Source organism: Prionailurus bengalensis, chromosome C1 (genome assembly GCF_016509475.1).
Source record: "Prionailurus bengalensis isolate Pbe53 chromosome C1, Fcat_Pben_1.1_paternal_pri, whole genome shotgun sequence".
In the NCBI taxonomy this organism is placed as follows: domain Eukaryota; kingdom Metazoa; phylum Chordata; class Mammalia; order Carnivora; family Felidae; genus Prionailurus; species Prionailurus bengalensis.
In genome coordinates, this window is record NC_057345.1 from 156221287 (window position 1) to 156365465 (window position 144179).

At 35.1% G+C, this 144179-nt stretch overlaps 1 protein-coding gene and 1 pseudogene across 2 annotated transcripts; both read right to left on the reverse strand.

The window, feature by feature from the left end:
- Window positions 1-21019: 21019 nt before the first annotated feature.
- On the reverse strand, window positions 21020-101041 carry SCN7A (sodium voltage-gated channel alpha subunit 7). 2 transcript variants are annotated; one of them, XM_043576948.1, is made up of 25 exons: window positions 100529-101041; window positions 81224-81462; window positions 78476-78588; window positions 78032-78121; window positions 77084-77212; window positions 75591-75682; window positions 71122-71328; window positions 68301-68370; window positions 66432-66573; window positions 62664-62870; window positions 55904-56006; window positions 54990-55228; window positions 53516-53689; window positions 51455-51811; window positions 45688-46125; window positions 42300-42402; window positions 40564-40718; window positions 37299-37472; window positions 35194-35301; window positions 31034-31312; window positions 30157-30210; window positions 29234-29371; window positions 27574-27678; window positions 26761-27031; window positions 21020-24154 (listed from the first exon to the last, which is right to left on the reverse strand). In XM_043576948.1, exons 1-25 carry the CDS (start codon window positions 100536-100538, stop codon window positions 23088-23090), a joined length of 5064 nt encoding a protein of 1687 aa, XP_043432883.1. In that variant the 5' UTR covers window positions 100539-101041; the 3' UTR covers window positions 21020-23087. The 2 variants fall into 2 exon arrangements, with proteins under 2 accessions (XP_043432883.1, XP_043432884.1); XM_043576949.1 differs by lacking the exon at window positions 100529-101041 and adding an exon at window positions 96778-96958.
- A 31953-nt stretch (window positions 101042-132994) lies between these two features.
- LOC122479488 lies at window positions 132995-135564 on the reverse strand (annotated as a pseudogene).
- Window positions 135565-144179: the final 8615 nt, after the last annotated feature.

The following is a 144179-nucleotide window of genomic DNA, read 5'->3' on the forward strand; positions in this document are numbered from 1 at the left end:
ATATATGCCATATCCAGTTTCCCCCATTATTAACATCTTAATTTAATATAATACATTTGTTATAATTAAAATGAACTAATATTTATATATAATTACTAACTAAATCCATGGTTTATTCAGATTTCCTTAGCTTTTACCTCATGTTCTGTTTCTGTGCCAAAAGTCCACATAGGATAGTATGCAACATTTACCTGTCCTGTTTCCTTAGGCTCCTCTTGACTGTGACAGCTTCTCAGGCTTTCCTTGTTTTGGATGACCTTGACAATTTTGAAGAGTGCTAATCAGCATTCTACAGAATGCTCCTCTTTTGGAATTTATCTGATAGCCACCCCTGCTCCCGCCCCACCCTGTGATTAGATTGATACAGAATTTTTGGAGGAAGATCACAGAGATAAAATACTTTTTTTGTTACATCATATCAAGGCTATGTACTATCAATATGATTAATGACTGTAGATCTTGACCATATTCTGACTGATAGAACTGGTCATGTTTCTCCACTATGAGGTCATCCTTTCTCTCCCTTTCCACACTAGGCAAAACTATATTCTAATAGGCATTTGTATTTAATTTACTTATGTATTTGAATTTATTCCTGGCATCTTATTTTTTCTGTTTATTCTCTTGATTTTCTTCTTTTTATACTATTCTTGCTTTCTATTTATGGATATCTTCTATTTCCTTTACTTTCCTGTGATAATTATTCTTAAATGTTTATGGCATATACCCATGTATACATTTTTAAGAAAATATTTTATTCATTATATCTAACTTCTTGCCAAAAAAATTACGATAATTAATGCCTTAAAGTGTCTTTTTTCCAGAATTTTCTATACATACATATGTCTATATAATTTAGCATAACAAATTATACCTTTTTCAAATCAAATTTTGTATGTATAATTTATATCCAATTCCGTATCTTATATGTACAGTTTAATGAGTTTTGCAAAATGTAGAGTTAGTTGTATAACCACAACTGCCAAGATACTGAATTGAACATTTTCATCACCCAAAAGATTCCGTTTGGTCCCTTCACCCCACACCCAGACCCAGGCAACCACTGATGTGCCTTCTATCACTGTAGTTTTGCCTTTTCAAGAATTTGCTTTAAATGGCATCATAGAATATGTACTATTTTGTATCTTCTTTCTTTCACTTAGCACAATAATTTTGACATTCATTTATATTGTGATTATCAGCAGTTCATTCCTCTTTTTTTTTCTTTTTCTGGGTAGTATTCCACTGTGTGGATAAGTCACAGTTTTTTTTATCCATTCACCAGTCAATGGGCATTTAAATTGCTCACGTTTGGGATTATTATGAAGATACCTGCTATGAGCACCCAATAAAGACTTTATATGGACATTTGTATCCCTTTCTCTTTGATACCTACGGAGTGGTGGCTTTTCTGGCTACCAAAACTGTGCTTTAAGAAGTAGTCAAGCTATTTCCCAAAATGGTTGTATCACTTTACATTCTCATCTGTAATATATGACAGGTCTCGCTGCTGTGCATACATACCAGCACGTGTTATTGCCATTCTTTACGATTTTATCCATTCTAGTAGGCACAAACTGGTATCTCATTGTGGTTTTTATTTGCACTTTCCTATGTCTAATTAACTAGTTGGGGCTTATTTGTTACTTGGATCTCTTGTATATATCACTTACATCTTCCTTTTGTGAAGATGTGTATCCAAATTTTTTGCTACGTTTTAATCTGTTTATCTTCTCAATATTGATACGTAAGAGTTCCTTATATATTATGAATAAAAGCTCCTTTTCAGATACATATATTAAAATATTTCCCTAAATTATAATGGAGTTTTATTTTCTTTGCAGCACTTTTAATGAGAAAATGTTTTTCAATTTTATATAGCCCTAGTAATAAATTTTGTTTTACAATGGTTTTGCTTTTTATGCTTGCTTAAGAAATCCTTCATTTACCACATATTAGAGTGATTATCTTCCATGTTTTCCTTTAGGATTTTAACAGTTTTAGCACTTATGTGTAGATCTAAGATCTATTTCACGATAATTTTTTGTTTATTTTATTTATTTATTTATTTATTTATTTTTTAAATATTGGAATTGTTGTTTATTTGGATCTTGGCAATATTCCATATTTTTATGAGAAATACACGTTTTTTTAGAAAAATAACATGAAGCAAAACAACATTAAAAAGCGTTCTAACTATGTGGCTATTATCCCAAAACACATGAGATAAAATAATCAATTTTAGTGATTTTTTCTTTTCCCTAATTGTTCAGTATTTTCTAAAATATTTATATTAATTTTATATGTTGAATATCAACATTTATGTCTCTCTAGAAATATATTTTAAGTTATAAAATTAGAATTTATGAATTTTAAGTTAATTTTCATTTTACTTAATTTTGTAATACCTTTCCGTAAAGGTAATTATTCCTAAAAATGAAATTGATATTCCTATTTTTCCCCAAATACAAGTGCCATAATTGCCCTCTAGATATTTTAACTAATTTTCACACCCAACTGCAGTTTGTAAGGTGTCTCTTTCTTTACCCTTGCTAACAGTGTGCTTTATCATCAACATAATAACTTCAGTTTTGAAAAAAAATACGATGTATACACCCCACTTCATAATCCTTTCTGAATCATCACACAAAGTATAAATTATAGCATAATGGTGATTACATTTTAGGGAAAAAACATTTTAATGCATGTTTTTAAAGTATACTGCCTCCATTAATAACAAATATTGTAATTAATTTTAATACTAAGGGTATTATAAACAAAACATGTAAGTATATGTGTGCATATGCATTTGCACATTTGTATAGAATATACAAACTATAATGTTTATTGCTGCTTGCATTTGAGGTGAACTCTTCTTGAATTTCATTAAAGTTATATACAGATTTTTGTATGGATTTCTTTTTACTGGGATTTAACTTTGGTAAACTATTGGAAAACTCAAATAACTTGTTCAAGCGGAAATCTTGCTTTTTGTTGTGAAAATGGCCTTTATCAAATATTATTTTATCAACAAGACAATGCTGTTACATCAAATAGGAGTTCCTCCTCTTCATGTGGTATTGCTGAAGATCAAAAAGATAGGGGTCTCATCTTAGTTCACACCTAACATGCACTAGAACTTTCACTGGACTATAAAACCCAAAATTTCATTTGCCCTGTTCCACCACAGTGAGAGTAGAGCCATTGTTTTCTTCACCATTGTATTCTAGGTCACTAGAAAAGTAAACTCTGAAGCTTTTATATATGTAGATATACAGATATATAATACATCTATCTATATCTATAGTATATGATCTATAGAGAGTATATACTATATACCTAAGTAGATCTGTACCCATCACTTTTTTCATTTATTAACTAGAACATTTCTATAAAACTTCATCTAATTTGCTATATACCTTAGATCTTTATACATACACACATACACATTTCTTTTCACTTTTGCCTTTTTAAATATTGTTCTTGCCTTTTTTCACTTTTATTGTCTAAATCCCCTTTTTTTTTTATGAAATTTATTGACAAATTGGTTTCCATACAACACCCAGTGCTCATCCCAAAAGGTGCCCTCCTCAATACCCATCACCCACCCTCTCCTCCCTCCCACCCCCCATCAACCCTCAGTTTGTTCTCAGTTTTTAACAGTCTCTTATGCTTTGGCTCTCTCCCATTCTAACCTCTTTTTTTTTTTTCCTTCCCCTCCCCCATGGGTTCCTGTTAAGTTTCTCAGGATCCACATAAGAGTGAAACCATATGGTATCTGTCTTTCTCTGTATGGCTTATTTCACTTAGCATCACACTCTCCAGTTCCATCCACGTTGCTACAAAAGGCCATATTTCATTTTTTCTCATTGCCACATAATATTCCATTGTGTATATAAACCACAATTTCTTTATCCATTCATCAGTTGATGGACATTTAGGCTCTTTCCATAATTTGGCTATTGTTGAGAGTGCTGCTAGGAACATTGGGGTACAAGTGGCCCTATGCATCAGTGCTCCTGTATCCCTTGGATAAATTCCTAGCAGTGCTATTGCTGGGTCATAGGGTAGGTCTATTTTTAATTTTCTGAGGAACCTCCACACTGCTTTCCAGAGCGGCTGCACCAATTTGCATTCCCACCAACAGTGCAAGAGGGTTCCCGTTTCTCCACATCCTCTCCCGCATCTATAGTCTCCTGATTTGTTCATTTTGGCCACTCTGACTGGCGTGAGGTGATACCTGAGTGTGGTTTTGATTTGTTTTTCCCTGATAAGGAGCGACGCTGAACATCTTTTCATGTGCCTGTTGGCCATCTGGATGTCTTCTTTAGAGAAGTGTCTATTCATGTTTTCTGCCCATTTCTTCACTGGGTTATTTGTTTTTTGGGTGTGGAGTTTGGTGAGCTCTTTATAGATTTTGGATACTAGCCCTTTGTCCGATATGTCATTTGCGAATATCTTTTCCCATTCCGTTGGTTGCCTTTTAGTTTTGTTGGTTGTTTCCTTTGCTGTGCAGAAGCTTTTTATCTTCATAAGGTCCCAGTAATTCACTTTTGCTTTTAATTCCCTTGCCTTTGGGGATGTGTCGAGTAAGAGATTGCTACGGCTGAGGTCAGAGAGGTCTTTTCCTGCTTTCTCCTCTAAGGTTTTGATGGTTTCCTGTCTCACATTTAGGTCCTTTATCCATTTTGAGTTTATTTTTGTGAATGGTGTGAGAAAGTGGTCTAGTTTCAACCTTCTGCATGTTGCTGTCCAGTTCTCCCAGCACCATTTGTTAAAGAGGCTGTCTTTTTTCCATTGGATGTTCTTTCCTGCTTTGTCAAAGATGAGTTGGCCATACGTTTGTGGGTCTAGTTCTGGGGTTTCTATTCTATTCCATTGGTCTATGTGTCTGTTTTGGTGCCAATACCATGCTGTCTTGATGATGACAGCTTTGTAGTAGAGGCTAAAGTCTGGGATTGTGATGCCTCCTGCTTTGGTCTTCTTCTTCAAAATTCCTTTGGCTATTCGGGGCCTTTTGTGGTTCCATATGAATTTTAGGATTGCTTGTTCTAGTTTCGAGGAGAATGCTGGTGCAATTTTGATTGGGATTGCATTGAATGTGTAGATAGCTTTGGGTAGTATTGACATTTTGACAATATTTCTTCTTCCAATCCATGAGCAGGGAATGTCTTTCCATTTCTTTAAATCTTCTTCAATTTCCTTCATAAGCTTTCTATAGTTTTCAGCATACAGATCCTTTACATCTTTGGTTAGATTTATTCCTAGGTATTTTATGCTTCTTGGTGCAATTGTGAATGGGATCAGTTTCTTTATTTGTCTTTCTGTTGCTTCACTGTTAGTGTATAAGAATGCAACTGATTTCTGTACATTGATTTTGTATCCTGCAACTTTGCTGAATTCCTGTATCAGTTCTAGCAGACTTTTGGTGGAGCCTATCGGATTTTCCATGTATAATATCATGTCATCTGCAAAAAGCGAAAGCTTGACTTCATCTTTGCCAATTTTGATGCCTTTGATTTCCTTTTGTTGTCTGATTGCTGATGCTAGAACTTCCAGCACTATGTTAAACAGCAACGGTGAGAGTGGGCATCCTTGTCGTGTTCCTGATCTCAGGGAAAAAGCTCTCAGTTTTTCCCCATTGAGGATGATGTTAGCTGTGGGCTTTTCATAAATGGCTTTTATGATCTTTAAGTATGTTCCTTCTATCCCGACTTTCTCAAGGGTTTTTAGTAAGAAAGGGTGCTGGATTTTGTCAAAGGCCTTTTCTGCATCGATTGACAGGATCATATGGTTCTTCTCTTTTTTTTTGTTAATGTGATGTATCACGTTGATTGATTTGCGAATGTTGAACCAGCCCTGCATCCCAGGAATGAATCCCACTTGATCATGGTGAATAATTCTTTTTATATGCTGTTGAATTCGATTTGCTAGTACCTTATTGAGAATTTTTGCATCCATATTCATCAGGGATATTGGCCTGTAGTTCTCTTTTTTTACTGGGTCTCTGTCTGGTTTAGGAATCAAAGTAATACTGGCTTCATAGAATGAGTCTGGAAGTTTTCCTTCCCTTTCTATTTCTTGGAATAGCTTGAGAAGGATAGGTATTATCTCTGCTTTAAACGTCTGGTAGAACTCCCCTGGGAAGCCATCTGGTCCTGGACTCTTATTTGTTGGGAGATTTTTGATAACCGATTCAATTTCTTCACTGGTTATGGGTCTGTTCAAGCTTTCTATTTCCTCCTGATTGAGTTTTGGAAGCGTGTAGGTGTTCAGGAATTTGTCCATTTCTTCCAGGTTGTCCAATTTGTTGGCATATAAGTTTTCATAGTATTCCCTGATAATTGTTTGTATCTCTGAGGATTGGTTGTAATAATTCCATTTTCATTCATGATTTTATCTATTTGGGTCATCTCCCTTTTCTTTTTGAGAAGCCTGGCTAGAGGTTTGTCAATTTTGTTTATTTTTTCAAAAAACCAACTCTTGGTTTCGTTGATCTGCTCTACAGTTTTTTTAGTTTCTATATTGTTTATTTCTGCTCTGATCTTTATTATTTCTCTTCTTCTGCTGGGCTTAGGCTGCCTTTGCTGTTCTGCTTCTAGTTCCTTTAGGTGTGCTGTTAGATTTTGTATTTGGGATTTTTCTTGTTTCTTGAGATAGGCCTGGATTGCAATGTATTTTCCTCTCAGGACTGCCTTTGCTGCGTCCCAAAGCGTTTGGATTGTTGTATTTTCATTTTCGTTTGTTTCCATATATTTTTTAATTTCTTCTCTAATTGTCTGGTTGACCCACTCATTCGTTAGTAGGGTGTTCTTTAACCTCCATGCTTTTGGAGGTTTTCCAGACTTTTTTCTGTGGTTGATTTCAAGCTTCATAGCATTGTGGTCTGAAAGTAAGCATGGTATAATTTCAATTCTTGTAAACTTATGAAGGGCTGTTTTGTGACCCAGTATATGATCTATCTTGGAGAATGTTCCATGTGCACTCGAGAAGAAAGTATATTCTGTTGCTTTGGGATGCAGAGTTCTAAATATATCTGTCAAGTCCATCTGATCCAATGTCTCATTCAGGGCCCTTGTTTCTTTATTGACCGTGTGTCTAGATGATCTATCCATTTCTGTAAGTGGGGTGTTAAAGTCCCCTGCAATTACCACATTCTTATCAATAAGGTTGCTTATGTTTATGAGTAATTGTTTTATATATTTGGGGGCTCCGGTATTCGGCGCATAGACATTTATAATTGTTAGCTCTTCCTGATGGATAGACCCTGTAACTATTATATAATGTCCTTCTTCATCTCTGGTTGCAGCCTTTAATTTAAAGTCTAGTTTGTCTGATATAAGTATGGCTACTCCAGCTTTCTTTTGGCTTCCAGTCGCATGATAAATAGTTCTCCATCCCCTCACTCTCAATCTAAAGGTGTCCTCAGGTTTAAAATGAGTCTCTTATAGACAGCAAATAGATGGGTCTTGTTTTTTTATCCATTCTGATACCCTATGTCTTTTGGTTGGCGCATTTAATCCATTTACATTCAGTGTTATTATAGAAAGATACGGGTTTAGAGTCATTGTGATGTCTGTATGTTTTATGCTTATAGTGATGTCTCTGGGACTTTGTCTCACAGGGTCCCCCTTAGGATCTCTTGTAGGGCTGGTTTAGTGGTGACAAATTCCTTCAGTTTTTGTTTGTTTGGGAAGACCTTTATGTCTCCTTCTATTCTAAATGACAGACTTGCTGGATAAAGGATTCTTGGCTGCATATTTTTTCTGTCTAGCACCCTGAAAATCTCGTGCCAATTCTTTCTGGCCTGCCAAGTTTCAAAAGAGAGATCAGTCACGAGTCTTATAGGTCTCCCTTTATATGTGAGGGCACGTTTACCCCTTGCTGCTTTCAGAATTTTCTCTTTATCCTTGTATTTTGCCAGTTTCACTATGATATGTCGTGCAGAAGGTCGATTCAAGTTACGTCTGAAGGGAGTTCTCTGTGCCTCTTGGATTTCAATGCCTTTTTCCTTCCCCAGTTCAGGGAAGTTCTCAGCTATGATTTCTTCAAGGACCCCTTCAGCACCTTTCCCTCTCTCTTCCTCCTCTGGGATACCAATTATGCGTATATTATTTCTTTTTAGTGTATCACTTAGTTCTCTAATTTTCCCCTCATACTCCTGGATTTTTTTATCTCTCTTTTTCTCAGCTTCCTCTTTTTCCATAACTTTATCTTCTAGTTCACCTATTCTCTCCTCTGCCTCTTCAAGCCGAGCTGTGGTGGTTTCCATTTTGTTATGCATTTCGTTTAAAGCGTTTTTCAGCTCCTCGTGACTGTTCCTTAGTCCCTTGATCTCTGTAGCAAGAGATTCTCTGCTGTCCTGTATACTGTTTTCAAGCCCAGCGATTAATTTTATGACTATTATTCTAAATTCACTTTCTGTTATATTATTTAAGTCCTTTTTGAACAGCTCATTAGCTGTTGTTATTTCCTGGAGATTCTTCTGAGGGGAATTCTTCTGCTTGGTCATTTTGGATAGTCCCTGGCGTGGTGAGGACCTGCAGGGCACTTCCCCTGTGCTGTGGTGTATAACTGGAGTTGGTGGGCGGGGCCGCAGTCAGACCTGATGTCTGCCCCCAGCCCACTGCTGGGGCCACAGTCAGACTGGTGTGTGCCTTCTCTTCCCCTCTCCTAGGGGTGGGATTCACTGTGGGGTGGTGTGGCTCCTCTGGGCTACTTGCACCCTGCCAGGCTTGTGATGCTGGGGATCTGGCGTATTAGCTGGGGTGGGTAGGCAAGGTGCTCGGGGGCAGGAGGGGCAGGCTTAGATCGCTTCTCCTTAGGTGATCCACTTCAGGAGGGGCCCTGTGGCAGCGGGAGGGAGTCAGATCCGCTGCCGGAGGTTTGGCTCCGCAGAAGGGCAGAGTTGGGTGTTTGCGCGGAGCGAGCAAGTTCCCTGGCAGGAACCGGTTCCCTTTGGGATTTCGGCTGGGGGATGGACGGGGGAAATGGCGCTGGCGAGCGCCTTTGTTCCCCACCAAACTGAGCTCTGTTGTCAGGGGGCTCAGCAGCTCTCCCTCCCTTTGTCCTCCAGCCTTCCCGCTTTCCGAGCAGAGCTGTTAACTTATGACCTCCCAGACGCTAAGACGCGCTTGTTGTGGGAACACAGTCCGTCAGGCCCCTCCGCTTTTGCAAGCCAGACTCGGGGGCTCTGCTTGGCCGGCCAGCCGCTCCTCCGCCCCTGCTCCCTCCCGCCAGTCCGTGGAGCGCGCACCGCCTCGCCGCCCTTCCTACCCTCTTCTGTGGGCCTCTCGTCTGCGTTTGGCTCCGGCGACTCCGTTCTGGTAATCCTCTGGCGGTTTTCTGGGTTATTTAGGCAGGTGTAGATGGAATCTAAGTGATCAGCAGGACGTGCGGTGAGCCCAGCGTCCTCCTAAGCCGCCATCTAGAAGATTCTGACTTTAAATAACCTAAGTAAATCCCTCTCCCCAATGCTTGCACCTCACACTAATGACAGCTTGAAATTTTATTTTTTTCTCTTCCACATTTACATACTTAATTTTCATGCACTAAAGAAACAAAGACAAGGAATAACTAAGATATGGAGAACATAGCCATAACAGAGTAATGATATAAATAAAGCTTTCTACAGACAATCAGCAACACAGAATCTCCAGAGGACCTAAATAAGTAACTCTACTTTATAATCCAGAAAGAAAAAGTTACTCAGATACAGTTAATATTTTTAGGACCTATTTATAACATAATGGCCACTGAGGTAAAACAATATAAAATGAAACAAAAATCAGAAATCAATGTAATGCCGTCTTACAAATGCCCATAAATGCTTACTGTCATAATAATTAATCCTACAGATAGGATAGTGTAGCACATTTCAATCTTCTTGTTAAAGAAGATTGGTGTAAGTCAAGAGGCTTATATCTGTCATATATAACTTGGCCATGGGGTCGATCCACCTACCCCTTCCCCCAAAGAGCAAAAATTAACTTTAGCTGATTGTGTTGATAATTCTGGCTAACTGATGTGGAATGCCCCCAAAACTCCTATATTGTAGGTTTAACACAGAGTCTGTGATGGGGTGGGGGGTGCGGGAAATGCCACTATTTCTGTTTTTTTAATCTAAAAGAATAAAAAAGTGATGCGATCGTACTGGAGATTAATGGTGGCTGTTCCAGGAAGGTGTTTGGAGCCTCCTGACATTTCTTGTCACTGGTATTAAGAAAATGGACTAGAGTGGATTCATACTTTATAATCTGTTCCTTTGGTAGCACATCAGCACTTGACACTGCCTCACAAGCACTTAACCGAATCATAAGGTGGCCTCGTGATAAGCTGCTTCTGTTTCTTACCTTCTCTGCAGTAGAAGAATGGCTCTGGAGTTTCATACTTGTGGCTTTAAAATATTTTATATTTCTGTGGAGCATTACAATTCTGGTCACTGCTATGATGTATGTCGGTTTTCAGGAGAAAATTAATGCAAGTCAGTGCAAGCTAATGCACATGCAATCGATGCCTTGCAAAGCTTTTAATCACACTTTCTTCCTGTACTGATCAATTGCTAATGAAGGTATCCAATTACTTTCCTCAGAGTGTGTTTGGGAATAGCATTAAGTGAAGAGATCTTGATATGGCCACCTGTTTATAACTGTGCATTATTCATGAGACCTTTCCTGTGCGCCTCAAATGCTGCAGCAGCAGAGATCCCCCTTAAAGTGTGGCTGGGTTGGCATGGGTCACACTGAAGTAGAGAATCTGTGTGTGCAATGGAAGAATGCAGTGTCTTCTGCAAAAGGCAATGTGAGGACATAGAAATATATTTAATAATTTAAGATCCAGGACAAAAGCAGACATTTAGAGATAATTCTTAGTAACTTTCGGTGTATATTAAAGAAAAGAAATCAACACATCTACTTTCATCAAGCTATTGCAAGAGTCTAGCTTGACATAAATGTGTCAGTGCTTCACCTTGATCTAACGAAGTTTCAGTCAGTTGAGAAAACAAATACTTTTGTTCACCAGAACTACTTACCATGATTGATGGAGCTATTAAAAAGAAATATGTATTTAGCAAACAAAGATAGCTCTTCCAAATACCGAAAGATCATGATACACCCATTGATCAAAACAGCACTCTTACTTCACAGTGCACTATTTTATGAGTTTATAGTAGTTTCCTTCCAAATCAATTGTTGTTTAGGATTCTGGAGATATTTGTACTGAGCAAAAGTGCAAGTTAATGCAGAGTTGGAAACTACTGCCCATAATATCCCTATGGCTAACAAAGAGTCAATGATGCCATTATAATGGGATATTATATTAGACTGCTCTTCCCTTGATTGCACTGCTGTATAACAATACTTCTAGGTCTAAATGCTAGAGAATGTGATCTTGCTATAATGACATGGATATTTTATTTTTTATTTTTTTAAGATATGGACCACTGCATAGGAATGTAGGGAAGAAGTTTGGGACATCACTTCAGTGTAACACAAAGGTTCTTATTTTTCTTAGTTAAAGGAGACAAAATATGATCTGACTAATCCTTACTACTTTATGACTATCTGAACCAGCCTCTTCTATCTTGTTGTTTATCATTCATTGATTATTGGCCTTACTTGTTTTGTTACAGATGGCCCATCTCCTTCTTCACCCGTGTTCCAATTGATGGAAAGAAGTTAAAAAGAATAGAATTTAGTTACATGACCAGCCTTCACTGGAAAAAGAGGTTGTAGATGTAATATTTATTTGAGAAGTCCATGTGTTTAGCTAAGAACAGGAAGGCTATTACCATAGAAGAAGGAGAGAAGAAGGGGAGATAAATGTTGGGGAGCTAACAGTCACTTTTTACATACTTAGAGTCCTCTTAACAATGAGAAAAGAAAGCTTTATCTCATCTAAAGCTTACACTTTGCAGTAATTTTATGCATAGTTATCATTGCCATGCCTTGAGCTGTCTCCAGTTTTGGTCCGCAGAATGACAGTGCAGGGACGATTCAGAAAGGAGGCTCTTCCTCGGGCTGGGCTGTGCCAGCAAAAAACTAATTTTCTGAACAGAGGATTCAAACAATTAGGAATTGAAGCAAGAGGGAGGAACTGGGCTGAAACTAGTGAAAATGTTGTTTATCCTACTCACATGCATACTGTTAGTGTGAGGTCAAAGGCTAAGTCCTATGATTGTATCACATTATCACCTGTAGTAACATTACATCTAATAATCTGAGTTACAGTATACACTAACTCTAATTATTTTATGTCTTTTTCATGATCTGTTGAGCTAGATGATAACTTTTAGAGGTCAAACAGTCTGTATTTTACTTTGTATCTAAGTATTTTTTTGTACCGAATTACATAACCTGGCAACCTGGCTTTTGGCATGTATAAGACAAGCTATGCTGTAAGAAATTTAACACAAAGAGAAGATTAGATTCTATTTTGCATATTTTAAGGTATTATTTGCTATTAATTCAAGTATTTTTTGCCCTGAATTGTGCCCTTTTCCTCATCTTACCTCTGACTTTCCATTCAGGTAGAAAACTGATTTCTTCTTTCATTTTGTGAAAAAGTATGATTTATTGGTTAAGTGTTATTTTTTGTTACTTATTTATTTATTTACTTACTTTTATTTAAGTATAGTAAACATACAATGTTATATTGGTTTCAGGTGTAAAATATAATGATTCAACAATTCTAGACTTCTCTCTGATTTCTTTCTAAATTCAAGAAAATTATGTGTCAACACCAAAAAGAGAAATGGTTTCTAAATAATCTAGATTTTTTTTTCAAAATCTTAAATCCTTTGGAAAACTTATAGGTTTTAGGTAAAGTTTCAAGATATAAACACAATTATCTTGAAAAAGCAGGAGAGGGTGGTGACTTTTCTTCCTTCAGATTAGAAAAAAATAATCTTTGTACGTCAAAGGGAAAGTTTGTTTTGTGGCAGGGCGAAGAGAGATGGAAAAACTTGAAAAGTTCATTTCAAAATCTCCACCATATATGCCACTTCTCTCTAAAATTTTCTTAACTGCCCTTCTATATCCAAGCTTTTCTCCCTATTTCCCGTGTCCTCAGAGCTGTATGTTCTCTGTTGTTCTAAGCCATCAGTCCAACTGTGGTTCCAAGCTTGTGTAACACACTCAGCAAAACACAAGTATCATAGCATGTATTCTATAATAAGCAATTTCTTTTTCCTTTCCTATCTTTTCTTTTCTTTTCTTTTCTTTTCTTTTCTTTGCTTTGCTTTGCTTTGCTTTTCTTTGCTTTTCTTTTCTTTTCTTTGCTTTGCTTTCTTTTCTTTTCTTTCTTTCCTTTCCTTTCCTTCTCTTCTCTTTTCTTTTCTTTTTTTTTCTTTTCTTTTCTTTTCTTTTCTTTTCTTTTCTTTTCTTTTCTTTCTTCTCTCTCTCTCTCTCTCTCTCTTTCTCGGTTTGAAGAGAAATGAGATGTAAGCTTTCTCTGAAAGAAATTATTACAGACGATAGGATTTGAATTCTTTCAGTTTCAAAAACTATACAAGGCCAAAAGTTTAGTTGGCATGTGGATCAGGGATAAGCTCTTATTATGGAAAAATGTCATAGTACAAAGGGATAATTTGTAGAGAGTTTAGCAAATAGGCTTATAACAGGTGTGGGCAAGGTTTAAGGAGAAATCTAGGAATTCTGCTTCTAGGTCTGAAGCGGGTGGTGGAGGCAGCATACTTACTGGAAATTTCTAGAAATTTTCTATAAGGAAAGGTCCTTTACGGAAGTTGTGGTTATAGGTAAAGAATGAAAAGTAAACCCAGTAATCTTTCAGGGAGAAAGCATTTATTCCAGTGCTTCTTACTGGCCAAGCCTAAGCAGAAGCCAGAGGACAAGAGAATGCACTGAAACAGCTGTTGTGAGTGAGCCTCTAGGAGCAGAGCAAGGACAAGGATGGAGAGTGGTTTTGGCAGGGCACAGGGAAGATATCCAGGACAGCTCACAAATGATGGTTATAAATACATTAATTTCTGATAAATTTCATGTAGAGTCACTTGGAGGGCTTATTAGAACACAGATGTCTGAGCCCCACCCCATAACTTCTGACTCCGTGGTTAGGTCATTGAATTTATATTTCTGAGAAGTTTCCATGTGATCCTGATACTTCTATTCTGAGGAATACATCTTGAGATCAGGATTTATCCATGTAAACCATTGATTATAATTTTTGATGGCCTAATTAAATTTTTATTACGATTTCTTATTCTTTGTGTTAATTTGTGATGCTTTACTAATAATGATAATTTTAAGCAGCCTGATTAGTTGCAACATAATTTTATGCTACTTATAATATTTAGTATGTAGTGCTAATTTCATAGTATTTTAGTATTCTTAGTATTTTTTTGAATACAATATTTACATAATTGTCCAATCAAAGTGATGCCTCCTTTATGTGATACTGGAAAATGAGATCTTTTACATTAACTAAAGTTTCCTTTAGCAATTTTAACAGAGTTTAAAAAATATATTATGAGACTTTTGGTTGAAACCTGATGTAATAGACGATAATTTCCCTGTTCTTTTCTGCTAAATAAAACTGGAAATGGCACAAAACACAACCAAACAAGGATCCTGAGGATGGTAAGAAGAAGGTAAGCTGGTTTGAGACCCAGAACTGGACACACAGCACAGTGAAAGGCATCTTGCATTTCCAACACGCAGCAGCAGAAAGCCACCCAATCTTTTTATTAAGTTTTTTAAAAGTTTATTTATTTATTTTGAGATAGAGAGTGAGCAAGCAGGGTAGGGGCAGAGAGAGAGAGAGAGAGAGAGAGAGAGAGAGAGAGACTTCCAAGCAGGCTCCACACTGACCTAGCACAAAGCTAGATGCGGGACTTGAACTCACGAACCATGAGGTCATGACCTGAGCCAAAATCAAGAGCTGGACACTTAACCAACTAAGCCACCCAGGCACCCTAAACCCACTCTTGATCTAAAAACAGATGATAGTCAGGGCACCTGAGTGGCTCAGTTGGTTAAGTGTCTGACTTTGGCTCAGGTCATGATCTTGCAGTTTGTGAGCTTGAGTCCCGTGTCAGGCTCTGCACTGACAGCTCAGAGCCTGGAGCCTGCTTTGGATTCTGTGTCTCCCTCTGTCTCTGTCCCTCCCTCCTCATGCTCTCTCTCTTTCAAAAACAGTCATTAAAAACAGAAGATAGTCCAGATTGGCTTATTCATCCCCTGAATCTAAAGGGAGCCCTTCTGCCAACATTAGACAAGCTTGCATTACTGACAAGAGTTTATTGAGGGCCCTACCAAAAATAAGGTGACTGGGGAAGAACCCTCCTTTTCTGCTGGACCTGAAATGTCCCTTTTCTGGTGAAGCAGGTGAATGGAACTGGCTGAGAGAGACCAAGCTGAAGCAGGTGTCCTGATCCAGAAATACTTTTTGATCCAGAAAGTCTCTCTTGGATCCACAGGCCTGCCTGAGACTTTCCTTCCCCCTCCAGAAACACTGGAGGGGTGGGTGGAGCCATTAAAGAGGAAGTAGCCACAGGTAGCCAAGTTCATAGAGCATCTTTGTTCTCAGAAGCTATAATACCCTCCTCAAAAAAAATACCCCCCCAAAAAAAACAGACAAATAAACAGATTGCCTGACCTGTGGATATCACCCAGTCCTTCATGAAATACCAACAGAAACCAGTGGGAGTCCAAGCCACAGCAGATAAAGCAAGAAGGTCAAAATAACACTACAACGCCTCTGAAAAACTGAGCTACCGGGGAACCAGAGCTCACGAAACTAGAACAAGACCTCTGTGCTAAACCTAAACAGTGTGACTACCTGCCAAAATAAAAGATTTAAATGGGATCCAGTATTTCCTACCATAGTAGACAAAATTCCCTGAGTATAATGAAAAATAATCACTTAGCATACTAAGAACTAAGAAAATCACACCTTGAAAGAGAAAAGACAATTAATTGACACAATACTGAGATGAATCAGATGGTGAATTATCGGAGAAATACTTTAAAGCATCCACTACAACAATGCTTCAGCAATCAATTAAAAATTATCCTGAAGCAAATTAAAAAAATAGAAAATCTCTGATGAAATAGGTTTTAGAAGAAAAAATTAAATGGATCACAGAACTGGAAAATACAAGAACAGAAATAAAAAACTCAGTCGATGGGCTCAATAGAGTAGAGTGAAGATAACAGGAGAAAATTCATGAACTGGAGTATAGAACAATAGAATTCACCCAATCTGAACAACAGAGAGGGAGGGGAAGTTGACGGGAAAAATATGAACAGCGCCTCAGAGGCTTATGAGACAACAACAAAAGAACCACCATTCACATCAGCACAGTCCCAGAAGGAAAGTAAAAAAAAGAGAGGGGCTGAAAAGTTGTTGGAAGAAGTATTGGCTGAAAATGTCCTAAATTTGATAAAATGCACAAGGCTATAATTTCAAGTAGCTGAGCAAATTCCAAACAGGATAAACACAAAGAAATCCATGTCAAAGATACACCAGTTAAAATTTTGAAAAATAAACACAAAGAAAAAAATCTAGAGGGAAATGAGTGTTACCTGCAGGGGAATACCAATTCAACTGATCATGGATTTCTAATCTGAAGTCATAGAAACCAGAAGAGAGTGGTACCATATTTCTCAAGTGCTGAAATGAAAGAACTGTCAGCCACAAATTCTGTATTCTATGAATCCAAACTTGATGAATGAAAGAGAAACAAAAAGATGCTCAGAAAAAGAAAAGCTAAAAGAATGTACTACTAGTAGGCATATATTTTTTTTTAATTTAATAATAACAGTACCTGGTTGGCTCAGTTGGTTAAGCCTCCAATTCTTAGTTTAGGTTTAGGTCATGGCCTCACAGTTGGTGGGTTCAACACCCATGTTGGGCTCTGTGCTGACAGAGCGGAGCTTGCTTGGGATTCTCTCTCTCCCTCACTCTCTATCTGCCCCTCCCCACTCACTCTTGCACTCTCTCTCTCTCAAAATAAATAAGCATTTCTAATGAAATAAAAAAGTGTTATTTCAACATATGAAAACTATAGAAATATCAAAGTGAAATAAAATATCTTATTCTTAAATATTGGCTTAACAAAATTCTTCAAACGGAGGAATGGATAAAAGAAAGAATGCTGGAGTATTAGGAAGGAAGAAGGAATAATGCAAAGAGCAGAAATATGGGTACATTCAAAGAATCATTCATTTCCTGAGTTTTAAAACCATATTTGATGGAACATCAATCCAGTTTTTGTTTGGAACAAAAATGATCTGATTCCCATGACAATGATACTTAAAAATGAAGAGACAAAGAGATATAAATGAGAGTGAGGTTTCTACACTTCCCTCAAAGTGGTAAAATGTTGATGCTAGCGAATGCTATAATTCATATATACATAGATATAGTAATATTCAGAATGACTACTACCAAAAACATACAAGAGATACACTCAAAAACACTCTACGTAAATCAAGATGGAATCCTAAAACGTGTTGAAGTTTTGTGCAGGAAGGCCAGAGAGAAGAAACAGAGAAATGACACCAGCCGAAACAAATGGAAAACAAATGATAAATGGAATATAAGTGCTAACATATCAATAATTACCTTGAATGTAAATGTTGTAAATACATCAATAAAAAGCAGATTAAAAAATGTGACCCAGCTATATACTGCTTATAAGAAAGTTGCTTCATGGGGCGTCTGGGTGGCGCAGTCGGTTAAGCGTCCGACTTCAGCCGGGTCACGATCTCGCGGACCGTGAGTTCGAGCCCTGCGTCAGGCTCTGGGCTGATGGCTCGGAGCCTGGAGCCTGTTTCCTGTTTCCGATTCTGTGTCTCCTTCTCTCTCTGCCCCTCCCCCGTTCATGCTCTGTCTCTCTCTGTCCCAAAAATAAATAAAAAACGTTGAAAAAAAAATTAAAAAAAAAAAAGAAAGTTGCTTCAAATCCAATGACATCGGTTTGTTAAAAGTAAAAGGATGAAAAAAAGGACTAACCTCACCCATGTGGTTAAGCACCATCTAATTCATTAGGGGACTGAACGGAACAAAAAGATGGAACAAGGGTGAATTCTCTCTCTCTGTCCTTGAGCTAGGACATTTATCTTTTCCTGCCCTGAGACATTGAAGTTTCTGGTTCTTGGGTCTTAAGATTGATTCCAGATCTTAAACACCAGTGCTCTCTCCACATTCTTTGGCCTTGGCCTTGGACCAAGAGCTACACCATGCTCCCTTGGTTCTCAAGCCTTAGGATTTGGACTGAATTATACCACTGACTTTCCTGATTCTTCTGTTTGCACATGGTATAGTGTCACATCCTCAGATTCTTGTAATCATGTGAACCATTTCTCATAATAATAAATCTCCTCCTATAAATCTATATACAGGTATCCCTCACTTTTAGAAAGTTTGATGTGCATCACTTTGCTTTTACAAAAGACCTACGTTAGTACATGTGTTTGCCAACCAAAAGAAATCCAAATGGGATTTTCACTTTTATTAAAAAAGAAAAGAAAAAAATTAACATAAAAGTGAAAATAGCATTTGTCATCCAGGCAGTGAGAGCGGCCCCACTGAGCTCCTTCCCCAGAACTACATTCAGCATCTCAGCATCAAACCATCAAACCACCATACCTTTCAACAGTGTTTGTGAGTATCCATACTTTCTTTGTCTTGATATATTTTATGTATCCATTAGCCAGTTGTGTCCTAAGGTGTCATAAAAGCCTAAGAGGTTATTTTTTAGTTTTGGGAATCATAATTTTTTTTCATAAAAATTAGTGGTAGTTGTTTCTTTAGTTCATGTAAGCTTATAAAAGGTTTCATAGGAACACTCTACTTTTGGATAGTGGGTGATACCTGTGCATGCTGTTAGTTTTGTTTTTCTGGAAAGCTCTGATTATTATTCTTTTAAGGATAAAGAGAATCTTGTTTATCTCTAAATTGTTATGTCCAATACCTAGGGAATTCAGAATGTTCTGAAAGGAAAATGGGAGGGAGAAAAGATGGAAAGAATGATGAACTTTTGCATGATTGGGGAGTCTGAACTCCTGGATCATTTGAAGAAGTTAATCTCATGTGATCTAGACTAGAATCCAGGACTAGGGGTATTGTGCCACCTGGGTGGTTAATAAACTAGCTGGAATTGAAAGAAAATCCTTTGAGCTCATATGTGATTTTGGAGTCTATGAAGATAAGAGGTTCACTTACAGACGAGGAGATGAGTAAGTGTCCCACCCTGACAGTATTAGATTCTCTAACATGAAAGATGAAAATCCCCACCTCGAGAGTAAAGACTCAGTCATTCACTGGAGCTCTTCATTGACTGCTAGAATTGAGAATGTGGACCTGGAGCCTATGGAAAGAACAGTTGAGGAGAGAGTTCAAGAACCAAAGGACAAGGGGCACTTGGATGGCTCATAGGTTAAGTGTCCGACTTCAGCTCAGGTCACGATCTCATGGTTTGTGGGTTTGGGCCCAGCGTCTGGCTCTGTGCTGACAGCTCAGAGCCTGGAGCTTGTGTCTCCCTCTCTCTCGACCCCTCCCCAGCTCATGCTCTGTCTCTCTCTGTCTCTCTTCCTCTCTCAAAAGTAAATAAACATTAACACAAAAATTAAAGCAAACAAACAAACAAAAAGAACCAAAGGACAAAATAAAGCCTGTCTGGCAAGGGATCAGGATGCCCAGATAATTCTCTTCCAATGTTCTATCCAGATTCAGATTTTGAATCAGCACAGAGCCTGACGTGGGGTTTGACTTCACAGACCGCGAGATCATGACCTGAGCTGAAGTCTGACACTCAACTGACTGAGCCACCCAGGCTCCCCAATGGACTCCTTTTCTTAAAGATGTCTGTGCTGATTACAGTTACCTTCTTCTCTAATTGATAAAATCTTTCTTTTTCATTAGGGCCCCACTTTACTAACTCATCTTTACTAAGTAAGAACCCACCATTATTTCCTGAATATATATTGCAATTTACAATAGTATAAAAATTACCATATATATATATATATATATAATATATAGTATATATATATAATATATGATATATATATATAATATAATATATATAATTACCATATATATAATTATGCTTTCCCCTTCTAGTAAGTTCTCTAGTCTCATATTTGTCTTTGTATGTATGTACGTACATATGAATATCTATCTAGACTCTGGGCTTACCTCTAATATCTAGCATATAATAAATGTAGAATGAAAACACTTCTATAGTAGTTTTATCTCTTGTGTCTTTCATTTTTCCAGAGGTTGTCCCTTTACCACAGAAGAGAGAGAAGGTGAGAGAAAGAGAGAGAGAGATGCCAAGAGAGAGAGAGAGAGACCTTATCTCTCTACAACAACTTAATTGATCTTAAACTTCTGTCTATAGCTAGGTCATTTATTATAAGACAGTTACTAACCATAGTGGTTACATATTAATGCTCAGAAACTAGACCTGGTTTGGGGTTCTGGCCTTGTCATTTACAAGTTCTGTGCCATACAGAAGCTCTTACAACCCTTCTAAGTCTATTTTGTTTATCTATAAAAAGAAAATTATTACTTAATGAGTTATTGTGAATGCTCAGTTCACGCATGATAAATACTTAGCACAAGCTGGGCATAAAATAGTCTGCTCAATAAATGGTAGTAGCTATTTCCAGTATCTTTAAAATCATGTTAAAGTGCATTATATTTATTAAGGAAGCAGAAAGAAAAGTTTAAAGAAGCACACATTGATAAATCATAGCACACTAAGGAATTTAATTTCAGCATTATCCTCCATAAAGAAAATTCTAGTTAATACTGAGATATATCTGACTTATTTTATGACTTTGACAGGAGGAATGTCAATGTGTAAAGGTCTCTGCTAAGCTTACTAAAATTTATTTTACAAATTTTTGTGAATCCAAAAGAAGCACAAGTTCTGCCAGTTTTAAATTTTGAACCTAAATGAATAAGCTTTAATGTTAGGCTCATTTTAAAAGTTGGTGTTATACACACTAGACAACCTGATTTACCAGAGAAAAAAAACAAAGTTTAGTGTGGTTAACATGTTGTATTTATTATTTTGTATATTATCTAAAAAGTAGAATATATTGTAAGACTTATTTAAAAAATAATTCTTTACACAATTTTTGGAAGGTTAGTAGCAAACATGGTTTACAAGTAAAAGATCTAATTTTCAAACCAAAATCAATTAATGGTCTTGCATTTACAGAAGCAAATTAAGATTCAGCTTAAATATCTGAAGCAGTTTTTACATAAAGCATTTCCAAGAAATAGAAAACTAAGAAATTTAGATAAAGCACCAGCTGTCACCATGTCACCAAGTTAATGCTAATTCCTCACTAGTCACCATCCGATGATGAAGAGCAGAGGACAAAGGGAAGGAACACTTCTAGAAAGAAAGAGAACCCTGCAATTACATTTACTTAGGGGTTCCTCCAAAGGCATCTTGGTCAAGTTAATACATTTCTGAGGAGCAGAAATAGATTATAAAGTTAAGGCTCAAGATCATGCATTCATAATAAAATACAATTACTGATATTTAAGTGATATTGAATGTCATACAACATATTTAAAGTTTGTCACTTACATCAACAGTATGCATATTTTCTTTCTGAATCCTTTGGGATTTTGTGGGTACACTGTAATCAATCTTAATACAAATGGAACAAATATCAGAATCTTGAACTACATGGATATGAGTGGCTGCATTTTTATGATTATGTCAAAGACCAACTATTTGTGTCTATCTTTTAAAGATAATTTCAACTGTGAAAATTAATACTTAGGATTTTCAAGCTTTTCAAATATAAAAACATTTTACAGAATGTGTGATAAGATTAAAAACAGCAAAAAAAAAACTTGGAAAGATAAATGACAAAGTAAAAACTAATCTGCATACGCTAATGTTATACAACACCACCAACAACAAACTTACACTTTAATCTATTCAGAGTCCTCACAGTTTCAGTGATTGCTGTCTTTCTCTAAGCTATAGAGAACCATAAAGTCAGTGAAAAGTATTTCAAAGTGGCCACAGTTTCCCAATTAAAGATCAAGACACTGCAAAAATCCTTACACATAATGGTAACCCCGACTCTTCGAATTCATATTATGACTTTCATTTGCCAGCTCTTACTACTCAATGTTGCATTATGGCTAAATGGTAAAAATACATCAGTGTTATGATAGATATGAATCTACTAAGTTTCTATATCGTATCGTTTTAGTAAATGTATATTTTTAAAAAAGCATAAATGAGAAAAAAATGAGAAAAATGTAGGCCATAACTATAGTTCCCTTTGCACTTCTTATTCTATGAATCCATTCTGTTGAAGAACTAGAGCTTAGGTAGAAGTAGCCAAAAAGATGAAAAACCAGGAATCCAAAAACAATTAAGCAATATTAATTCCTAGTACCGAAAGAAAGAAAGAAAGAAAGAAAGAAAGAAAGGAAGGAAACAAAAACAAAAACAAAAACAAAAACAAAAACAAAAACAAAAACAAAAACCAAGGCTCCAGTTAACCAAAGTGGCTTGAATCAGCCCAAGACTATCTGTGGTTGATCTCAAAGGCACTTTCTAAGACCTGTCCTTTCTCTTCCCCAGTTGACATCTGTCTGGCAAGTTTATGATTTAACAGCTTGCAGCACTGTGTTTTTATTAACACTACCCGACATTAAGAAAGTAATTGTTTATTTGTAACTAAGTCCTCTTAATGATGATTTGAATCCCATCAAGTTAAAGTAGACATAAAGTATACAAGAAAGCTACTCATCTCTACCATCACTTCCTCAGTCCTCTAGATGAAACACACACCATAAAAGCCAGATAGAGAAAACAAGCATTGGATTATCAAATGGCAAATTTAACCCATTTAACTCACTAAAGTGATTCTAAGGTCTTATCTTGGTTAGACTCAGTATACAAAGGTGAAAGTCAACTTGACATGGAGTCTTGTGAGCACAAGCTTAACTTCCATGGGTTGTAAACAATTGATTATTAAGTAAAATCTTTACTTCTCTGATCTTCATTTTTATTTCTGATTCAAACTTCTAACATTTTTAGAATATGTGAAAAAGGTGAAAAAAGGTGGCAAGTGGGATTAGATTTGGCTTTGAATAGTTAACTTTTCTTCAGCTTTGTCAAAATAAGCATTTTCTGTGGTAGCTTGAACTTCCTTGTCATCATCTATCATATGAATGTCTGATGTATTTTTGTCATTTCGCCTCAAGCGGTAATTTTTATAAGCACGCTGAATTATGGTTGCTGAGACTGCCTCTTGTTTTCGTTTCAGAGTAGTTGTAATTGGTTCATACATGATCTTAAAAGGGTTGGCTAATGCAAACCCTGATTCCATCTCTGAAATAACTTTCTCCATCCTCACATCTGTACCCATAACTCGTTTAGTTAAAGCAAGTAAGATGTCAAGGCAATGAATTCTGTCCCCAGCAGCCATGGGAAGATCCATGGCAACGAGCTGGCCCTTGTTTGGTTTTGCCATAAAAAGAGGAGGGTCAAGAGCAGCTGCAAGATCTGAAAGCTTGCTAGAGTCTATGTACTGGGTCCTATCAGGGTCAAACCTCTTCCATACCTGAAAGAATTTCTTAAAATCATCTTCACTTAATGTCTTGGCTTTTTTCTTAGAAGCAATATTTAAAAATTCCATGACAGCAATAATGTACATGTTTACAATGATCATCCATGATATGAAGATGTAACTGACAAAATAAATAATCCCAACAAAGGGATTACCACAATCTCCTCTAACCTGAGTGCCGGGGTTAATTTTATCAGGATCACAGTCTGACCATTTACTGTTGAAAATTGCATTGAGCATCCCATCCCAGCCAGCAAATATTGTAACTTGGAAAAGACAGAGCATACTGCTGCCAAAGGTTTCAAAGTTGGCCACATCATTAATTCCAAATTCCTTTTTAACATAGGCAAAATTGTACATTCCAAAGATGGCGTAGACGAACATGACCAGAAAGATGAGAAGACTGATGTTCAACAATGCTGGGAAAGATAGCATCAAAGGAAGCAGCAGGTCACGGAACACCTTTGGTCCTTTCCCAGGACGTAGGATGTGGATGATCCGTGAGAGTAGTATCAGTTGCACAACAGAAGGAGGCACAAGGTAGTATCCTACCATCAGAGGCAGAAATAGTCCTTGGTGTGGGAGAAGATAAAACAGGTAATAAAACTATTTAAATATGATTGTATTTAGAGGAATATAAATTATTTTACATTCCATTTTTTCTATATGTTAAGATCATTTTATTAATCCTTCCCATATAACAGAATATATTGAAAGTGGGGATTAGCCAAATACTCATTGTGGCAATTTTCAGGGTATCTAGCAAAATTTGGAAGATAATTATTTGAATCATCATCTTATTATGCCATTATAGATCAACTAATTCTGGAATCACAGATGGCATGATTCCATAATACAAAATAGTAGTCATATTCTTTTTTTTCTGATTGCAGTTGGATAAATAAATTTAGCTCAATCCAGCCTTTATTGGACATCTAGTATAAAGGTGTCAATGCAAAATGCAAAGATGAATGACCTGACTTCTGTCCTCAAAGGCCTTATATTCTAGAGAGTAGAGGTAGACATTTAAAGTAATTATAATGCAAGGCAGAAAGACCTAGTTGATAAATATAATTACAAAAATGTCTGGCATTCAGTGATTCACAGATTATAATTTATTTATTTCATAAATAGTCTTTGGGTTCTTAGCATCTTTAAATTGAATTAAATAAATGAGTCTTGGCCTAGAACTATTTTTGTAGCAGTTGTGGGTAGATGAGGGAGTAAGAGCTAGAACTATAAAATTACAATTACCATAAAAGTATAGGGGATGTCCTCTGCAAGTACTGGAGAGACTGTGGTTCATTTTGAGTTGAGAAGATGAGGAGGGGAGAATTCCATGAAGTTTCTAAATGATATGGTGTATTTGTTGAATCTGGAATGATCATGTCTCATATTTCCGTTCAACTTGATCACTGTCCATAACCTTCTCTCTGACATTCTACCTTATCTATACCTTCATTTCCACAGTGTATTAGTGAATCTTCTGCTCTGACTCAGATTTTCATTTTTCCTTACAATGTTCCAAATTCCTCCATTTTGCCAGAGGTATCCCCATTTAATTGTAGATAATTTTTTCTACATCCTCATCTTAGATTTTGTTCACCTCCTTTCTTATCTAAAATCTGACTCTATCTTGAAAACAGTATCTCCCTTGGAATGTTCTCAAGTGTAAAGAGCTCTTTCTTCCCCACTCCATATTTCTCAGAGTAGAAAAATGGAATGACCAAGCATCTTTCATTTTTTTCCAATGCTTTCATTTTTTTCCAGATGCTTCAAGTCAATTTTATAAAGAAAAAAAAGAAATTTCTGTCCTGACACATTGTGGATCATGCCAATGAACTATGATACTATTGCCGACCATTTCTTGGTTCTATGATATTCCTCCCCCCTTATTCATATTCATTGGAGACTTTAGTACTTGGCTCACTGTCACCCTTTCCACTCCAACACTTACCATCCACGATTCATTGAAAGGCCAGTCTCTTGGTCTTTGACTTTCTTAACTGTAATCTCCATCACTTTACTTTAGTCACATGCAGCTATAGCTACATTCTGGACCCAGGATATTTCGCCTTCTCAGATTTCATATTCAAACAGCTTTCTCTCTGACTGTGATTTCCTCTCCTTTGAGATAGCTGATTCAGTAGCTCTGACTTTAATCCCAAAGGTCCCTTCTTTCCTTTCTTTCAAGCTTCTTGTACCTGTCTATCAATAGTTGAACTGCTTCTATTACCAAATGAATAAGCTGAATTTTCTGGAATCACAATTGAGCAAATAGTTTGTCTACCTTTTCACTAGTCACTGTATAGAATAGTGCTTGACACAATAAATATCTAAATATTGTCTCTCATGGAGCTTATATTCCAGTACGTATCTTATGGGGAGGCAGACAAGAAACAAACTTTTCCCTGCCTAAAACATTTTTATCCTAGAATCTTTACTTGTCTACCCCTATTCATTATGTCTCTATTTAGATTTTGCTTCATCCAGGAAGTTTGACCTCTGACCTCTACTTATTGATAGGTACTCCCCTTTCTTGTGCTGCTGTAACACCACGTGCTTCTTTCCTTATCATAACCTTAATAGCACAACATTAAATATGTACTGTTTAATCATCTGAATCCCTTACTACATTGTAAACTGTGTGCCTACAGGGATTATGCCTTCCTTATTTACTACTGAATTCTTTGGGTATAGCATAATATGTATTCAAATATAATTGTTAAATAAAAGACTGAGATCCCCAAAGTAAGAGAAAACTGGTGACAAATTCATTAAAGCCTAACACTCTAGTATTGTGAAAGTTGTAAACAGTTTTGGAGATTAAAAAAAAAAAAACAGGGAACTTGAAAGGTTATATCATGTTAAGACATAAAGCTCCTTCTAGACACATCCTAGAAAAATAATGTATGTGATATACTGAAGGGGTAATTAAGCATTTACCTGGTAACCTCTTAAGTGAAGTCTATGTATTAATTCAACAAATATTTTTTAGTATCTTATAGCTGTCATGTGTACATGTATGAATGTAAAAATACAAGCCAATGCTATTGGAATAAAAAGGGTCTCTATCTGTTTTGCCTACTAAAAGACTATATCTTGGGACATATTTAGTATAAGAACTTGCCTGAATTAGTATTACTATAAAAGAAAATCTAACTAAACAAACTCTTACCTGTAATAGAGAAAATAACCACCATAAAATCAAAAATGTTCCATCCCATGGTGAAATAGTTACAACGAAAAGAGATGAGCTTCAGTACACATTCTCCCGTGTATACCATAACAAGAAATAAGGTAATCCAGTAGAGAGCAGTGTCCATTTCTGAACTCTGTTCATCACTTTGTATCATAATGGTCATTGCTTGGAAACAGATAAGAACCATAATGAAGACATTAAAAACTTGGCTTGTTACCAAGTCAAACATGAATCTTTGGAACTTGTTCTGTGTGTAAAAAAAAAAAAAAGGTGGGTGTAATAGCCTTATTAGTAGGATATATACATACACATATAGTCTTTACGTTTATAATTTACCTCCCAGCATAAACAGGAAAATAAGTGAGTGCCTAAGTTTTTGTCAAACTAGAATTCTAATGTATAGTCAAAACAAACAAAAAGATCATCAAAACCTTGTTAAAGATCATATTTTTAAATTTTGTCAAAAGCATTTGTGGAGAATTTAACATTTTTTTAAATGTTTATTTATTTTTGAAAGAGAGAGAGAGAGAGAGAGAGAGAGCGTGCGCGTCAGCGGGGGAGGGGCAGGGAGAGAAACAGAAACGGAAGCAGGCACAGAGCCCCACCTGGGGCTTGAACCCATGAACCACAAGATCATGACCTGAACCAAAGTCAGACACTTAACCAACTGAGCCACCCAGGCACCCTGCATTTGTGAAGAATTTTAAAAACACATATTCATTTTAAAAAGAGAATGTATGAAATAAACTTTTTACGAAGCTTCGAAAACAAATCTAGATGTTTTCTTACTCTTGGGCGACGTATTATTTTTTGAGAGTCCTCATGCAACAGCCCCCTCAGTGCATGGTATTGTCTCTTCTGTTTCACTGTTATAAAGATATTTGAGCCTCCCTGGTAAAGAAATGAAAGAAAAAGATATTAAAATCACATGAATCTAAATTTCACCTTTTGTCAATATACATTTTGGAAAGCTTGGTAATTACTGATTTAACCTTTTATAAAGGTCTTAAAGGCAATGAACTAAATCACATTTAACCATGTCTGATTTCTGCACACAAATCCATACCGAGCACATGTAGAATATATGGTAATGACCGATATCAATGATGTTTTGGTGCACTTTCCTGTGGGCAGTCTACTCTTTTTTAACTTTTCAGTCTACTGAGGCCTACCTCATGTTAAGCAGAGACAAAGGAGAAACAGTGGGGGATAAATGGAAAGGTTTATCAAGAAAAACTGAACTCAAAAGCTAAGGAAAAATTGGTTTGTATCTTCTAATAACAGGAAAAAATATAATTGGGCATTTATGTGTTTTTATAAGTTCATATATTAATTTACTAAATAATACTTTCAAAAGATATTTTTTATACTATTAATCCAACAGCACTTTGTGCTTACTTCTTCATAGTACCTTTTAGAGCTTTTCATCTTTGTGTTCCTAGTACTAAGTATCTTATACAAAACATATAAAGTGAATAAGAGGTAAATGGTTAGTGTGTTAGTCTGGAAATTAGGAATTGTTACTGCCCTAAGTCAGGACTTAGTTACTTAAATTTGATAGGGGTCACCGGTTTGAAGCCCAGGAGCAAATCCTGGAATGTTATCCCACTGGATTGATCCCAAGAAGCTGAAGCTTCCAGTCAAATGGATATTTGATCACTGATCTTCTAATCCCATTTGATTAGTGGAGGCTGAGAGCAGTTTATGGATGCTGCACATGACTAAACTTTGATGACATGGCTGAAAACAGAATTTCAAAACTAGACTATTCTTTTGATTTTTTTAGAAGGCTTTCCTATACCTCTAGAAAGTAGGTCTCTGTGGTTAAAATAAGCAGATTTAAATGACTTTTGAGGCCTTTGCATTTGCAGAAGCTTTGAAGGCCTTTGTGTGGAGGTGGGATCAAATGGGTTTTTCAATTCTGTCTCTGAATTGTCCCTTACTGATTTCAAGCACTGCTATTTAGGACATGGGGTTAGGATTTAGGATACCCCCTACTTCTAGCAGAAAAAGCTACTGCACTGACAAAGATGTCTATGCTAGATATGACTCTGAAGGCTTTGAACATATCAGAGAGTAAAAAAGTGTAGCTTATTTTTCTTGAACTTCTTCATCTATTTGTGCAGATATACCACAATATTACTTGTTGGTCAGCATGTCATTATTTACAAACATATATATATATATATATATATATATATATATATATATATAAACACCTGCAATTTTTAACCTTTTAACTTGTTTGTTTATATTTCAATATATAAAACAATGTAAAGATGAACATTTTAGCAATATTTATCAATATGCAGGAACATCAAATTTTTTTAATAGATAAGCACCAAATAAAAATTACATTAAGCTGAATCCAAAACCAATTATTTGAAGCAGGACATTCTTATAAATGTGTTTTCTCAGGTATTAATGAACAAAGAATATTTATACTTACCTTTATTTTATGCTTGTTGAAATTAGCAATAATAACACCGATCAGCATACTCAAAGGAAGAAATAATCCAATAACAATAAAGCTGATAAAGTAACAAGACATGTAGATGTTGTCTTCAAAATTAGGTTGCTTATTTACCTAAAAGTTAAGTTAAAAAATAATCAAAATAAGACAGGGCATAGTGGATTTTTAGGGCAGTGAAAATATTCTGTATGATATTGTAATCATACTTACATGTCAGTCATTACACAATTGTTCAAACCCATATAATGTACAACACCAAGTGAACCCTCAAATAAACTCTGGACTTTGGGAGAGTATGATCTGTCAATGTAGGTTCATCCTGGGTAAAAATGTACCATTCTGGTAAGTGATATCAATAATAGGCTATGCATGTGTGGGGTCAAGTGGGTATAGGGGAAATCTCTACGCTTTCCTCTCAATTTTGTTGTAAACCCAAAACTGCTCTAAAAAGTAAAGTCTTTAAAAATAAAAATAAATTAAAAAGTGAAAAATAAGCAAAATATTGATACTAACGCTTTAAAACATAAGATTTATAAGACAACTTACAACAGGAAAATCCAACAATTCTACAGAAGTAATATTTTCTCTTTGCTCGTTAGTGAAAGGATATCATTGCTTTGTTTATTTGGATTTTAAAATTTATTGCATTGGTTTAACCATTGTTATGAAGTCTGATAAACCTTCAAATGGGCTTATTAGGGTTCAACCACTGTACATAATCCTGGAAGGATTTCGTTTTCTGTGAAATGTTCAATTTGAAATGTATTTAATTTCTGTCTACTATAAGCATTCACTTTGATCATGTTATCTATTCTATTATTCTTGGTACCCTCTTCTTGAATTGTAAAAATAACTTTTCTTGAATTTTAACAATGGCTGTAAGATTATATTATACTTACACCAGTAGAATCAACTGCTGAATTCATAATGGTGATCCATCCATTAAATGTTGCCTGTAAAAATAGCATGTATTTAATTCTTATGGAAATCTTAAGCTTTGTTTCAAATAAAAAGTGAAACTCAATTTGTTATTAATACAGTAAAACATTTGATTACTAAGGCTGACCACATTTCAATATACCCTGTAATTGAGACCTTTATCATTTTCATTGTTGCATTTCTATTATCTGTTAACAACTATTTAACAACTATTTATTTTTACTTAGCTTAATTGTAGTAGTTTTACTGTAGTTGATAACAAAATGTTGTAAGATAGTATAAATAGAAAGAGAGAGAGAGAGAGAGAGAGAGGTAGATAGATAAATGATAAATAAATACACATTGCCCAAGTGTCATTGTTAGTGGTAACTGCTATTTATGTGCTTTTCTACTGGGGTGGTAAGACAAGAATGAATGATTTCTCTCCTCACTTCTGTTAGATGGTGGGTGACTGAGTAGCCATTCCTCATAGCACTGAGTAGAAACAAAACAGTAGTAACTTTAGTTGTACCAAAAATTGTGACCCTATTACCTTATCAGTGATGGTGGAAATAGGTTTGGCCAGTACCTGCCATCTCCCCCGTCAGTCCTACCTTCATCTTCACTTCCTTCTCCCAGGAAAGCAGGGTCTGAATTTCACTTTCATCTTTCCAAATGAGCCTAGTGTAGTATGTTGCATAACATGTATTTTAAATAATTGCTAAAATATGTTATAACCAACTCTAGTAATCATTCACATTTTGTCCATTCACATTTGTCCACATTATGTCCACCTATAATATGCACGGACATCTAAAAACACTGATAAAAAGTAAAAAACATCAAAAGTGAACTTACTACTTGAAGCAGTGAAAGGAAACCATTTCCAACATTATCAAAGTTCAGTTTTGCATTCTCCCATTGCATGGATTCATTAAACACAAGGCTTTCACACTGACTCTTATTCATGACTTCAGATATAGGAAACCTTTCTCCACTTGTTGGGTCAATGCATTCATAGAACGTGCCAGCAAATAAGTACACTCCTATGATGCTAAAAGCCAGCCAGATCATTAAGCAGACCAGAAACACATTCAAAGCAGGTAAAGTTGTTTTTATCAAAGCTCTCACAACCACCTGGCATATAAAAAACAAACAGGTAAACTTTAGGTAAGAAATGTGAAATCACTTTAGTTGAACTGGAAATACTAAATGTAATGTCATATTGAAATAACAAAAACAGGTCATCTCTAAAGATTCAATAGGCCAGCATGCCAGTATTTGAATTACCTAAATTATAAATTTCAATTAAAAATATACATTAAAAATCCAGATAGTCTCAAAATAGTTGTACTAAAAAAATCATGAAAAAGCAACTGTGTTGATTAGTAAAATAATTATTTCACTGATTTAACACATCTATCAGCTTCCTGTATTGGGCCAGAAATGGGCAAAACAACTGAACCTGTGCATATGTATGTGTACATATTATCTAGAAAGCACATAAAATGAGAAAGAAAGGCCTAGATCTAAGTCTGGGTGATTCTAACTTTAGGGAGGATTAACCTACAAAGCAGACACTGAAGTGGCAGGGGAAATACGAGGAGGACCAAGAGACTGTAGATCAATGAAATAAAGGCAAGAGACTATTTCAAGAAACACTGAATGGGCCTCTGCACCCTGCAGAGTCACAAACCTCTTCACTGCACCACTCTATGTCACTGGTGAGCCACTCCAGAGCAGGAAGTTTAGGAAATAAATCAACCACTTGAATTTGATTAATAGTAATAGTCTGGAATCACCATCTCCATTTCCTCAACTCCCTTCTCTCTTGAATATTATAATCAGATTTTATTCTTATCACTCCACTATAGCTGTTATGGCAAATGTAAAGCATTTCCTATAACCAACAGAAATATTCATTCTTGGTAATACCTTTCCTTTAGCATTTACACTTTTGATTCGTTTCTACCAACCTCATTTCTCTCTCTCTCTCTCTCTCTCTCTCTCTCTTTGTGAAGACCACTGATTCTCTTTTCTACCATTCTAACCTTCCCTTCCCTTAGCCATTACTGGATACATACCCTTTTTGCTATACTTTTTTGCTGATATCCCTCAGTTTTCTGGACTTGAATAAATATTTTAACTTTTAATTGTGCTTTCAGTAACACTTTATTCCTAAAACTAAGTCACAGATCCTTTGTTGGAACTTTGGATATTTTGAGAAGTCCACTGATGACTCTAATGAAAAAAATGCTATCCCTATCAGAAAATACACTTATGTAAGAATAAAAGTAGTAGATACTGTTGATACAAATATTTTAGTAGTAAGAGTACCCAGCACCTGGAGTTTATTAAATACATAAAACAGTAATTTTGTAATCATGTGGCTTCCTTATATATTCAATGGTATGTTTTCAGAACTCATTCAACTACAGAACTTCCAGAAGTTGAGATGAAGCTTAAAGATCTGGATCTGCAATAGAGCAGAATAGAGTCCAGAAATAAACCCATGATGACACGGTCAATTAATCTACAACAAAGGAAGAAAGAATATACGGTGGGAAAAGACAGTCTTCAATAAATGGTGCTGGGAAAACTGAGCAGCCACATGTAGAAGAATGAATTTGGACCACGTTTTTATACCATGCACAAAAATAAACTCACAATGGATTAAAGACCTGATTATGAGTCCTGAAGCCATAAAAATCCTAGAAAAAACTGTAGGTAGTAATATCTTTGTTGTTAGCCTTAACAACATTTTCTCTTCATTTTCTGTCTCTTCAGACAAAGAAAACAAAGGCAAAAATAAACTATTACTGGATTACACACACAAAAAAACTTTTGCACAGTGAAGGAAACCATCAACAAAATGAACAGGCAGCCTCCTGAATATGAGAGAATATTTGCAAATGATATATCTGATAAAGGGTTAGTTAATATACAAAATATATAAAGAACTTATATATCTTAACATAAAAATACCCATAAGCAATCCAATTAAAAAATTGGACCTCAATAGCCAAAGACATTCAGAAGGCTAACATATGAAAAGAGACTCAACATCACTAATCATTGGGGTAATGCAAACGGAAACCACAATGAGATACCACCTTACACCTGGCAGAATGGCTAGTATCAAAATGATAAGAAATAACAAGTGCTGGTGAAGATGTGGGGTAGGGAAACCCTCATTTACTGTTGGTGGGAATGTAAATTTGTGTAGCAACTATAGAAAATTGTATGGAGGTTCCTCAAAAAATTAAAAATAGAAATAGTACATAATTCAATAATTCTACTTCTGGATATTTACCCAAAGAAAATGAAAACACTAATATGAAAGTATATATGCATTTCTGTGCTTACTGCAGCATTGTTTACAATAGCCAAGATATGGAAGCAACCTAAGTATCTATGAACAGATGAATGGTAAAGAAGATGCTGTATATATAAACAATGGGCTATTACTCAGCCATAAAAATGAATGAGATCTTGCTATTAGCAACCACATGGATGGGCTTTGAGAGTATTGTGCTAAAAGAAATAAGTCAGACAAGAGAAAGACAGATACCATATGGTTTCACTTATATGTGGAATTTAAAAATAAAACAAGTGAACAAACAAAACAAAACAGAACAGACTCATCTATACAGGAAACAAACTAGTGGTTATCAGAGTGGAGAGGGGTTGGCAGTGGGTGGAGGGGATTAAGAGGTACAAACTTCCAGTTATAGTAAGAATATTTCTTCCCCAACACCAGCAATGCATTTAGGGAATAGGTTGATCAGGACTAATTCCTGTTATAATGAGTTGATCACAGATTCATATGAATTATAAAAATATTACTATCAGTCATGTACTTACATATATATTAAAGTATAATTAATGTACTTAATACATGTATTTATGTATGCATATGTGTATATATAAATATCATATAAAGATTATGCTATTAAAATTTCTGAAACATATATTTTGGTTTAAAATACTTTAAATTACTTATATTTCTATTTGTTTATAATAATCATCTATAATTATCTAAATTTTGAGATTAAAACAAGTATCCATGTTTTTGCCAAGTGAAAAGATCTTAAGTGCTATGGTTTATTAATATGTGGCAGTTTTAAAGTAATATATAATATATGAACTATAAGAAAAATACACATCAAACATAAATAATTTTCTTACTGGATCCTACCTACACTGAATATGTGATATTCTGTAATATTATTCAAGTAGGCAGATTAATGATAAATAATCTATATAAATAAAAAATTCAAGAAAACAGATGTATGGTTATGAAATAAAAGAAAAAACTAGACTTTTTTTTCCCATTTATGCACATAGCTGATGACTGTATTTTACATAATTATACTATTTGTGGTGGCCATAAACTGTTTGCTCCATTAGGTCGAGCCATTTGGGGTGGGTTTCCATTGTAGGCACAAAAGATTGAACACTGGTTGTTTTATGTGGCTTTACCTGTTAGCTTCCCTCACATTGTTCAAAAGAGGTTTAACGTGACGGTGAGGGAGAGATGACAAGAATTCATAATTTGTGATGCGTGACTTGAAAACATTAATTTATTTTAAAATTCAAACTTTTATTCAGTATAATTACTTAGCGTGTATCATATTCCTATAATTTTAAGCATCTAGGTGATCAAAGTTTCATTTTGTCAGTTATATTTTTAACATTGAGATAATTGTATTAATACTCATAGACACCCAAGTGGGCTACAATAGTACTAGTTTTTAAAATTTTATATTATTTCTCTCAACTATTAGGGTTTTTTTCTTATCTTTATGATTTTTCATATCTTATGAGCAGGAAAGTCCTAAAATCTTAATAAGCATAACTCATATACCTTTCTTCTATATTTGTAAATTGTGGAATATAAGGTTTTTGCATTAGTATTGTTAAAGATGCAAACGAGAAGACTATAAAGTTTTTAATTTATAGAAATTTATTAATCCTAAATAAAAACCTACATATTAGTTTAGACACTTTTTTCTTACCTTCATTCTTTCAAATTGAGATAGAACTCTGAGTGCCCGGAGGAATTTAACAGAAATTAGTGGTTTGAATTCTTCCCGAGATTTGCCTATTAAGCTAAGACAAAACACCTAAATATATTTAAGAAAAAAAAGAGTGAATAGGGTTTATTTTAACTTAATCAAAACAATCTGCAAAATAAACTTTGCACTTATTTAAAAATGATAAACAGTCAAAGCTTCCCAAGAAATATGCAAAGATGTAAAATATATTTCAATATATCTTAACAATGACTTAAAGAAAAGTATAAGAAAATAACCTTGTGTTAAAGTTACTTTAAAAAAGATAAAGATAAAACAAAAGCATTTTCTGGTAGTAGGAATATATATATTATTGAAATAAAAAATTTGTATATTTGACATTCTTTATGATCAAGGGTTAATATTTACATCCATTTTTTGTTTGAAATTAGATTAATAATCAGTTTCATGATTATTTTCCATACAGTAATAGTATATCATGTATTCATAAAAACAAAATTTGAAATATATTTACATGTGAATTCATATATAAATATGGTTAACACAGTATACAAAATAGTATTTCAGAGAAGAGGCATCAAGAGTATATGAACATTGTTAAGTTTAAGTACAAATTATAAAAATGTATACAAAGATACCAAGGTGATTTCTTAAAGTAAACATATGCATAAAGATCATTCAGGGTTAATAAATGTTAACAGAGATTGAGCAAGGTGATGGAGTTACAACTAACTTTTATAGTACCTTCATATTTTATGTATTTTCAAGCAACATAAATGAAAATTTGTTCTTTTTTATCCTATACTAAGAGATGGCCTTAAAGTGAGCTTTGGAGTAAACATATGATTTATGTAAGTGTCACGGGTTGTGTACACCTAAGAACAATGACTAGGAAACAGGAAGGTGGGTTGCAGATATAGTGTGATTTTTGTTGGAGGAGGTTAATTTGCAATAATTTATTTAGAAGACAGAGATCAGATACTGTAAGTCATTATTTATACAGTGAGAAGCTTCAGTCAATCATTGCTTATAGAATAGGAACCATTTGTTCATTCAACAAAAATTACTGAGTACCTACTATGATACATGAGTTTTTCTAAGCATTAGGAATAAGAAGAGAACCACATTGGGAAAGCATTTCTTCCCCAAAGGAGCTAATCTTTCAAAAGGGAAGACAAACAATCACAATGAATAAACAATGAATATCAATTAATATATAATATTAATAGGTGCTATAGAGATGAAGAGTGCAGAGAAAGGAAAAAGGAGCATTGTAGTAGTTGCAGTTTTAAATACGGTAGCGGGGAAAGACCCAATTTCTGCACTCTTATTTGAGTAGACATAAATGAGGTGAGCCAGCAAAAGTTCCAGGTGGAAGGAAAAATAACTGCAAAGGCACTAAGATGGAAGGAATCTTGGCATATGGGAGATCTTCAGGAAGGTCAGTGCAGGTGGAGCAGTCTATAAATTGGGATAATGGAAACAGAAAGTGATAGGAGACAAGACCGATCATGGAGAAACTTGTAGGCTTTGATGGCAGAGAATGTAGTTTTTTACTCAGAGCGACATGAGATGCTTATTGAAGAGTTTCAAGAAGAAAAGAGACCTGGACTGACTTCTGTTTTACAGCAGTAAAATGTATGTGGCTGCTATGTGGCGCTTAGAAGGAAGGTGTGCAGTGGCAGGGGCAGGGATCTGCACTGGAAATCCAACTGAGAATCTTCAGTAGCTTGGATCACAGTGGTAATGGTGAAGGTTATGGTAAGTCGTCTGTTTTGAATATATGATTTAAACATCAAGCCAACAGAATTTAAATATTTCAGGATGTCTATCCCATTAGTAGTGGGTTCATATGTGGTCATTAGAATAATCTAGGGGTGAAATGTTGAACTTTAAAATTTTTAGGTTGAGAGGAAAAGGACAAATGTTAAGTATTACAAATGAAGAAATAGGGGATTTTGGTGACTAAAAATGTACAAAGAGAGGAAAAAGGTAGATATAAGTAAAGGAAAGAGTTAAGTGAGAGTAAGAGTAAAGAAGAAAAAAATTGAATAATAGTCTTTAAAATTTTTCTTTGAAATACGTACAATGACAACCATGAAGTCTAGCTTATACCAGCTATCAGTGAAATAGGCTTTAAAACCATATGCCATCCACTTTAGAAGCATTTCCAGAATGAAGATGTAAGTGAAGATCATGTCAGCATATTCTAATAAGATTTTAATAGTCTTTCTCTGATCAATATATATATCTTCAAAAGCCTGTGGGTAAAACATTTGAGGATTAGTGTACATGTAATTTTTTAAAAAATCTTTTGGCATAGAGCGGAATGAAATGCTATCTCTAGCAAACAGATCATGAGCAAAGTCATAGGTTGTAGTTTCACGGGCTGGTTCACTTGGTTTGGATTTATTCACATAATCCATAAATAACATTTTCTGATCCTATGTCTATAGCAGACATCAGTAATTGGTCCCAGAATTTCTTATAGAGACTGAATTTGGCACCACAGTGATCCAGAATTCTTCTCATGAATCAGTTAATCAAACTTAATATAAGAGGCAAAACCTTTGCTCACATCTAACTGGTTCTTATCTCTAATTCCATGTAGCCAATTTGCAGATATGTGGCACTTACTAAGAGAGTAGAAATTCTTTTAAATATGTCTTCAGGAAAAATAAGGTAAAAACAGAGATGGAGGCAAAGCATAAGAGACTCTTAAATATGGAGAACTGAGGGTTGCTGGAGGGGAGGTGGGGAGGATGGGCTAAATGGGTGATGGGCATTAAGGAGGGCACTTGCTGGGAGGAGCACTGGTGTTATATGTAAGTGATGAGTCACTGGGTTCTACTCTTGAAACCAATACTACACTGTATGCTAATTAACTTGAATGTAAATAAATATATATTTTTAAAAATTATAAAATTGCTATAGAACATAAAAACACGCCAAATAATGTAAAGATATGCCATTTTGCCTAGATGGAAGACTCAATATTATAAAAATATTATGTCTGTATAAATTAATGTGTAATTTCAGTGTGGCCCCAATAAAACATCTAATAGATAATAAAATATCTAATAAATTGCTCTGCTGCAGAAATAATCAGGCAAACCAGTGGAAACACATGAATATGAAATAAAACTATAATCATTTCTCCAAAGCTTCTCAGATTAATAGGTCAACCTTTACTGTAGAGGACACAAAGTCTGATAATGTCACTGAAAGCAATTTCATAGTGTTTTTATCTCAGCATTGAAAAAGGCAATAAAGTACCAACAAAGTCAGGAAGGCTTGTATTAAAGTGCATTCAAGGTCAAAAAGTAAACAAAGATTGGGGCACCTGGGTCGTTCAGTCAGTTAAGCATCAGACTTCACCTCATGTCATGATCTCACGGTTTGTGAGAAAATGTTACTTTTATTTAACATTAGATTTATAAGAATCACACCATTATTAACATAGGATTACTTTAATCCTTGTTTACTTTTTTTAATGTTTATTTATTTTTCAGAGAGAGAGAGAACAGAATGGGAAAAGGGGAGGGGCAGAAAGAGAGGGAAACACAGAATCTGAAGCAGATTCTAGGCTCCGAGCTGTCAATACAGAGCCTGACACAGGGCTCGAACTCATGAACTGTGAGATCATGGCCTGAGCGGAAGTCAGGCACTTAACTGACTGAGCCACCCAGGGGAAAATTCTTTAGGTTAGACACTTATAATTTCTAGGTTTGTGGTAAATGTGTGGTAAATGTCAATATAAAATTTACTTTAAAAATTGTATGCAGTACAAAGTCTGGTTCCCAGCCATGAATCCATTCATTTGCTCTGTGTATCTCACAATTAACTGTTTCTCGTGCATCCTTCTCTGATTCTCTTTAATCAAACACTGGAAAATAATATAATATAAATTCTATTTTTCTTTATTTCCTAAGTAAAATGTCATATGCCTCATTCAATATCAAATAAATAAAACAATTTTAAAATTTATGAATGACAGGGGAAACATGAATATTAATAGATACCTAATAGATACACTTTATTCTAGATCTTTCTCTTTTTTTGCACATTGCTATAACTTGCAATATTAGCATGCATACAGCTTTTGAATTTTCAAAATAGCTGCATGGTGTCCCATTGGATGTTTATATCAAAGCATATTTAAACAGTTACCTATTGTAGACTATTTTTACTTTTTAATCTTTTTCTATACAAAGAATTCTTCACTGAAGAGCCTTGTAAATGCATTTCATACTTCCTCAGATATTTGTAGGATAATTTCCTAGAATTAAGGTTGTTGTGTCAATGGGTAAATATATTTTTGGTTCAGGGCACCTGGGTGGCTCAGTCAGTTAAGAGTCCGACTTCAGCTCAGGTCATGATCTCACGGTCTGTGAGTTCAAGTTCCGCATCAGGCTCTCTGCTCTCAGTGCAGAGCCTGCTTCAGATCCTCTCCCCCCGCCCCTCTCTTGCCCCTCCCCAGCGCATTTACTCTCTTTCTCTCAAAAGGCTTCATAAATGCAGGATTGGGTGGCTCAGTTGGTTAAGTGTCCGATTTTGGCTCAGGTCATGATCTCATGGTTCGTGCACTCGAGCCTGAGTCGGGCTCTGGGCTGACAGCTCAGAGCCTGCAGCCTGCTTCAGATTCTGTGTCTCCCTCTCTCTTTTCCCCTTCCCCATTCATGCTCTGTTTCTCTCACTCTGAAAAATGAATAAATATTAAAATATATGTATTTTTGGTTCAAAGGTTATTAAAAGTATATAGTACTTCTCTTTCCTGATTGAATAGGCACCAAAGTACTAGCACAGCACAAAAGTATGTATGTGCATATTCTTAAACTTTGTCTCATACATGAAACTTTATTAAAATAAGAATTAGGTATCTCACATTCACGTTTCCCACTGTCATTCTTATATTTCAAAATTGTTTGATTTATTTAATACTGAATGAGGCATATACAGATTTTAAGAAATTGTAGGGGCGCCTGGGTGGCGCAGTTGGTTAAGCGTCCGGCTTCAGCCAGGTCACGATCTCGCGGTCGGCGAGTTCGAGCCCCGCGTCAGGCTCTGGGCTGATGGCTCAGAGCCTGGAGCCTGTTTCCGATTCTGTGTCTCCCTCTCTCTCTGCCCCTCCCCCATTCATGCTCTGTCTCTCTCTGTCCCAAAAATAAATAAACGTTGGAAAAAAAATTAAAAAAAAAAAAAAGAAATTGTAATGTATGTTTCCCAAAAGTAAAATCACAGAATATGAACTTTACTGCTATACTAAGTATCTGGGGAAAACTAATTTGGCACGGTGGCTTCAAGTAACAGACTTCAGATACATTTTTCCCCATAAAAGTCTCACGTACTTACCAGAGCACCTGTGCTGAGCAGAGTGACAAGGCCAATGAAACACTTAAAACAACCATTTTCCACTATCTTGCGGCAGGTTTTCCTTATGTTCTGCCAAATTCTTCCTTTCTTGGATTCACCACTAATTTGGCCAGGTGAAGATCTTCGTCTATAACCTGTCAAGAATGAAACTGCTAAGAAGAAAAATCTTGAAAATTCATGAAAAAGTAGACATCCTGAACTTTCCACCATAGTCCTTGGTGATTACTTATGGAATCTAACACATGTGATCTCTGACTTATGAACATTTGATTTTCACCCCTGATGCTGTGACCATTGCAGTCATTGAGGGGAAACAAAAAAAGTTAATGTGGGAGAACACTAGAGGAAGAAATTGTGAAAGGCAGAGATGACTTAGAACATCCCCTAGCCTGGTGGAACAGAGTCTGAGAATAGAATTATCCCCATCCTTCAAATCGCTCCTCTCCCCCACATACAATATCTTCTAAATATCACAGTTTGGCATAAAGCCTGAAGATTCATATGGTATAATAAGCATTCTCATTTAAGTACATAGGTATTCAGGAACTGATAAGAAGTATAATATTAGTTACGTCAGTTAAATTGATGTCAGGTCTCAGGTGGTAGGAGAATGGTGATTTTGATTTAGACTTATTGAAGGAGCCCCCTGGATTACAGAGTGCTTTGTGGGTAGGGGGCATATGCATGGATTGGACTCTACATTCCTGTCAAGAGAGCTAGCATAAAGAAATCCCAAGATAGAGAAGACTCTGCTTAACAGGGGAGAACATGAAGAAATAGAGGTGGGTGGAATTTAAAGTCAACACATTTCATTTTAGAATTTTACCTACTGTCAATTCATACATCTTTGGTCAAAAAGTATAGGAAATTTTTCCTCCTTTGTCTTGAATGATACAAGTTCTAGAAGTTGAGCAGCTGACAGCAGGTTCTTATTTTGAATACAGGAATTTGAACATTTAGCAGTTACCATGTTGATGGTTTCCAGTGATTTCAAATGCAGAGAACCTATAAATATTTGTCAATCTTTCTAGGAAATTAATTTGAATTACAAGTCATCAACAGATGTATGTTACATAGCTAGTGAGTCAATCAGCTGACTGAAGCCTTATACATTTCTTAAGATTCATGTGGAATATAAAAATAAATCACCATTGCATGATATGTTTTCCTATGAAAGATATAGGATGTTTTCACGTGAGTATTTTGAATATTGACTTTATTCCAAGAGGCATAAAAATATACACACACACGCACACATGCACACATCCATGCATGGACACACATGCATCTACACTAGTTTAATCTTTTTACCAATCCTGTGAGGTAAGTTTCATTATTATCTTCATTTTACATATTAAGAAATGAGCCTGAAAGAGGGTAAGTAAAGGTAGTAAATGGTCACGTGACCTGGGATTTGAACTCAGGCCTGTATGATTCCAGACCCAGTGCTCTTAACTACTGCATTAAACTTCTAGGAAATAGACCCTGCCCCTCTTTTCCAAATGTTGACTTTTCTATTGACTTTCCCTATAAGTTTCTGAGAGGATTCCTTTGGGCACATGTACATGTGCTTGTACACACATATTTGTATGTGTGTGTTCCTTAGTTAAGTTAATAAACTCTCTAAAGTTAAAATACATCTAATGGCATTAGTTATGTTGAGAAATTTAGTCTATTTTCAATATAATGATCAAAGGAACTTATTTTTCTCTTACCATTTTTAAGCTGCTTTGGCTTTTCATGTTCACAGACGGTTTCTTCTTCGGAGATAGCAATATCCACTGTGCTGCATTCAGATGAGCTAGATTGCTTTACCTTCTGAAAAGTAAAGTCCCACCAAAAAAGCTGTGATTCAACTTTCTCACTGTGGTTCAGGCTTGTTTTATTTTCAGAAATAAGAAAAACTGTATACAAAAAGAACTTTACCAGGTTTAAAATACTGTTTAAGCTAATTTCATGATTTTCATTAAAAGGATACATGTCTCCGTGAGTTGAAGTTTTAAAAAATTAATTAAATATTCATTTAAGCTAAAATAACTTTTAGATTAAAATTAACATTTAGTTCATAACACTATTCTCCTAAAAGGTGTATAGGTTATCTCCAGTATCCAAAAGGGTTTGAGTTCCAAAGCCCTCTTGAAGTTGTTCACAAGATTCCATATAAGCCATTTCAGCTAGATGAGCAGCATCAGAAGTAATTACTCCTTGATGCTAAAGATGGGTAGACAAGAGTACATTTAGTTGGTATTGTAAAATTGAGTCCAGACATTCTTGTGTATGCCATCATAGGATGGGAATGATGTGAGGTTATCTTGAAGTGAAATGAAGAAATGGCACAAGGAGTAAGAGTCACGAATAGACCTGGCAAAGTGGTACCAGCCCTATGCAGACAGGCTATTTGCAAGGATTGACATTGCTTCTCACTCTGCTCTTGACTGAAGGTCAAGACTGGATATGATAAGGTAGCCATGGCTTTGTATATGTGGTAATGACGCATGTGTGACATGCATGGCTTTTATTTGAAATGATTTTCTCACAATGCTTTATTTTACTTTATTTCAAAATTAATATGCAACACATCATCCTTTAAAATGACCACTATTCTAAGTTAATAGTATACACAATTGTTTTCTAATTAAAAAAATAAGATAAATGTATTAAAACATTTGGGAAAAAACAGTCTTATTTCTTAAAAAATAAGGAAATGTCTAAGTAAAGTATATCAAAAGGAAAACTGTAAATATTTTGTCCTACCTCTTGGTCTTATGCACAATAAGTGTCAACAAAATATCATTAGGAAGCCTTATTTGCTTTAGATCTTACATAGTCAGTTGTCAGTAAGACATTTGGCGCTCAACTAAAAATATATATCCATCAGGATATTACTCTTAAACAAATCACTTTTATTATTTCAGTTCTCATATTTTCATTATTTCTGATGAAATAAAGGCTATAGCAATATGAGAGTAAATAACAAATAAGTTAATATATAATTCTTAGGCATTCAATAATTGAAAATTATATACCTTATATTTATATGTTATTTTAGAATTTTTACATAAACTATTTGATGTGATTTTTCCAAACCTCTTTTAGTATGTATTATTCTAATTTTATAAATAAATCAATTGGGATTCAAAAGTAGAAATAATTTTATTAGAAGATGACTTAGGGGCGCCTGGGTGGCACAGTCGGTTAAGCGTCCGACTTCAGCCAGGTCACGATCTCGCAGTCCGTGAGTTCGAGCCCCGCGTCAGGCTCTGGGCTGATGGCTCAGAGCCTGGAGCCTGTTTCCGATTCTGTGTCTCCTTCTCTCTCTGCCCTTCCCCCGTTCATGCTCTGTCTCTCTCTGTCCCAAAAATAAATAAACGTTGAAAAAAAAAATTAAAAAAAAAAAAAAGAAGATGACTTAATGGCATGAGAAAGTGACCCTGATACATTGCTACATTATGAAAAAAGTTATAAAACTTGATATAAAGTTTGACATTATTTTTCTAAAATTTATATAGTTATGTTGTAATAAACAATGGCTGAAAGTTTAAATACAAAAGAAAGAAAAGAATGTATCTCAGAATTATCAAATCATGTGATTTTTATATTTTATTCTTTGGCTTTTGGTAGATCAGCATCTTAAAGTACTCATGAGTTGCATAATCTGGAAAGTGTCTAAAATATGTAACAAATGTACAGATAAGTGAATAAATCTATGAGTAGCCAATCAATCAGTAGGACCAAGTAAGTAGGCAGCATACATTACAACTTCTGAAGCCTCAACATTTACAATCATATTTAGTGTCATCTTTCCTATACATTTTCATATCCCAGACTTTCCAATTAGATTGGCAAGAAGTTTCCTGGAGCATTTCAACACAATGTGCTGTGATAAATAGCACTTTTACCCAGAAATAGATGGTAGTCAAAGTTATAAGTGAAGATATACAAGTGTAGCTGGAGAACAGTTTTCCCTGTTTTCTAGAAATGGTATTAATTAAAGGAAAATGAACCTCAAAATATTGGGCATGCTAAGGAGTGAAAATGTTTCTTTAACACAAAGAAAAAGGCCTTCAGTAGGAGACAGAAGGATTTTGAGTAATTACAATTCAACTCCTATTAGGCCAATATGAGAAGTTACTGCAGAGCAGTTGCCAAGCTGGAAGAGGTCCGGGAGACAAGATGATGCCAGAGTCATTTCTGGGGATCTGGAAAGAGACATTCTCTGCCCCTGGGCAGTGCCTGTGAGTGATCTGAGATGATTCCCTACTGAGGTACAACGCAAGAAGCCTGCAGAACAGATGTGATCTCTGTAGATGTAGCTTTCTATTAAATCATACCTCCTACCAAGACATGGTGCTTGCAAATGAAGACAGTAAGAATGTTTCCAGTAGGGTGTACATTTTATAAGCTAAGTTAACAGCAATATATACCCTTCTTTAAATGTGTTGGGTTATTTTGTTGTTTTTGCTGTTGCTTTTTTGTTTTGTTTTCTTTGTCCACGAGTTGATAAAGCTACACACTGTTCACAATTCAAACTGGTGGGTTTTCTTTATTCTTTTAGTCCAACTTAATTATATACGTTATAGTATATGCTGCACAAATAAAGTGATGAGAATCCTAGAATTTTAGCCAATAAGAAAGTATTTTAGCCATCCTGTAGTCCAATTTAACGTTTTAAAGATGATAACACCCAGGAGAGTTTAATGATTTCTCTAATAATACACATCGATTTTGAAAACTTAAGTTTCTTTGGTATGTTTTCATCACCCCACACTGCCTGCTTATAAATTTATAGACTTTTAAAATTATATTTTCTAATGTTTACTAAGTGTTTACTATAGACTGGGCACTGTTCTGTGCACCTTTGAGCTATTTTTCTTAGTCTTATCCTCCCTAAGAAATAGATACAATTTTATCTGCATTTATAGACAAGGAAACTGAAGCTTACAATGGTTAATTAACTTCATCAGAAGCATAAAATCAGGAGCAAGGAGTGTAGAGCTAGGATCAAATGTGTACTCTAACTCTCCGCAACTTCAACACCCACTCACTTTCTTACCAAAATGCCATAAATCAACAGTAAGTAATCAGGATATTAAAACATCTTACCTCTTTGCTGCTCCCATCACCTGACTTGCTCTGAATCTCCTTATTATCCAGATTTTCTATATCAGATTCTCCTGAAGCAATTGGTACAGTTTCTGAGACACTAGGACTGGGTATAAGTGATTGACTCTCATTTTCAGTCATTGTGTTTTTCTCTGTGCCACAGCTTTTTTCCTTATCCTTGAAGAAATCTTGGGTATTGCTTAAATCAGAAAGGGTAGGGTCAGAAATATTCTCTCTAACATACACATTGTTTACATTGTCCATTGTCTCCTTTGAAATGTTTTGTTTTTTGCATGATATTTTAGGAAACACGTAGTTTATTCCTTTCTTAATCCTTGCCATTGCACGCTGGAGATTTTGTTCTTCACCATTCTCTTCAGTTGGTGGAGCCTTGTATGAACTAAAGGAGCGCACCAATGCCAGAAACAGGTAAATTATCTAAATGAGGAAACAAATGAGGTTAAGTTTATGTTACTTTTTGTTTCCTTTTAAACAATAAAAAAAAATCTTGAAAAAAAAAAAAAGCTGACCTGAGATTTGAAAACAATTGGGAACCACAATGCCATTTAGGCTATTCAGTTCTTACTCCTATACAATGGGTCAGATGCTGTGCTAAGGGTTTGTACAGTATAGCGAGAACTCTTCTTAAGGTCACAACATTCTATGAAATATCATTTGATTTTCTTTTAGACACGAAAAAGGCAAGGCTTACAGATGTCAGATATCCAAGATCACAGATTGAACTTAAGTTAGTTTTATTCTAAAGCTTTTTTTCCTTCACTGAGCCAGGCTGTCTCTCCCAAGGTAAGAAAATGAATCGCTACTTCAGGTGGCTGACCTCACTTCAGCACTATCCCGGGAAGAGGTATAATGACATCTTCATGGGTTCTGCAAACCCACAAGGAATCTTGGGGAGAGAGTCCCAGTCCCGGTTCTGAAGCCTGTACCTAGTTTTCTTTGTGATATGCTAGTAGCAGGGTTTGGGTAGGTTAATTGATTCTCTGTGGTAATAAATTTGGTCAAATAAGAAAGAGATGAGTGATGGAGAATAATTCCTAATACTTAAGTTATTTGAACTCAAGGACAGTGTATATTTTGACCTTTACTATCACTGAGAAATATGATCAAGCTACGTTTAGTTTCCAGAGAATCATATTTTTATCTTGTTTGTAATTGTAGGGTATAGATAATATTTTTGGGTTTTAGTGTTAGGGAGTCAATACTGATCATCTCTTAAACTAATAATTTGAGCATTTTGTTTGCTTATTATTGGAAGTCTTCCCCTCTCTTCAGATATTTGAACTTTTAAAGACTTAATTTACTTTATGTTTTACATATTATTTTTAAAGGGCAAAGTTTAAATGACATGAATTATGTTTAAAAATATAAAAGTATATAATATGAAAATAAAAAAATATATAAATATATTTATATATATAAAACTTTATATATATAAATATATTTATATATAAGACAAACTTTATATATATAAATAGACAAACAAGACAAAACTTTATATATATAAATATATTTATATATAAATAAAGCTTACTTACAGATAGTATGAACAGGGGCTTTATGGCCCTTATAAGAACTACACTACTAGCATTTCTATCATTCTTAAAAGACAATGAGTTCAGGATATAAGAAGGCAACACCAAATATAATTTAAGGTAGTTGGTTGTTTCTTTTCCTTCATTTAGTTATTGGCACAGTGTGAAATAAGGAACAGGTGTTAGGTAAAAATTTCATGACTACAAGCTTCATATGAGCAGGAACCAAGTTTCTCTCAAGTAGACAACTAGCACAACACTAGGCATAAAATAAGTGATTAATATTTGTTGAAAAAATTAATTATAGAATGAGTAAAAAATAGATTTTGTGCCAGGATTTGGACAAGGAAAAATTTACTAAGAGCTTACAATCTAAGATTTCTTATATCTTAAACATATCCCCCCATACACCAAATGCAGATATACATATACAGTGAAAATGTTAAAAGGCTTGGGGTACCTGGGTGGCTCAGTTGGTTAAGCTCAAGTCATGATCTCACTATTCCTGAGTTCAAGCCCTGCATTAGGCTCTGTGCTCAGGCCAGGCCTAGAGACTGCTTCAGATTCTGTGTCTCCCTCTCTCTCTGCCCTCCCCTGCTAACACTCTGTCTTTGTCAAAAATAAATAAAGATTGAAAAACATTTGTTTTTTATTGTTAAAAGGCTGAAAATGAAGTTCAAAATTCTCTGGAATTACGGTATAAAGAAAAATTTTATATAAACTTAGTGTGACTTTGTTCTAGTTACAGTATTTTATATAGAGATTCAAAACACATATTTCTTATTTTTGTGTTAAAAGATAAAATGTGAAATAATGTATATAAAACAAAACATTCAAATGTCTCCCCTGAAATTTGCCCTCTCATTTACCTCAATGATGTCTATCTATTGGGTGAGAATTGAAAAACTCATCAAAATAAAGTAATATGGAATAGAAAGGAAATTCAAGATTTACTTATGTAATTATTTTTCAAGTACTTTTCAAGTATTTTCCAAGAATTTTTCAAGTATGAATAATTATTTGATTACTAATTTAAGAAATTCAACATGTATGAAGTTTCTATTTTAATACTATTCAAATTGTATCTTAACATATTTAATTGGGGAATATGTAAACATACATGGAATGACATCGATATTTATCATCAATGTCTTATTTTTAAAAAGCAACTGAATTTTCTATTTTCTATTTCTTTTCTTTTTATGTTTCTATATCCCTCATTGTTTGGTTTACGTCACCTTAGCTAGATCCCACAGTTCACTTAGTGGCAATTACTTAAATTGCAAGTGAAACATGTAGAATGTTTGCCTAACTGAAACTTCTAAATAATGTTTAATTAGCACAATTCTAAAGATGTGGGAGGTACTATTTTCTAGAGCTTAAAGAAAGTAAAACAAACATTTATAAATATTTATGAGTGCCAGCTGTTTTTATTTAACTTACAATAACTCTATATGGCATATATTATTATGTTCATTCTTCTATTAAAATATTACGAGGCTGGGGCGCCTGGGTGGCGCAGTTGGTTAAGCGTCCGACTTCAGCCAGGTCACGATCTCGCGGTTGGCGAGTTCGAGCCCCGCGTTGGGCTCTGGGCTGATGGCTCAGAGCCTGGAGCCTGTTTCCGATTCTGTGTCTCCCTCTCTCTCTGCCCCTCCCCCATTCATGCTCTGTCTCTCTCTGTCCCAAAAATAAATAAACGTTGAAAAAAAAATTAAAAAAAAATATTATGAGGCTAAAAGAGGCAGGGTCATATACACAAAGGCATTTAATTAGTAAATAATAAAACTGGAGTTTGAACCCATGTTTGCTTGGATCTGAACTCTATTTTTTCTATAACTCAGCATTGCATGTAACTATTTAAAAGCCATTTAAATACTTGCTTTTGTTTATGATCATGTTTTACGGTTCCACTGCAGGCTGAATCACCACTGGAATGTTTATTAGGCAAACAAGACAAAATTAAGTTTTTAAAATGGGGAGTACCTTCTTTTTATACAAATGCTGAGTTTTGGTGTGAAATTACAATGCTGTAATGTAATGAGTTGAAAGTATGGGGGGAGATCTACAGCCTTACAGATTCTCTCCTTACATTTTTTCCCCTTGTATTTAGTCTAGAGTTGTTATCATGGCGCTTCACACATGACTGTTGAGAAAAATGAAGCTTAAAAGATTCAGCAAACCAAGCAATATTATGACCAATCAATTGGAAATGGAGGTTCATGTAGTTCCATTTCATTCTGAAATCCCTCTGCCCTTTGACATCAAGTTTCTGATCAGTAGGAATAAGAAAAATAAGAAACAAAGTGGAATTCAAAAACAAAGAAGCAGAAATGCAATTATACAATTGCCTCAGCATTTCTCCTTCTTTGCTTTTGAACTCTGTGTGTGTGTGTGTGTGTGTGTGTTTGTTGTTTATCTCAATAGCCATCAACCATAGCCTCTCCTATTCCCTTTTGGGAATAGAAACTTAATATTTCACGGGAAATCACCCTTATCTTATTATTAGTTGCATGATTTGTGTTTGGAATGATGCCAACTCCAGCTCCAAAAGAGGATTCTGAGTAGCTTATCATAATATATGTTAATATATTCCACACTCTGCACAATAAATAATAAATATATTTCATACTCTGGGCAATAGAGATTGGTTCACAAATGGACATGTGACTCAGAGCTAATGAGATAATAGGAGAGATTTGCTGTGACTTCTAGAAAAGAAACAGGAATTTCTCTTCTATTAGACTTGATGTGATATGAACACATGAAGCTTTAGACTGCAGCAGCAATCCTGATAAAATAGAGGCTACTACCAGCAAGGGCCACACAGAAGACAGATCTGAGTTACACACAAGTCTGTCTCTAATGACCTTTTTTTTGAATGTATGTGTTACACCACAACTGAAGTGAAATCTATCTCTGACATTTTGAGTTATGCATGCTGATATATATGTTGATTTTTGTTTTAGCCAGTTAAAATAGTGTTATGTCACTGAGAGTTGAAAGTGTACTAATTAGCTACAAAGGCCGAGGTCATTGAAATATTTTTACATGTTAGACCCTGTTCTAGGCTTTGATGATATAGAGAAAAGTCATGATCCTTCCTTTGTGGAGCTTACAGTTTAATAAGGAAGGTAGACAAGTACATCAACAATTAAACAGAATGCCAGCAGTGATAAATAGATGACAGAGGTTATGCCCAAGGTGAAACAGAAGCAGTGAGGAAGGTTATTGATAGATAAAATGGTATCTGACCAGTGATTTTTTTTCAGTCTTTTGTAAAATGTATTTGATGTCTATGACTTATGAATAAAGCAAATACTGAGTCCTTTTTTTCCTTGTAAGAACAATTTTCTTTTATAATCCATTCCCTTTGCTTAGAAGAAGTAAAAGCTACTTACTCAATTCATGTAACACTACTTCAATTACTGGGAATTTAAAAGTGATAGCTATCCCTCTTCACTAATGTACCATAGTTTTATAGGTCAGCGATTTTCAAACTTTACTGCATAATTTAATCAAATGAAAAATTGTAAAAGATCCTGATGACTGGGCTATGTCCACATACCAATAAAACCGGTATCTCTGGTAACGTATCCAAGACATTACTATATTTTTATTAGTTCCCCAGGTAATTCCAATGTGCAACCTAGTTTGACAACCAGTGTTAGATTTAAGTGCTTCTTAAAATTTAATGTGCCTACAAATCACCTGGGGATATTGTTAAACTGTAGATTCCCCATAGGTCTGAGATGGGATCCAACTATCTCCCACATGATGCCAATGCTACTTGAGTAGCAAGGTTATAAACCAGTGCTCTCCAACAGAAATATGATGCATGTCATATGCAACTTTCTAGTGGCCACACCAAAAGCACAAACAAAAACAGAAACTAATTTTACTAACATTTTATTTAACTAAATATATCAAAAATATTATCATTTTAAAATACATTCAGTATAAAAATTATTAATAAAATAACTTACGTTATTTTAGCGGGGTGAGACTTCAAAGCCAGTGGGTATTTTACCCTTGTAGCACATCTCTAATTGGGCCAATTGTATTGCAACTGATCAACAGCCACATGTGGCTAGAGGCTACCATATTGGACAACACAGTTATAGACCACTGGATCCCATAAATTCACATCATGGAAATACTAAACTACATTACACAAGTTGTTCAAGGAAAATTTAAAAGCATGGAATACTTACCAATAAGTTTCCAATTAAAATGACCATCATGTAAAAAGGAAGGCAACCGAATTGGCCTGCAACCTTAAGGCAATCCCATAAAGTCTCTATCCACTCTCCACAGAGAATTCGGAGCACATTCAGGAAGGAGTGGAAGAAGTCATGCATGTGCCAGTGTGGGAGTTGACAGTCTTTGTCTATGTTGCAGACACATTCTTTGTAACTCCTACTGAACAGTTTCAGGCCAACCACAGCAGAAAAGAACATGAATGTGAACAACAACAGCACCAAGCCTTTCAGGGCCACCAATGAGTTACTCAGAATCAACATCAGAATCCTAAATGTCGGCCAGTATTTTCCCAGCTTGAAAATTCTCAACTAATACAGTAATGCAAGAAACAACAAAAATAAAAAACAAACAAAAAGAAAACCCTGGTCACTATTTATTATGATGTACATTTTATCAGCATCATACACATACACATATATAGTCTTTAATGTAATATTCAGTTTTGAGCACTATTAATACTAGCCATTGTTACACAATTCTTAATATGTGACACATATTCTGTATTTTTTACACTAAACCAATACATATCTCCTTCTATTGGTCTGCCAATTTCCATTCAATACTATGCTGTTATAATTACTCTAGTTTTATGTTTTAATATCTGGTAGGATAACTGCCCATTCTTTGTTTTGCTTTTCACAGTACACTGGAAATTCTCCCACATTCTGACATATAGATGATATTGAAAAAGTCTGTCAGGTCCCATTGAATTCCATTGAAGTTTCTCTTATGTATTTTATTTTAAAGTAACATATCAAAAACCAAACACAGCATTCTAGGTTTAGTCTGAATAGTTCTCTTCTTTTCACTAGATTTTTTGTTTCTGTTGAAATGGACAAGATTACCTTAACAGTTTTGGCCACCATATTACGGTGAGCTTAGTCATCTAAAACCCAAATATCACTGGGGCACCTGGGTGGCTCGGTAGGTTAAGCCTCCAACTTTGGCTCAGGTCACGATCTCAAGGTTCATGGGTTTGAGCCCTGCACCGGGCTCTGTGCTGACAGCTCAGAGCCTGGAGCCTGCTTCAGATTCTGTGTCTCCCTCTCTCTCTGCCTCTCTCCCATTTGTACTGTCTCTTTCTCTCAAAAATAAATAAACATTAAAAAAATTTAAACCCAAATATCATTTTTATATATGCTATACCTTCCCCAACTTTTTCCAGTACATAGTTCACTTCATGGACTCAAGAGTAGGACTTCACATTTATCTATGTAAGAATGAATCATTTATATCCAGCCCATGTTAGACTTTCAGATACTTTGATACTATCTTTTATCATATTTTTTATTTCCCAGTCTTGTTTTATCCATAAATTTGAGAGCTACATCTTTTATATGTTTCTCTTACTCATTAGAAAAGTCTATGGATGAGGACTTAAGACAGGGTTCTGAAGAATTATTTGGATAAGATCAAGTCTATTTAGTTGTTCTTTATTCCTGCTACATCTCTTCAACTTCTTACTAGAATGTGACAATATATTACTTATCAAGTACTCAACGTTTCCATACATACTCTTCTAATTACATTTTCCTTGCCTAGTTTTCTGATTCTTACTACCACCATACATTACAGGCATACATATACCGATTCTGACTTAATTTTTGTAATAACATTCTGCTGGCTTGACTGGTCTTTTATAAAGTTTTCTACTCTACATTTAGAAATACTCACCTGATTGCAGTTCCTTAGTCATACATTGGCATTCATCTCCTGGGACTCCACATTATCCTGCTCCTCACAACTGACCAGTAACCCTGGCCCTGATTCCTAAAACTATACCTCAAATTTGCTATCAAACAGCTTACTTACTTTGATGCTTCAGTGAAATAACAGCATTGGAAACTTCTTACTCTTCCTGGGGCACTTCCTAAGCTCTTTATATATGAATCAATTCATTTATTACTACAAATGTCCCCATAGGATAGGTATTACTATTCTTCCCATGTTGTGTCTGAGGAGACTGAGAGAAATTTTCATAAAATAAAATTTAGATATTGGATTCTACTTACCACTCTGAATATTTTTAAAAAAGCCATTCCAGAAACATTGGCTAGATAAAGTTCTGCTAAACCATGGAACACAATCAGGCTATCAAAAATGTTCCAACCTACTTGAAAATACCCATATGGATGCATTGCAATTATTTTCAAAATCATTTCTGCTGTGAAAATTCCAATAAAAATCTAAACAAAAACAAAACACATGGATGAGGATATGATTCCAATAACACCATCAGAACCCACATATACAGAAACTGTAAGTTTCCACTGCCACAGTCTTCACAGTTGTTCTATCAAGATCTGATTAGTATTGGAGTCTGTATTTTAAAGACAGACTCTGGGGCACCTGGGTGGCTGTGTCAGTTAAGCATCTGACTCCCGGTTTTGGCTCAGGTCATGATCTCATGGTTCACGGGAGCAAGCTACACATTGGGCTTTGCACTGACAGTGCAGAGCCTGCTTGAGATTCTCTCTCTCTCTTTCTCTGCCCCTCCCCTGCTTGGGCTCTCTCTCTCTTCCAAATAAATAAACTTAAAAAAAAAATGATAGACTCCAACATTTCACTTAACAGTCTAATGTCAAACATTGCCTACAAAATCTTCAATTATTTAATAAAAGCCATCCTGAAAGACAAAAAAGAATATTTAAAGAGGAAAATATTTTTATTTTGAACAGTTTCTTTTGGGATATGGAGTACATATTAAGATATTTAACTTTTTGAACCATAAAAGTGTCTAAGTGAAAAAAAATAGTAAACCTCTGAAAACTGTCTCTTGAAAACTATACTAGCAGAAATAACTAAATTTCTATAGTGTTGGTACCAAGTAAATGTATAATTAAAAGTGGGTAGCAGTTTGGCCATTTATACTAGTACTAAGCAACAAACAACAACCATAAAAGAAAAGAAAATTAAACACTACATATTTCCTTGAATGTGACTTGTTTTTAAACTCACAGAAATCTGTTTTGCTTTATGCATTGTATGAGGGAAAAAAAAGGACGAGTGACTCTCAACATTACCTTACCAAAAGAATAACTTCCCATCTGAGGCAAAGGCAGGTAGCTAAAGCAGACAAGGCAGGTACAGTTGTAGTCAGGATTCAGAATTTAGGTGTCAGTGAGGAATCTGTATTTGTTATTGCACCTTTGTCCTGCTCCGAGCTGTGGAGCTGTGGTACCAAGGGAGGATATATTTGGGATGGGAGAGGAAATAAATAATTTCCATTTAACCTGACTGCCAAGTAACTGACTCGAATCTCAAACTTAAATAGCAGAATTTTAAACCTTAGCTATAAACCTTTCAATGATAATAACACTTACAAATCAGGGCTAGAGGTGGTGGGTTGTGGATGAAGGTCATACTTCATCTAGTATGCATATAATGCATTTGCAACATATTGGAGTTACAAAATAAAATAATGAGGATTATGATGACTAAAGAAAAGTTGAAACTGCAAATGAAAATAATATACAAGAGCATTACCAGGTTTCCAATGCTGAGAACACTGGTGGTTTCTTCACTCATTGGATAACATTCCAAGGCCAAAAAACACACATTTAGAATTATGCATATGGTAAGGACAAGATCAGTAAATGGGTCCATTATAATCATGTGGATAAACTCTTTCAATTTTAACCAACAGGGAGAACAATTCCAGATCAATAAAGTTTTAGCAAATCTATACAAACACAATGGGCGTCTCTTCCTGGATTTTTTAAGTTCTGAAATAAAGAATAAAAAAGTTAAACTTTAGCAAATTGTTGTTTTAGTTCTGGCTAATAAAATATTTTGACTTTCGTATGCAAAGAGATGTTTAAAATTAGACCTTTGATTTGGAATTAGCAAATAGAAATATTTTGTACTAATATAAATCAGAGCAAAGTCAATTGCCACTATTTTGTTAATGCTTGCTGAGTTAGACAAATGAAAACGAGACACACTGTGTATTAGAAGCAAAACCTAGGAGTTTCTCTCAAGAAAAAAAAACATGGAATACAGTTGAGAGTATTATGATTTATAATTTCTAGATTTATAATGCTTTATAAAATAATGCCTTTTAATATTGTCCATGATAATGAGTTACTGCTTATGTATTAAAAAAGCAGAGACAATGCAAAAAAGGATCTTAATATATTATTGTTATATAATCCAACTTCTATTTGTAGTTGTAAGTTAATACTTCCACTTTGTTTTCAATGTTAAAGAAAATTTCTTACTACTCTTTGGTGACCCATTCCGATGTTTAAAATACCATGCTTACGGAATTGCTCACTTTAATATTCTTATGTGATTCCTTAACTTTTTCTTATCCTAAAATTCTGAAGAAATTGCAGGATTTACTTAAAGTGAATCTTATGAATATACCTTTCAGAGTAACTAAGTATTTTTTACTTTACCTTCTTCATGTCTCACAGTAGCAGTAGAATCATCCAACATATTAAAAGAAGTGATCATAGAAGTTGGTGATCTTTTCTTCATTTCTATTTGTGTGGTCTTGGTCTAAAAAGAAATTAGATGAGTCTAATGCTGGCTTCTCCCTGTTGTAGATACAAGGCTATAACTATAAGAAGGTTTATAACCTTCTTTAAAACATTGATTCTTACCTCCAGAAATCTTTTTGGGTTCCATTATTTGCTACTCTTCACACTATAGGCAGTATTAAACTGGCTTAGGATTATTTGGATAACAAATGTATATAACTTGCAACTCAACAAAATCATTTTATACTATAAAGTCAACTATAAAAGGAAGAAATCAGATTATATTACTTGTATTACCCATATTTGACAAACCATTAAGCATGTAATTTATAGGGTTATTGCAAAATATCTGGTTGGCAAACATGCTGAGACAGTATTTCTATAACACCTTACATTTTTATTTAAGGGTATTTTAAAACTTTATAAACTCTCTTGATAAAATCAAAATTATTTGGTTTTGTGATAATGAAATAATCTTGAGTAGTAGCATGTAAAATAGTTGTTTTGGCCAGATCATACATGATGATTCCATAAAGGAATCACTTCTTTCTGTCTCTCATGTCTCTTGAGTAATGGCTTTAAGATACTCTGTTTTGCTGATGTGGTTATGCAGCGTTCAAAAGAAGCCTTGCATTGGAAATACACTCCTGGGCAGGGGCAGGGGAGGGGGTGGGGTGGGGCTGGGAGGTTCAGTCAGTAAAGCATCCAGCTTCGGTTCAGATCATGAACTCACAGCTTGTGAGTTTAAGCCCTGCCCTGGGCTCTGTGCTGACAGCTCAGAGCCTGGAGATAGCTTTGAATTGGCTCCCTCTCTCTCTGCCCCTCCCCCACTTGCACTTGCTAGTGCATGCGCTCTCTCTCTTACTCTCTCTGTCTCTCTCTCAAAAATAAACATTAGAATTTTTTTTTTAAACTGAAAAAAAGGAAATACACTCCTAGGGCTTGATGTAGATGTTACAAGTTCATAGTTATCACAAATAGAACCCCAGATGTTTCTAATGACCGTGTATAAAATTTATATTTAATTTAAACTCTAAGAAACTGACAATAGGTAGGTAATATTACACTACAGAGTTCCCAACGGTTTTTACATTTAGCAACATAAGAATGATAATATTGTATGTTTGTTAACTTGGTGAATAGGTGTGGCTAAATAGGTGAAATACATAGTAAATAAATTTGAACAGGCAAGCCCGCTCTGGCACAGAGGTAACTGGCATGGGGCTGCAGCTGTTACCAACACTGCAGGAAACAGTGTTCAAGTTCTGCTGTGGTCTATATGAATCGGCATCACAGATATCAAGGGAATCATCATATTCATCTCATTCAGTATCAGTCAAGATCCCTCTAATTTCATAAATACTAGAATCAGAGGAGGTGAAAACCAACTCGACTTCATACTGATTCCATCAGGAAAATGACAGATTCTGCCGGTCTACAGATCCGTGTGACCTCACTATTTGTTTTAATTGAAAAAAGTAAGCTAAAAGCCCAGAATGTGATGTTAATTTATTTACTTAAACTATACTTACTCCAGAAAGTATTTTTTGACCCACTTACAGGATTCTATAAAATATAAGTTGTAACAGGCAATTTCAAATTTTCATGAGTCAAAAAACCAGTAGAGGCATAATTGTTCTGTTATTATGGTCTAAGAGGGATCTCCCAGGTATATCTTCATAAAGATGATATTTTGTAATATAGTGAATAATACCTTCCACTGTTATTAATATAGAGGAATTGCTTCTCGTAAAGATGTTTCTGATAATGACAATGTCTGATGGAATCACCCCAAGAAGTAATTCAGTAAAGATAATCATCTGTGTGGGGTGGATAGAGTGAGTACAGTAATAATGTTATTGCGATATAGTCAATGTTAAATTTTCTACTTATTTGGCTTGGACTGTGGATATATTTAAAATTTTTTAAAATTGTTTTAAGTTTATTTCTTTATTTTTGGAGAGACAGAGAGAGCACATGCAGTGGAGGGGCAAAGAAAGAGAGGGAGAGAGAGAATTCCAAGTAGACTCCATGCTGCTGACAGAGCCAGACACGGGGCTCAAACTCACGAAACTGTGAGATCATGACCTGAGCCAAAATGAAGAGTCAGACGCTCAACCAAATGAACAACCCAGGCACTCCTAACTGTGGATATATTTTAGAATATAAAACAAATAAACCACACCAGTCTAGTAATTTAGTTCAATGGAACTTCTTAAAAAATATTGAATGAATGCCAACAACTAAGGATATGGCCATTTTATAATGCAAAGTGAGAAGATCATGACTCAGTAATCTCCTTTTTGGAAGTTTAAGAGCTAATAAAGGCAGATCCAAAGTTAAAATTAGACTGCAAAAAGGGGCTAGAATTCTTCTTGTCACAGCTGGTTTAAATTTCCTCTGGAGAGTAGGTATGAATAAGGAAGAATCCAGTCATATTTCTAGCATTTAGCAATGAATAGCTGCAGTATTCATCTTGGGATCACACTTGCTCTCTCTACTGTAGCCACACTGACCTTTTTAATCTTGATGTAGTCTGTTCCCTCCCCCATGTAGCATGGACTCATTCTTCAGATCTCAGTTCAAATGTTGGTTTCCCATTAGAAACCTTTCCTCGGGGTGCCTGGGTGGCTCAGTCCATTAAGCATCCAACTTCAGCTCAGGTCATGATCTCAAGGTTCGTGGGTTCAAGTCCCACTTTGGGCTCTGTGCTGACAGCTCAGAGCCTGGAGCCTGCTTCGGATTCTGTGTTTCCCCCTCTCTCTGCCCCTCCCCAGCTCGTGCTCTCTCTCTCTCTCTCAAAATAAATAAACATTAAAAAAAAAAAAAGAAACATTTTCTTACCAGGGAAATCCTTTATTATAGGCTCTCAAAGCATCACATTTCTCACTTTTAAAGCACTCTCCACAGTTTAATTTATTTTTATTTTATTTTTTTAGTAGTGAATAATACCAGGTAGTGAATCGCCAGGTACCCAATATCCAGGCTTAACAATTAATATCATTATATTCCTCACTTCTCACATATTACTTACCCTGCTTTATTTAAAATATTTCAGGAAAAATATGTCAGACATCATATAATTCTCATAATAACCTTTTTAAAAAACATAATTGTAATATTAGGATCGCAATCAGAAAATTAGTAATTCCCTTAATATTATCCAATACCCAGACCATGCTCAATTTTCTTTCATTGCTTAGAAACATTCTATTGTACTTGATTTGTTCCAATCAAAATACAAAAAGATTTACATACTGTATTTAGTGCACAGGTTTATTGATTATCTCATGCCTTTATTTTTTCTAATCTGATTTATTTGTTGACAATAATGGATCACTTAAAACTATAGAATTTCCACATTCTTGATTTGGCAGATTGTGTCCTTTCAGTGTAATTTAATGTGTTCTTCTCTCTCCTCTAGTCTCTAGAAGAAGATGGTTAGATCTAGAGGCTTACTAGACTTAGCTCAGGTTATGGCAAGAATATATTTTATGTGGTGTTTTATGTCTCCTGTTTCATAACATCAGGAAACACATAATGTCTAGTGGTGCTAGAGGTACAATTTTGTGTTTAGGATAATTTTACAGTCTATCTCCCCATTAGACCATTAGCTACATGAAGATAGACACTATATTTGTATTTATTAACATTTTAAAATATCCAATGTTTAGTACAATGCTTAGCATATAGTAGATTGTCAATAATGTTTTATTTAATTAGAAGAGTTATAAGGATGCCATTTTAGATGGGCAAATATATTTGAAAATATTTATATTCCTACAGTTGTATATATCTGATTCTTTTATGGAGAAGAGATTGCCGGTGACTGTCAATTCTTAAGAAAGTTTCAGCTGCAAACTGGGTAATTGTTGGAATAATATAGTTTCAGCATTGAGCCCCCAGAAAAATAAAGTGGTGAAGAAAGAAGTCAAGTTTGGAGAAATCAGGTACAAATAAATACAGGTCAAATTTTATAACTGGAACTCCTCAATAAAGATCACATTTGAGGATTCATGAAGATGTTTATCACATGTGTGGAACACAGTTGACACTCCACAACATTATATACTATTATTATTATCACCATCATCATCATTATTATTTTAATTATCCCTAAAAGGGGGTATAGTCAAAGACTTAAGAATTTTATGTTGGTGGAGTATTCTACGGTGGAGTATTCTATTCTGCTGTACCTTCTTGTGTTTGTCTTCTTGTATTTTTTTCCCCCAATTACTTAGTATATTCTAAGCCATGCCAAGTGTTTTACAAAAATTTATTTCATTCGAATCTCACAATAACCTATGAGACAGATACTGAAATTATAAACATCTTACAGATAAAGAAGTTCAGAAAGGTTAAGAGACTTGGCAAATATCATACATCTATTAGGTGGCTAAAATAGACTGAAATCTATATCTATTTGACTGAAAAACTGTGCTCTTAGCTAAGATGATCTACTGCTTTCCCATAATGTGAGAATATGAAGCATTTAGGTAATCTCTCAGTAATCCCAACATTGGAATTAGAGTCTGATTAGTCCTAAATCATATCAGTCACCTAATGGGTCTTCAATATGTTCCATTTTAAATTCTTCTCTTTCTAGTATTTTCTTGTGTATACACAAAAAAAGAAAAAGAAAGTACATCTTGTGAAAATGACCTTTGCTCTTACTTCCCAAAAAAGTTTTTCATAACAAAATGTTCTAGCACTCTTCCAGGAAAAGATATCCTTTACAATTGAAAGATTTTAATTAAAACCAGAAAGGCTTTATTTGATCCAAAACAGCCAAATGAATGGAGATATTAAGAAACTGGGAAATAATTCAAGTTCTTCCAGAGTTAATAGGGCATCTCATCTTGGGATAAGAGAATATTGTGCTCTTGAATACATTTGTGGGTAGCCCTTGACATTTGAAATATCACTTTGAAACAAATTATACATTCAACATATCATTCAGACCATCATCATTCAATCAGAAGGACCCCACACTCATTTCTGAAGACAGAAATCTTTTGTAATTTTTCTCTGGCTTCCTCATGGGTGATATAATGGCTACACTCAATAGCCTCTCTTTATACATGTTTTCTTCATACTGTTTATAATTGCTTCTTGTTTCAATGGTATGCATGTTATGAACCATGCAAATATAGTATTTATCAATAACTTTTAATTTGGTATGATCCTACATTATGTTATTCAGATTCCATATTTTTAGTAGAATGACTTTTCTAGAGCTTCTTCATTGATGATGAGTAAATAAAGAGTTACATATGTAGGGAAGTTAACATTTTACCCTTTTGACCCAGAAGTTACCTTTGGTATTAACGAACCTCTTACCCAGCCTTACTGCACACTCCACTTGGTGCCAGAATGTATCTTGGCTCTTTGCTTTTCCCCACCTCTTTTTATCTTCTTTGTATGATAGAGTCTCAGTATAAGTCCTTTCTATCTTTTGTCTGCTTCCTCAATCTGTCCTTTTACCATTGAGGTTCTTTTTCCAGTGTAGACAATATTTACTAGCAGGTGTTAAAAGTGCAAAATAGTAACAAATCTAAAGGAATGGAAAAGGAGGCAGGGCATGGCTGTCCTCTCCCAAGTGAGGCCTTATAACAAGCCATTCTGGTCAAGGAGCACTCTACTGTGACCAGTTTGGGTCCAGCACCCTCCAAAGACCAAGCTCCCAGGCAAGAGGTTCTGCACAACACAGGGGAAGGGGTCAACACCTGGAAGAGGCATGGATTGTACCCTACCCCAGACCCCTGGATCCTGCCCACCATACACCTCAACAGCTCTGATATGGGTGTTAGGACACTGGGCTAAACCTCACCCTCTCCAACTGAGAAAGAGGTGTGAAATTGCCAGGTCCTACTGAATATAAGAGAGGTACTTCTGGTTGCTTTCCTGGGTCCTGTTCCTTCTGGTACATTTACGGCACGATTTAGATTTTTAGGGATAATTTATATAACTTCGTTAGGGCTACTTCTGTCAATACTTTCAGATTCATAGATCGAATCTTTTGCTATGAGGCTAAAGACCTGAAATATACTTAAACACAACACTAAAATAATTGAAAATTGGAGTAAAACCTTATTAAGTTTTACTAATCATGGATTTAATTATTCCATGGAGAAAATAACTCCATATATCAAGATGCATAGTGCATTTCCTCTTGAAAGAGCTAGAAAGCCAGTCAAGTGCATGTTTTTCTCTTTCTACAACTTCAAGACTGTACTTTTAGTCCATGCTTTTAGTACTTCATGATTTCTAAATTATGGAAGGCATTATCGCTATTGAGTTCAGCACTGAAATTTTCCAGTTAATTCTGATGTGTTGTCTGAGCAAGCTTAAATCAATAACCTGCACCTGCATTAAGAGAAGTCAAGTTTGAAAAATCATATATCCATACTTTTCAGTAGTAGTTATACACATTCTGGAACAAAAAAATTTCGGTCTTAAAGAAATACTTATAGATGTTGGTCACTCTGTCCACAATACACTCAGGAAATAATGTTATGTAGCAAAAGTGAGAGCCCACTTATGAAGATTATTTTTGATCTTTTTATCACATACAATGCACAGACACTGAGCACCTAGTAGAAAGCAATATACTCCAAGATCTCGAGAAGATAACTCAAACTCTGTGATTCTATGAAGCAGTATGAGAAATTTATACCTCGGCTGCTTTGTCTCCTTCTTGAAGTTCTTTTAAAGTCTGCTGAAATTGTGGCTCAGTCTTCTCAGCTTTTTCAGCAGCTTTCTGCTTTTCTTCTTCACAGGACATAGCAAGTATGCCCAAGAATAAACTTGCTATGTAAAAAGCAAACCAAAAGCTTATCACAACAAAAAATATCATGTAGACCTTCCCAGAAGCATACAGGATCTAAGGACAGTTGGAAAACAAGAAAAAAGAGAAAACTGTTATTTGTCTTCCTATAATCTCCTATTTTAAAATGGAAAATGAAATTTTGTTATGAAAATAATTTAGTTGTGAGTGGAATGTAATAACAAGACAGTTTTACTGGCTTTACCTGGAGAAATAAGAGAAAAGCTCTTTATCTTTAGATATATATGTAAGGTACAGAATACATGGTAAAAAACCAAAGAGAGAATTTAGTAATTTAATTAAGTTAGGGTGAGCATCCAGTGTTTAGATCTTCACTAACAGAGAAAAGATATTGAAAGGAAAAAATTGTCATCTCTCAATAAAGAAAGCTGGAAAGCCTGAATTTGAAAGACTATTTCCTTTACAGTAGAATCATTAAATATATGGAGCTGAATATAGTCAGAGAATGAATGTTTAGAGATTAATTTCTTCTGATCATAACTTTATGGAAACATCATAACAAGGTACAAACTTAGGTCTATTCAAATAGGTGGGGAACAGGAATATTTCTCTATCTGTTAGAAAAACTTTGGTGAAGAACATTTACACAAATCACATGGGGAAATCATATAATTCACTTATTTGAAGTCACTTATGGATAGGAAAACCAAGATTTTAGATTTCAAAAGTGAGCATTCACTAGCTTTTATTTCATAATAATTACATAAGATAGATAAGCTATATAAGCAATATATAAGCAATATACCCTATATAAGCAATACAGGCTACTGATTTATCATCATTGAGTAAAAGTATATAAACAAAATCTAAAAAAGGAAAAACCCAGATGAGAATAGTCTTAATTTTTAAGCATCCACTTGAATCAATAGATAAGTATTATTTACAGAAAATATTATGTTGTTATGACAGAGTTAAAAATGTTTATAGATTAATATGTTCCAACATTCAATCAAGGAGAATTCTGTATTAATCTATAGTACATTTATCTTTAAAAGTTTTTTTTAATAAACCTTTTTCCCCAGTGAGTCACCTATTTAGGATTTGGTTAAATATTTTTCTCACTGAACTAGCTATCATTTACATTCAGGCGTCAGTAATAGATATTGTGGGATATACTGCAGGCCATACACATTAATAAATACTTTATTATCTCATTAATTCTATGCAACACACTTACGTGGTATTTACTATTATTTCCAATATGCATAAGAAAGATGAAAATGAGGCAAAATGATTTGTCAAAGATCTCACAGCTATGGAGGAATGCCTGAACCCAAAGTTTTTGCTCTTTCCACAATTTGAAACCGGTGGAGGATAAAAGTATAAATATAAACTCTTATTATGATGGAAAAGTATACGTATTCTAGTTTTACTATATTTTAGTTTGAACTTGGGGCTAATTATAGCCCCTAAAGCATAGATTTGTTATGAAAATCAAATGAAATAGTGCATGTGAAGATGTACATAGTCTATGGAGAGAACGCATTGTTAAACATAGCGTTATGTTTACGTCTATAAGGACTCACATTTGTTTTGTTCATTTCTGTACCCATGGTATATCAAAGAGTGCTTGGATCAAATAAATATCTGATGAATGGAGAATTGTATTCTCCAAAATATGAGATGTTTTCTTTGGGGATAGTAGCTGAATTTCCCTAGCCATGTCAATTCGGTTTGGGGCAATGCTGAGAGCGAATACCCAGTCCAAATCAAAGTGAACCTTATCTATGCTACTCAATAGAGTGCAATATTGATGAAAGTCCTATGTGTACTCCACTAGGGTACTCCCAGACTAATTTTTCATTTCACTGGTAGTGGGAAAGCATTTCCTTTAGAACAATGCTAACCAGAACATTAGAAAACATAATTTGAGGGCTATAACCAAAAAAGACAAAACATTTATTATTATATAAATTGATACAATCCATAAGTATTCACTTTTATTTATTTATTTGTTTATTTATTTAAATTTCATCAAGCATTTCTATGTGATGCTGAGACATAAATATTAAAATAAGACAAAATACTTCTTTTTAGGTAGTATATCTCCTAATGGAAGAAACTGCTGAACAAGTAATTAAAATAACCACAATTAGAGGGAATTATAGGGTGCCATGGAATTCTGGTGTAGGATTTCCTTGGCTCAGAAAGGAGGGCTTGGGGAAAAGCTCAAGATTTCTTTTGGCTTTGAGGTATGAATTTAAGGCATGAGACTGAATATAGAAAGAAACTTGAATTTAAGCTGAGGGTACAACATACACTGAAACAAGAAATTATGGGGAAAAGCTCACTTAGGAAACAGCAAGCCTTTTTTATACTCAAACAAAGCAGAGAGTACATATTGAGATATTGTTAGGATATAAATCTGCAGAAGTATGCAGAAACAAGATCTTGAAGGTCACCACAGACCTTGCATTTGGACTTTGAACTTCATCTCATAGGAATGTGGAAACCTCTGATTAGAAGTAGGATAACATGATAAGATTATTTCAGAAATAAGTTCTTAGTGTTGTGGAGGAGGCATTGATACGTGTCAAAAAGTCTGGAAAGTAACAATATAAATAAATACCTTACAAAATTAGAAAAACATAATTTGCATTTTAAAAAGTCATTTTAATATTTTCATATATGTCTGTTACTAGAAATATAATTGTGCTGTATGTGTGTTTGTTTTTACTTGATTTTCATTTAATAACGTAACACAGTAAGAACCTTTGTGCTAAAAGTCCTATCATTATTAATGACTTGTACACACACACAACATAATTTATCTATCCAGTCATAAAACGAGGGGATGTATGTGCATGTTTAAAAAAAGAGTATTCTCCTTCAACTGTAAGTACTTTGGAAATTTGAAGTAATTTATTTGTTTTACCTAATAGGCTTTGATATTAACTATGCTGCTAAACTAACGTTGCGTATTCTACTATGATGAAACTTCTCTTAAAAGAGACATTGAATCTCCATTCAAATGAGTATTATATCTTTCTGAGAAACTATGGCACACAAATCATCAGTTATGAAGAGAGACCCTCAAGAGTTTGGATTTCAAGTCTTACAACAGCAAGCTTTCTGTTATAATAAGAACATGATTAAATATTAAAAGGGAATGAGAAGAAATAGAAGAATTAGAGTAAAATAGTACATTGTAGGCATTGAGTAAAAACAGTTCTTAATACATGGTAACCTCATTGGTTTAAATTTTTTGACTGAAGAATTAGTACTTAGAAATGTTATTTACTTGGTTAATATCAAATGAATGATATCACAGAGCAGGACTGTGATTTCTGGAAGATACAAATTTTTAAGTTTGGAGAAGTTACCCAACCACTCTGATCTTAGTGTCTTCATATAAAAGGCATATATATATTGGTCTTGCAAGATTGTTTCAAAGATTAAATGTAATATGCATAAGGGCACAGACTTGGGTTCAGCATTAGCATATAGTTTGATATTCAGTAATTCTGATTCTCTTTTCTTTCTTCAAATTCTTTTCCTCATAAAAATTTAATAAACCGTGTTATATTAGACCATTATTTTAGAAGGGAGGGGCATGACATCATTTTTATGTGCAGTGCATATTCTCTCCATTCTTACCTGGTGGTAAAGTGCTTCAGGGTAATCTTGCGTCATTAACCGAAACAGGGCAAGTAATGCCCAGCCAAAACTGTCAAAATTTGTGAAGCCATAATCAGGATTTGTGCCAGCTTTCACACACACATATCCTTCAGGACACTGACTAAAGAAGACAAAGAAAAGAAAAACTGCTTACTCTTAAGTGACTTTCAGATTATGGCCAAATCATAAAATATAGAACATCCACCCATGAATAATAAAGGGTTCTTTCTTCCACAGGGAGTAGTCTTCTAAATAATTCCCAGTGAAAAACTCCAAAGAGGTCGATATTAAGTTAACATAAGTGAACAGTGTTAATTAAGCTAAAAGGAAAAAGGGGCTCACAAATGGTCTTTTGCCCAACGTCTTGTTAAAAATTTCTTTCCTACCCAATATCAAAGTGATGGAAAATAACAGCGCTAAAAGCAAAAATGCAGTGGCTGAGGGTTTAATTTTCAAATGCTCTAACCTGAAGCCCTCAGATACTATTATTTAAGGGTGAGAAAACACTTATCACATAGACAATTTATAAACAGTACTTGCATGTTGGTACAAAGATCAGATTAAAGATTTATCTCATCTCCTCTCCTGGAGTCTTCATACTTTTGTCTTTTGGGGGCTTGGGTATTGGGGACGGCTATTACAGTAGTGGCCCGATAAATCATGCTTCCCTCTATCAACACCCTTGTGTACTTTCCTCCAATGTCATTCTGGCATTGGCCATCATTGTTTTGGACTTTTGTTAATAGTTAACAAATATGATGCAAAGAGAGGTTTAAAACGTACTCGCGCACTGAGGCTTGCTAAACTGCTAACCCACGGAATCTGAACAAATAGATTTTTGCTCTTGTCTTAAGGCACTAACTTTTGGGATAGTTTACGATGCAGCAAGGTATGGTGGCTACAGGTGAAAACACTGCATGACTTTCTCCTCTGATCTTGAAATACATCAATGTGATTCTGATTGTTTATGACAAGCTATTTTCAACAAGCATTTCAGGTCATATCTGAGTTGGGATGTCCATGAAAAGGGTTATCTGGAGTGTGGTGTGGCAGACACTGTGAGATGGGTTCACAAAATGGACTTGAGAATAGAATTGAAGCCTGGCAGTAGCTGGGCAAAGAGTTGAACAAGCAACAAAATGTCTAAATCACCTGAATATAGAAACTACATAACTCATGCCCCTCTACCCCCATATGATTTTTGTTAATTTGGGCCCCAGAGCCAAAGAAAGAGCTGAGCCTACAGAAGGGCATCCGATCATTTCCAGTTGAGGAAAGTAACATAAAGAATTATAGGAGTGCTAGCACTGCTGAGAAGCACTGCATTTCTACTTTCTTTTCTCTTCATTTGAAATTATAGGACAATAAGACTTGAGAGTCTTGTCGTATCACTGAAGAGTTACTTATAAGTACTTTTTTTTTAGAGCAATAAACTTTTTATTAATGTAAGTTATAGTCATAAAAGATATACAAACCATAAAATAAATGAAATAATAGTGCATCTTTCATATTTCTTCTCTTCAAAGGCTTCTAGCCAAAGAAAAGATTATACCGTCTTTCTTGATAATTCCTACTAGCTCTGGGGCATACTGAAAACAGAAGATCAGACCTCAGACCTGCCACTTACTAACTTCTTGACCTTGAATAAATCATTTAACTAGTCTGTTTATTGCTTTTTCCTGTAAAATCAGATTAATAGTATTCCATGTTGTATACTTCTCAGCATGGTTTTAGTGATAAAATGAGATAATCTTATTAGATGAGAAAAATAAGCCAAAGCAATAACCATTCAATAAATACTATGGATCAATGATACTGACTTGATACAAGAACATTAACACCACTTACCCAGCATCTGTTCTGTTGCCACAAAGAAGAGCATATATTTCTCCTTCCAAATAATAAAAATTTTCTGTTTCTGAAAAATAGGAAATAAATTATATTCTGTATCTAATTTTAAACAAACAGCATATCTGATATCCAGCTATATCTGCATAGAAGAGGAACATTCCTTGCTATAGTGAAAAGGAAGGCTTTAAAAAAAAAAATCTGCAAAACCCTACGCATCCCTCTTCATGTGATGAAGAGGCCAAGAGACCTCTGGAAATCCACATACGTCACTGCCCCAAAAGTAACAGCTCAGCATACAAAGAGGAGAATCCCTTTTAAAAATAGAGTTCTGGAAAATGAATATAACCAGTCAGGTATGACAGGACCTGTGAAGGAAAAATTCCCAAGACTGAAGTGTTTGAAAGCTGAGGACCTTTTCTTACAGGGCTTATTCCTAAATGATCTTCCTTCACAAAAGACCATATTTCTGCCTTTGGGTTCAACTGCCATTCTCTTCCCACTCTGAAGCTTATTTTTCTACACTGAGTATCCAGTGCCAGTTACTTGCCTGATGTCACCAGTTCTAATCACAGTTTAAATTAATCTGAATCTTAGCCCATACAAGTTATTCAGGTATCCTTAATGTGCTGTAATTCAAAATGTAAATTGTGTTTTTAGATATGAGCTACCAGGGATGGGAACATGCATGCTTAGGAGCGTTGATTTTAGGTCACAGAGAAGAACACATGAGATCTGTCCTGATTGTATGAGTGTGTATGTAAAATTATATACATATACATATACGTGTATACATATACATGTATACATATACACACACAATTGAATTACTCCAATCTCAAATAATGTCACTTTAACTTGTTGACTAAAATAATTTTTGAAGAATTTTTAAATCATAGTTAGGAACCATTGATCAAACCTTTTAAATGGCAGTCAAAAACCAAATGAAATTTGACGTTAGTAGAAGTGGGCAGTCCCAAATACTCTTCTAAGTGCAAGGACTATGACATGGCAATTAGGTTAAATAACATTTTACACATATAATATTTTTAGCATTACTAACATGTTTTTAGAGGAGATGGAGTGACTATAATTGGACAAATTTTAAAGTGGTAATTTTTAAAAAGTGATTTCTTTATCATATACTATTATGCTAAGATGAGCCTGGATTTGTTTTCCTAGCAATAACCAGTAAAGTAGTAAATACTGTTTATTTTTATATAATTTGCATATTTTTGTTATAACTAAAGAAACCAAAGAGTATTTCAACTGGAATCTAAGATTTAATATCCATTTTCTGTTGTCTTACCACTAGAATCAAGACCACAGAATAGACAAATATAATAAGGAAACATTTCACATATTCATATACCAATAATTTTATATGACTTGAATCATAATGATATTATGGGGTAAGCCAGAGAGTAAAATTTATTCAGATTTGTTTTGTGACTTAATATATCCAAATACAAATAAAAGTCATGCAGAGGGACTACAAAAAATTCAACATTTTATTTTTATTAGTTTAAAAATACACTTTTATTTTTTTCTAAATACTATCAAAAAGGACCCAATAATTTTAATATGAGCAAAAAATCCAATAGGAGAGGATTTGATGGAGAGGGCATGGATTTGAAAGCCAGATTGATCATGGTTAGAATCCTAGTTTTAATCAGTGGATAGTAATAATATGCTGGAACGCTCACTGAATTTCTCGGAACTTCCATTTTTCTGTTTGTAACAGGGGCCATTCACTTCTCTGCAGGATTATGGCAAAGATATGTGATCAGGCATATGAATTACTTACATATAAAAGCCAAGCAATATTTATTTTGGCATTATTACTATTAGCCTAAAATATGTTTAATATTTACCAAAGGATGACCCAAAGCATTTAAAATGATCAGCAGTAATTGAAATCCAAGAATAGAAAGAATTTCTATAATGCAGGCCATTTTTTAATTTATAAGGTCACTTTAAAATTTCTAATGAGTAAACTTAAATTTATACTTTAAAAAACTTTATTAAATAAAGGTAGTATTGTGAGGATTCTACTTTGATGAAATTTAAAGTAAGACTTTGGTTATATTTATTTTTTAAAGGATAAAATTTACAAAACTTAGCAATTCCAAACATAGGTTTCCCTTATTGAACTGTCTGAAGATTGGAACTTTGCAATTCTCATAAATGAAACTGATCCATATCAGTATAGGTTTCCCCCGCTATCCAAAAGCAGAACATTCCTAATAAAACTTTTTGTAAATGGAAATGGCATAAAGAAACAATTACCATTAGTTTATAGGGAAAAGTTTGTGAGCATGGCCAGGCATCCAAAATAACCTCTCTTAGGCTTTTCTGATACTTTAGGACACATCTTGCTAACAGATGCATGAAATAAACTGAAATAAGGCACAGGTGCTCACACACATAATTCAAAGCTATGGCAGCTTGATGTTGAGATGCTGAATGTGGCTCTAGGGGAGGGAGCTTTGGTGGGGCCTCCTCTCCGTGCACTACCTCTAGGATGGCTTGCTGCAAAACAAATGCTGAATGCTATTTTTGCTTTTAGCCATTTTCATAAAAGTGAAAATCCTCTTCAGATTTCCTCTGTTAGCGAAAACAGGTACTCATGTAGGGCTTTGGTAAAAGTTAAGCGGCGAAACGTGAACTTTCAAAAAGCAGGGGATGCATGTACTTGAGCATAGTGACAATGTTTACAAGAAGTTTGTTCTGAAGTTGAGTGTCCAACATTTCTGTGAAGGCTGCTCGGCCTTTAAGAAAAGTTTTAATTTTTTTGATGCGGATGGCAAGTGATTCTTACCTCGAATATAATATGGATTTTCAGTTCTGTTGTGCAGGGTTACAGTTTCATTTTCTTGGGGCCATCGCAAACACTTATGCTTCAGATTGCCCATGAAGAGCCCCATGCCAATCAGAGAAAATACACTCAGAAAAAACAGAGTTAGGATAATGACACCAGTAAGTTTCTTCAAGCAGTGGGTCAGGATCCCTACAAAAGACTTCAGACCTAAAAAGAGAAAGGTTTGTTTTTGATAAAGTAAAATATCTTAGTAAAGCAGCATTAGCAAAATTCCTCCATGGCAAATGCCTATCCCATTAAAATCAGCAGCTTTGTATTTTATAATCTAAAATACATTATCTATATCTAATAAATAAAATGAATAAAAGTCCAAACTTTGAGGTTTCTATCTTATTGCTAATTTGTTACACCTGATAAAAAATTATTCAGACACAAATTTTAAAATTAGTTATTTGTTTTCCTATACTATAAAGAACAAGACTTTTTCTCTTGGTTACTGCTTTCTATACCAACCACCATTGTTTATAAGCATAAGTAAAAGTGTGAAGTTATAAATCAAAATGGATTACAAATGTTGTCAAAACAAACAGTTTGAAATAGCAGTATTCTATACTATTCTTTCATTAACTTTCTAAGAATTCAATTTTTAGAACTAATTAAGTAGGACATGAAGAAATTAAGAATGACAATAATACACAATGGTGATATATGCAGGCTGTATTTACATCAGAACACTTACTAATCGACAATTCAGCCTTAAAGCTGACTTTATTTAAGGAACTCATTTTTCTATTTATTAAAGAAAACCTGCTCCAGAAATGTCACGCACTGTTGGTGGGAATGCAAATTGGAGTTTCCCCCCAAAAATTAAAACTAGAGCTAGAGTAAAATCTAGTGATTACACTGCTGGGTATTTATCCAAAGAAAACACTAATCCAAAAAGATACATGCACCCCTATGTTTATTGCAGCATTATTTACAATAGCCAAGATCGGGAAGCAACCTAAGTGTCCATTGATAGATAAATGGATAAAGAGATGTCATTTACATATGTGATAGAATGTAATTCAGCCATAAAAAAGAATGAGATCTTGCCATTTGCTACAACATGGATAGATCTAGAGGGTATTGTGTTAAGTGAAATAAGTCAGGCAGCAAAAGGCGAACACCATATGATTTCACATATATGTGGAATCTAAAAACTAAACCAAATGAACAAATTAACAAAAAGGATAAACAGACTCATAAATAAAGAGAACTGGCTGGCGGTTGCAAGAGGGGAAGGGGTTGGGAGATGGACAAAATTAGTAAAGAGGAGTGGAAGGTACAGGCCTCCAGTTATGGAATGAATAAGTCATGGGGATGAAAGGTACAGCATGGGGAATATAGCCAATGGTATTGTAATAGGACTGTATATTGACAGATGGTAGCTACAGTTGTGGTGAGGATAGCATAACAGACTGAGAGAATCACTATGTTGTACACTAAAGTTGATGTAACATTGTGCATCAACTACATTTCAATTAAAAAAAATTTTTTAAACAAAGCTCAATTCTGAAAACATAAAGAAACAAAAAACAAAAACACTGTAATTGTATTTCATAGATAATACTATGTATTTTCCTTCCTGCCTGTCTTCCTGCCTTCCTTCTTCTCTTTTTTCCCTTACTCTCTTCTTATTTGTTGTTGGTCTGTTTATATTTAGGATCCTAATAACTGTTCAGCTCAACAATGGAGAAGACTATACTAGTTCTGCGATGTTATCAATATTTCTGTTTCCGTTTTATTAGCTTTAAAATGGGGTTAATAATACCTGTTTCATATATTATTGTGAGAATTGAAAATCTATTTTTTTATTTAGAAATTTTTTAATGTTTATTTGAGAGAGAGAGAGAGAGAGAGAGAGAGAGAGAGAGAGAGAGAGAGAGGCAGAGTGAGAACAGGGGAGGGGCAGATAAAGAGGGAGACACAGAATCCAAAGCAGGCTCCAGGCTCTGAGCTGTCAGCACAGACCTTGACCTGGGGCTAGACCTCACAAACCATGAGCCAAAGTCAGATGCTTAACCAACTGAGCCACCCAGGTGCTCCTGAAAATCTTTTTTAATGACCTTGTTGGATGATTGGGTTTCTTTAATGTCTTAGGATAGGGTTAAAAAAAAGTTATTCCTATGGTTTAAAAGAAATGAGATATCTAGATTAAATAAACAAATTTTAATTTCTATCATCCAGAAATACTTATTTATAGCCCTTTTTGCCACTTGGAATTATACTATTAATTTTTTTTTTTTTTTTTTGCTATGTGCAAGTCTTATTTATTTATTTATTTATTTATATTTTTATTAAAATTTTTTTATGTTGTTTTCAGAGAGAGAGAAAGCTGAGGACAGAGAGAGAGAGAGAGAGGGAGAGAGAGAGAGAGAGGGAGAGAGCTCCAGGTGGAGCCTTATGTGGGGCTCCAACCCATGAACCATGAGATCATGACCCAAGCAGAAGTCAGGAGCCTGATCTTTAACCAACTGAGCCAGCCAGGTGCCCTGATAACACCATATTCTAATGCTTCTATTACCATTAGATATTTATTCACCAAGGGTATTATAGTTTTTATCACTTTTTTTTGAAAGGGTATTATAGTTTTTATTACTTTTTTATTTGTCTATTTCATCATCTCATTTTCATCTTGCACTTGAGTCTAGGTTTTCTCCTTTTTTAATTTTTAATTTTAACTTATTCATTTAAATTCAAGTTAGTTAACATACAGTGTAGTACATAAGAAATCATCTTTCTTGTAGTGCTTCAGAAGAAAACCTAGACTCTTTGGAAAAGTATCTATCTATTCATGTCTTCTGCCCAATTCTTCACTGGATTGTCTGGTTTTGGTGTGTTGAGTTTGATAAGTTTTTTATAGATTTTGGATACTAACCCTTTATCTGATATGTCATTTGCAAATATTTTCTCCCATTTCATCAGTTGCCTTTTAGTTTTGTTGATTGTTTCCTTCACTGTGCCAAAGATAAAAAGCTTCTCAACATCCAAAAAACAAATAATCCAGGGGAGAAATGGGCAGAAGACATAAGTAGAGACTTTTCCAAAGAGTCTAGGTTTTCTTCTGAAGGCCTACAAAAAAAGATGATTTCTTATGCTAGCCCCTATTCCTTAGAGCATATTTTTTAAAGAAAAAAGAGGATTATTTTCATTCTCTTAAATAGTATATTTCTCGTTTTGTATTGCAAAATACTTTCATACACTGTATTGCTTATGCACCTGGATTATTTTCTTCCTTGAAAAAATGAGCAGTTTTTATCAGCCTATGTGTTTCTAACTCCAGTGAGTATGTTCTTCTTGTATTAGCTTGGATTCACCTGATTTGTTCTATAATCTTTAATCCTGAGCCTAAGATGAAGACTCAGGTGATGCAATTTTATGTTCTAGCAATTTGCAGAAAGTCATAAGGGAGCTTGAATTGTGGGAATTCCTACCAGGGCAACTCTCACTGCTGCTTGTTTCCCGGGTTTGATGAATTTGCCATGCTCATAGGCAATTTTTCTTAAATAGCTTTATTGAGCTAGAATTCATAAATCATATAATTCAGCCATTTAATGTGCATAAATCAATGTTTTAATTTATCCACAGGGCTATACACCACCCATCACCACATTCTTCAATCTTCTTGCTGTTTTTCCCTGCCTGGACTCCAAGTACATTGTACACATATATCTGGCCTTATTGATGGTTTTGCAGTGGACAAAAATTATCTGTAGATATAATTTTTGGTATTATGACATTTGCCTCTGTGTTTATTGGTCCACCTGTTTCAGACTTCTGACTCAGTGGCCAACAACACTGAGTGGAGCTGTTCCTAGCTGATTGTTTTTATTCATTCTTAACACAAATTAGAAGGTGTAGGTGGACTTCTCTAGGAGATCTTTAGAAATGGGAGCTGTAAATTAGTCCTCAGCATCTTCCATCAACGTGGTCACAGCTCTACTTATTCAGCAGAACCTCTTTGAACTCTGTGGCATGTGGAATGCATCCTACCCAAGCACTCCGAGCCAAATGGAATTTATCTTATTTTATATTACTTTGTTCATTTCAACTCATTTTTAGATGTAGTGAGGAAAAGAAAGCAGATTAGATATCTGTATAGATTTCTATCTCTCTCAGAAGTATAAAGACAGTTTTATAAGATGCAAGAATATTTAATATGCAAGAATAAATAAGTAGAAAATAATATATTTTGATTAATGTCTATATTTTGTTATCATAAGTACTGAACCCAACTCAAATAAATGTGATTTTTTTTTACCTTTCCTGGAGTGGCTGAAGTAAACTTCTAGATCAGATAATTCATGATTTTAAAGACAAAACACTGGTCAACTTAGTATTTCTCCAAGCAATGACAGGAGAGTACAAATCAATACAGGGGAGTACATAAATCAAAATAAAGACAAGGACTAAATGCCATTTCTTACCTTGGTTTAAAGGAATAATTTTCAAAATTCTCAAATTTCTTGTAATTCGAAATATTGGAATGAAGTTTAAAGGTAAGTACCTTGTTACATGCCTGTGGAATTAAGTTAGAGTTATTTAGAAGTCATGTTGAGTTTATATTGCTTATGTTTGGCTTTTTACTTTTTACTTTTACTATTTAAAAGTTATTTTTAAAAGCACATATGCAAACATTTTCCTTGCTCTCACTGTTTTATTTTGCAAACACTTATATTATTGATTGGAAGAAAAAGATTGCTACAGTGCGAGATAGCCAGGTAAACACTACTCCACAAATTGTGACAGTTTATAAACCATTGAGACTGTGAGTAGTCATAATTCCATACCAAATACTCTATATTATGTTCATAAATATTTTGTTATCTAGTCAGTGAAAGGTGGTTAAAAATAAGAAAAATCTATAGCTTTTTAAGTAATGAGATTTACTTTAAGCACTAGGGTTTTGATGATCATGATGGTGATGACGATGGTGATAATGGTGTTGATGACAGCAGAAGGCAGGGAGGGTATATAGTGATTAAGGGCACAGACTGTTGCCAGAGTCCTTTGTGTAGAAATCCAGGCTCCCAACTTACTAGCTGTGTGACATGGAAAAATTACTGATTCTTTCTTGCCTCAGTTTCCTCAAAAGTAAAGTGGGGAAAATAATACTTCCTAATTTGAAGACTTTTTGTGGGGATTAACTAGGCGAATGATGTGAAATGCATAGCACAGCACCTGGCACATGGGGCTAAGTATTAGCTACCAGCAATGGCAATAGCAGAAATAATAGCAGTAATAGAAGTAGTAGTGATAATAATTTCAGTGATATTAGCTACTATTTTTTTTATTGCTTACAACATGGCAAACATTGATTATATGCTTTTTGTTTCTTTAAAAAAGTCAACCCCAAATGTAAAAATAGAATATTAGTTTAAGTTATTTTTAATAGGAGTTTGATGCCAGTCATCATTTCCTTAGCCATAAAACAGAACACACTAAACAAAAGCATTGAAAAACAAGTATTCATGTCAACCATTAGAACTTAATGTAACACTCTTAGAAGTGTGTGTGTATGTGTGTTTAAAATACTTTATTCTGATATCTAGTATGTTTATTGGTCTCAAGCAATGTAGCTAAATAAAATGTAGGTTGGAGATAAAATCAAATTTGTTAGGATTGTCTCATAAGTCTCCAAGAGATTTTCTGCTCACTGAAAATAATCACTTAAAGTTCTGTTGTTTTTGCTTCAGATAGAAAACACAGATAATATCCCATTCCTTCCATTTTCATTGCATATTCTGAGGGCTAGTTCAGTTGGACCTGCCTGAGAGAATGCATTATGGTTATAATTTATGAAACATTTTTGTTCACAGAAATTTTACAAGCAGAAAACTTTGTCAATCTCAATGTTTCTTCATGAAAAGTACTTGCTTAGAAAATTATTAAGATGTTTGCAATTTAAAGAAATACTCACTCAAACAAAGTTACACTGAAATCGAGCCAGTTCCATGGATCACCAAAGAAATAAAAAGGTTCTACCCAGATGCCTCTTGCAATGAGTTTTATAAGTATTTCAAATGTGTAAATTCCAAGCAAAGTATTCCTGAAGAAAATTTTTCAGATAGACATTGAAAGTGAGAATAATACATTGTCAGCTCCAATACTATGTCAATACTCCAATACTATCAAATAGTGATAACTATTTGTCAACCAATCAACCAACCAACCAACCAATCTACCAACCAACCAGGTAACAAAAAAGCATAAGCCCATTGAACCATAGGGTAGGGCTTTAGTTAGGGCTTTTATGGTGGGCTATGTCTTACAGCATTAACCATGAAATTTGACTATCAATTTTTTCAACAAGCCATAGCTAGGGTTATAGTCTTGATACATATTTTGGAAAATAATGAAAATAAAAAGTATCAAATTCATTCCATATTGGAAATCCCACAATAATTAACTGAATTATAATGGAGTATGAAATAACTAATTTTATTATGTGCATATATAAGAATTTCTGTGGTGAATCAGTTTTATATTTACCTTCCAAAATCAGTTAGTTTTAAGAATACAATTAAAGTTTGAGAGGTAGCACTAAGAAAGGCTTCTTCTCTAGAAATTTTAATGGGTCTTTCCATCACTGTAGTCCAACGAAAGCCACACTATTCACATCCCAAACTATTCTCATCATCAAAACATTAAAATTGTTTAATTGACATATGTGTTTTTACTAATTTGCTAATTGTGCTGTATGTACAAATATTATATTATGTACAATGAATGTTATAATATTATATATGAAATATAAATAGTAAATTATGAAATGTTAAATATATAGTATATAACATACTGTAATGCAATGTTAAATATAAAATATAATTGTATATGAGATAATGTATAATACAATTATATGACTTACTGTAATGCTGGGCCCCATTTTGGCAACTCAGTCATGGGCATAAATATGCAGTCAATCAGGACACTAATTAATATGAACAGTCGGAAAAAGGTAGGTTACAGTCAAGGAATAATGGATAAAAAATAATATTGGAAATATACGTCTCTATAATTTGCTTATATGTATTTACATTAGATAAAATAGCTTCTTAAATGTCAAAAAGTATACTATTCATATTGAAAAACAGGAGGATTAAGATTTGTTAATATTCACTACTCTTGGGTGTGCTAGAAAATATATTTTAAATGTATTTTCAAATATGGAACACTTAGTGCAGTTACAATCCAGATTCCAATATGACCCAAAATGAGATATTAATTCATAAGAGAAAAGTACTGCAGTGATATTTGACTAGAACAGTTGGATCTGATATTAGTACAGTCTAAAGCCAATAGAAAAGGATATGGATGAACCAAAATCTTAATAGTTGTTCTTCTAGTTAAACTGAAAGGAGAAAATGTACACCAAGTGGCACTGAATCTGAAGATTGTTCTTTTTTTATTTAATACTATGAAAGTCTGTAAAACAAAAAAGAACATCAACTAGGAACTATAATCTCATCCATTACACAACATATTGCTAATGATCCTTTCAGTCGTGAATTCTAACAGTTAACACTTTTCTTATATTATGATAGCCTTTTAGAGACTAAATCAAATGGAAAGGCTAATTTTTAAAAACATTTTCATTGATATTTAGGTTTATCTACCACTTTTTCTTTTGCCAGTGTTCTACTTAAGAAAGCCATTTGCCACACTCAAAGCCTCAAGTTTTCCTGTCAAATGGTGTAAAAGGAAGAAATCGATATCCTGATGGCTCATGAGAATGCAATTAAAGAAATCAGAATTTAATGAATATAAAAAAGGTTAATTTTATTTCAGAGAAAATAAGGTATGGGATTACAACAGTAAAGACGACCCAATTCACTGAAATATTTTATTAATCACTAGTAATTATCTATGGTATAAAAACCACTTGTATGTTATCATTGACATAAACATACCTAAAACAGAAAGTTACATTATGTAAGATAAATGTATTGGAATATAGAAACATTAAATCCAAAAATAATGAAAGATTAGAAACATCCTAAAAATGAGTTATATATGTATACATGTGTACATATGTGTATCTATATTATATTATTATATATTATAGAGACACAGTGAAAGTATCTACCTATGTATGTATGTCTTTGCATGTATGTCTATATATACACACATACACATATACACTTTTATTATATATACATATTCATTTGGAAAATTCATTTATTATGGTGTGAGTAAAAATACATCATATATATTGAATATTATATAGATTATACTATAACATAATATATAATGTAGTATACAATGCAATATGAACAATATAATATACTACATGATATATATATAAAATACAGTCTATTATATACTATAGAATTGTATATGACATAATTATATATTAGAGATATCTATGGTGACTGTATATAAATATACTAGTGAATATAAATATGTATATTCATTGATAGTTTATGAATACATGTTCTAAATGGAAACCAAACTGCTACTTCTCCTCAATAAAATACTTCCCTAATATACAATCTGTGGATGTCTGTATTGGAGTTATTTTCCCTCTTTCCATTTGAAATGCAAAGAGAAAAATAAAAGGGCCAAGAAAAATCTGATTATTTAAAATGTGCTTTCTGTTATTTATTAGAACAATTTCAAACTTCATACAAGAGGTAATATATGTGCCATCAACTAGTTTATGTTATTGTGAAGTAATGAGTAAATTCCAGATATAGCAATTATTCTCGATGAAGTTTAAGTGCTGAAATTATTTAATTTTAGAATTATTTATTGGTATTCCCCCCTTAACAAAATAAACAATATAATTCACATTTAATGATTTTGCATCATCATTAATAATACTACTTTTTATACTAAACTACCTTACAAATTTTGGCTTGTTTTATTTTTAAAAACCCTTGGTTTTTTCTTCAATAACAAACTTAGATTTGCCTACCATATCTGTATACACTACAAAGAACTCAGAACTCTGCTATATTAGAGTCACTTCTAAGGTTATTATGTTTTATCAACTGTTAGGTCTTATGCATAGTAAAGGAAAAGCAGAGATAATTGAGATGAGGACTTAAGATTTTCACTAAAATGTTCTGAGGATTTTACAGGTGTTTTATAGCTAATGCTGCATAACACCCATGGAAGATACCAGAGATACTGGAATCTTTGTTAGTCTATACATTTACACTGTAAAATGCCAATATTCTTCTGTGGTGCCAAATACTTCAAAGAGTTATAGTTATGCAAAATCATCACTTTGCCTTTCATCTAGAGCCTTTGGTTCAATTCCATTTTGCCCATTTGGTAATTATCACTGAATGCTTTACAAGAAAATCAAATTACATTTGTCCACAATAGGGCTAATCCTCATATCTCCCAAACTTGGTCTTTGTAGAGTTGTTTCAATTTTGTTAGTAGCACCACCCTTATTCCAGGCTGGAAATCTTGGTATTATTAGTCTGTCTTCAAATCCTGATATTTCTTCTCAGGTTTGTTACCTTTTCCCCTCCTCTGAGATGCTCCTATAATCCAGGCCCTGTGACTGAAGGCCTGGATTACTCTCTTTTCTATATCATCTTTCTGAGCCTATCTCTTCCATGTAAATTTAGAAATATTCATATTAAGCTTACTTAAACATTGCATTCATCCCATTAGCCTTTGGCCACCACATTAAATCCATGTTGACATCTTCATTACCTCATTTTATTCCCCAAACTTGCAACAAGGGTCTAGTTGTATTACCACCCTGCCTCTTCTCATTCCAATTAATAGCAAGATTTTCCCTTTGCATTGTGAAAATTTGAAGTGTTCTCTAAGTTGTAACTCAAATTCTACTTTCTTGAGGAAGACTCTTCCAGCTTTGTCAGCCCACACTGCTTTCTGCCTTTACTAAGCATAATTACTCTTATTTTTATCATTTTTGTGCTTGGCCTTGGATTGTGCAATTATTTAGTAGATTCTTCAAGTCATTCTGGGGATAAGACAGGAATTCTTCATTCTTTTTTTATACTATCTCAATTACATTTTTTGCATATCTGAAAAAAATAATGAAAATGCAGTCATGATAACTTCAATTAATCCTTACATTTTTATTCTTGTAGTAGGGGTCCACATCTTCCAAAGGCTCCGACACCATTCCTTGAGGAAGATTCCCATAAACAAATGGAAGCTCTTTTCCAACTTCCAAGTCAGTGTTTGGCTTTAAATCTTCTCTTTGTTCCTCATTGTGTTTTTTAGCAATATGCTGTTTCATAAGTTCAAGAGACTCCCTGGTGAAGGGGACAAGGCCCTTTGGTTCTGGGGACGCCATTTCCAATTTTGTACCTGCAAGAAATGTATTTTCTTCAGTTCTATATAAAATTTGGGTATATAAAGAAAAATTTTAAATTGTAAAAGCTTAGGATATGAATAAAAGTGAACACCAAACTGAACATATGCCTTCAAGGAAAATTCCCAGGTTTTGTAGATATGAGTTGTTAGATTAGGTTTTGTTATACTTGATACTATATTTATTTGTAAGTTCATGCGTAACCAATTCTACTTCATAACCAATTCTACTTCATTTACACGTCTACTGAATTCTCTTTGTTTTATTAAAATCTGCCTTTCAGTTTCTCCCTCAAATAAAAGAGTTCTAAAGTTCTAGAGACTTTTGAGGAGCCAAATCCAATTATTTCTCTCTTAGCTGTATTTAACCATTAATTAGACTTATCTTCTTTAAACTCATTTTTCACTGCCTTTGGGCCCCATTCTTCTGTGTCTCTGCTAATAGCTCTATTACTTCCTTTAACTCAGTTCTTCGTGACAATTTTTAACTTTCATACCCTTTAAAATTCTGCCTTTTCCGTATATTTGTTATTTGGTGAATACATAGGCAAACACTGAGTTTCAATTACTATACATGGATATTTACATGTACATTTCCCAAAACACTCTCTTCCCTGAATCATCTATGTGGCAATTCCACCAATAACAGCAATTTAACAAGTAAAAACAAGATTCATTGTTTTCCTGAATGACTAGAATTGCTCTTTTACCTTTTAGCCATTGAAAAACAAAAGAAGGGGCACCTGGGTGGCTCAATAGGTTACACATGGGACTCTTAATTTCATCTCAAGTCATGATCTCACAGTTCCTGAGATCAAGCCCCAAACAGGCTCTTCACTATCAGTGTGGAGCCTGCTTGGGATTCTCCCTCTCCCTCTCTCTCTGCCCTTCCTCCACTTACATGTGCATGCTCTCTCTCTCAAAATAAATAAATAAATGTTAAAAAAATTCCTCTGCACTGAGTTTAAAAAAAAAAAGAAAAAGAAAACAAAACAAAAATAAAACCACACACACAAATACACAAACTTAATACCTTGAAAATTACTCATGAAATTTTTGTCATTAATTCCTGTGAACAAAATAATTTTCCTACAATTATTTTCAATTGTGTAGTTAAATATTATCCATTATTTACATATCTATGTCATGGTAGTCATCTTTACAATTCTATATCTGGATTGCTCTAGTAGTCTCTACAGGTATCTCTCAGTTTTTTGTTTCTTTGTTTTTTTATTTTTTTACATTTATTTATTTCTGAGGGAGACAGAGAGAGAGAGAGAGAGAGAGAGAGAGAGAGAGACTGGGGGAAGGGCAGAGAGAGAGAGGGAGACACAGCATCCAAAGCAGGCTCCAGGTTCTGAGCTGTCAGCACAGAGCCCGACGCGGGGCTTGAATTCACCAACCCCGAGATCATGACCTGAGCTAAAGTCGTACGCTCAACCGACTGAGCCACCCAGGCACCCTGGTATCTCTCAGTTAAAAAAAAAATTGGGGGCGCCTGGGTGGTTCAGTCGGTTGAGCATCCGACTTCGGCTCAGGTCATGATCTCAAGGTTCATGAGTTCAAGCCCCGTGTCGGGCTCTGTGCTGATAGCTCAGAGCCTGGAGCCTGTTTCGGATTCTGTGTCTCCCTCTCTCTCTCTGACCCTCCCCCGTTCATGTTCTGTCTCTCTCTGTCTCAAAAATAAATAAACGTTAAAAAAATTTTTAAATAAAAAAAATTAAATGTTTATTTATTTTTGAGAGAGAGAGAGAGAGAGAGAGACAGAGAGAGAGAGAGAGAGAGAGAGAGAGCATAAGCAGGGGAGAGACAAAGAGACAGGGAGGCACAGAATCCCAAGCAGGCTCCAGGCTCTGAGCTGTCAGGAGAGAGCCCCATGTGGGGTTTGAACTCACCACACATGAGATCATGACCTGAACCAAGTCGGAGGCTTGACCAACTGAGCCACCCTGGAGCCCCTAGGTTTCTCTCAGTTCCAGGTCTTTGCCTATTTCAAGTCATCCTACAGGCCACTGAAGTTGGTTTTCATTAAATATAATTTCATGCACAAATTTCCCATTTACAAACTTTGTTCTATTTTCTCATGTAAAAATATGTTCTTTTGCTGATTTTCTCCATCCCAATTCCTGTCAAACACATTTCACATATCACAGTTTCTTGATGGGAGTCAAAATGCTTTGAATTAGTATAATTTATAAATACAATCCACAGATAATGAAGTTTGCCCTTACATATAAAATCTCCCTTTAAAATATCTAATAAGCTTTCAAAATTGTATTCCTTATATAGACTTCCTTGAATACGTATTAAACAGTTTCTTAATGACTCGTGGTTATAGACTAGTATAAACAAAATCATAAACCTTGGAATTAAATATACCTACATTAAAATACTAAATTCTGTTACTAATATTCTTAGCAGTCTCAGTAAAATTACTTGATAATCTTGAATCTGTCAGTCACAAAATTGGGATTCCTTTTCAGGTTAAATAAGGATAAATAGAATTATATGGGTGAAAATGCCAAGTACAGTGGCTGGCACACAATAGGTGGGAAGTAAATATAAATTTTTATTTGTGATAAGATTTTATATCTTAGTAATGGACCAAATTTAATAGAATAATTCACAGGAGGAATACATGTAAGGTTTTGAAATTTGAATGAAAACAAACCATCTGTACAAGTGCAGTAGATGTGTTTTTGCAGCAGAGAAAACTGCCAAGGGGGTTTACTTAATAGTAATTGCAGTATAAATCAATACTGGTTTGTGTCTGCCCAAAAATGCTAATATAACCTTTGCCTGCTTTGAAGGAAGATGGAGGAGACAGTCTTTCTCTATTCTGCTGCATTCCATGACCACATCCAAAAGGCCTGTATGTAAACTGAAGGGTCTTCAGACGGGGTCAGAATGTTGATTAGACTCAAGTCACATCATCTACAGACCGGTTAAAAGAATGGAGAATATGTTAGTTGAAGCAGAAAAGACTCAAGTGTAACGTTATTGTTTCCAAGTATCTGAATGTTTCTCACATAGAAGAGAAAGTAGATTTAACTATTATTTGGAAAAAAAAAAAAAAAAAAAAGAAAAAAGGTGAACTAGGATCACTGAGATGAAGCCAGAATAGATTTGATTCAAAATAACAAGGTACTTTCTAAATAGCTGTAAAAAAATGGAATAGGGTGATTTGGACATTAATCTTCCCCGTAACCAACCATATGAAATCATGGACTTGTTGACAGTTGAGTAGGATCATTTAAATGGGTCCAAATATTGCTTGGTTGCTGCCTTATAATTTTAGAACTATTCAATCTTAAAATCGTTGAATTGAATTTTTACATAACCTAAAAATATCACATGAACTAAAAGTCTGGGCTATTAGCTAAACTGAATCTATGCAGCACTGAATTAACAAAATCAAAATCTTTTTTTTTTTTACATTTTTTTCAGATTATAATAAAAGTACTTTTAATATCTTATATTTTTAGGGATCCATCATAATTCCTAACAAATATTATTAAGCTTGCATATGTAAAGAATATTATTCTTAAAAGTAGACCTAAAGGGAGGTTCAAAATTATTGCAAAGATGCTATTGTTAATGAAAACATTTTTGATGCCTTCCATTGAAACCTCAAAATTCAATTTGCAAGCTAGTCTTCTTATTACATAGCCTAAATATAATTTTCTTTTTTTTTTCTGTTATCACCTCATACATAGCAAAATAATCTTTGATTCCTTATTCCGTCACCTACTAGCTGTGAGACTTTGATAACATAGCTTGGTATACTTTCCTCATATGCAAACTCTGTAATCCTTTAGGTACCTCACAAGGTCATAAATATTAAACCAGACCATATACAGAAAGTCTGGACCGCAGTACTGATTTTGTCAGTGCTAATTCTCTCTTCTAACCCAGTAAGTTATCCCAGAATACATCTTTAGTAATAATTTGATGTTGAATGAAACTACTCTGGATTGTTGACTAGGTGAATGAATGGACAGTAGGCATTATCTTCTATGATATGACAAAGAAATGCAAGCACTTACCAGATGGAAGTGGCTTGCATCCTACTTTTAGATGGCTAAGTGAAGACTGTAAATTATTGATCATTAAATCATAATTCAATGAAAGCATTTCTGTGGGGAATTTATAAAATATGGTCCGGGTACTATGCTTCCCAGTGAGTGATCTTAATATAATGCTAAAGCCTGAAAAATAGAAAGATTAATAATATGTCCATTAGACTACTTTTTTAAAAAAAAACTGAATAGCTAAAGTAAGCTTTTGGTAAGAATGTATCAAAGTAAACTCAGACTTGGACTCTAACAAGTTCCAGTTGTACTAATATTTTATACTTTTGATGAAAGTGCAAGCCAATTCTCTTGGACATCAGTTGAAAGAAGCAGAGCCAGCATCAGTATGGGGGAAAGAGGTATGTTCTTATAGAAAAAAGATTCTCCTTAAAACAAATTTTAAGCATTTGAGATAAGCCAAAATTTATCATAACAATTATGGCAAATATAATTATAGTTACAATTACTGAGTGACTACGATTTGAGAGGCATTCAATGTACATGTCTTTAATTCTATTGCCTCATATTCTCACATATTATCCTTGTGGTCACCATTTTACCAGTCAGGGGAATAGAAATTGATGAGTTTCATGATGTCTCCATCACTGTATAGCTAGTTATGTGGTGGAGGGAGATGTTAACTCAGGTATGTCTAAGTCTAAATTTGAGTATCTTTATTTTTGTTGTTGTTGTTGTTGTTGTTTTTAATTTGAGTATCTTTAAATGATACCACAAAAGTGCTTATAAACTGTAAACTTTTAGATAAGTGTAAACAATTGATACCTCAGAATGGTTACCTTAGAGATATTCAAAAACCAATAGGCTTACTGGGGTAACTTGCTTTACTAAGTAACTGACAGATTGACGTCAGGTAGGACTGTCCGGAAATTTTCTTTATGTAAGTGTTGAAGTCAAATATTTCAGAAAATTTTGTAAAATTGAAGGTGAGCTAGCATAGAAGACATTAATTTGGAAGGGAGGAGGTGCTGTCTAGTAATGTAATCTACATAGATTGGGGAAATTTGTTGTTGTGTGAATCATGGTGGGACTCTTCCTGCAACAGAAGTGGAAAAGACCAGAAAATGTAGATAATGACTTTTCCAGGGTCTTATGGATCTAAGGAGTGACAATGTGATCTTGCCAGACAAAGCAAATGCATCAGCTCAAGATTTCTAATTTAGATTTAATGACACAAAATAAGAAATGCTGTGGAGAATCCCTTTTTTTGCAATAGAGGCAGAAGCTTCATCAGGAACTTCCGTAAGTTTTGGGAGTAACAGTAGCAATGGAGCCAGTAGCAGTGACCAGTGCTTTATTTTTGGTGATTTGAGCAGAGGTATTATGCCCACTGTACTGGTTCTGTCGTATGATTTTGGCTGTGATCTTGGCTATGACTTAACAGTGCTCTGCCTATGACTTCTTCCCGTATTTTCTTCTGTAGATACCCAAATTTAGGATCACTGAGAAATGAGTTTTAATCTATCATACAGTTTTATTTTACCCAGAGTGATTTTGTTATCATCATTAAGCATAATTTTTTAATGTTTACTTATTTTTGAGAGAGAGGGAGAGAACGAGCAGAAGAGGGGCAGAAAGAGGGGGAGACACAGAATCTGAAGCAGGCTCCAGGCTCTGAGCTGTCAGCACAGAGCCTGATGCAGGGCTCAAACCCGTGAGCCATGAGATCATGACCTGAGCCGAAGGTCAGACACTTAACCGGCAGCGCCACCCAGGCGCCCCTCATTAAACATAATTTGAAACATTAGTGTAAGTAGAATCTACATAAAAACTGAATAGTTTCTTTCAAATAAGAATGGGAAAATAGAGGTTATTACATAGCTGATACAAGGAAGTTCACAGAAAATGCTTTTTACCTCCATTATTTTCACAATTAGGGTGAATATTCCCTTTCTGTTAGTCATTTTAAATCAAATTTAGAACCTATATTCCATAAGGCCTTTGGAGCATGAAAAAGCATGCAAATGAATTTGGTTTCCTTTACAGGCATTTTGAAGTTCAGGCATTCTCTGCCTTCTAGTTATGCTGATGGTGTGGGTTTGTATAGTTCTATTTGTTTTTATTTTGTACTGTATTGTGTGGAGCATATATGTTGAGGTTCAGAATTGGGCAGTTTCCATTATCCTTGTCCATATACTTCTTACAGTCAAATAAGATTGAGATGGTTCAATAATTTAAATGCAAAATAAAATTTAAAAAAATCTAAACAATGAAACTTATTTGAAAAAACTTAAGTCAACATATTCATACTAATTTAAAATGGAAGTCCTAATTTCATGATGCAAACTTCTGGCTAGGATTTGAGGAAATAAGCATTCTAATTAACTTTTTTTTGGTAGTGTTAATGGTACAACTTTTCTAGAAGGAAGTCTGGCAGTAGTTATCTAAATTACTCAGATTGCTAGGGTAAGGTGCTCTGAGCATTATTTTAATAGTAAGAATAAAGCAGGTAACATGTATTTCAGGTGCAGCTGCTAAAATAAATAAATAAATAAATAAATAAGCAAGCACACAACACATACACACATATATACACATGTATGTATACATACATATATATCTGGATCATATGACTGATTGCAATACCACAAAAAGAATATGGAATATGGAAGAAGTACCAGTTTAGATTAGGGATGGGAGAGGTAATGTTCTGTATTTTTGGGGTTTGATACGTATCTGAAATACCTAAAAGGAAAAATTTAGAGATTAATTAGAAACTTGAATCTGGAGCTTAATAAAGATAATTAGATTGTATGTTTGTGCATATATTTTGTATACATACATAAATGTATGTGTATATATTAGTACATATATACACATATAACTGTATATGTATATATACATATGTGTGTATATGTATGTGTATATATATATATATATATATACACACATATATACCAAATATGGATATATAGTTATATAGATATATAAATACTTGAAGTCCAAAGAGCACAAAAGATCATGTGTACTTGTAAATGTGTGAAATTTTTTATGGAATGATATTAAGGACAGCTCATTGAAAAGCATCTACCTATCATTTAACATTTGAGATTTAAAAAAAAATTTCAGAAAGTTATTTGACATATCATTACTAATAAGTGTTTTAAGCCACACGGGTAAAATATTAAAAAGAGATATCATAGTCAAAATATTGAAAACACTAAAAGAAAAGTGACATATATTAGGTAACAATAATAAGGATGATTACTGGCTTCTCATCATAAAAATACAGAAACCGGAAAAGTATAGCAATGTCTTTAAAGTGTTGCAAGGAAAGACAAAAAGGTAAAGCTAGAATTCTACAGAAAGCAAAAGTATTTTTCAAGAATAAAGACAAAGATATTTTTATTTATTTTTTAATTATTTATTTACTTATTATTTTGACAGAGAGAGACAGAGACAGAGAAAGAGAATTTACTTATTATTTTGACAGAGAGAACAGAGTTGGGGAGGGGCAGAGACTGAGAGAAGGGGAGAGAGGATCCTATGCAGGCTCCACATTGTCAGCGCAGCACCCTACTGAGAACCGTGGGATCTCATGAACCGTGAGATCATGACCTGAGCCAAAGTCCAGAGTTGGATGCTTAACTGACTGAGCCACCCCGGTGCCCCAAAGATATTTTTAGATGTTTCAGATGGAAATTTAGATCTTCAAGAAGAAATGCAGAGAAAGAAAAATGATAAATATTTGGGAAAATATAAAATATATAAAGCTAATTACCAAAACCAGGAAATAGCCCAATTGTCCATGAAGTGAATAGACAGAAAAATAAAAACTGGCATATCATATAATAGAACACAGTCTGACAATAAATAATAAAAAAATGAACTACTGGTATGCATAAGGAGGACTAACTCCAAAAATATTATGATGAGTGAAAGAAGCCTGTCAGAAAATACTACAAACTACATGATCCACTTTATATGAAGTGCCAGAACAAACAAAACTAATCTCTAGGGGCGGAATAGGAACTGACTGAGAGGGATGATGGAGCTTTCTGGGGTGATAGTAATGTTCAACAGCCTATTAGGACTTCAGAGCACACAGGCATACACATCTGTGACTACTGATCAAATGACACCCTTCAAATTTGTGCATTTTACTTGGTTTTACCTTTAAAAAGCCCATAAACAAATACTGGGTTCTAGTTAAATATATGAATTATGAAGTGTTTATGAGTGAGGCCTGCTGGTATTTGCAACTTATTTTGAAAGACAATATGAAAATGTGAAGAATTGATGGATAGTTTGAGGAATGCATAAATAGATAAATGATAAACTAAATATTATAAAATGGCAATTGAAGACTCTAGGTTCTAGGTGTATGAATGTTCATTATACAGTTCTGTCAATTTTCCTATATGTTGGAGATATTTTATAATAAATGTTTGGGAAAAAGTTTGGTTTTGGGGCTAGATTATCTGGATTCAAACCTGGGCTTTAGCATTTTCTGCGACCTTGAGCAAGGTACTTAACCCCTCCATTCCTCAGTTCCTCAACCATAAATGTAAACAGTAAGTGCTTACTTCATAGGGTAATGTGAGCATTGAAAGAGTTAATAAGTATAAAGTACATAGAACAGTGCCTGCCAGGTACTACACAATAAATACTAGGCATTACTATTTTCGTCCTTTAAAGCATGGTATTTTTATGTTTAACCATCTTTTTTTTTTAACATTTATTTATTTGTTTATTTAGAGAGAGAGAGAGAAACAGAGACAGAGAACAAGTGGGGGAGGGGTAGAGAGAAGAGTGCTACACAGAATCTGAAGCAGGCTCCAGCTTCTGAGTTGTCAGCACAGAGCCCGACCCGGGTCTCGAACCCAAGGCCAGTGAGATCCTGACTTGAGCCAAAGTTGAACACTTAACTGACTGAGCCACCCAGGTGCCCCTATGTTTAACCATCTTTTTAATTGAAATTATGGCCCTATTTCCTGGAATTTATAAAAAGAATATGCAGAATGTCACCTAATTTCTTACTGATAAATCAAAGTGATGATAATATTCAATTATAATAATTGCAGTACTATGTCATCCTTAAATAATTTTTCAAACATAAGGAGTTCCACTTTTTACATTTCTTTTGCTTTATTTATTTAATCTCCTTTATCATCAGACTTCTAGATTTTATTCGTGCTGCTTACAAGTTATTTGCTTCTCTCTGCTTTCTCTTCTAACAATTGCCTCTAGCTTGTGAGGTATAAACACCATACTAATCGACTGTGAGGTGGCAGCCCAAGATCTCCAATGGAGAAAGAAAATCAACCTTACTTTAAGTGTTCTGGCACTTCACAGGGCGCCTGGGTGGCTCAGTCGGTTGAGTGTCCAACTTCGGCTCAGGTCATGATTTCGCAGTTTGCGGGTTCGAGCCCCGCGTCAGGTTCTGTGCTGGCGGCTCAGAGCCTGCAGCCTGCTTCGGATTCTGTGTCTCCCTCTCTCTCTGCCCCTCCCCCACTCACACTCTGTCTCTCTCTCCTTCAAAGGTAAATAAACATTAAATTAAAAAAATAAAATAAAATAAAATAAATGTTCTGGCACTTCATAAACCTTCTCCTTCCTCCCTATCCCTAAGCGTCATTGTTTTCTTATCCTGAGATATAGCTGGAAGGGTTGAAATTGATGAAGGTTGACTCCTGGATAAATAAGGCAGAACACACATCTTTTTAGATTCCCAGATTCCATGCAGCTTTAGAAGAAGCTGATGGTATTTCTCTTTACCATAAGTATAATCTAAAACATGTCACAATTGTTACCCAATGACTTAATGTCCCAAGGGTATAACTATTTCAACGTGGGAGGACTAATTGGAAGGCAGCTTGCTGGACAGACCTACCATGTGATGGAAAATAGCCATTTACTCCTGTAAGCATGCAAGCTCTAGTCTCCAAAATTGGCTCAGGCTTCGCTCCATTTATTGCATAACTAATTTATATTCCTGGATTCTTCTTGTATTTATATCTCTTTACTCCAGTGTGATGATCACTTTCTTTATTCCAACTATTTTTCTTGCCCTGTTATTGTTTTACTCTTTCCTGACTTAAATGACTTCAGATTTATGGCTCTCATATTTTTATTATCTGTGGTTGGGTTCTGCCCAGAGTTCAGCCAGTTTTGGCTAAGGCTCCTCAATATGTGTGTCTGATCCAGGATTGACCTACTCTGGGTCCCCCTTCTGGGCTTTTGGTGGCTTCAGACTTCCTGATTGATCACCTCCATCCTTCCTTAGTTCCCTTGCCCTCATCCCTCTCAGATCCCTGGAGTACATTATTGGAATATGTTCTTTTGCAGAAAGAACTATGTTATTGTTTTTATTTGTAGTTCTACATTTTAATATTTTAATTTCAGATATATGGAAAAAATGAACTTTAATTTTTTTAAAAGGTTGTTCTTCATTTTTATATGTCATATAGGGCAGGGCAGTACATTTAACCATGGTGTTTCTTTTTGACATAATTTATTTAGCAATCATTTGTGGAACATATGCTTATTAAGTGCCAACACTGGAACTACTGATAAAATATAGTCACTGAATTTAAGGACAACGAGAGACAGACTTTTAAACAAATAAGAAGCAAGTCATCTTGGTCATCTCTGAAAACTAAGCTTTAAGAGCAACAAGGACTAAAAATCATCTTCAACATGTCAAAGTTTCCAATAATCTCAGAACAATTAATGTCTCTCTTTTTGAGGGAGGATAAATCTAGGACATTAAGCTTCAGAATGATACAATCAACATACACAATAGAATTAGAAGTTCATAACAGTGTCAGATAATAAACTTTCCCTATTTGCATCTGATTGCAGAGCTATGAAGAACAATGAACAGAAGGAAAACTTAGCGACAGTTGAAATACCAGGAAGGGATGCAGTTGACTAGGAATAGGATGCCACTATGCCAGTGATAAAGTCAATAGAAAGCGAGGTTGCCAAGAACACAAAAATGAAGTTGGTTTTGCCTCAAATATTCCCAACTGAGTCTTGCAGGACAAGAAAGGTTTTGGTTTCCTACCAGTGAGTCTGGGAAACGGGTCTAACCCAACATTCTAAACCACTCTATGTCCCAGATGTCCCCAGATGTTCTCAAAACTTCTACTGCTTTGTGAAATTGGCTTCTAGACTTTCTGAATTATCCCTTGTTACTCCAACAAAATGAGAAAGTTGTAAAGGAGCCAGGATCTTCCTAGAATTGTATTTATAGTGAACCCAATCTGTCATATTCTTGACCAAAAATTTCTGACCAGAGCCCATTACAACTCAACAATTGAGAGAAAAATATGCTTTGTTCCTTCCCAGAGGAATGCAAAGGGGCTCTGTTATGCAACCAGACTCTATAACTTGCCTTTAATACTGAAGTCCTTGATGCATCTGGCTCCCCCAATATGCAAGACCTGATTTCCTTCTGTTTAAAAAAAATCCAAAACTGGCACTCTCCTTGGAGCTCTTGGGAACACTCACAACTAGCTGACCTCCATGAATATCCTCTTAGTCTGCATGAAACTGTTACATCCCCATGAACCTTCACTGTTGCCCACTTTTTGAGCAGTAGAACTAAGCTCGTAAATCCACAAACTATGCCCCAAATCTGTGACCAGATGGAAGAGTTCAAAACCAGTTGTTTTATATGGCCCACCATAGTCTGCTCTGGGTTAGCTTGAGATAGGCACAAGACCTTCAACAATGTACCAGACCTCAGGCAGCTGACTAGATAAGGTAGTCAAATCTGCAGTTCACAAATACTGGGGCTTCTGAGAGGACAGAGATGGTGAGAGGATGGTGGTACTGAGAGTTGTAAGGAAAGAAAATCCTCATAATGCAGTTGATTTGAATTATACCGGCCTTTCACTGCATATTAGAAATCTCCTGGTGCTAATATTGAAAATCTAGGAGGCAGCAACCCAACCCGAACAGATAATTTCAGAATACCTTGGGCGTGGGCCTCTTGAGATGAATCTAATGCAGCTTGCTAGACAAAAAGATTCTCTTTTGGCATATACCCAAGCTTCTTCCACCCACCTTTATAAAGCAAGCAGAGACATTACATTTTGGGGGATTGTTTTCTCTTGTCTGAATTCCTAACTACAAGAGGTGGAGAATATACTAGAATTGCCGAGGCAAATAACTTCTCCAGAAGATCCACATATTTTTCACTTCTTTGGGCACCTTTTCCCCCCTCATCTCTAAAATAGTCCTCATTCTCTGGATGCCTATTTGGTAATGATCTTACCAGATGTTGTCATTTTGTCACAGAGGTCCTGGTGTAAAACAGCTCTGATGTTTGAAATCAAAGAAATGCAGCTGTGACATCCACCTTATCCTTCTTCCAGTTCCTTCCAAGATAATTTCCAATACATCTGATCTCATATTTAAGTAGCATAGCCATAAGTCACAGTTTGGGGTACAGTTTGGATTCATGTTTAGTGTTGAGAGCTAATTATTAATAGCACTCTCTTTCCTTTTCCAAAGCATCTTTAATTGCATGATGAATGACACAGCCATCCAAAAAGTGAGCCAATGCTCAGCCTCTTTATCTGAGTTCCTAGGGAAGAGGCTATATGGAGAATATTGTATATCGGCAACTGCAGCTGTGTCGTCTCAGAGACAATGAAGGACAGCCAAGAAAGGGGTGCCAGATGTTTTTCCTCTCTCTTTATCTCATTCCCTTTTGCTTCCCCGTCCCTTAGTTTGATTCCCTGAGTGGAGCGTGACAGGCATGCAGTCAGGCTGGGCAGACAGATTCTGCACATGTAGGAGGGGAATTCCCAGGACAGCCACAGCTTTCTTACCTTTTTCCTACCTTAGGGAATGGAAAGTACAGCATCTAAATAATCAACCTCTATGCTTTTTGGGAAGCTGGAGCTGATCCTAGGGATGAGCTAGGTTAGCTTTGCCAAAGAGAATTATGAAATGTTCCACTCTATACTATATGATAGATATTTATTTACTCTCCTAATATATTTACTAAAAGATTTAGAGTAGCTTACAAGAATGTAGGCCATATAGCAAGATAATATAAATGAAGAAAAATGAGGAAAAATAAAAACAGGACAGTAGATCCACAGAGTAAGGATAATATCCCAAATGCCAATTTTACTCTGACATGAAATAGGAAATAAAGGGTAAAAAGACTTCTCGCTTAGTTTCCAAAGTATTTTCAAACAATTATGCTCTCAATCAGACATAGACAATGCATCGAGCCTATTGTGCCAATGACATTCAGATAGCTCTAAAAAAAAAGTAACAAGAGTAATGACAAGACTGATAAACAAATTAACTTGAGACTAGAAGGTAGTGCATGCATAAGTGAAGGAGACAGAGTTGATGTGATCATTAAACAGAATCTATATTGTTGACAACATAGGAAGCATACCTGCTTTGGTGACATGACCAATTTAGGTTGACATTTTTGTTCACTGAAACCACTTAAATGCACTTCATATATACATTATGGCTTATATTTCATCCTTCCCACATTCTATAATGACTCAGAGCTAAATTCTCTGGTGCCGAGGCTTTTCCCTTAGAGCTTTCTATGACCTTTCTTTTTCTCCAGAGTTTAGAACTCAAATGATATTACAGGCATTGATTTTTTTTTTTCTTATGGAGAATACAAAAATAATATCATTGTCTTTTAGGAAGCCGAAAGCTATGAGGAAAGATGACTGAAGCTCATGAAATTCTGATATATATGGATAAAAATTAAAAGAACCAATTATGTTTACAGTAAAGCTCTAGAAGACATCACTGAGACTCTTCTTAACAGATGCACCCTCGATATGGAAGCAATGTACACCCTCATACAGTTTACCTGAGAGTGTAAACAAGCATTTTTTTTTCTGTTTAGCAATAGTTTCTAAAATAAAGTTGCATGTGCTCTTTGGCCCAGCAATTAAGTTGTCTTATGAATATTCTTGTTGAAGTTTGAGATGTCACATTTGCAAAGATGTTAATCGCAACACCTTAGGGTGGACAATCAAATAGTCCACCCTAAGGAGCTAAAACCATGAATTTCAGTATGCTGCTATATAGAACACTATTTAGTAATAATGAAGAATGAGATATGTCTGTGCTCATATGAAAAGATTTCCAAAATAGATTACTAAAAAACTTAATGTTGAAAATGGCTTTCATTGTTCACCTTTGAATAAAGTATTTTATAAGAATTATATGCATACTGTTATATATGCTAGTGCGTGCATGTTTCCCCTCTGGAGAAAGTAAGCCGTTACATCTGTGGAAAGGGGTTGAAAAAATTTCAGGGGATTTTGTCATATTTCTATCCTACCTGAACATAGTTTACCACGTATATGTATTACCAAAATCCAGAGATGGAGACTTTACACACTGAAGGCTCAGGAATAAAGGACAGATTGATCAGAGTGGCACCAAACCACCTGGAATTTTGTAGCTGTCTCTTCATCTTGACTTAAGCTTACTTGGTTTTGTGCTTTGGGATCATTTTTCCACTTGAGCTTCTTACTTCCTTAGTTGTGATTACCTAACTCCTACTCTTTTACCTCTCCCTAGCATACAGTTTATCTTGCCAGACTTAATTGACTTTTTCTCCTTTGTCCTTGGACCTGAAATCTTCCAGTAGCTCTGCTTTGCTCCCAGGTCAGCCTATTTTGGCTTCAATATATCTACTTAATTCTGGACTCCACTCCTTCTGACAAATTCAGCCAACTATTCCTAGAACATATCATCTTGCAGAGGAAAATTGTAAATAAGTAACTTTCTCAAAAACATAAGTATTGCCATTTTGTTTTGGTAATATTCCTTAAGAATTTTATTCTTAAGGAATAAAGGCATTTTTTCTTTTATTTATATTTCTTAATATTCCTTTCTTAATATTTCTTAATATTCCTTATATTTATATTTCTTAATATTCCTTAAGAATTTCATTCTTAAGGAATCCAGGCATTCTTCTGGATGCAAAAGCTAGGAAAACAGCTTTGTAAATAAATGAGCACCACCAAAAATCCCAGCAGACAGGTCCCATCTCTCCTTAAATAAAAATTTCTCTTTTGAGAACTGAATTCCCCCCAGATCTAGTAAACTTGGATTCTAGTAATGGTTCATTAAAATAACCAGGAGCTGGGGTCCTTGTAAGTGTCTTCCTTCCAGACAGGAGGAGTGCAGGGTGGTACAACTTAAACTGAAGAGAAGAAATCTGGAAAAAAAATGTCATGACAAAATCTGAGCATCTGGTCTCAAATTCACTTACCTGAATCAGCTCAAGGTAAGCTCAGTGGACATTTGAAAGCCCTGAGGAGATGCAGGACAGTAAGTCACTGTGTAAGATGGAGTTTCACCAGGCTGAGCCATTATGACTAGCTATGGAGAGGGGGAAGGCTTCCAGGAACATGAAGGAAAGCTGCCCTGGTTTTAAGTATGCTCACTTGAGCTTCTCTATGGCAACCTCATGGTTCACAAGCATGGTTCACTTATTTCTATGGATACAACAATAACTTCCAAGCTGTGCCTGTCCAGCCCACCAAAACAAGCATGTTGGGGAAAGGCCAGAATCTTTACAAAACTAATTGTTCTTGTGACCCTAGTCAGTCAGACCCTTGACCAGAAGAAACTGGCCAGAGGCCATGTAAGAGCTCAGGAAGGAAGAATGAATTCTTGCCCTTGCTAGAGTAATACAAAGGAGAGATTGTTATGCATGTAACTTCTATAGTCATCAGCAATCCTGAGAACTTTTGGGCTATGGTTTTAGATGTGACCAGATCTGTGAAACGCAAAATTAAAAAAAAAAAAAATTCCCCAACTGGTACATTCACTGGAACGCTGGAGGCCTCTTAGAATTGGCCACTTGCCTCTGCTCCTGATCACTCTGCAAGAGTTGGTCTGCATTTCCAGGATCTACTCCCACCCCAAAACTATTCCAGCTTTTCAAATGTAGAATCTAGCACAAAGATACCCAATCCCTTTTCAAATTGGAGAGCAACTTTGAAACATGTTAGGGTGAGACTAATATGGACCAGAACCAAAGTTCTAGCCTGTAATCAGGTACTTGGACCCTGCAACCTCTGGGAGAACTCCAAGAATCAGAGACTGGTGGATCAGGAGCCTCACTCTGGCATTTGAAGTAGAAGGGAAGAAATATTCTACTCAGTACTATATGTTCAATCAGGAACTATGGCCCCCAAATCAGCATCTTCTGATTCTAGTTTAAAACCAAATGCTCTGTCTTAATCTCAGACTTTTAAAAGTCATAATTTCTCTGGCCTGGGCAGTGGGGAGCAGGTAGGGGGTGAGGCGGAGATTTTGTTTAATGCTGATAGTCAGTCTGGCACCTAGCTGGCATACAATAAAAGCTGTCCACAGAGTGGTTATCCTCAGCTAGCAATAAGTTGAGTCAATTCAGTCAGAAATACTGCATATACAACACGGATAACTGTTTGCCAGACAGAGGAGAGATCTCCCATCAGCATGGAGTACAACTAGAATAAGCCTGATTTATAAATAGAAATGAATGAACAAATAACATGGAAATCATGATCCCAGTTGGGTCAAGAGATACTGACCAGATGAAAAACATCCCTACAAGCCCTCACATGAAAACGTTCTCTTTAGCTTTAAAGGTTTCCTCTTGCAGCATTGTGGAGGTGAGGGCTTACTTCCCTGGCCTTGGTTAGCCGACACTAATAGAAGAGAAAGGGACCAACTCCAGGAAAAATGAGATTTGTCTGTATAAGTTCATATGATGGGTGACTGCATTGCTGATAGTTAGTCAGCACGGGTGGAGCTTACAGATGTCCTCTCACAACTGACCAAATGATGTTGGTTATTGAAAATGGTAGGACCAGACTCCCAGAAATCAAGAACGTCCTTTTTATACTAATGCCTCCACCATAAGCTTTCAAGACAGTCTTGGTAGATATAGGGTTGTCAGTCAGTCTCTGAGTACTCTGGTTGTGGTGTAGATCCTGTCATAATGAGATCTAGGGCTGAGGCATATTAGGATACTTCCTCCCTAAGTAAGGTTGTTTTCATTTCCAGAGTGCTTCATCCTACCTGGGCAAAATCAACTACCCTACAGACCCTTTCCCACAGGAGGTTATAAGACAGAATGCCCAGTTCCTAGGTGCTTGTTTGGTTCTACCTTCTGATCTCTAGTGGAGACTTATGAACAGCAGCAGGTTCTGGGGCCTGCCTATATCATCTGGGGTCTATAGGTCCCTTTTCCTGAGCCTATACCCAATTTCAGGTTTTATAATTTTCAAACACATCGATGGGAAAGAAGGGGCTCACAGTACCTCTTACCTGAGTCCAGGGTTATAATGAACCCCAGCAGTTAAGAATAGAATATTGTACCTAAACTTTCACTTCTCCTATATTAATTATTGGACCAAATAAATTCAGCAATATCCAATATACTTACCTCCCAAGGAAGTAAGACCACATACCTAACATAAAATTTAAAACTAAAAAGAGGAGGGTAACACATATTTTGAGAATATTTGAAAGTATTTAAATATGAATTGTTAACCATGGCACACAATTTTTTGAGGATAGAGTCTCATGTTTTAGAATATACTTTAAACTGTAGAAGTGAGAGATCAGGACCTGGAGAGATCAAGATCTGGATTTGAATTTCTTTTCCTTTAGTGCATTGTAGTGAGGCTGTCAAAGATCCTTTTATGTTTATATTGAACTAGACATAAAATGAGAGCTAGAATAGCTCTCTCTTCTAGAGAGCTAGAAGTGGATAAAAACACAAAAATGATCCCTTATACAAGCAACAGTTACACATGATATTATATTCACAAAACCTTAATGTAATTTGTGTCATTTAGTCCTTAACAGGATATGCAAGTTTTTGATGTGTCATTTACAAATAAGAAGAATAAAGCTTAATCAAAAGTTAAATAACTCTTTTCATTTTTGAAAATGAAAATTCATCTTTATCATTCTAAATCTCAAAGTCTTCTTCATTGGACCTTTAGCTCATTTTTGATTAGCCAAGTAACCTCAACAAATTACCTATGGGTCTTATCTTTATTTGTAAAACTAGCAGCTGGACTGTAGAAACTTTAATTAGGGCTGGAAAACGGCAGGTGCATAGGACTCTATTTATTATAGGGCCCAGATTCCTTGTTTTTTTTTTTTTCCTTCTGCCATAAGCTATTCTCCTGAACAAGAGCCAGGAAGAAAAGTATCCACAAAAAGTACCACCCAGCCTTTTCATTTCAAGACAGTTTTCTGACCAATATCCAAATTTGACTCCATCAGTTCCATTAATAAAGGGAGCATATCCATATGTTTTTATTGTTTTTCCTGCTTTCACCAGTATCCTAAGTATTCGAGGCAACATACAACCAGAGTCACAATGAATACATCATCACTTCTAGAAGAAAACCTCTAGAAAGTATGTATTTTATAGACCTAAACAAGGCAACAACAACAATGACGACAACAACAAACCTGTTGATACAAACAATATCAAAATGTCAAGCCATTTAAACTGGGCACACCATTCCCCATTTTCTATTTTTCTTTATTTTTAATTTTTTTTATCTATGCCTCTAATTTTATACTGTTGATTCATACGTAAAAAGCACCAATCTTAAAATCACTAAGTTACTTAAAATAAGAGACAAGATTCCTTCGAAGTATACTCCATCCTGTGTAAGCTTTTATTCCTTCCATTCCATCATTGTGTCATGGAACCTAAAAGTCATTGCCATTATGACTAGAATTTTGCACTAACAGAGCATCTGGGCTTCCGAAGCTTACCTGGTGGATGAGAAAAACTGACCACATACACAATGCAGAGTAAACATCCGCAGACCACTGCTGCTCTTGAAGTAGCTTGCTTAATTCAGGTCCAGAATCTAAATTTACTGCTGAAGACCCTAAGGGTGTGCATGGGGTGGGGCGGGCTGGGGGTGGGTGGTAAAGGCTGGCAGCAGATGGCCGCAATCACCATCCCGGGGGTTGGGCACAGAGCAAGAAAAGGGACTTACTTGCTACCATGTGTCTGGTCTCCAACAGCACCTGAGGGAACCCTGAGAAGCAGAACTGGCTGGATCTCTTTTCTCCCTCTGGGCTTCTTTTTCATCCAGGATCACTCTGGCTTCCTGAGTTCTGGTTGCTCAGGAGGTGCTGCTAAGCTGGCGTTTGCCCTCACCGGCTGATGCTACTCAAGCCACGACGGCTCCTTGGTAAATGGGCCCCACTGACTTGCCAGCTAGAAACTGCGTCTCTGGGGCGGCTGCTCAGCCACAGAACCAGAGACCCCTCCTGGCCAGATGCGCAGTGGAGCAGCGCCTGCCGCCTTGAAGCTGTTTTTGTGTCCTTCCCACTCCTCCCTCCCCTCTCCGAGCCAAGCCACCCTCTCCCCCGCCCTCATTCCCAGGCCGGTGCGAGACTTCCTCCGGAGCGGACGTGGGCGGGGTGATGGAGACAGAGACCAGCAGCCGCCACTGCTGAGGCCAGAACGGCAGGCAGCTGCTGAACATCTCCTCCGCAGCTGCCAGAGAACGGAGGGGGCGAGACGAGGGAATCGCTGAGGAGGGGGAGGAGAGAGAGTTCTGCGAGGGCAGGAAGGATGGAGAGAAGAGGCCGGGCGGGATGCAGCTTTGACTGTGGAGCGGTGGGAATAGGAGGGAGGAGAGGGCCGGGGAAGAGAGGAAGGGGAACAACTCAAGTTTTAGCCTTTGGGTGCTTTCTCTCTCGCCTTGCCCAGGAGAGCTTGTCAGGGGCAATTATCAGCCTGCATTCAAATCTGAACTTTGCTTAGGTGTGGGGGTGGACGGGGGTGGGGGGGGAGGTAGCTGTTTAGGAAAGCGTGGCTTGGAGCTAACCACAACCTCACTCTAGATTTCTTTCCCACTCTGGTGATGTGAGATACGAAGGGCAGAGGAAAACATTATGCATACCTGGAAAAACTGATGTGCAACAGTGAAGTCTGGGGGTGAAGGGAAAAGGTGTTGGACCTTCTTTCCCAAGTGGACTTTGGAAACTTTGCTATGCCATAGAACGTTCATTTTATAACCCTGTCTTGTTTGAAAATGGTGAAGTTTCCTTAAAAAGAAAGAAAGAAAGAAAGAAAGAAAGAAAGAAAGAAAGAAAGAAAGAAAAAAGATTTCTACAACACACCAAGAAAAGATAACAAAAATGAGGAAAAGGGAAGAGAAATCCTGTATGCTTCTAAGAGGCTCCAAGTTTATATTCCAACGTGTGGGACAGAGGGGCAAAGTGGAACTAAACTAACATTGGTTCTGTGCAAATCATGTCAGAGACTGCATGTTTCATCCACGATTCACAGAAGAGGCCTTGTGACATGTACTTTCCTGGTTTAAATTTTACATGTTATAAAAAATTTCAAACATAAACAAAAATACAAGGAATATATAATAAACTCCTATGTACTCATCACTCTGCCTCACTCTGCCTCAACTATTGTCAACATGTAGCCAATCTTGTTTTATCTATACTTGCCCTCCAACCTTGGTTTAGCTTCAAAGTAGTCCAGACATTGTATCATTTTGTCCAAAATTATATCAACATAAGCTTCTGAATAAAAACTTTTAAAATACAACCCACCCTCAAATACAATCCAATACTATTATCATCCTAAAAATTAACAATTACTTCATAGTGTCAAACATCCACTTGATTTCTTTTTAGTAGACAATGTACAGATTACCGTCTTCTCTTTCCCACACTTTGTGATGACAGTACAAGTGAATTTTCTAATGCATAGAAGTTTCCTTTGGGGTAACCCAACTTATGTATTCCTTTCACCTAGGAAAATCTATGCATATTTCAGTACATTCAAACATAAGAAACATTTAACAAATTTAATAATAAATATTTTAAAGCTTAAATAAGATACTTGACATAAACTGCTTTGTATAATGCATAGTGAACAGGCAACTAATCTCATGATGTTGTACAAACCAATAAGAGAAACAAGAGACAAATAGAAGGGAAACTAACGATGTTGGATTTATCTTCTGAGTTGGGCAATCATTTTTTTGTTGTTGTACTGGAGCAAATCTGTTGCCACCATTGTTAGATAATATTGCTAAGTTGAGTTGACATATTTTGGCAACTATTACGCTCCTAATAATGAGTTGATGAGATTCTTTTGAATTGTTTAGCAAGGGGAAGCTGTTTGTTTTCCACACTTCTTCCTTAAGAACCTTATAATCATGTTTTCTAAGCTGTGTTTCCTAAGTATGTATTTAGAAGGTGGAAGCTCCAGACCTGCATATCCTGCCTTATCAAGAAAAACCTGCTTTATCACACTACACTTGAACCTGATCGGCCCCTAGGGGAATTATTTTCCTTGGAGCTACTTAAGTGGGGGCTGTTTTTTCTAACCTCAAAGACGTCAGTGTCAGGAGTGTGGATGAGACTCTTATTTTTATTCTGATTCCACATCACCACATCCAGGGTTGGTAAAACCTTAAGCAATTCTTCCAAAATGCAAACAAATCAAAATTCCTCTCTTGAACGTATGTTCTGTACGTGTGCCATCTTTTTCTTCTTCTCGTCTAGCATTCATCTTTTAACTTTATGGGAATTCTTATTTATTACGGATTTACTTTCTGGTTGACAGTCTTCTCTTTTATCCAGACTCTTAGTATTGTTAATAACTTTCCCATCCATTTGGATGCCAACAACATTTGGATGAAACTTCTAATAGTCTAGCTTCTGATTTCTTCCCTAACAGATGATCTTTTTCTCCACTCCATCTCAGCTATAATTTCCACATTTTGAATCTTCTCATAGCTAGCAACTGGTTTGTTTTTCTCCATAACACTTATCTAGCATGCTAAATATCAATTGCTTATTTGTTTATTTTCTGTTTTATTCTATCAGAATGAATGCTGCATGTCAATTCTTGCTTGTCCCCTGCTATGAGGTAGCACTTAGAACACACGCTGTAATATAGTATGTAGCCAGTAAATTTGCTAAAGGAATGAGCAGCAAGCATGCCTCTAATTCACTATGTGCTTCTCAAAACAATGTAGTGATTCATCATAGAAACAGATCATAGAGCACACATAATATGAATAACATGACAATTGTTTATTGATCTGCTTTCATTTTGCCTAAACTCTGGTACTTATATTCTTTAATGCTTTTGTCATCTATAGGTATGAAAATTTCCCCTGGCTGTAGAATCTTGATATAAATTACAGGCCTCCCTGAAAGGAAATAGTAAAAACAAGAAAGTCCAATTATATCTATGGGAAATACCAGGGCACTCAAAGAAATAAAACACTCAGCATCAAAGAGGTACTAGACATTGGTTTGGGATTGTTGTCAAAATCCAGGTTTAGATATCTTTCAGGATGAATATAATGTAAATCATATTGTAGAAAATGTCTCCCTGAATCATTTGAATTTTAAAGATCTTAATAAATTTTTTTTAGCAAATACTAGTTAGCTTTCTACGTGTCATGTGCAATATCATAGGCAAATACCTAGAATCATTTTTGTTTTAGTCAGTTAGGGACGCTATAACATCCATCATGGCATTCAAACTTACAACCCCAAGATCAAGAGTCACGTGCTCTGCTGACTGAGCCAGCCAGGTGCCCCCATCCTTTCTCTTTTTGTTATCCTCATATACCTACATAAAGACAGTGCTACAAAGCCAGCATCAGTTCCTTATTACTATTTTTATGTGTATAGCATTCTACTTATGATTCCATTTATATGCTCGAGTTCCTTAGATCTATTCTAAGAAAATCTTGCCACAGTCTTCCACTCTATCCCAGGTTTCAGAACTATAAGAATCTGGACAGTGAATAAAACTGTAAAGAGTTGTTTAACAGTGTCAGAGGAACACAATAAATGGCTTGCTTATTAGCAATTCTTAGAAATGAAATAATAGACCATAGATGGCTAAAGCTATTTGGGTTCCTCTACAAAAGAGTGGGCAAAAACACTTTTAGAGCATTAATTATCAGTTGACAAATTTCTAAACTGATTTCAATTTCTTAGCTCCTTGGATGTATGTACATACATATCTGGATTGCATTTATATTATGTTTATGCATATGTTTATGTATATGTGTGTGTATATATATATATATATATATAATAACATAGATAAGCATATTTCACATATATGCATGTAAATTACAATGGGATTTATAGATAAATGACAAGAAATTGCACATTTGTAATTTGTTTTCTATTTTATTTTTTCACTTGAAAATATTTTGGGCTTCTGCCAAGCTTCACTAGGAACTACTTGATACTTGATTATTGGATATAAAATTGAAAAATGGAATGTATTGTAATCCGTGTTTACAGAAACACATATATAAACATTGACAAAATGTTGGCTCAAACACTTTTATTACATCTTTTGCTTTCCCAAATTTTTCAAGACAAGGAGTACAGAAACCAGAAATTGCTAATGGGATTGTCAGTGAAACTATGTAACATTTGTTTTGTTTTGTTTTTTAATATGAAATTTATTGTCAAATTGGTTTCCATACAACACCCGGTGCTCATCCCAACAGGTGCTCTCCTCAATACCCATCATCCACCCTCCTCTCCCTCCCACCCCCCATCAACCCTCCATTTGTTCTCAGTTTTTAAGAGTCTCTTATGTTTTTGGCTTCCTCCCTCTCTAACATCTTTTTTTTTCCTTCCTCTCCCCCATGGTCTTCTGTTAAGAACTTATGTAACATTTGTAACATCAAAATGTTACATGAAGTGAAATGTAGATGAAAAACATTAAGATAAATGATTTAGGAAAGTGAAACAAAGAAGTCTGAACCTAATTGTCTATAGAGAGTGATACTGGTGAGAGAAACTAATCCTTTCTGCAGACAGCTAGAAAATCTCAGGTATTAAAGACACCTGGTTACCATACAACTGGGCAAATTTGGGTGCTATAAAAAGGAAGCTATTTGAAAATCTTTAGGCCACGGGAGGCCCAACTCAAGCCCATTCTGCTAACTGTTCTCTTCCTCAACTCTTGGTGAAAGATACGTTCTCTAGAAAATTGGGATTGCAGAGGCTAGAAATCTGGAATACTAAACACAAAGGAGAATGAAGTAAGGTGCTGGACTGAAAAGAGGAACATTAGTAAAAACTTGTATTCTTAATGTTGAGACTCCCTTCTTCCCAGGTTCTTTGCCTTAAACAGTGCCCAGAATTCTAATAGTTACATTTTATATTTCAGAAGACAGATTCTAGCATCTTCCTCTAGAAAACATGATCTATCCCACAGGATAGGCCCATTGATTCTGGCAGTTTGGTGTCTTCAAGAAAAAAGCTGACTGATTACTGGATTATCCTAGAATAAAGCCTTCTATTCTACAGGATTTATTCCCTCAACCTTCAAACACATGCATAAATGTATGGAGTATCCAATTGTTTAGTGATCACTAAACAAGAATCATTGAACATTTGAGGAATGTATTTAGCATGGCAGAGAGGAACTGAAACAAATCTATAAAAAGAAGTAACTGTGGACTTAGAGACAGAGCAAAGCATAAAAGAAAATTCAAAGACAATATAATTAACATGATAAATAAGAGTGATATATCCATTGAACAAGAATAAGATGCCCTATTTTAAAGGAACAGTATATGAAAGATCTCTTGAAATCTTTATCTATGATAGATGATGACAATGATGATGATGGTAATGAAAAAAGAGTTTGGATAATAAAATTGTGGAAACCACCAAGCATGTACAAAGAGTCGGATGGCAAGATATTAAAAATAAAATTCGAGAATAAATTCCAAAGTTTCAACCTTCAGCTGACAGGAATTCGAGAAAGAGACAACAGAGAACAAGTGAGAGCCAATTGGTAAATAAATAATACACGATAATTTCTTAGAATTGAAGAGCCTGTGTCTTCCAAGTGAATGGACCCACAGAAAACCAATCAGTTTAAATGAAAATAGTTCCTCAACCAAAGAAAATCATCATGAAATATTAGAATTTTTGGATAAATGTTTTAAAAAACACCTAGATAGAAAAAAAAGTGAGTTAAAGTGCAAGGGATGGTTAGTATACCTATTGCCCAAATCTTGAGTGCAATATCATTCTCCAATTAAAATTAACCAGGACTCTTTTGAGAAATGGCTGTTTCTAGGACCAGGCCTGGAAGTATACAGGGTAAATCTGGAGCATCTTGTAATGACAGAAAATAAGGGAATGCTAAAAAAGAAAAGAAGAAGAAGAAGTAAACACCAGCCCTCACATTAATGGGGGTGTGTCAAAGCAAAGGGACATGAAAGCCAAGTGAAAGAACTACTAATGATCAAAGCTGGAACAATTTGAGCAACAAAATAAAGTAGTGTTGGATTGTAATTCAAAGTATAAAATATCCATGAGTCCATACCGATATAAATAAATGATTGAATAAATTAATAAATGTGGGAGGAGAAACAAATATCCCATGCAGAAGAATTCTAAATAATTTATGTGGATATACCACATTAAAGGAGAGGGAGAGTAACTCTTTACCCCTTAAGTGTGGGCTGGGCATAGCAACTTCCTTCCAAAGCGTAAAGTATGAAAATGCGGAAAAAGAGTAGCTTTGAAGTATAGAAAACTGAGAAACATTATTTCAGCTAGGTGATCAAGGTCAACGTCAACAGTCACAAATCACGTTGATAGTATGAACTCTTGGTACGACTTGGTGAAAAGGGCATTTCACATCTGTCATCTTCTTCCCAAAATGCATGTCCCCAGACTAAGAAAAAAAATTAGGCAAATCCGATAGAGGAACAATTTACAATATACTTAAAACTGTTAAGAAAAACAAAAGAAGGAAGTCTCAGAAACTATTACATCCAAAAGAAGCTTAAGGATATGACAGCTAAATGTAAATATGGTGAGCTGGATGGGATTCTGAAATAGAAAAATTACATTATGTTAAAAACAAATGATATTTGAATTAATTATGCACTTCACTTGATAATTATGCACCAATATTGGTTCATTAATTATAACAAATATACCATACTAGTTTAAGATGCAAATAATAGGGGAAACTGTGTGTGGAGAATAGGAGCAGTGGTATATGGGAACTCTCTAGATTATCTTAAAATTTTTTCTTGGTGATAAAATGCACTGAGAAGGCATCAATACCACTTCTGTGGTATTTTGTTAAGTATGCATAGACTCACTTTAATGAGGAGAACACATAGGACAAAACCAAAGTGAGGGATATTCTACAAAATAACTAGTCAGTACTCTTCAAAGATGTCAAAGTCACTGAAGTCAAAGAAAGACCCAGGAACTGTCATAGACTACAGATACTAAGGAGACACAACAAGTGGATATAATATGGAATTCTAGATTAGATCTTGAAGCAGGAAAATGACATTGGTGGGAAAACTAGTGAAGTTCTAATAGATTCTATAGATTAAAAACAACAACAATGAGGCATTGGGCTATAAACAATAAAAGATTTATTAATAGCAGCTTTGGAATCCAGAAGGCTTTGAAATCCAGAAGTAGCAAATTCAAATTTCTAGAGTAAAATTATCTCAAATCTATATTAACCATCAGTTAATATATGAGAAGAATGTAAATGATTTTCAGACATTGGAATTCACAAAATTTATTTGCCATCTATAATGGAAATAATACTTTTTCATCTATGCATTCCTACTTAAGAAGTTATTGGACAATGTGATCTAAGAAGGAAACAATACAAAAATGCTCCTGGGATCCAATAAGCAGGGTTTCAAAATATTAGAAATGCAAAGAGGCATTTCCTAATGATGACAATGAATGCGCCAAAATGAGAGATGAACTATGGGTCCCAGGAGCAGCCAGTCCAGATTTGAGGTAGGGGTACATTGAGGTATATGGAGGCATTTTACAGAGTTTTTGAAGGGTGTGAAAATACTTAGCCAATGGTTAACTTTTTTTTAATTTAAAAGTTATCCAAATATTAATTCTGCAAAAAACAAAAATGCATATATGTAAGGACTACAATTATAGTACTGCCCTTGACTTAGCAGAATCTTATCATGAAAGCAAAAAATGTGGGTTTATCAGTGCAATATACCCACATTGGCAGGATGTTTGCTTGGAGAGGGGGTGAAAGAGAGGGCAAATAGTAAGTTTTCCATAGTAGAAATGTGATAGGTAATATTTAATATTGATGAATCAATCACATCAGTATGTGTAAATTCAGTAACAGATTGTATATGAAAATATCAGCTAAAATGATTGAAAGGGTTGTCTACTGGGAAGAAAAGTTAAGAAGATGAGAAGGTTTTGCTATAAGCCTTTTAGGACTGCTTAGCTTTTAAACTATGCTTATGTTTTATCTTAATAAAACTTAAAATTGATTGAAAATAGAATTGACACAGAACTTCCTAGGAAGTTATCACACTAACAGGAAGATATAAACAACGTCTTTTCTCTCCCCCAACTGCTGTTTTATCTCTTTATCCTATCTGAGGTAAAAACAGACTTGAAGTAAGAGATTTCACAAAACAACTGTTCTTGAGATGACTCTCCAAAGAGATGGCATCTCTATCTTCTCAGATGGGAAATTGGGAGGAACTTTCAGAAACCCACCAAATTTTAAATCGGTTCTTCTCTTATTAAGTGAATATTGCATTTATAACCATATCCTGAGAAATTCAGGATATATGTATCTTTACATATATGTAGTCTGTTATATATGATATATATGTATCTTTACATATGATATATATGTAGTCTGTTATATATGTGATATATATGTATCTTTACATATATGTAGTCAGGATATATGTATCTTTACATATATGTAGTCTGTTATATATGTATCTTTTCCAAATTCCACGCCCACTTTCAGTGAAGCCTTTCTGCAGATTTTATGTTCCCTTTTCAGAAGTAATTCCATCCCTTGAAGAAACAGAATGTGACTCTCTCACGACCTCTGCCTCCACCACCCCACCCCCCATCACAGCTGATGGATAGAACAAATCTTGAATGAACCAAGAGTCAACTTGGAATGAAAAAATTTTAGGAGGATTCATATCCTGCCAACACTATCTCAATTTTTACAATAAACATCAGCTAAGGTAAATAGTGAATCATCTGATTCCAGCATTCCAAAATGTTTATAAATGGTGAAGACACCAGCTTTTCCCCCTTTAGCATGTATTCAAAACAGAAAGAATTAACTATCATTTCATTCTGAGCTTCTGCTCCAACAGTATCTCAAACCATTTTGTCTCTTGTTTTATTTTCCCTTCAACTCTTTATCCTTCATTTTTTAAATCCTTACGGAACTCTTTGTTGTCACCTACCAGATAAAGATAGCTACCCCAGCTATGGGCTTTCATATTAATTTTTGTAATTAGGTTATTAGTTGTGTCACTATTTGTTTAATTTGTATCTTCTTCCCAGATGTATCTACATGTATGTATTCACATGCTCAGAATATAACACCCAAGGATTCAGAGAACATATTGTGCTTACCACTATGACTCAGCATGACTTTGGAGATTCCAGAATTGTTGCATGTGTTATCTTTATTTTTTTTTTAAAGTTTATTTATTTATTTTGAGAGAGACAGAGACAGTGCGAGCTGGAGAGGGGCAGAGAGAGAGGTAGAGTGAGAGAATCCCAAGCAGTTTCTGCACTGTCAACACAGACTGGGATTTGAGGCTCGAGCTCACGAACCTTGAGATCAGGACTTGAGCTGAAACCAAGAGTTGGATGCTTAACCGACTGAGCCACCCATGGGTCTCCATGTGTTATCATTAAAACAAGATAATAATATACCTATGTTTAAGGTCATTGGGATGATCAAACAATGCAATGAATATAAGGCTCTTAACATAGTAATTGCTTAATAAATGTTATATTCTCTTGTTATTAACTTTGAATTACAGGTTATTAAGGAATAATTAGAACAATAGCAGAACAACAATGCTATTTCCAGACATCTACTTTAGAATAAAATAAATATAGACAGGTTAAAGGGAATAGTGTAACATTGCAAAACAGACAGCCTTCTTAGTAATTGTGACTACTTAATGTAAAGCGCAATGAGGACTTGGACATCTTAGGCAGAAAATAAATCATTCATGATGGGTATGAAAGAAAAGATTCCCAAATGTACTAAATATATTAAAATTATTTACCATTACCAATAAGATTTATACTATCTTTTCATGTTTTCATATTAATTAGCATTCCTTTACTTCCACTGAAAGAACTCCCTTTAGCATTTTTTGTAGAACGGGTCTGGGGTAATGAACTCTCAGCTTTTCTTTGGAAAAAATCTTTATCCCACCCTTGTTTCTGAAGGACAGCTTTGATGGCTATTGAAGTCTTTCTTTCAATATTTTGAATATGTCATCCTATTCTCTTCTGGCCTAAAAAGTTTCTGTTGAAAAATCTACAAGTAGGCTTATAGGGGTCCCTTGTATGTAACTTCTCTCTTTTCTCTTGCTGTTCTTAAAATTCTTTCTTTATCTTGACTTTTGAAAATTTAATCAGAATATGTTTTGGTGTAGCCCTGTTTGGGTTCAACCTATTTGGAGTCTTTTGGGCCTAATGGATCTGGCTCTCCATTTCTCTCCTCAGCTTCAGGAAGTACTTATCCATTGTTGCTTTAAATATGCTTTCTGCCCTCTCTTTCTATTCTCATTCTGGAATTCCTATAATGTGAATATTGTTTCTTTTCATTATATCCCATAATTCCTATACGCTTTCTTCACTCTTATTCTTTTTTCTTTTTGTTTCTTTGGTTGGATAAGTTCCAATGTCCTATATTATAGGTAACTGATTATTTTGCGTGGTCAACTCTACTTTTGAAACTCTTTTTGAATTCTTCAGTTTAGTTATACTTTTCAGCCTTAGAAAGGATTTCTTTTCTTTTATTTTCTTTTTATGGTTGCTATTTCCTTATCAAACTTCTCATTTTGCTCATGCATTGTTTTCCTCATTTCATTTAGTTGTCTGTCTGTGGTTTATTATAGTTTACTACATTTCCTTAAGAGGATTAGTCTGAATTTTTTGTCTGACAATTCATAGATCTCCATTTCATTAGGGTTGGTTATAGCAGCCTTATTAGTTTGGTGGTGTCATATTTACCTGATTTTCCATGATTCTTGATTCCTTACTTTGGTATCTGCACATTAGTAATTGGACTCCTCTTCTAAAATTATTATAGTTATACCTATTAAAGTTAGACCTATGAAGTTAGGTCTTTCTTTGCATAGTTCTGGTCTTGGTTCAAGTAAATATGTGTAAGAATATTAAAACATAGTACTGAGCATAATTAGCTTATATTAACTGCTTAATTAGTACCTGTAGATAAATTAGTTTATAATCAGTGTTCTTACAAAATGTAATATATTGTTTAACAGAAACATTTTTCTACATAGAAGTTATATTTAGAAAAAAAATTTTTGAGAAAGCCGGGGTAAAACCAAGACAAAATTTGAAGTAGTTTTGCAGGACTTCTTAATGTGATTAAAGACTATCTCTCTCTCCCTATTTAGGCTTTCTGCTCTAAAATGACCAAAATTGAAATCTTTACTCCTTCCTAAGATTTATTTTTCTCCTCTCTTCCTGATTCTTTTTCTTACCTCCTTCCTCTGGGACCCTGATCAATCACTTTTCACCCTTTTCTCCAACTTCAAATTCTGCCATTAGACTAGCCTGTAGATATGTTATAAACCCCATCTACAGAAAAAGATACAAATGCACAAACCTAAAAAGTTTTGCACTTAGGGTCACCTGGCTGGCTCAGTCAATAGAGCATTTGGCTCTTGATCTCAGGGTCACGAGTTCAAGCCCCATGTTGGATGTAGAGATTACTTAAATACACTTAAAAAAAATGTTTTGCACTTAGCGTCATAAGATTTGTGAACCAGTCTGAAGCTCATTCATTAATCTTAAAGGAGGTAGCGCAGTAAAACAAACTCTTGGTCATCTGTAGGAGTCTGTCCTCTCTTTCTTCTATTTGCCACCTTCTTAAAGGAACAGCTTATACTTGATAGTTTTGCTTCCTTTACACTCATTCTTAGATTCTGTTTTGGAATTTGGCTTTAGGCTCTTTCCCACTTGTTCTTGTTATGGTCACCAACAAAAGCATCTTATATGAATAAAATATCTTGCTGAAGACACACAGGTAGTGGTTGGTATCTCCACAAGTTGCCATATTAGTTTATATTTCCCTCAATTTATATTTTTGCAAGCATTTTTCAGAGTTTACACTACAAAAATTAAAAATTGGACATGTTTTGATGCTGATTAACTGACATTGTGTATTACCATGTCTTATAATTCAGTAATTTCATTTTGTTACAATTTTTTTCTTCTCTGGAAAATCATGGTATTATATTAGGATACTGGAAGTGGGAAAGCATTGTATAAAATTATTTTTTAAAAAATTGAAATGCCAGAATCAGTGGACCCTTTTCAGTTTCTATTTGGCTAACACCTCTATTGTATTGTTATTTCCTTCTTGAAACTATCATTTTCTTTGTGCTTGATGACTCCACACTTCTCTAATTCAATTTCTCTGGCACACCATGTCGAGAGATCTGTTTTTATTCCAGCTCTTCTGTAGGCCGTGTTATCCAAAAGAAATTTTCTGCAGTGATAAAAGTGTTTTATATCTTCCTGCCTAATAAGAGTTGCCAATGGCCATATGCAGCTACTGAGTATTTGAATATAGCCAGTGAAATTGAGAAACCTCATTGTAAAATTGTATTTTATTGTAATTGATTTAAATTCAAATAGTGACATGTGTCTAGTGGCTACCATGGTGGATAGTGTAGTGCTAGAAAACAGTGATCTTGGAGAAGATTTTTTTTTCTCAGTTTCTTCATTTGCAAAACTAAAGGGGTCAGAACGGTTGGCTTTAGTGATTCTTTCCACTTCTAGCTCAAAAATTTTGATTTTTTTAATATAAAAAATGATTTCTGTGGGGGCCTGTGTGGCTCAGTTGGTTAAGCTGCTGACTCTTGATCTCAGCTAAGGTCTTGATCTCAAGGTCATGAATTCAAACGATGGGCTCTAAACTGAGCATGAAGCCTGCTTAAAAAAAAAAAAAAAGAAAGATTTCCTAAAAATATAAATCCCAAAGATTTTCCTTGATATGCCTTGAAGCAGTTTAAATACTGAAGTAGAGAATTATCTCTTGGTTAGTTCTTGGCATTTATTCAGAAAGCAATTGCACGAAGAAAGTAAAATGCCACAATTTATAGTTTAGCTGCTAAGAGAGTAGCTTTTAAAAGTTTTCATCAAGAAAACAAACTAACTGGGGTGCCTGGGTGGCTCAGTCAGTTAAGCATCTGACTTCAGCTCAGGTCATGATCTCACAGCCTGAGAGTTGGGGCCCCACTTTGGGTTCTGTGCTGACAGCTCGGAGCCTGCTTCGGATTCTGTCTCCCTCTCTGTCTACCCCTCCCCTGCTCATACTCTGTGTCTCTCTCTCTCTCTCAAAAATAAAATATAAAAACATTTAAAAAATTAGAAAAAAAAAAGAAAACTATGTGTGGTGATATATGTTAATTAGACTTATTGTGATTATCTCACAATATATACAAATATTGAATAATTATGTTATATATCTAAAACTAATATAATGTTGTATGTCAATTTATCTCAAAAAAAGAAATTAGCTTCCTCAGTTTTAATTGAACTAGAAAGCACTGACTTAAATAAGGTAATATAGGACTGATTACTAATTTAATAATTATTCCATTTTAAATACTTATGAACTGTGTATGCTATTTCTTAAGGAATTTCCCCAATATATTTTTCAAGGGTCTGCATTCAGAAGGCATTTGAGTAAATGTGATTGAAAAAGTTTCAAATTAACTTTTTCCTTTAGATACATTTTAAATAAGAAAAATGCCCTACTGCCCCCTGGTGTTCAAATTAAGCCTTATTTGCTATACAGTCCACGTCTCTCGACCCTACATTCCCTTGATTTTATTAAGTTTTTTCCTTGTTGGAGGTAAGGTGTTGTGCAAAATTTTGGCTCAGATCTATTTTTATTTCAGTTGTGACTTCAGTGAAATTAATTATAATACCTGATACTTTTAAGTTGATTTAATTGGTATATCTGAAATAACTTTTCTAGTCTAAAGTCTAATTTCAGATTCTGTTGGCTCTCTTTATTTCACGCTGCTTCTCCTTCTTTCCCTTGCCCCTTTTCTCCTGTCTCCCTCTCATTACTAGTTTATACATGCATTTACACACATTTGCAGTGATGCAAATTTCATTTAGCTTGCCTTTTCCCCTCCTGTTCAAATTAACTATAAGGAACAGCAAAAGTCAGATGTTATTATACATTCAGAGCAGACAGTGATCTCTAGATAGCATCTAGTTCAACTCTCTCATTATAAAATTACGATATATTTCATAGGGAACATTGAAGATAACAGATGTGAATGATAGAGTGCTTGATGTCCTACCCACTCAGGCCTTTTCATTCTTAATTCTTCAGAGGAATGCAGGAGTTTTCACTGTTAATTTTACACACAAATATTTGTGGGATACCTACTATGTGCCAGATATTGTGTTAGCCACAAGGTATAACCCTTTTTTTCCCTCAGGAAAATTATAGTTTTACAGAGGATACAGATAAATAAATATAACTTATGTCCAATGTGATAAGTGCATTAAAAGAACAAATACAAGGTATGATGGAGGATAAAAAAAAAAAAAAAAGTTGTTCCAAATCTAGATGACAGGGATCAAAAACACTTGTCATCAGAAGTTATGGCTAAGCTTTGACCAATGGAAATGGAGCAATTTTGACAACCCTTTAAGAGTCAGTTTGTAGTTACGAGAAATTTGGCCATGAGGTATAAGAGCAAGACGCTTATGTTTCTACAGACCATATCTGTTTAGAGATAGGGATTGATGTGTAAAAAGGAAAGAAAAACAAACTGAGAACCCACTGTCTTCTTGATTAAATAACTGGACCTCCCCTTATCCAGGCACAGGGAAAAGTAAGGAAAGAAGAGAAAGAAATAGGTAAGCTTGCTGGAAGGACATTAGAAGGTTTTAAAATCACGTCAGTAAAAAAGAATAGCACTAAAGTGCTTCAGAGAAAGAATCACATTTGAAATTCCAGGCAGAGCATAAACAATTTATATAAAATCAGTGCTCAAACTTTATTTTATTAAAATAGTTAAAGAATGAAAGGAAATATTTAACACATTTTGGGGGAGGGTACTTGCAAAAAGGTGACCACTTATATTGGGATCTAGAAAAAGAACATTTTAGGGAAGCATTAGTTGAAAGATCCAGATATTGTTTTAGAAAAACCCTTGTTTTAGAAAATTATATTTTGTATTTTAATGATAATTTAGAATTTGTCTTCTGAGACATCTACAATGCAGATTTTGAAATTTATACAAATGTTGTAATTGTGACTAGAAGAACTTTCTGCATATAATCGATTGCAACTGCTTTTTGGCTTCTACCCTTATAGTCATTAGGAATAAATGTCAGTATTTGTAATGGCATAAAAATTAGTCTTGCTGCACTGGTAATGATTTTCAATAGTCCAAGAGCAGGGAAGGGAAACTAAAAATGCATTTAGAGAGTGAAGATAATGTATGAAATATATTACTGCTTAGGCAATTTTGTGAGTCGTGGGGAATTTGAGACTAAGAATATTATGATTATCTGAGAACTCACAGTTGTATCTGAAACATGATGCCTTCTTTTTACTTAAAATCAGTTGTTTAAAAAATATTTATACTTGAAAATTTTGATAGCATTATATATAATACATTCTTTAGCTCTGTCTCAAACTTACAGTATTCATTTCATGGAGGGTTAATTATTTATTGAAGACAGAGACATAATGGAGTATGTGAATAATGCAGTACTCTCCTACAATTTGTTTGCTTGAAGATGGCCTATATTCTCTTATTAGTAGGACTCCTTGTTCCTCACCCAGTTCCTTTATTCTCTAAGATCTGGTTATTCTTGACTTGTTTTGAAACTTCAAAGAATCCTAAATTGCTTATCTGGGTCCCAGTTATTTGGGGGACATTTCAGCCTATGTTCCTCTGACATTTAACACAGTTGAACAATAATGCCTCTAAAGTAACTCTAGGGTTTCCCATGTGTAGGGAAGGAACAAGGGCCATAATAAATAGGCCCCTGACTCCAGAAAAATGCAGATGACCATTTTTTTAAAAAAAATTAAAAACATTCCCAATTCTGCAGGTTTGAAATCTAGTTAAAATGATCATTTAGATTATTCTTAAAGGGGAAATGATTCATTAAAAGCACACAAGGAGCAAAGGCACTATAAATATGGAGCTTTGCCTTGACAATTGTTATTACAGCCAAGATTCATCAAATACGAATTATATGCTGAGCTAAAGGCTCTTAAGAGCCTCTGTAAGATTATCATCTAAACATAAATAGTAAGTCCAGGTAGGCTTATACCAGGGTCCATGTTCTTAACCCTTAGCAGATAACCTCTTAACCCTTAGATTCTAAGCCAACTCATAGTTCCCAATCTTTGGTTTGCATAAAAATTGCTTAAAGAACTTACTACAAATCTAGCAGACATGGATGAGTCCAGGAATTTACGTTTTAACTGCAACCCAGACCACAAGTTTAGATATAGTAAAGTACTGTGCTATGCTGGTTTGGCAGTGATCATGAATACAGTAATGGAGTGATTCTGTACACATGAGCCATCAGTTATTTGTTTTCTACTCATCAGAGAGCCAGCTTCTTCATTCAGTACCCTTCATCCCCTAAAAGCTGCCTCTACACGTTATTGCACAGCACCAGCCAAACTCCCTTCTAGGGCTGCTCTCTTTATTCAAGAAGAGAAGCACTGTCTTCTCCCAAATATTCACTTTTCCTAATGTAACTGCTTTGGCTAAGCATTGGCATCTTCTTAGAATATTATGCCAAGAGTTGAAAGAACATAATACTTCCCCTAGGCCCACTGGGACTGCTGAGGAGAGAGCATTGAAAAGCAACTTTCCAAGCTTTTTACTAAAAGCCATAAGTGACAAGTTAAATTCTAATCCATCTTCTAAACATGATTAAATGGAGATGCTAAAAGGCATGGAAAGATGGAAGCAGTCATCTCTTATGGTAATAACATAATTTCCTATTTCATCATGACTTAGATGTAAAAGAGAAACATTAAACAACTTGTAAAACTAATTAGCATATTGATCATTTTTATTCCTTACCTCTGACCATCCATTCTCCACTTTCATTCTTTTGAAATGTATTTCTAAATTTGTTTTACAGTGACTATTATTTATAACCATATAAGCAGGATGCATTTTTAGTCATCATATCAAGCTTTACAATGTCTGAGAGGTACATAGTGGATGCAAGAGATATTAACACAACTGATGAAGTGATCTAAGAAGTGCTATAAAAATATGAGACAAAAATGCGTTTCGGTAAAATTATTTGTATTGATAAAGCTTGCTATCAGCATTGGTCTTATTAATATAGTCTGAGTTTCAGTGTATGATTTATTTTTTGAATGATAAATTGCTTGAGGATATTAACCTGGTATGCTCTGGTAGGATGTGTGTCCCAGATCTTCAAAAGGTGGTAGCTCAGAATTTTCAAAAACTGAGGGATTCAATCTAATGGTTTTGAAACTTTGGAACTTTGAAATATGGAACATGTTTCTAGAGTTTAACAAGTAGACTCAGGTTATATGAGTATATCTGGGACTACTTATTGCTACCACAGCTTCTCAAAGTCATTTACATTTCTTAGGCCAATTTTTTGGTCCCAGTTGCTGGAAATTGAACAACTTTCTGTGGACCATATCCCAACTATTTTAGCACAACCTAATACCGAATTTTGTGGTGCTTGCTCCTCCTACTACTTCTGAAGCAAAGAACGTTCCATGCAGCAGGTGGAGGGATTTACCTCCATGATGGGAGCTTACACAGTCAAGTGAGACACCTGGATGGAAAGGCAAAGTAATCCTCCAGGAGGAAAACTCTGATGAGGGATAGAAGTCCAGAGGAACCAGAATAAATTCCCTCTCAACTTCCTCCTGGCGTGGACTATTTGAGATGAGGTAGTTCCATTCCTGCTTCTCTCAAAAAACAAGCTTTTGCTTTGTCTTGTTACATCCTTGTTACAAAGCTGTACCTGCTTCAGGAACGCACTCCTGTATAGCTGTTCTCCTTTTTATAGAAATCAGAACCCAAAGCAAAAGCTTTTTTCTTATGCTTTGTGGGTACTGTAGCACCCCAGACCCCAGCTCCCATGTGCTGCAATCACCAATAAAATCAAGCAAACAAGCTTTTACTTCGATTCTATTTTTGTAAGCCTATATGAGATAATGTGGCTGGCTGAGCAATGTTTAATAATGTAATTTCAGTCCTAATGCAAGTTTCAATGGGTATAGGAGTTTATTCAGCTCCCATTGGAGGAAGGATGGAAAGCCATATGGAATACATTTCACCAGGGAAGCCTGAGTTAGGGAATTCAGAAATTCCTCCAATAAGGAGAGTTGTAGGTCTGAGTATTTCTAGAAGGAGATTTGGAATTGTGGTTGATGGGAACCCCAATTTAAGACTATGAAGACTTCTGAAAGGCAAGGAAAAGGAAAACATGATAATATAAAAAATGAAGCTTGGAAAACAAAGAAGCAAAAGAGGCAAAAGTTTCAGAGTTCAACTAAGAGGGGAACCATGGCTTGAAAAAGGGAGTTTGGAATAAACTGCTTTACTAATGTCACGCTACCTTTACATTCTTCCAGATGCAATTTGATAATGGTATATTATCCTTTTCATATATTATTAGATTTGATTTGCTAGTATTTTGTTTAAAGTTTTGCATCCATGATTTTGAGAGACACTGGCATACAATGTGTCTTTCTCTTAATACCCTTGTCAGATGTTAGATCCATGGTTATGCTGACCTCATAAAAGAATTCAGGTAGTTTTTCTATATTCTGAGAGAGTTTATGTATATGTCTAAAAAAGTTCACACGTGAAACCATGGCTTTAATGGATTATTCAATTTCTTAAGTAGGTACAGAACTATTCACATTTTCAGTTTCTTCCCATGCCTAATTTGGAAAATTACATTTTTAAGAAATTTGATCATTTAAATGTTTAACTTATTGGAATAGAGTTGTCCATTATACTCTTTCTTAGCTTTGTATGCCTGTAGAATATGTAATAATATACCATTAAATTTTTTTTGATTAGATATTTTCCTTTTTTTATGAGTTTTGTTACTATTTTTTCAAATTTTTAAATCTTATAAAACTAAATTTGATTTTATTGAGTTCATTTATTTTCTATTTCTTTGTATATTTATCTTTATTATTTATTTTCTTTCTTTTATTTTGATTGATTTGTTGATATTTTTCTAGCTTCTTTAGACGGATTCTTCAGTGATTAATCTTTAGGCTTTCTTCTTTTACACAATATGCATTTAAGTATATACATTTTACTTAGCACTGCTTTAAGTTTTTTTAAATGTTTATTTATTTTGAGAGGGAGGGAGAGAGAGAGAGAGAGAGAGAGAGAGAGAGAGAGAGAGAGAGAGAGAATCCTAAACAGGTTCAGAGCTGCCACTGCAGAGCCCGGATGCAGGGCTCTATCTCATCAACCGTGAGATCATGACCTGAGCTGATATCGAGTTGGATGCTTAATAACCGACTAAGCTACCCAGGCACTCCTTCTATTTTGAGAGAGAGAAAGAGTACTTAGCACTGCTTTAGCTGCATTCTAGATGTTTCTGTTTGTTTTTCATTTTCATTTAGCTCAAAATATTATCTTGACAATTTGTCCAATGGGCTATTTAGAAGTGTGTTATTTAGTTGCTGAAGAGTTAGAGACTTCCTTTTTTTTTCTTTTAAGGTTTATGTATTCATTTTTGAGAGAGACAGAGACAGTGCAAGTGGGGGAGGGGCAGAGAAAGAGGGAAAGAGAAAATCCCAAGCAGTCTCTGCACAGAGAGCAGAGCCCAGAGCGCAGAGCCCCCCTCAGGGCTGGAACTCACAAACCTAACCATGAGACCATGATCTGAGCCAATACCAAGAGTCCCTTGTTTAACCAACTGAGCCACTCAGGTGCCCCTTTTTGTTTTATTTGCTTCTAGCTTAATTCCACTGTGCTCAGATAAATATTCTGTAATATTTATATTATATTCTGTAATATTTATCTGACCACAGTGGCACAAACCTTGAGCTATTTTCTTAAATACTCCAAGTGCCCTTAGGGGAAGTAGTGTATTCTGTTGTTAATGAGTAGAATGTTCTATATGTCAGTCACTTTTGTTAATAGTGCTGCTCAAATATTTTATATGCTTCCTGATTATTTTTGCCTTCTTTTATGAGTTACTGAAATAGGTTTGGGAAAATATCCTACAATGAGTGTGGGTGTGGGTATTTTTCATATAATTTTTATCTATATATTATCTATATATTTTAAAGCTAGATTTTGGGTATACAAAGATATAATATGGTGATGTCTTCACAGTATGTTCAACTTTTTCTCATTAGGAAATGCATCTTTATTTCTATTGAAACTTCTTATTTTAAAGTATTTTTGTTTGATTTTAGTAAAGATCTTTCTTTTGGTTAATATTGCATGGCATCTCCTTTTGTATCCTTTTACTTTCAATCTTTCTTATATTTAAGGAACATTTATTGTAATTAGAAAAGTTAGGTCTATTTTCATCCAGACTGAAAATGTCCACTGGCTATTTTCTGTATTTTCATTTGTGTAATGGTTGCATTGTCAGTTCCATGGTACTATACCCATGTTATGAAATTCACTGAAGTGTGTACTTATATATGTACTCTTTTATAGATATGTTGACATATATATCATATTAATACATATAACAATCTTAAATAAAAATATAGTTTCAATAATACTCCTCTGGGCTAACTTCTGTAAGCTGCCCAGACAGGGTGAATCTCTCCCTGTGTGCTCACAATACATTATTCATGTGTCTTTTTGAACATTCATATAGGCATATTGAAATGTGCCTGTTTACTCAGCAGATTCATAACTAAATCATTCATTCTTTGAGGAGGGCTCTATGGAATGCAAGGGCATGTTTTCCTAAGTGATCATAGTAATCCATCTTGTAATCAATTTTGATTTCAGAAAAAAAAACGTAAGTAATATTCTCTTCAGCTCTGCCCTAGGCTTGCTGTGGTGACCCTAGAGGTAAAGATGGCCCACCAGGGACTTGGGGTATCTGTCTTCAAGGAGCTCAAGCTTACCTGCATGACATCTACATTCTTCAATTTTTTTTTTTGCTCCTTTTTTCTTAGTCCTAGAATCCTGCCACAATTCTCCTTTTTTTCTTCAGTCTTCACTGACTTTACCAAGTGGTCAAGATGTGTGCTATATGTGTGATTAAGAGAGATTTCTTTTTGAAGAAACACCCCTTCATGTCTTGGTTCAACTTGGATTGATCTTCCATAATACTGGCTCCTTGACTTATCACACAGAATAGAAGTTTCTTCTCTTTAAGTTCATAGGAAGATTATTTTTACCCTTGTATAAAGAACTGTTGTGAATTCTGCATATGAATCCAAGTTACTGTACTACCTCTAGTGTAATAAGTGCAACCTTCTGCTGAAACATCGTCTACCAATGCCTGATCCTGCAGATCTTTATACAATTGGCAGCATTTTTGTGCTTCTTCAATGGTTTCCATCTCTTTTCTATAATAAGAGCATATTACTTTAAATAATCCAAATTCCTTTTCTCCTCTTCTTTGCACAGAATTATCTACAAATTTCTTCAGTCCTTGGTAGAAAACAGTGCTTAGTATCTCCAAATTTTATAGCAGCAGCCAAGTCTCAAGCCCAGCCAACAAGGCATTGCAAAGGCATATCATCCAGGCATGTCTTATATTGACATCTCTTTCCAGACAAGAAAAAACTCTTATTGTTTTAGAAACTGGGTTTCCATGCAGGTTGTGTAAAAAATATTGTTTAGTGTGCAATTTTACAAAGAAGTCTCCCTGACTTTCTCTATTTAATAAAAACAAACAAATAAAACAAATAAAAAAGAACATTGCACATTGGAAGAACCAACATTGTTAAAATGTCCCTATTATCTAAGCAATCTACAGATTTAATGCAATCTCTATCAATTTACCAACAGCACTTTTCACAGAATTACAGCAAATAATCCTAAACTTTGTAAGGAACCACAAAAACAATCCTGAGCATCCAAAGCAATCTTGAAAAAGAACAAAGCTGGAGGTTATCACAATCCCAGATTTCAAGATACACTACAAAGCTGTAGTAATCAAAACAATTTAGTGCTGGCACAATAATAGACATATAAATCAGTAGAACAGAATAGAAAGTCCAAAATAAAACCATGATTTTATGGTCAGTTAATCTACAACAGAAGAGGCAAGAAATACTATGAGAGCAAAAGTTTCTTCAACAAATGGTGTTGGGAAAACTGGACAGCTACATGCAAAATAATTGAATTAGACCACTTTCTTACACCATACGCAAAAATAAACTCAAAATGGATTAAAGATCTAAATGGGAAACCTGAAACCATAAAATTCCTAGAAGAAAACATAGGCAGAAATGTCTTTGACATTAGTCATAAAAACATTTTTTTTAGATATGTCTCCTGAGGCAAAGGAAACAAAAACAAAAGTAAACTACTAGGACTACACAAAAATAAAAAGCTTTTGCATGGCAAAGGAAACCATCAACAAAACAAAAAGACCAGTAAGGGGTTAGTATCCAAAATATATAAAAACATACAACTCAACACCAAAAAACCCAAATAATCTAATTTAAACATGGGCAGAGGACCTGAACAGACATTTTTCCAAGGAAGACATACGGACTGCCAGAAAACACACAAAAAGATGCTCAATATCACTAATCATTAGGAAAATGCAAATCAAAACCACAATGAGATATCACTTTACACCTGTCAGAATGGCTAAAATAAAAAATGCAAGAAATAACAAGTGTTGGCGAGGATGTGGAGAAAAAAGAGCCCTTATGCATTGTTGGTGGGAATGCAAGCTGCTGCAGCCACAGTGGAAAACATTATGAAAGTTTCTCAGAAAGTAAAAATAGAATTGCCATATGATCCAATAATTCCACCACTGGGTATTTACCCAAAGAAAACAAAAACACTAATTCAAAAAGATATATGCACTCCTATGTTTATTTCAGTATTATTCACAATAGCCAAGATATGAAAGAAACACAAGTATCCCTTTATTGATTAATACATGAAGAAGATGTGAGATATAAATACACACACACACAATGAAATATTACTCAGCCATAAAAAAAGAATGAAATCTTACCATTTGCAACAACATGGATGAGTCTAGAGGGTATAATGTTGAGTGAAATAAGTCAGTGAGATAAAAAGACAGATACCATATCATTTCACTCATATGTGGAATTTAAGAAACAAAACAAATGAATAAACAAAAACAAAAAGAGACAAGCAAAAAGCCAGACTCTTAAATACAGAGAACAAACTGGTGGCTGCTAGAGGGGAGGTGGGTGGAGTGATGGGTGAAATAGATAAAGGAAATTAAGAATACACTTATCTTGATGAGCACTGAGAAATGTACAGAATTGCTGAATCATTATATTGTACACCTGAAACTAAAATAACACTGTGAAACAAACCAAAACAAAACATTGGACAGAATATTTTATATCTTCTGCCTTGATTAGCACCTTTCCCCCCAAATTACAATTTCAAATTTGGTCAATTTGTAGACTTTTAACAGTAAATTTCAATATTGCATGTTCATAGTTAATCAGTACCCTTGGCTGATCTCTAGGGTGATGATTTTACTTCTAAACAAATTCTGTTTTCATTTTGAGGACAGATTTTTTGGAGTCAAAAATAAATCCAATGCAATTTCTAGTCTCCTCCTCCAGTCTTCCAGGAATGCAGCTGCTATCTACCCAACTAATTAGTCAAGCCAGAAAATTAAAAGTCATCTGTCACACCTGCTCCTTGAACCTCACACCTATTCCGTCATTGTTACTGGAACCTATTGATTCACTTTTAAACAGTTTTTAAATCAATAAACTCATCAACATTTATGTCATCATTACCCTAACCTAGCCACTCTTGGCCCTCCTCAGAGTGAATGCAAGCAATGGCCTCCCACATGTCCATCCACATATCTTTTATTTATGCAGTCTCTGAAGAAAAATCCTTTCACAGTATGAAACTGATTACATCAGTCCATTTCTCCTAAAGACAAAACCCAAAATCTCTAGTAACACTCATATAGAAGGGGAGGGGGGAAAAGACTCACATAGAAACTCACACACACACACACACACGCACGCACAAGGACTCACATGGCCCTATATGGTTTGACATCTTTCTACCCCTCCAATTTCCTTTCACTTCAAGCATTCACTGAATGCACCCCAGCCACACCCCCTCCTTCTGTTCCTAGAATAGGCTACACTCCTTCCCTTAATCATACTTCAGATACCAACAAAAGCTTTGTTGACCATCCTGAGTGGATCAAACTCCCCCACTTTTACAATTACAGCAATTGCAACATTAACAATGTAACATTTCTGTGTCTGATTATGCAATCAATGTTTGCCATTTTCCCTGAACAAAAGCTAAATGCAGACATAAACCAGTTTTATTTTTTGTTCATAACTATCACGAGAACCTTGCACAAGATGTGACACATAGTCTTAGCTCATTAATAATTTGTTGAATGAATTAATGAAAAAAATGATTTGACAACCTTACAATAAATGAAAGCAATTTTAGTTTCGATTACTATATCCTCTTAAAATTTCTAAAGCCTTACTATTTTACTAAGGCATGTTATTAAAAATAATTTCCTTATTTTTTTCACTTTCAATGTTTCTTATACTTCTTGGCGATCTGTTTGTTTTCTCTGTTTCCCCTCTTCTCTTTCAAGAGAAATCCTGTGCTCCAATCAAAGCAAATCTTACCACCCTCTCTTCTTCTCCAGTTTTCCCTTTCACTCATTATTAGAATAAGCCTGGGGCTCTTTGGTTGGGAGATATTCCTTATAGAAATAAGTGAGGAAAGGGCAATAATAATGGCTAACATCTACTGAAGGCTTCGTGATGCGTTGGGCACTAGGTTCAGCACTTTACACAGATTGGGTTCAACTTCAAAAAACCCCCTTAGGTAAGGGCTAAAACAATTCTCACTTTAATGAGGAAAAATGTGAGGCACAAAGGAGTTAGTAATTTTTCAAGATCAGAAGGATTAGAAATGGTTGAGCCCCTGTCTGAACCTAGAAAGCCTGAGTCTACTGTCTATGATCTTCGTCACTAACCACTATGCTACTGTTGCCCTAAAGCAACAAAGCAATTCAAAGCAGTGGTGGTGAGCCTGGAAAAGGCAATGATTCATATTTTTTGCATTCTTTTTTGTGCTTGTCACACACCCCCTTCCCCACACAGTTTCTAGCACAAACTCTAGAAAATAGCCAATAAAATATCAGTAGAATAAATTAGTGAATGAAAGAATTGATTAACAAAGCACTCCATCAAGTGGTATGATTTAAGGTGTTCAAAAAACAGTGATTGCTAAGCAGCATGTATTAAGAATAATCTGAAGGATAGATTGTAGGGGGTGGTTTTGAAAAAAAACTCTAGTATCTAGATACATAATAATTTACACATTAAGTGGTGGGGCTTGCACTAGAGTATAATTGTGACGCTGGTCAGATTGATACCTTTTACAAAATTCTTAAACATGAAGTTCTTTTTCTACTTTTTTTCTGACTTCCATTAAATATCTATAGAAGGACAGATAAAGCAGATAATAAGAAAGGGAAGGCAATTTACATCTATAAACTGTTTAAATATCCCTTAAAACAGATTAAAATAATTACACAATTACTCTCCAAAAAAGCCAGCTTCTGCCATAACAGAACTTATTTCCCATTTAATATCCCATAGAAATTTCATTGACCTCTTTCGTTGTAGTTTTAGTGATAAAGAAGGAACTTAAACTGTTTCCAAAAAGGCTTTCTCTTTTTTTTTTCATCTCTATTATATTATTTCTCTTTCCTAGACCATATTAAATTTAGACTCAAGTTTCTAAATGCTACTGCAATAGACAGAATGACATCCTCCCCCTCCACCAAGGATGTCCATGTCCCAATCCACAGAACCTGTCAATATGTTACCTTACCTGGCAAAAGGGACTTTGTAGATTTGATTAAGTTAAAGATCTTGTGTTAGGGAGATTACCCTGGTGTATCTGAGTGGATCCAATGTAATCACAAGGGTCCTTACAAGAAGGAGGTGAGATGTTAGAGTCAGAGATGCTGGAAAAAACAAGGAAACAGATTTTTCTCTAGAGTCTCCACAAAGAATGCAGTCCTCAGACACCTTGATGTTAGGTGTCTCCAATATTATAAGATAGTCATAGTGACTTTGGGTTGTTTTAGGCCACTATGTTTGTGATATTTGCTACAATATCAATAGGAATTTAATACCCCTTTAGTATGACCATAAATTTATTTTTTTTTGTTTTAAGGTTGTCAAAGGAACAAAGAACTAGAACTGATTCACCTAAAAAAGTCAATTATTTAGTTACTGCTGAGAACAGAGAATAAAAGCAATTCTTGGCATATTCTAAAGAATTCCAGTTTTTTGTTTTGTTTTCAGAGATGCTTTAAGTGGCTTCAATATATCTTAGTTTTTCAAAACTGGATTACCCCTGGAGGAGTACAAGATTGATAGTGGGAGAAGGGTGACTAGTCAATGTAACTGTAAATACCTATCGACGATGATTTAGGTATGTGCTAACTTTGTGAAGTACCAAATATTTTATGCAGTTGTGTAAGATTATTAGAGGGAAAAAATAGCTCCTGAGAGTTAATGATATAAATCTAAGCATACAACAGTTGGATATACAAATTTCACTACCTAAAAAAATTCTGGAATTACATTATTCAAACCAAACTTTCCCAGAAAATTAAAAGCAATGTTTACATTTTCCTTTGTGTTAATTACACCCTTTTACCCATACCCTAAACTACAACTCACATTTCAAAATGTTTACTTTCCACTAGAATACAGTGTTCTATTAATTTACCCATAATATAAAACTTAATTTCACTTTTGTATCCAATTAATAGATGTTTATCTTTTTTCATTTGTTGTACATCTAATCAATTCTATCTACTGGTTAGAACTTCTCCAAGGTTGATTGAATATATATTTAAATAACAGTGGAAAGGATCCCTGTCTTGGTATAATTTTATATTCAAATACAACAGACAGTTGTTTTTTCCCCTAAAAAAACCCTTTATTCTTTATTGTTATTACTGAAACTATGTAGATAGAAAAGGAATAATTCCAACTCTCTTCTGGCTGTGCATGTTAAATGTTGTGTGATTAGCAAGTTTTAATCCTCAAATTTAAGAAAAAAACCTTTTATGTGCCAGACATTTCTATCACCTCTGTTACAATTACCCAGGGAAAATTCTCACATCCCAAAGTTTTGCTTTCCTAGTAGCTGCAGAGTGCAAACTGACAGGCTGTGATCTCACTAGGTGATGCCAAGAGAATGTGTATTTCTGCCTGATTGCACGAAAGCAAAGTTCTGATGAATGTCCCAAGCCGGAGGCTTAGGCTAGACCTCTAGAATCTAGAATCTAGATTTTTTTTTTTTTACATTTATTTAGTTTTGAGAGACAGAGAGAGACAGAGCACAAGTGGGGGAGGGGCAGAGAGAAGGAGACACAGAATTCGAAGCAGGCTCCAGGCTCTGAGCTGTCAGCACAGAGCCCGACGCAGGGCTCAAACCCAAAAACCATGAGATCATGACCTGAGCCGAAGTCGGATGCCTAACCAACTGAGCCACCCAGGTGTCCCTGGAATCTAGAATCTAAAAGGAGCTATTTAAAATGTGAAAAAATGAGCTTATTCTTCAGTAATTTATTGGTCTGGCATGGTATTTTTCAGTTAAAGGATGTATCTTTGTGCCCGAATTACATTCTTCTTACATAAGGTTAAACATTTCGATTTCATAAAAACAGAAGAATTGGTAACTATTCTTCCTTAAATGTCCTTGTTATTGACTTAATCATCATGTTGTAGTTGAACTTCATCATATCAAACTGTTCATTTAAGTGGTGTCTACCATTGGCCCTTGTAGTTCATTCAACAGTCTTCTGAAATTTCCCTGACTTAGTAAGTTCAGTTCCAGCCTGTTTCATGGTCAGACTATAACTTGTTGGTCTTCTATTAATTTCATTATAGGCAATTGTTTAAGAAATTCTCTTAAAGAGTTGTCAAATGGAGAGAATTCAACAGATTTTATAGTTACTCTGCCTTTGGGTATACTCTAGGCACATAATAAATTCCAGAAACAACGTGGACTCTCAGGTAGCCTCAGGAATGTATTATAATTTCTATGGTCCCTATAGTGAGGAGGTTTGAGCAAGCCTACTTATTCACTTTTCCCATCTTTGGGAACTGAACCAATTAAAGTCGGTCAAGGACCCAGTAAGTATTAAAATAGGCTCAGAATTTTTACTAATAAAGCTGGATTGAAGAATGTAGCAGGGTATTTCTATCTTTATTTTGAGCCTAGGATTCAAGACCCTCAAGTCTCTGTTCTATTCATTACATTGCAGGTGGACAAGTTGGGCCTAAAACAATCCTTGCTTCTTCAGCTTACTCCATGGAATTTATAACGGCAAGCATGTGCTGTGTCTGGACACAGTTCACTCCAACAGGACAAGAGAGGGTGTGTACAGCTGCCTAAATTATAATGCTTTGGTCTGAACCTCATGAGTATGTGACTCAGGGAACAGCATTGGAATGCTCACTTCTACCTTTAGGGAGAACTGAATGCTGGAGCAAGGTAGGAAGGGAGGATGGGATGATGTATTGCTTCCTGGGATATGGAATGGAAGTGCCTTCACAGAAATACAGACATTCGGCAATAGCTTCCTGAACCCCAGAAAAATACCTTCATGTGTGGGGTATATGACATCGTGATTCCAAGTATTTGAAGTATTTCTGTAGGGCTGCTTAGAACTTGGACTTGGCAGACATGACTTTAAATCCCAAACTGCCACCTTTCAGTTAGAGCATTGGGCAAATATCTTAAGTGTATAAACCTCAGTTTCTCCATCTGGAAAGGGCAATTATATCAGTTTCTATTTCACAGGGTGATGTGGATATTAAGTGAGATATTGCATGTAAAACACTATTTAAAGTTCCTAACCTGTAGAAAGGATACACCAAAATGATAATTATAATAGTAGTTGTCATAATTATTATTTTATTATTTTTATTATCATTCTAAAATGAATATGTTCTTTGTTTTGAAGTGAACTTGTTTATATATTCACATATAGATCCATGGTGCCTATTCACTTATTGAAATCAGTATTTAACTGTAACCCAGGGTCAGCAAACACAGCCCATAGGCCAAGTTCATCTCTAAATCCCTGTTTTTCCCTTTATAAACAAATTTGTATTGGAACACAGCCACACTGATTCATTTACATCTTGTTTATGGCTGCCTTTGAGCAACAATGGCAGTTTGAGTAGCTAGGACAGACACTAAACACAATCCAGCTCACAAACCCTAAGGTATTTACTTTCGGGCCCTGTAGAGAAAAAATGGGACAATTACTCCTAACCTCTGTGCAGGAATATATGAAAATTAAAATGGGCCCAACTTGGATGGTAAGAAACTCTTATGGCAATTCAAAATTAGATGGAGTATCAATACATTTTGAAAAAGGTGTTGATTAAAAATGCTAAATTGCCTCTGATTTGGGTTCATGGGGCAGTCAGACTTTGGAAAATTTGCTGAGATAATACTGGGTTTGGCCCCTTCAACCAGACACAAATAGGCATGTTTTGGTTTTATATTATTGTTTCTCTTTTTTTAAGTTTATTTATTTATTTTGAGAGAGAAAGAGAGAGACAGAACATGTGTGAGCAGGGGAGGGGCAGAGAGGGAGGGAGAGAGAGAGAATCCCAAGCAGGGGACTCAGTGACTCAAAAGAACTCATGAACTGAACCCTGAGACCATGATGAGCCAAAATCAAGAATAGGATGCTTTATTGACTGAGCCACTCAGGTGCCCCATTACTGTTTTTTAATAAAACGTTTTTAAGCAAATTGGTCTTTTACATCTTTACTAATTTTCTTTCCTCATTTGAGATTGCCATTCATAATAGGCAATTGCCTATTCCATACGAATTGCCATTCCTAATAGCTTAAGATAAATACTTATTTAATACTTATTTATTTACTTATTTAAATTTATTTATAAGTAAACTTATTTATTTACTTATTTAAATACTTATTTACTTATTATCTTTCTTCATGAACAGTGGAGTATTTTGAGGGTAAAATTTTTTCTCAATCCTGCTTTTTCTAGATCCCCTAGATGTTGTTACGAAGTATTTTCCTTTTTACTGTTTCTTAGTTTGTAATTTTATTTTTTTGTTCCCTTTAAGAGTTGGGTGTGCCTCTTAATTCCTAAATAATTATAACACATTTTAAAATCTTTTTTCTAGTTTTATTATGAGAATGTGATCTATAAACACTTTATTTTTTTAATTTAAGATATTCTTCTTATTCAAGTGCATGATTAAGTTTTGTAAATGTTCCATAGGTATATAATAAAGACTATCTTTATTTGGTGAATTTTAGCTTCCCCCTCCTGCAAATATAGCCATGGTTATGTAATCAAATATATTTATTGAATTATTCATAGTCTTTGTCTTTGTTTTTTTGTCTACTATCTCAATCCAATTCCAGAATGGTTGTATTGAAATCAACTTGCACTAAGAGGAAACAAAATAAAGCACAGTATGACCTTATTTGTGCATATGTAAAATTATCCTTAGATGTGTTGCGAACTTAGTTATTTCCAAGTGTTACTACCATCTGACTTCCATCACCCACTCGCTATTTTCATTAAATCAGGTTTTCTATCATCGCAAACATTCCTATTTTTAAAGCTGATATATGAAAGATCACTGGTACTGATTGGCCCTGTAAATATTTGGAAAATTCTTTTTTTTTTTTAGTTTATTTATTTATTTTGAGAGAAACAGAGAGTGTGAGCAGGGAAGGGGCAGGGAGGGAAGGAAAGAAAGAATCCCAAGCAGGCTGTCAAGGCAGAGCCAGATGCTGGGCTCAGTCTCACTAACCATGAGGTCATGACCTGAGCTGAGATCAAGAGGCTCACACTTAAAACAGACTGAGCCACCCAGGTGCCCCTGGACAATTCCTTAGACCTAAGAATGTTTCTCTTGCATGGCTGTTTTTCAGTACAGTAACTAAGAAATACAAAGTAACATGCCTTTGACTGTAGCTGCTTTGAGTATGTGCCCAGCCATACGCTAGCTGCCTAACTGAGTCTTGCCTGTGGTGGATTAATTTTCATTTCCAAGATGTGATCCTATCACAGAACACTAGGTGGAGCTAAAATCTCACTTAATGCTTCTCATAAGGCACGCTGATTGGCTTTCTACCACATCTACTCTGATTTAGATTGTTTTTTACTGTGCCATTTTCATGATCCTCATATACAGACCACAATCAAGAGTGATATGTTTTGTTTGCACAATAGTCTGATATTTCTTAAAAAATTAGAAAAGAGAAAGAAATGCAAGTCATTTTGATGTATTGCCTGCATTAGTCTGCTTTATGTAAACCAAAAGATAAAAGGAAAAAAAAAAAAGACTGTGTAGCTATAGAGAAAACAATGTTAAAGGAAGTGCAAAGGAAGGAAAATTTTCATAAGTCATGGAAAGCACTAGCCCAATAGCTTGCTTCTCAATGTTTCTCGGAAGATAGAATACAAACCAGAACAACTGTTTTGTCTAGATTGGTTGTAAAACCAGGCAAAAGAAATCTGATACTTCAAAATCTATTGCACAAAGTCAAACGTGGAATAAACAAAAGCTTTAAAATTAAAGTATCTAGATATGTAGAAAGTCCAAGTATTTTGACATTTACAGTGGCTTTATGTTGGTGCAGTTAGCTGTTTTTTCTAAGTGCTTCTTTACAGGGGACTAATTCAATTGTTTCTGAGGGAAGAAGTTAGGAGCTACATTTGCAAGAGTTGTAAAAGATACAACTTTTTGTAAAAGATACAAATTAAAATGATTTTTAAAAGTAGGGTGTAGCCTGATGAATAAAAACATTAGTAAGCAAAATTAAGAACTGAATACACAAGCCAGGTGTAATTCATTTAAATGTCAAAGACTCAAGGACAAAGCCCTCAATACACCTAAAACATTCCCTCCAAAAATAAGGAGGCTGCATCCATGGGGTGAGATTACAGTCTCAGGCATATTACTGCTCACTTACCTCTATAAATGGCAATTGGTAGAGCTGAGTATTCATATGAGAAATCTTAGAATTATTGTATGTATTGAATTTTACAAATTTATCTGCAATCCACTTATTCTTCCTATTATCGCTTCTTCCAGGAATCTTGATACTTGGAAAAATCTGCCTTCGTTGATCAATATAGTCTTGAAAATAAAGAAAGCTGGGATGAGACGTTAGCACTCAGGCCTGGTCCACATTTGTCACATTTTATATTATTTTGACATCCACTGGCTACCTTCTTGAAATGCTCCCAATGCTGAATGAACTGTGATGCTTTTGGAAGATCTGCATTGTTTCAGGAGCAAGTGCTAAAGTCTCATCCCAGCTTTCTTTATTTTCAAGACTATATTGATCAACGAAGGCATATTTTTCCAAGTATTTTTAAATTGTTTATAGATTTTCTGACGAAAGGTATTCACTTTCACTTAGGTGAACTTTGTTTTTTAATGTCTTCACCGCCCTTTACAAGACTCACACTGTCAAGTATCCCAGAGTGCACTAAGTAGGATAATTTTCTAACCTTTATCACAGACTTAACAATGAACATTTCTCCTACCAGAACATACCCAGAGACGATGCCTAAATCCAAAGTCCTCCTTCAGTGCTCAGTCGATGGTGCATATGGCCATTATCATGAGGATCCGGGACTTAGAACGTATGTCTACAGAACCAGAACTTCTCGCATTTTCATAGCCTGTGATATCAACGTCAACTACAAATTCTCCTTCCTGAGCCTGGAAAACTCCCAGCTTCACTGTATTATGCCTATTGGGTCTGTGGGAATATGCTGTGCACTTCCTGCATCTCCTTTTCCAGATCACTTTGGCTGTTGAAGGGCTGGTAGCGAATGTAAATGTCATCTTTCAGTGTGAAAGAAAACTCACGGTGTGAAAGTAATTTTTTATCACTTCGTTATAGCGGAGCCAGCGATAGTACTGGGCGGAGGGAAAGAGCCTCAGGTAACAAAGTTGAAGCAGCTGGGTCAGCTCAACCAGTCAAACGTCTCCGTCTCCGCTGAGCGAGGAACTCTGTGCCACAGGATTACCGCGAGAATTGGCGGGAACAGCATCGCCCAAGCCTGCGCCACAGGTCCGACCGGCGCCCTCTGTAGGGGCCGCTGGAAATCGTAGTTCCGGCTTTGGGACTGGCCTCTGGACGGTAGTGCTCCCCTGGTCTCTGTACAGCCTCGAGGAGGCCGCACCTATTCCAGAAAAAAGGGGTTTGTGCAGAAAGGTGAGCTTTTGAGCAGACTGGGAATGAATAACCAGAGAAAGACACAGAACACAAGGGATGAGAGAACCGGAGGGGAGCTTCCATGCTCTCTCCAGGTACACGGCTCTTCCCGAATCTCCTCTACTAGTTTACCAACGTGGAAGCTTCCAGTGCGACTTTTTAACACACTGTAAGTTGCATGCTGCAAAAACCTGTGTATGCCTGAAGAAGGGAAGGAGGTTGGAAGTATCAAGCTTATTTGCCTGCCTGGCTTAGGTGTAATTGCTGCCCGGAGTCTGAGCTTCACAGAGTATGAGTAAACTTCAGATGGAGTTCAAAACTTGCTTATTAGTCTGCAAATCTTAAAGGCCAAATGGTCAGAAATTTGCCAAAGTAAGATGTGATTTCTCTTGGAGTAGAACTTCACTTGATTCTTTCAGAAATAGTAATCTAAATTTCGAAATAATGAGAAAAATAAACCAGTAAATTCAATCGGTACTTGAACCTGTTCATTACCTATTTGGCACAATGCAAAAGTTAAAATTACTCACTTTTTTTTTTTTTTTTTTGGCGAGGATCTCACTTAAGACTATTTTTCCTTATCCTAAGATCATAAATATGTTCTCCTATATTTTCTTTTAAAAAATTAAAGCTTTTCTTTATTAGACTGGAATTTGTTTTTTAATCTAGTGAAAAAAAGAACTTTCTGGGGGAGAAAGCCATGGAAGGTATTGGAGATTCCAGGGAGATAGAATATATTAAAATATCTATCATGTCTTTCAGGAAGATAGAGATAATTGCTGAATTAAGAAGAAGGAGGAGGGGCGCCTGGGTGGCTCAGTCGGTTAAGCGGCCGACTTCAGCTCAGGTCATGATCTTGTGGTCCGTGAGTTCGAGCCCCGCGTCGGGCTCTGTGCTGACAGCTGAGAGCCTGGAGCCTGTTTCAGATTCTGTGTCTCCCTCTCTCTGACCCTCCCCGTTCATGCTCTGTCTCTGTCTCAAAAATAAATGAACGTTAAAAAAAAAATTGAAAAAAAAAAAAAGAAGGAGGAGGAGGAAGGAAGGAAGGAAAAGAAAACAGTGAAGGGTAAGGTAGTGACCAGACCAAAAAAAAAAAAAAAAAAAGAAGAATAAATGCATTTAAAACCATCAAAAGACATTGGATCTTTCAAGTACAGAGCAGGAAAAGAAAAATCAAAAACAAAAGTTATTAAAGAAATAGAAATTTGGGAAAAATATTTGTATTAATCAGCTCTGGCTCTCAAAACAAAATACTGTAGACTGGGTGCCTTAAACAACAGAGATTTATTTCTCATGTTTTTGGAGGTTGGTAAGTCCAAGATCAAGATTCAGTTTTCTGGGACGGGTTCTCTTCCTGGCTTGCAGAGGCTTTTTCACTGTATTCTCACATGGTGGAGAGGAAACATGCCTTCTGGCACCTCTTCTTTTATAAGGGCAATAACCCCATCACGAGGGTCACACCTTCGTCATCTCATTGAAATCTGTTTACCTCCCCAAGTCTGTCTCCAGTTGCCATCACATTGGGCGTTAGGGCTTCAACAAATGAATTCTGGAGGGACATAATACCCTTCCACTCCTGTGTATATAGCATTCATGTCGTTCTCATATACAAAATACAAGTATGCCATTGCAGCAGCTCCAAAAGTCTTAACTCTTTCCACCATGAATTCTAAAGTCAAGCTGAAAGTCTCATCTAAATATCAAAATCAGATATGAATGAGACTCAAGGTAAGATTCATCTGTGGCAAAATTCCTTTCCAGCTGTGGGCTTGTATAAAGTTATATTTAAGGGCAAAGACTGAGCATATTAACTATGGGATGAGGGGAATAAGAATAGTGATCATGAAAGAAAGGCAAAAATATAAGAAGAGGACAGGTAGAGATACATGATGGCAATGTGTTTTTTAATTTAAAAGTATAATTGACCATTCTTTCAAATTGAGCTTCAGTAGAAAAACAAAACAATAAAAGGAGAAGAAAGGAAGGGGATAAAAACCCTTTAATATTTGATGTTTATTATTGGGAGTTCTGAATGTCTTATTTAATACTTTATTTAAAAATGAACATATTGAGCATTTTAATTTATTGGTCCTCATAGGGAGAAGGGGAGTCTCTCTCCCATATATTTCTAAATGTGGAATTCTTTTTCATTACTTATTCATGCACTATTTATCGTTAATATTATTTATTACTGTACTACTACCATTATATCACTGCGATGCGTTGATATAGTGATTCTTGTTTATCCTGTTTGTCCTTCCACATGTTCTTTCTAACTAAAGATTCATGTCTTCCAGTTGTACTAGAATGTTCTCAGCTTTACCGCTTTGGGTATTGTTTCTCCAATACTTCCTCAGTGTTTTTCTCATGCACTCCTATTAGAGATAAATTAGATCCTCTCACTAAATCTGTAATTTGACATCCATTTCTGAACTTCTTTTGTGTGTGTGTGTATTTTCAGTCTTTATCTTACTTGCTTTTCTATGCTTGGTGTGCATTTTTTAAGACAAGAAAATACTCTAATCCTTTCATTCTATTCCTTTTCAACCTATAAAAATCTGTAAAATTTTTAATTTCAGTGATTATACTTTTAATACCTGATATTTGGGGCTAATTGTTTTTCATATTGCCCTCCTATGTGTTTCATGGTTACCTTTCGTCCTATGCCTTTGAGAATCTGCAACACAAAGATTTTAAGGTCATCCTATTTTGTACTGTGTCTGAAGTGACAATCTCTTGAATTTTGATTTTTTTAATCTATTGCTTTTATTATTCTTTTCCTCATTTGTTTTAGAATTTTGGTTTGCAGGCTGATCTGTGATTACATCTGTCTCCCCTTCATTCTCTCTCTGTGCTCGTATTGTCTAGTTTTGGGTGTCTCAATTTGGTCTTTGTAATCCTGTGTATATAACCAGACCTTATATTGTCAGTTTAGCATTACATCTTCTGGGGATAGTGGGGAGAACTCAGATTGAGTCACAAGCCTAGGAAGTGGCTTGGTACCTACCCTTAATGGGAAGATTTTTCTGTTTTGTCCTCCATATGCTTAGGTATGCCTCTTTATATAAGTCATTTCCTTGGAAAAGTTGTAGCTTTTCTTTGTTTCCAATTCACAGGCCCAGATCCAAACCGTAAGCCTGGATTCAGTGTGCACCTCAATGAGGCATTTTTAATCTCTGCTTCCCCCATCTATTGTACCTACTGCTGGAGGCAAAGCCCAGTAGACCTGAAGTTTCAACCGTGCTTTCTGTTTTTCACATCTGATATTTCATTACTGGTTCCATAGATGTTTATCTTATTTTTAAGGATTCCTTTTCTTTAAAAAAATTTTCCTTTCTAGACTTTCTCTATAATTGATATTTGTTTAATGTACAGAGCTCTGTCAAAGAGTGAACTGATCTCTGTCTTCTTTTTCATTAAAAACAAAACAAAAAATAACTTAAAGCTAAAAATAAGACTTAAGAGATTCTTTTCAAATCATTTGAAATTTTTTTCTCAGAGTCTTAAAATGTATAACTATAGGTTAGTCTCCATTATAAAATCTTTCATGAGGGCAATGTTTCAAAAATTATTTTCCTGTATTTGAACAAATTATTTTTAATCTGCTAGTTGCTAGTCAAGATTTTTAAAGTTTAAAATGACATAATTGGGGGCTCCTGGGTGGCTCAGTCAGTTAAGCATTGGACTCTTGATCTCAGCTCAGGTCTTGATTTCAGGGTCATGAGTTCGAGCCCCATGTTGGGCTCAATGTTGGGCTGAGCATGAAGTTTACTTAACAAAAAAATAAAAATAAAAATAAAAAAATTAATTAAAATATTAAAAATATTAAAGAAAATTTAAAATGACAATTATAACTTTTAGAGAGGTTACTTTTTTGTCTTTGAATCACATATCAGCAAAAGCATAATTGCAAATAACATTGCTTAATAGAGATACTTATTTTAATTATAGAGTCAAACTTATTTCCATGGTTTTATTTTGTAAAAATAAAACTTGGAGATTGAATGTGCTTTATCTGAGTCATTAATTTGGGCAGATTTCTTCAGTAGAAAGTAGTGTCACACCAAACCTTGTCAAAAGATAAAATTTTGAAAATGCATTAAAAATAATGGAGTAATAATTTTGCATGAATATTTGATCACAGAGATATAAATCTATTTTAAATTAATAACAAACATCTATTCAAATGTGTAGTATTACTTGTAGTGTGAGTTTTTACAATGCTGTAAAAATATTCACTTCTATGAATCATCTTTTTCAGATATTTGTCACAAAGGTATTTATTTATTCCTTCGTGTCTAACATCTTTAGAGAATACTAAGTACATACTTTTTCAGTAAAAAGTTGCTAACTTTATCTTTGTAAAGGTAATAATGTTGGAATGAAAGATAGTGAAAAGGTATCATTTTACTCCCTAAAAGACACAGTCAAAATACATCCCTATATTAGATTAAGATGCATTTAAGTGATTTTCGCTCTCTTTCAGTCTTTAGCAATTAGCTAGCTCTGATTTCATGTCCTTTAATTTTCAAATTCATTCACTTAATTAATTTAGCAAGTTTGTAATTAAAAATATTCTAAGCCATTTTTAGTAGTCTTTAGCTTAGTGTTTTAATCTACAATTTTACCTAAAGAAATCTCATCATAAACTGGATACACAGAATCAAAGCTGACCAACTTTACATGAATTATATATAAAAAGAACACAGGCTCTGGAGTCCGAGACCTGAATGTGTCTTCTGGCTTTACCACTTAATGCCTCTGTGGCCTTAATGCCACTTAAAGTGTCAGTTTTATCATCTGTGAAATGCTGGAAATAGCACATATCTCCTAGATTTGTTGGAGAATAAAATGAGGTAATATAAAATCATCAGCCCAATGTGTATCCCATTTCAGGGACTCTCAGTGGTGATTATATCAGAGTTCTAGATTATGTATTTGATTTCTTGGAACCAAAGTATCCAAACAAACTGTCTTTAAAATATATGTATTTTAATCAATATCCCTTTTTTAAAATTTTATTTTATGATTATTATTTTGAGTACTTACTGTAAGGCCTGAGTCTAGGTTGGAAGTGCAAACATGAGCTTGAATTCTAAGCTGGTGAGGAAAAACATTGATAATTAGAAATTTTTCCTAATTTCCAGTAAAAAGGCAGATGAAATTTAGTCGGGAGTAAGAACCAAGAACTATAAAATAATTAGACTTTAAGAAAGCTATTATCTCTGTTTCTTTCTGTTACTCTCTGTCTCTCTGGCGTAAAATTTTCTCTCATCCCCATTTCTCCTTGTGGGTCAGCTTCTTTCATCTTTCTCCTCAGATTTCAAATTTCTTTGTTCAAGTTGCTTGTGGCAGCTTGGTGACTGCCATATTAGCCTCTTTCAGTGCAGAGACTCTACTTCTAATCTCTCTAGGTAACAGCTCTGCAGTCCTTGGAGACAGATTCCCATTAACCTGGTTTTGGTTGACTGCCCACCTACTTCAGTTGGTTGTGGCATGTGGCAGGGTCATGGAATCGGCCACTTATTCGGAAGAAACTGAGAACATCCAGGGGTCTAAGGATGTGGTCTGTATAGGCAGGAATAAGTTAGTTTCTATCTACTAATAAATATTCCAAAGAAGGGGAAATATATTATTCAGAGAAAAGGAACGAAAAAAACTGCTACAGCATAGGCTGATTGAAATAAGATCAACCAAGTTGTATATGACTTCATGTAAATTTTCCCACATTGAAATATCTTAATATGATGCAGTGACAAAAAGAGAAATATTTATGAATATTGAAGAAACTGTTACATGAATCTAAGAATACCCTAGCAAAGACTTGTTGTCTTAATAAAATGTTATAATTGTTCAAAACCTTGTTTAGACACCTTTATAAATTGTTGTTTTTTGTAAACTTATTTGCTTCAATCACCTTTCTCTTGTGAACAAAGACAAAACATTTGGCTTCACTCTACTCCAGTGGTACAGATTGTTCCTCGAACCACAGCCAAATAGGAACTATTGGTTTGAAAGATGGGCAGGTGAGACTCTGTGTGTATGTGTTTTTCAATATGTATATGTTTATACAACAGTATTTGAGGAAGGATTTATGGTAGCTCGTTCAATATTGCATCAGAAAATATTACTTTACTATAAAGTATTTCAAATAGCATGTCCTACTGATAATGGGAAAAGGACATCACTCTACATTACACACACAAAAATCAATAGTATTATCTGGAATTTAGATCTAGGAAAAAAGAAGTGACATCCAAGGACAAAGGATAAGTCACACAGAAGTAGGAACATAATTTGGATTCTTAACACCAACTAATTCTATAGTGAGGAGAGTTAAATTTAAAACATGGCACCCAACTTGGAGAGGATAACTTACCTAAATTGAAAGAAAAAGCATTTCTCAGACTGTGCCAATCAGGGAAGTTAATAATATATGATTTACGTGATAAAAATTACTTGTTTTCTTGAACAAAATTACTTTTAGTGTAGTTCAGATCAACTAATATTGAATGTCTACTGTGTATTAGATTCCATACTAAGTAAGTTTTGAGGAGAAAGAATTAATAAAAGTTACAGTGCCTTCTTCTAAGGATTTTAAATGAGGATATTAGATGAGGAAAACATGAATACACATAAGTATTAATTCACTGTTCCTTTCAGAATGATAGAAGCATGTATACAGTACCGAAAAAAAAATATGGGGCGCCTGGGTAGCTCAGTCGATTAAGTGTCTGACTCTTGGTTTTGGCTCAGGTCATGATCTTGAAGTTCGTATGATCAGACGCTCTATTGGGCTCTGAGCTGACAGTGCAGAGACTGCTTAGGATTCTCTCTCTCCCTGTCTCTCTCTGCCCTCCCCCTGCTTGTGCTCTTTCTCTCTCAAGATAAATAACTAAACATTTTTTAAAAATATGAAGAAAATTATGTTGAAACTACCAGTGTATAACTACAGTGTGACTCACTAATCCTATAGATTCCAGGCTAATAAAGACTAGAGATTCGCCATGAATCCTAATGGTGCCTTGTGAAAAGAATTGACAACAGATTTCTTTTCTATGGGGGCTTAAAACTTTAGGCCAAATGCTTGAGGTGTTAAATATTAAATAAAAAATCAGCCAATGGGTAATGCAATTTTTTTCCTTTTTATTATTTTTTTACAAATTTTGTTTTAAATGTTCATTTGTTTTTGAGAGAGCGAGAGAGAGAGCATGAGCGGGGGAGGGGCAGAGAGAGAGAGGGACACACAGAATCTGAAGCAAGTTCCAGGCTCCGAGCTGTCATCACAGAGCCTGACACGGGGCCCAAACTCACAGACCGCGAGATCATGACCTGAGCTGACCTGAGCTGACCTGAGCTGAAGTCGGACGCTCAACCAACTGAGCCACTCAGGCGCCCCTCCTTTTTGTTTTATATAGTAGGGCCTTCCCATGCATCTGAAATCAAGTTTGATAGATAGTTACCTACTTCGTGCCTTGCATGCCTTGTTTAGGGAATTGGTTCCCCTTCAACATGACCCCACTTGGGACTCCTGTTTGTGTCAGATCTCAAACAATGTTCCTGGATTTCTTGTACCTGTTTTTCATTCTATAGACCCAGTTTATTTCTTGCCTATGACATTGTATGGTTTTCTTGTTATGACCTTATTATGCTCTAGCTATATTTGAAGGCTATCCCTCATTCACATGCTCAAATTTGGCATGATTGATATTGCCTGTATTTTGTCTTGATGACCTAAGCTCTGCCTAAATTATGTATCAGTTGTGACATATAATTTTTCATGCCTTGATTATCTGGCCCAGATTTTGTCCCTTTCCCCTTGCAGCTTGCTGTAAAAATTTTGGGATTATATTAAGGGTATATAATAGTTTTCCTGTAATGCTCAAAATCTGATTTTTATTTGGTTATTATATCAAGGTTTTACAAATTTTAAGCAAAGGCTATATTTATTTTAATTCTCACTGTATCTGAAGATCCCATAAGACCCACTCCCTTCTTTCTCCCAGTGCCTGTGCGAAACATCTTGGGTAAGTCTGTGATTAGAAGCTTAACTTGAATGTGCTCAGAAAACACTTCCAACAGTAGTGTGAGTGAATGGTTTGGTAGACTATGGAAGCCATAGGGTAGGTTCCTTAGCACTAGGCTCTCTGATTGCAGTGTTATTGTCTGTGCTTAGGTATTTGACTTCAACATATTTGACAACCTCAATTGTGATTACATACATTAATAATATTTTATTGATGTTTCCATTGAGGCAACATGTAGAACATGGGACAAAGATATGGATAGATGAGAGGCAGTGTTAGAGTGAAGTGAATGGAAGGATTCTAATGATACCATATATACTAATTACTGAGACTGGTAATTAGGATGTATCTGTTCTAATTTTAGATTTGCCTCTGACTATAATTGGTAAATCATTGAACCCATGTTTTCAAGATTTTCTTTTGAAAATGAAAGAGATTAGGTTTGATACTTGAAAGTGACTTTGCTCACGCTGTGTAAATTTTGGCATGGATGTTAGGGCTTCGTTCTTTGCTCTAGGTTATTTTTATTAAAAATAAAAATATTCTTTTTTTAACGTTTATTCATTTTTTGAGAGGCAGAGACAGAGCGCGAGCGGGGGTGAGGCAGAGAGAGAGGGAGACACAGAATCTGAAAGAGGCTCCGGCTCTGAGCTGTCAGCACAGAGCCCAATGTGGGGCTCCAACTCAAGAGGTGTGAGATCATGACCTGAGCTGAAGTTGGATGCTTAACCTACTGAGCCACCCAGGTGCCCTCAAAATAAAAATATTCTTATTGCTTTAAACATCACTGAAATGATAACAATTTGTAAATTATAAAATGGAAAAAGCAAGATATAGACCATCAAAAAAATATTGTAAAAACTTTTGAGGTGTGGGGTTACTTATATTTAAGTATCCTTTTAATATGGGATATTAGTAAGAAACATAGAGTGCAAAAACACAGAACTGGCAATTGTATATGTTAGTGGCATCGAGCACCCTGAATTCTTGTATTTCATATTCTTTCGTATTCTTTCCATATTCTTCTAATTTTTAGTTATTCAATTCTCTCTTAATTCTGAACGCCTTCCTTTCTTCTAGTCAAAGATTTATAAACCATATATAATAAGGCATAAATATATGATAGAAGTTGAATTTTTCACTCCTCTCAAGAACACATGTGTTTAAGCAGGGTGAAAGCTTTAAGCCAAATAAATGACTGGCATTACATGTGGAAATATAGGGATCAGCCCATGGTCAAAAAGTTTTCCTTTCTTTTTCTTTTAAACAGCAGAACCCCAGTGCACCTGAAATCAAGCATTGGCAATTAATTAACTGTTTTGTGCTAAGACAATGCTGTTCTTAAATTCATTATTTATTCTCTTATATTACAGAAAAATTTATATGTGAATTATTCATAGCACAAAATCTGCTTAAATGTTGTATTTTCCATGTCATAGTTATGCAGACATTAAAAAAATAGGACAAAACACAAAATGCATAAAAATTGAAGTAAATTGAATTTGATTTTACCTATACTGCCTAAACCTAAGACAGTAGACAAATGACTTTTTTTCTTGGTACTTTTATGCAGTTATATGCTGAAGGAGAGGAAGAAACATTACTTTAAACTTAGGGAATTTGAGTATTTTATACTATGGAGCTGAGAGTGTTGGACTGCTTTGAGAGCCAGGTCATATTTACAATTTTCAAAGGTGGTTTGGATATCTGGGTCTGTGGAAACAGTCTTGTTGAAATGGTATAAGTACAGTCCAGAGAGAAAGTGATGGAGAATAACACATCAATGGAGTCTGACCATTTTTAATCCCTTCATTGTAGATTTACTGGTCTTAGTTCCTGTGGCTTGGGAGAAGTAACTTTATTGGTATTCCCTGTTTACATTTTCCTTTTTATTTCTAGGGTATTAGAAACACAACATCACAAGATAACAGTTTGTAAATAGAGTGTTAAAAAGCATACAGAACTTAATTTGATTTGCCTTTGAGATTTATTACCTTGAAAAAAGAGGCATAGGAGAGAAAATCAAGAACTTCATTGTACAACAAATTGAATGAGACT

Excerpts from the sequence above, each read along its gene's own strand:
- SCN7A (XM_043576948.1), bottom strand. Across the intron at positions 78,589-81,223 it reads CCTACTACAAGAATAAAAAT|ACTTTCATAGTATTAAATAA; the intron begins GTAAGGATTAAT and ends TTTGTTTTACAG. Across the intron at positions 29,372-30,156 it reads CAGCAGTTGATTCTACTGGT|GTAAATAAGCAACCTAATTT; the intron begins GTAAGTATAATA and ends CTTAACTTTTAG.